This window comes from Syngnathus floridae, chromosome 13 (genome assembly GCF_059516105.1).
Source record: "Syngnathus floridae isolate MCC-2025c chromosome 13, RoL_Sflo_1.0, whole genome shotgun sequence".
Lineage (NCBI taxonomy): Eukaryota > Metazoa > Chordata > Actinopteri > Syngnathiformes > Syngnathidae > Syngnathus > Syngnathus floridae.
Genome location: NC_142425.1, coordinates 4625649 through 4739211, shown reverse-complemented (window position 1 = coordinate 4739211; position 113563 = coordinate 4625649). Strand labels below are relative to the sequence as shown.

Sequence of the window (113563 nt, the reverse complement as noted above, 5' to 3'; positions counted from 1 at the left end):
CGCAGACTTTGCAAACATATTAGTGTAACGTTTGCATAAAATGATAAATAAACAGGTGTGTTTACCTGTCGGAGGGGGTGGGGGGGTCGTGTGAGAGCAGCTACTGTGGCGTCAGAGTGATATGAACGTGTTTGCCTAAAGTGTTGGGTTACGGGTCAGGCTGTCACTTTTATTACCACGTTATCAGACGCCTTCAAGAAAAGAATAAAATCATCGTAAGTTTTTAAGAATACGGTGAAAAAAATTTCATTACCTGGGTCGGACGAGGTGGCGGTTGGGGAATCGTTTTGAGAGTGCAACAGTGATTTACAAGCTCCTGGGCCAGTGTGGCCGGCCGGCCAATTTGCAGGTGTCAAGCGCCAGTGCGACTTGAACTCAAGCTGCTCAATGGCCCCATTATGAACCCGACACCCCGTCTCACCCCCAAAAAAAACGCGTGAATAACTGGAAGTGACACCCTTTAAATGCTTCAATTGTGACTTGCCTGGAACGTGTGCTTGCCGTGCTCCACATTGTCATCTGTTAGTCGAACCTGCTGAGGTCAGTGGGAGGGGAACCTGTTGGGACAAACAAGTTCTTACATTGCAGGAAAAATCAGAACATGTTTTGTAATAACAATTTTTTTAATTTCGCTATGTCGCTACTCTCTATGAACGGCAAAAACGTGGAATAGAGGAAGCAAAGTTGATCCAGCAATTTTCCATTTTTTTATATGACTTCTTTTTAGTGGAATCATCATTTTTTTCCCTCCCAAAATCTAATTCAATTTATACCGAAAACATTTTTCCTCAAACGAATCATAGAATCTTTTCCCAATATGACTTATAAATTCCATTACTTTATCTAATTTTTTAAAAAGGATATAATTTTTTTAATCTCATGAATGTCAAATGATTCTGATATGTACCACTTTTCTTTCTCAACAGTAATATACTCCCCGGCCCTAGGGGTGTCATCATGGACTTGACAATTTTACGCACAGGCGTAAAATGTAATTGATGCCTTTCCTCGCTGATGTCATCAGATTATTGCGGTAGAGGGGGTTGATGACGACACACATTTTTTCAATTAGATCCAGCGTGTAACAAAGCCGTTGCGAGCACGCGGCCCTTAAACATCACACATGTGCTCTATACGTGTTTGCGTGTGTGTGATTGCTTCCAGGAGGTGGTAATAACCAGAGACAGATGACGTCACGCTAATGAAGACGTTCAGACATACGGGAACGTGCCGACGTCGTTGCCGCTGACAACAAGTGACAGGCGCCCGTTGCATTAGCCGCCAATCAGCCAATTAGCATCCGAGGCTAAAAGTCATATGTCAACAATGGGGGAACTTCATGGAAGCCATTAAAAGGGAGGGAGGGGGGTGGGGGTGGCCCTGACCCTGACAGACACCAAAGGTCAGGGTTCAAGCAGGACCTTTATCGACCCTGCAAAAGTGGCAGATCAAGATGGTGTGCTTCGGTGTGTGTGTTGGGGCAAGTAGGTCAGTGCCCCACTGCCTCCAACAGATAGCACTGTTAGACAGAAGCTTTTCATGCATACAGTAAATAAGTAAAATGCTTCACACCACCAAAATGCTCTCAGGCCCACGACTGGAAGACACTCACAGCATAACTGAAATGCTCTCACACACATGAGTAAAAAACAATATGATACGTGTTTGCTCAACATTATTTATGGAGCATGTTTAAAACAACAAAATGCTTTTGAGACAACAAGCTTGAGTTCCAGTTATTCGGCAGAGTCATCTGACAATTAGACACACACACACATGGTGAGGCACACAAATACACACAAAGGCTGTTGACGGGTTTGTGCGGGTTTGTGCGTGTGTGTAATGAGGCGGCCTCTGGGGCCACGTTTAATTGTTTAGTCATCGTCTCCATGCTCAGTTTGTCACAGTCAATATAGCCACATTAGACCAGACTATGAGGGGAGTGGGCTTTGTTTTTTGGGGGGGGCGGGCACCCTTCGCACGGGCGCCAATTTAAAGCATCCCGCCCGAGTCTTCTTTGACTTTCTTAAGAGCAGACTAAAGGGATGTTCGATATCACTTTTTTTAAAAGACAAATATGACAATTTTGTAGGTTAAAAACCTTGCACGGTCTGCTGCATTTCATCAAGCTAATTAGACACAGTGTGGCGCTAGCTTATCTTTTAGCTCCGATGCTAACGCTATCATTGCGAATAATGTGCAGGACAACAAGCAACAAAGATTTTATTAGGCTCGCATGACTGATGAAAGCGCTTTTTACATGCACGAGTGCAGCACCTGATTGGCCGGAGCATTTTGTCCTAAATGCCTGTCACTGATAACTGTGACTGAGCGCCATGACTGGCGTGACCGTAGCCAAAACATGTCAGAGAGCGCACGATGGCCTCGGAGATAAGATGCGCACGCCTCCCTCCTTTTCGTCCGGGCCTCGACCCCAAGCGGCGCACCCTCACTCAGCATCTGCGGACCACCAAGTGAGAGTCTATCTGACCTCGGCCTGACCTGCCCCACCTCGCTGTCGTCAACTCTGACACGCTAACACTCTGATGGTCCAACAGGATAAAACCAGCTCATCCAAAGCATTTTTTCACCCACAAATTAATTTCAGCCTAAATTTTAAAATTATATTTAAATAACAAAAAAGTGTAATTGCACATCCACTCCAATAGATGGCAGTGGAACTCTCATTGTCAGACGATCAAATAATATTGTATTTGCCGAGTCATTATCATTACACCATCGAGGAGAAGGAGATATTTTCAACACTTTAGATTCATCAATAATTTGAAAAATAAATGCGAGACCAAGCCGACCGAGTGCAGGATGACTGAAAATCAACCATCGCTTTCACGTAGGCCCCGAAAATTGTAAAAGATGACGCCTGGTCAGCCCAGTTTAATCGTGGCACTTTGAGAAAATATGGCGTGAAATGCAGCTAAGTGTGGTCATATAACTCGGGTGTTTTACGGCACCGTCAGGGGCGATGGCGCTCCGAGACCTTCGGTGTCCGAGACAACGTGCGGTGGAAGGCTGACCTTGCTCCGTGCGTGATGGGGAGGGGACGTTTGCGGTCCGTCCGGGGATTGTAAATTTTCTCAGATTTACAACAATGGCCAGTGAGTCGTTTGGGAAACACTTTTTTAAGACTTTTTGTACACTCTGAGAAAAGTTTGTGCATAAATGCTGAAAAGCTGAAGTGTTTAGCTTCCCAGGTGGTTATGAGGCAAAGTGACGACGGCAAGCCATGTTTTGGTTTATTGGCTTGTTGATTTCAGCCACCTGCAGACGGCATGGCGGCGCGTTCAAGGACCTCGCCATCATTCTCCAACACAGATCAACATAAAGCATCAGCAGTGACATGTGACCTCGCCAACCCGCTCACAACCTGTCTGATGAGACATTTAGGAAAAAAAAAGATTAAGAACGTTTGCTCGTGACCTGCATATCACCCCGTGGTGATTTGAATAAACGCTTAATATTGGCGAAATTAACGAGCGAGAATTTAAGATCTCTTTTGTGCAGACGAAATATTTTAATCTCTCTCAAGTATAAGAAGACAGGCATGTTAAGCTCAATCTTAGCTCAAATAATGACAATGCCTCTAGAATTAAACGGCCTGCAGGTTTGGAGAACCTGTTCCATTTTGGTGAGGTTTATCACCGCAGAGGTTTCCGACCTTTCATACAAAGCCGCTCTGAGTTACTTCAGGGGGTTATCTGAGTTACTTTTTCCACTATTTTGTTTGGTGGTCACTCTGTTTATGGACAACCTAATTCTTGATTCATACCGCAAACTGTTTGTTGTGAATCGGTCAATTATGTCAGAGAGTAACTTTGGATACTTAGTTACTTTTTCATACATACCTTGCAGGTCAAGATTTGAGTTATGACCAAGTGTAAGATGCCACTTGAGCAAAGTCAAAACAAAATGGACATGGGCAAAATATTAGCTCAAAATATTTTTCTCTAAAAATTCCGGCGAAATAGCCAACATTTTTCTTGCTGGCAAGGAGCTGCTGTAGGCCACAGATCACGACCAGAATCTCACACGCCGACAGCGGGCCAAACGTTCCCAAGAGAAGCTCCCTCACTTGAACGGGAAATTTGTCAATTTGGGAAATGTAACATAGAGTTCCCGGGGGTGGTGGTGGGGGGGGCGTAACCGAAAGAGGTCAAAGGTTTTTTTGTGCGCGGCGGTGAATGGAGGCACGATGAAGACAGAGCTGCATTTAAGGGGCCCACAAAGCCCGACGCCTGGAAATAAACAGCTCCCGCGTCCCGTCTCCTTTTGGGGCCGATGGAGTCCATCAAAGAAGATGGTAATGTCGCCACTCAATACGAGCAGACTGAAAGAATGTCACATAATCAACACGGCCCAGGAAAAAACAGACATAAATTGAGCTTTAAATATTTGTAACCCCAGTTACAGCTTTTAATCATGAGTGGCGTTGCCATGCGGGGCCCCTCCCGCTTTGTGTCATTATTTGCAGGGGGCTTGTGGGTTAATAAGCTGTGTAGTGAAAGTGTGAATCAATAATGGCGTCTGCGGGACAGTGGGAAGCGCGTCGGAGCGTGAAGTCGCAGCCAGCTCGCTTCCTGCGTGGTCAGGTGGTCGACGGGGGCTGCCGGAGCCCCACACCCTCCAACCCCAGCACCGCCAAATATGCACACAAGAAACGTCCAAAGAGAAATTCAACATTTTGGTTGAGGCCGGACTCATCCATCACTAGCCCAAAGCTACGCGTGTGCCGGGTGGGGGGTGTTTGATGTGGAGGGGTCAAAAAGGCACCTTTCCTTTGTTTCTAAGGTTGTACAAACAATGATGAATGGAGGTGTTCCTAATATTTTGGTCGGGGTTATTTGGGGGTAGACACAAACATCAACCCTGAAATCGGTCTCCTCCACCTTGACACCATCACACGTTCTCGGGCCATTTCGCAGCTGGATATTTTTGGCTTCACCTCTTCACCCTGCGCTTCATTTGTCTACGCCCCCTGGGGGACGGAGGGCGCAATCATTCATCCCACCAATGCAAAAAACAAAAAAAAATTGGACTGGATTTAGTTGTCCTGCGTGACACGTTTGACGGGCACCGTCAGGAAGGCTCGCAACGGCGTTGCCGCCTTTTTGTCTCCCCCGTGTTTTCTCTGCTGTCAGGAGGGAAGTGTGATAAAGTTGCCGATTGTTTTACGCCGGGGGTTACGGGAAGGTCAGATCCGAAATCAATGAGGAAGCGGCTCGGCTCTCCGCTCTATTTCTGCCGAGCGAGAGGGAAAGAGAACGAGGTGGCCTATGATATCGGAAACGGGCAGGGATCGTTAAGGTGACAGATGGAGGAAGGATGAGAGGCGTGTGAAATGTGAAACACAAAAAGCTTGGAATGGAAACACGGTGGCGCTGATAAGCATAATTTTATCTGCCATTGGAAATAATGTTAGTATCAGTTCATATTTTAAAATAGTATAATCAGGGTTTTATTTTTTGCCAATAGCTTCTGGCAACATTGACTATGTAAACATGCTAGCCCTCAGCTAATGTCCTAATGGTCACATTAGAAAACATTTGCGCTATATTATTGCTTTACGTAGCTATGTTAGCAGAAAAGAATTCCAATCATCCCCATTTATGACATCATTGGGAAAAGACCAATATTAGCCCCCATTCTGCTTTGTTAGAATTTCACGAGTTCGGTGCGTACACGATTTCTCAGGCTAAAGAATTTATTTTCTCATGTAACCATTTTGAGAATGCTGCTAGCATAACTCCTTTAAGACCACACATTCTGCTTAGCATCAAATAAATGAGCTTACATTGAGATCGGCACTATACGTCCTCGGTGGTACCACTAAACACTTTCTTTATTCATGTCCCTAAAGTGTACGTAACTGTATTTATGGCCGTGTGCCAAGATGAAGTTTGAGCCTCCCTGAGCTGTTGTTCTCAGAGACGTTTTATGTCCTCCCGGAGAGCCGTGAAGTCGGACCCGACCCGACTCAACTGTGCTCGTAAATGCCACTCCGTGTCTACATCGGTCCAAGAGGGAAAAAAGACCCGATCACAAAGTCATCATGAGTTCAGTTAAGGAGCGCCAAGGGCCTTTGGTGGAAGTACTCGCCTGCTTCGAGTACCAGGAGGCGTTTATTGAGGGACCTACTCAAAGTTCCTTTCCATACAGAAAGAAGTAGGACGACGGTGTTTATTTTCGATGACTCGGTGGCGGTGTCCGTCTTAGCGGGAATTACCTAACTGCCGATTTGGGTCAGAACATGTATTTTAGGGATGGTGTTTATTTGAGGGAAGTGTTTAATGGAGACAATTTTTTTTCTTGGTCAGAAATTTTGATCCATCTCAGGGTGGCAATTGGATCTGCATCTGCTTGAGGGATTTGTTGATTCCTGCTAAGCACATAATTTTAGATTGTTGTTTGTTTTCTTGGCACTACGAACGAACACTGCCAATCTGCAGATGAACTATTGGGCGCAATGCACCATTCAAGCGTTTGAAGTGGAACTGGCTTGCGGCGAGCGCAGGCAGCCGATTGGCCTAAGCAAAACATCAATTACTCCAGATTGTTGTCGGAGGCCTTCTTTGGTTTTGGCTGGCGAACACGGGATGTGTTTAGTGTACTCTGACAGGGTCCAGATCGCCGTAGAACCCGCCGTTTTGCTCTTTGGGAGATTGACGCCGCTCCCAGTGAACTTGGGGATATCCGTGTCCTTGGCGCTGCGTAATTTTTTTGCGGGGGGGGGGGTTAATCGTTTCCCCCCGCCGCTTGTTAAACACATTTCATGAGAGGCCTGTGGGATGCCGTGTCATTGCCTGCATCTGTTGCAGGGCGTATCTCATTTTTGTTGATGATTACCAAAAAGCGACGCAAGTGTGTGAAGAATAGTGAAGATATTTTTGTGGCGTGAAACGCGTTCAAAGCGACTTGTCCGCACGGAGACACAACAAGGACCACACGAGACTCGATGGATATCAAAGGGCTACATTCATTTTCTGAAATATTGTAGCCCGGAGTCCAAAAAGTCAAATCGGGGCACGTTAGCGTGATTCAAATGTTTATTTGTGACAAGTAAACTCTTGCCAGCCTGAAACCGCAAAAATGGTTTGCACATTCTTACATGGTGTGGAAGCTTTTATGCAATTTTACACCATAAAGGCCTTAACATCTAAAAATGTAATTATTCAATGGCCTTCAAAGTAACGCACATTGCTAAATTTTATTTAATGTATATTTAAGGGAGACTTTTATTTGTCACAAGTGAATGATGCCCTGAAACAATTGAAGCATGGCATCAATTTTAGAGAGGAATAGATTTAAAATATTTAGTTTTTATTTGCCTTGAGTGGATGATGCAACGGGCAGATAATTGAGGTATGTTTGGAGTTTTTTTTTTTTTTCTGTATTACTTTGTAAATGACATACCTGGCTAATAATTGGAGCATGTGCTGGAAAGGAATTTTATTATTTTAATTTTTACATTATTTTTTATACATATTTTTTCTTTTTATTACATTTCATTGTATCATCTTATTTTTCTTCAGTGGAGTATGGTATCTATTTTATGTTAAATTTGGCCTTTTCCAGTGGCCCTTCATCGAGACAAACTTGGCCTAGATTTTATTTATTATGTTGATTATAAAGTATATCATCCACAAAATGTCTGCGCTCTCAACCCAAATCCGTGAAAGCATTCAACCCAGATTAGCATACATTTCAGGGATTATTCCCATTTTGGGAATTTAGAGTGAAATGTGTTAAAAGTTCAGCACGGTCATGATTTTTTTAAGAGGGCTGTCTTATATGCCTGAAATAAGTTTTTGTTAGATATCATTTGTCAAAAGTTGGTTTCTGTAAGGCAAGTGATCCCCAAAATAACCTCTGACCTTTTTTCTGGGGAGGACTTCCAAAGGTTGGGTGAAAGCACTACTTGATGAAATGAAGAATTCTTTGACTTGTTTTGTTTTGCAAGTTTTGCAAATGTCACTCACTTGCTATTTTAATCGGTATTCAACGAAGCATTTCTTTGTCACTGTTTGCAAGAGAACGCTAGCTAGCTTGAGCAAGCTATTTTTTTCTCATTCATCGATCTAATTGACAGTAAAGAACCTGCGCACACGCCAGCGCTCTGGAGGAACCCGTAAGCGTCCGTGCCGTTTGGGATGTTCATCGGAGTTACTGCTGGGCCGTGTTCCCAGAAATAACAAAAGCTTCCCTTCTTGGAAGATGGCAAGAACAGCACCAGATGCGCGCACGTGAGAGACGGTGGCTTTGTGTTGCCAGATCACACTTTTTACACTGCACGGCTCCCGCGGCAGCCGATGGACGGACTCTTATTAGGTCAGCTGGAAATGAGCACAATCCCCCCGGGCTGGGATTTATCCCACATCTCATCCAATTAGCTTGCGCAGAGCTTCGGGAGATAATTGCCGCGGCGGCGGTGCCGAGACAACCTCTGCAACCGCTACATTCCCATCTCATTCCGCACTCCACGAAGGGATCAACATCCCCATCGCTCCTTCTTAATCCAGCTCCGAGCCCCCCTCTCCCCCTCCCTCTCAGAAAACCATCACATCCCGTGAGCTCGCTTCCGCTAAGTACTTACATACGCTAAGCAAGTTTGGTGAAGTTTTGCATGTGTTGTCATTTCATCATCTTTAACGATGGGGCGGGGAGGGATTAGCGACATTGCCTTTTTGATCCGATAATCCTCGGCTCCACTCCAAATCCCAAACTTTTTTTTTTTCGCCTTTCTCTGCTCAGCCACCGATGCAAAATTGACCCTTGAAAACGAGACGGGATTCAGGCAGCGGCGGAGACATGTGTTTGCCACCGAGGCCGAGGTACACAAAAACTGGACGGACTAACAATGAGATTTATTCATTGTAGCAAGAAGCTAAGACACTGACAGCCATCTTGGGTCGCTAAACGCGCCTAAATTTCTGATTTCTCTGCAAATTTGCAAATATGCAGGACATCAATGTCACAAGTTCATGGGACAAATAGTCCAATTGAACTTGTGAGTGTAGGCCGGTGCTTCTGAAAGTGTTCAGGTCGGCCAGCCGCTCGAATCAGGTGACAGGTGAGGGCGGTAATTCACAGCCCGACGAGAGAGATGAGCCTCGACCGGCCCGTCGCCGAGGAGATTAAACGGCTTCTACTTTGCGTGGAGATATATCGCCCGGTGGCATTAATCAGCCAGCGAGCAGTCCCAAGGTGCCGTAATTGCATCTGCGCATGAAACTGAGCTGACGGTCCTCCACACACACGTGCACACACGCACGCACGCACGCACGCACACACGCACACATACACTGTAGCAAACAGCATGTCTGGGAAATTCCGCACGTGATCGATGGGCGCATCCTTCACGGCACGGAGAGGAAGAAATATTTACGGCATCGTAGACGAAACATTTCCTCTCCCAAATTTGCCCTTGAACTAGAATCGCACTCGGGTAAACAACTGCCAAATGACATTTTGTTTTTCATAATGAGGCACGATTAAATCGTTTTGAAATCGATTGTGGACTCACCACCAGTCGGGGTGATGTTTGACCATGACAGTTTCCACCATCAATTAAATTTTCATCGTGTTCCATTGAGGGTTAAGATGGACAAATTCAATTGATGTTTGATTACCTGAAATCACAACAGAGCAATTAATTCAATGAAACAATTTAAAAAAGGTCGGTGCCTAAACTGTTGTCCGACTGTACTGAAATCTTAAAGATAGAACATTTGTGTTGGCTCACATTCCATTGTGTACCTAATGAAGTGGCTGTGGAGTGGAGGCTTCATTGTCCGGTGGATCCATGTCCCACTTCTGCCGTGCGCGACCCATCACTCCCTCCCCCCCTCCCTCCATCATCCATCCCACCAGCAGCGCTCACTCGCTCGCACGAGGCTCGTGGTCGCACACTGGAACTAATTAACTAAACCCGAGCCCGTGCTTTATGTCGACGAGGTCTGCGAGCGGAGAGCGACAGGAACTTAATTACATGCTGCCGCAGCCCAGAATAGCCAGTGAAGGTTTCAACTGCAAAGCGCGTGTGTGCACTTTGCAAGCCGCGAGGGGGGATATTACAGTCAAGTCTTGCATTGTGGGCCTTCGCAAAGACTTAAGTGTCAGGACACCAGATTTATGTTTGTCCTCCTTTTTGGTGCATCTACAAGGACTTGACTTTAAGAGGCTTTGGAACATCACAGAAGGACCTTTGCCGCAAGTCAGGGCCTCCGCTGGCCCAAACAATCACAAGTACCAATTTTAAATCAAGACTTCTAAATGATTAACTTAATGGTTTTATATTAATTTGGTCAAAGGTCGTGGGCATTGACTTGAAACACTCATTTAAAATTCTAACCCTGGCTGACAATCCGTAGATTTGATCTGGGAGAGATAGTCGGCCTCCGTTCTTTAGCGAGCGGCACTCGTGGCGACTTTCAGCTGTCAACACAAGAAAACCACGTGGAATTCCCCCGAGCGTGGCTAAATGATGGCCGAGCACTCACCGGTTCGTCTTTGTTGTTTCCCGGTAAAATGACAACATGCATATTTTTGTCAACCGTCTAATTACAGACTAATCATTCAAGTGGGTGTGGCCCCCGTCCCGCATCCATAATGCAGGTTTGTCGGGCAATCCCGCAAACCGCACTTATCCACTGTCGCACGCCGCACTCTTTCGAACCCCCCTTCCCCTCCCAGACCAGGCATGCTGTGTTCTGGCGGGGAGCAAATTGAAGGTTTAAGATCCGCCTTTTGATGGACGGCAACAAAAAACAGGACGTCGCAGCTGGCTAAGCTGCACTTTGACAAATGTATTTCTGCACTACAAAGTCTCGCCGTTGCACGCTGTCCTTCCCACGGTACCGTTCCCAAAAAAAAAAAAAAAAAATGGTGGGTCCGGTTCAACTTGCTTTGTCCAGAAGAGCATAAATGTTGACGCATGACCCGGTCTGGGCTGCCCCTGTTTCCAATCGTCCTGTCCAAGGCCAAACATCATATCGCCTCATCTACTGTACTTTTTTTGGGGAATCATTTGAATTTAGTTGTTCATCAAACTTTTCTCCGGGTTGTATCAAATTTGGAAGACATTTTCATGTTCGTGTAACTTCAAAATACCACTTTTGGGAAAACATAGCAGGATGTTTTTGCTCAGATTTCCTAGAGGCTTCCCCATCCATGCTTTTATTATTCTTTCTTTTCAACTTGACTTGACGGAAGACGCTCGGGTAATTAAAACCAAACGACGCATTTGCCTCCCAGCTGCTTGCGTTTAATGAAAGCGTCCCGTTCTTCAGCTACCAAAGTTATTTGTCACCACAGAGACAAAAGCAACATTGAATTAGCAATCAGACGTCTTAAAAAAAAGAGAAACCCGACTTGTAAATGAGCGTCTGGAGTGCGACGCTGGCGGGACCACATCAAGGAGCGCCACAAGCATCCCTTTTAGGAGCTTCGGAACCAAAAACAACTCACATTTCCAAAGTTGACACTTACGGAAAACATACAAGTCAAGCGTCACCCGATATTCTCCACCCCCCGTGTCATAGGTTCCTCCAGATGGGATTTTTTTTCCGAAACCTTGCGACCTTTTGAAACATGCGTGATCCCGCCGACGCCCCCTCCCCGACTGCAAAAGTCAGAGCACAAGCTTGTTTTTGTTGTTGAACGGCTTTCCCGCTGTTTTGACTCGGCCCATGAGCTCATTCTTTGACATAAATGAAGTCCATCGGTAAAACATGTTAAGCTACACAAAAAAAGTGTGAAGAAACAGCGAGAAAAACGTGATGAAACGCAGCTGCTGGGTGAAACGGAACATTTCGGCCAATCGCAAGGAAGAGTTTTTCAGTTGACCCTCCTGTCATGTTCTGTACGTTGAGATAAGTTTGACTGCAACAGAATAGTGAGGAGCATTTCTAAAATACAGTTTCATCAAATCGTTGGCAACACCGCGTTAGTGTCACTTTGTTCCGTGGACTGCAGCGTTCGAACTCGGACCGTGGGCCTGACCCACGTCCCCGAGACGGGCAGAGCATATCAACTTCAAGTTCGAGTGCAGTGGTCAAACTACTCCCAAGTAATAATGAGGCATTAGAAGAAGAGGTGGCTGACTGCAACTAAGTCATTCCGCATGAAGTCAGAACCGACACACACACATACACACACGCACACGCACGCACACACACACACACACTGGCATGGGCTGATGAGAGTCCGATGACACGAATGCGCAGCAAGGCCGCTTTAGCACTCGATCACGCGCATGCTCTGCGACGCCATAAAACACGCAGCGAGGACGGCGTCTTAGACTCGGATTTGGATCACTGTCACACGATGTCAACGCGTTCATCCCTCACTCTCAATGAGGCCATTAGGCTGCAGACCAAACACACCAAACGGGTGGCTCGCTTCCGTCATTAGAAAGGCGGCCGTAAAGACATTGAAAACTGAGCGTGAATACAAGATTGTAATTTTGTCTGTTAGTTGTTTGTAGTTTGTAAGTTAGTTTGTTCAGTTGTTAATTTGATCCTTTATTAGGTCTTCAGTTCATCAGTTTACGAGATAGTCGTTTATTTGCATTTTACTCTTCAGGAATTTACAGAATCGACATCTACTTGCAACGTAGCATAACGTCGTAGCATGTAGTTTGTAAGTTAGTTCGTTCATGTGTTAATTTGATAATTAGTTCGGTCCTGAGTTCATCATTTTACGAGTTAATCTCATCTATTTGCATTTAGCTCTTCAGGAATTTACAGAATTGAGCCCAACGTAGCAGGCGTCGTAGCATACCAACATAGCATAACATTGTTGCATACCAACATAGCATAACGTCGTAGCCTATCATACTATAATGTTGCGTAACATAGTAGCGTATAAATCTAGCACAATCCACGGTAACGTCAACATTTTTAACGGAATTTCTTTCGGTGCTCTGCCAACTGAACAAATTTTCCACGACGTTACCGATACTATGAATCATCTCTCAAAGTGACTCGGAAAAACACCCTGGACGAAGCACAAAGCCCTAAGCTGCAAAACACGTGCAAAAGCCCATAAAGCTGAGTTGGGATCCCAGTCAGGTGGTTTTGTCACTACAGGCAAGAAGAAGAAGGAGAAGAAGTCATTTGATCCACGGCTAATATAAAACATACTGACATCAGCAGCTTTAAACTGGATCCTCTTAAGAAGCACGCTGTGGTCAAACCGTCACGCTGGCTGCCGTTCACGCCTAAAAGCACCTTAACACACTTTCCCCTCCGTGTGTGCGTGCGTGTGTGTTAATGAGCGCTACCTTCGGAATGTGTGTGCCCGTGTGCGTGTGTGCGTGCGTGCGTGTGTGTGTGAGTCGATGCACTCTGGCGGCTCTTTCCGTGTCGCGGCATGTTTTAGAGATTATGGTGACTTTTACTTTTAATGACATAATTTGAATCACATTTCTTCCACAAAAATTCATTTGCAGCACACATTTTCCCTCTCAGAATTCTGGAAAGTCCACAACACGTCTTGAAAGTGTGCATCACAATCACAGTATATCGGTCCGCTGATTCGGATCTGAATCTTGAGCTATTGTCTCATGTTTGCTAATGCAACATAATGGCAGGAGATAATAAAATGTTTTGTTTGATTGTTAACGTACATAAGCTCAACTCTGCGTGAGCCTTCGCTCCTCGCTGTGTTTTCCTTTTGCATGCACATAAAAGCTGAGCTGACATGTACGGGCGAGTCAGCGGGTGGCATTGTACGAAATGCCCCCCACCTCGCCGCCCCACTTCTGGTCACTCATGAATACATCCCTAATTGAATTCACCGGAGACAAACGAGTGTTAATTGGCAGGATAACGATGACGGCATCCTACTATTCACAGGCCAGCCTGAAGAAAGGTGGGGGGACTCTTGCCCACCGCAGGGCTGTTCTTCACAGCAGGGGAGCCGAAGGGGTGGGGAAGTGGGGGTGGGGTCCCCCTGGGGGACTTTTCTACAGTTCTTTGTGCTCTTTCACTTTGCCAGGAAGCAATAAAACAATAAAAAAAAAAAAGTCCGACTAGATGAGAGTTGAGCGCTCCAGTCCAACGACCCGCGCTGTGCGCTGTGAGGGTGACTGAAGCCGTGCCCAAGTTCAACAAACAAGCCAGGGATTCTCAGACTTCAATTTTTTTAAGATTGGTAGGAAAGGATGCTCACGTAAGCGCTCGGTCGGCCGTGAAGGGCGTCGGCCAGTTGATCTCGCCGCTGCTCTTTTCCTTTTATTGCGTTCCTTTGCTGGCCCGTCAATAATAAGAGGTGGCGAGCACGCCGCAGCCGCTTCATATTGCGTGATAAATTCTTCATGAGGTAATATGAGAGCAAATGTTCAAACGCTGAAAAAGAACACACGCGGCAAAACAACTGCTGAGCTAGCGAATGCTGATGAAGGGAATGAGAGGAGTAACTTTAGCTTTAGCCGTTAGCAGGCGGATTCTGGAGTGGGAAATGGCAGTAAGAAAAAAATTCAAACATGGTTATTGTGCAAAAAAATGCAAAAACATGCTAATAGAACCACAGCGTGTGATTTTTGACGCCAACAAAATCAGGAAGGAATGCACGCTTATGTTTTAAGTACGATTTTCAACGGGTAGGCATGCTAGCTTGGCTCCACAAAATATTCTGTGGGTCTTGAAAAGTCAGTGAAAATGTTTTGGCTTGTTAAACCCCCAAATTTTCTAAATACTTTCAGTATGGGAAAGCTCTGAGAATTTCTTTGGCTTCCGAAGTCAGATTTTGGCCGTCCTTTGGCGGCACTTTATCAGCCACAGCATGAGTCCAAACTAATGTTTCCGCTCACCTCCATCTCCCGCCGCCTTCCTCGCTGGCATCCCTTCCCAACGTATACATCACAGGTGCGCACTGACCATAAAGAGGATTTAACCTCCATGAAAGAATGTTGTGGAGGTGAAGTGGAAGACCAGGTAACGCTTGACTGGGCTGGCGGTGCTAAAAGCCGCCCCGAAAACACGGGAATGGTTTTCGCGGATGACGGACGGATGGCCCTCGGCACTGACGCAACCTCCTTGCATAAGGTGGTTGCGTAAAATGCTACAACACGGTCCCTCCCGGATTGTGATTTTGGTACTACTCGATTGTTGCAGCTGTCTTTTTTTTGGGTGTGGATTTATGGAGCGAAAGACCTGAGTTGAGGCTCAAAAGCAAGCGCCAAAGCCACGTCGACGTTTGAAATTTTCCACTTTCCCCTCAGAATTATTTCATACGATTCAATCAAGCCCGTCTGGCTCGGCTACTCCCCCGAGGCAAATTTGTGTAAACATGTCAAAAAGCATCGAGCAGAGTCGGCGGCCAATCGGCGGCTGGCGCTGGCGAGGTGGACTTTCAACAAATTGTCTTGAAATGATTAAGAAGTCAGGTGACGTTTCACGCGTCCGTCTGACCAGCCGGCTTGTGAAGTCACGTCTGCGGCCGTGGAAAAAAAAAAAGCCAAAAAGCATACTGAGCACTTTGTGTGATTTGTGGTGCCCGGGAGGCAAAGTGAATGTTGCGGTGCCGTCCATGCGGAAATTGTGAAAGTGAAACGCTCCCCTCAAGGAGCGCTGATTATGTGTTGGAAGTTGGAAAGTTCCACAAAAATGTTTTACCCAATCATCACATCTTGGGTCAAGCTTGATATGGGCGCTTGAGTTTCTTCTTGCTCGATCATGAATCTCCCTCGTGGGAGTTCCAGAAAGCCGTAAGGAGCAAATGAAGGAAGACAAAGTATTGAGGTTGCACTCTCCAAGAAAGATGGGTGGGGCATTGTGGTTGGAGAGGGGCGGGGGGAAGAACAGTTCCCAATTGCTTCTGGAACCTTCCGTTAGCAATTTGCACACTTTACATTGGTTTGTGTCTTCCTGTGCTACAAATATCTCCAAGAGAAGCCCTCATTAAAAACTTCTGGAAAAATGTTTCTGGAACGTTCCATATTTAAATGCTGTGGGGGGGTGGGGTGGGGTGGGGGGGGAATAGATGGGGGTGATTCCCATTTCACAAAAAAAGTGCGGCGATGTATCCCGGGAGTTACATCGCCTACTGTGTAATTACCAGACGGGTGAAGCGACTTTAGACCTCACACACACACACACACACACACACACACACACACACACACACACACACACGTACGCACACACACACGTACGCACACACACACACACACACACATACACACAGTATCAATGTCAAACAACGGAGGCAAACACAAGCTCTTCTCGGGCGATGACAAATGGCGTGTAGAAAACAGATGCTTCCCCCAAAGGCCGATGAATCACATTGCATGTTATATTCATTAATGTGTCAATCGTACAATGAATTTTCATTCTGGGCTCGTAAATATCATCGGCAATAAATTATGCTTGAAATGAACTTGTGTAAGACAAATATGGGCGAGAGCACCAACACACACACACACACACACACATCCCCGCCACTATATATTCAAGTTGAGCTCAAGTGAAACATGTTGTCGGAGTAAACATAAAATCAAGGGGGAGTATTTGTACTCGGATAGCTCCATTCCTTCAGCCAGCGCTGGCATTCACGAGCGTCCAGATGTTGGTCTGTGGGATACACGATCCGGCGCTTATTAAAGTGAGCTTATGTGTAATTAAGCCTCCCGATGGCTTTTGGGCCGGCAGCTCATTTTTAAGCCCTCTCGCTCCGGCTGTCGCCCTCCTGGTGACGAGCGAGGCGTAAAAGCTTTTATCGGGTGGCGGCGGAAAAAATGACAGGCTGTTGAAAAGCGAGCAGCGGCGGCGGCCGTGGGGAGCCCGTGCCCCCCCGCCACGACCTGGTTATTCCTAAACTGTCCTCAATTTACCCCAGAGACAAGTGGGGGGAAATCATGGCACAGTGAAGGTACTCTCATGCCTGTGGGCAAGGAGAGGCACATTCACACTTTTAGCAAGAAACCTGCTGCAAGCCACAACTCACATCCAGACGCTCACACGCAAATGAGCCGGCCTTCTGACTCCCTAAAAAACCTAAAAATTCCTTTTTTTACAATGCCTCTCTTGCTTCCATATTAATTTCACTCAGCCTTTCAGCCTTCACACACAGAAAGTTACTCAGAAGTCACTTGGGTATTGTTTTAAACGCTGAAGAAAATTGCATAATACGCCTCCCTGAACGTCCTTTACGTCATAAAATGAACTTCGTCGTTTTGGTTCCCACGAACTCAACAAACGGCTGCACCTGCCACAACGAACTTTCATTTTTTTTCTTCAGCGCTTTCATCAGTGCAACACCACAATTGGCCTGATAAGTGCAGCATTTTCTGCCATTCTGTTTACAATCAAGCTGCCGCTGCCGCCGCTCCGGGGAGACAAGAGCAACTGTGAACAATCTGACTGTAAACGGGCAAAGCACTTTTGCCAGACCGCGAAACAACAGCACAAACAATTTCAAGGTTGCTCTTGTCCTAAAATGTGTTCAATCATTTAAATTGTTTCACTTCTATTCATTTGATTTATCTATTACACTGGTGAAGATAAGTGGTTTGGAAAATGAAGAATGAAAATTATCATAATCTCAACCTATTTCATCAGTAGTTCATTTTTTTGTAATTAGTAAAGCAAATAATTGAGTCACGGCGTGAGTGTTCTGGCAATGTGCATGAGAACATTAGACTAGTGTAGGAGACCATGGAGTGGTCCGCGTACCTGTGCTCCTCTCGCAGGAAGTGTCCACCATGTGGCCCGGGCGACAGGTTCCATGTTGCACTTTGGTCCCAATTAGCTGCCACCATCCAAACACTAAAAAAAAAAAAAAAAAAAACACATGAGAAGCAAGAAATTGAACAGGCTCTAATCCAGCCACTTTTTTCCCAATATGCCGTTTATTTTTACAATCTCCAGCTGGACTTGGGTTGCAAGTGTGTGGAAGCAATCAGCAAACACACAAAGGGGGTGGGCGGAGGGTGGTGTGGCGTGGGGGGGTTCAGGGAGGGTGCGAGAGCTAATGTTCACAGCTTCGTATGTCACCAAAGCCTGAGGGATAAAGTGCAGAAATACATCGCAGCTCACGTGTGACAACTGCCTGCAGAAGCGAAGTCACATTTTGTCCTTGGCTTGGCCACTTCGATAGGTTGCCTCTAAGACTTTTTTAACTAAAAACATTGCTACAAATTTCTATAGTAACCATGTTTTATAAAAAGTAATTAAATCCAATTTTATAAAAACAAACGTTTTACTGCCTTGGTTTGAGTACTTGTGAAACTCTTCGTTTGTTTCAATATGAATGTATTATACTGCCCCTGGTGGTCAATAAATGAACTACCATTTTCTAGCTCAATTAACTTTAGAGTCTTTAAGATGCACATCAAGGACATCGAATAATCTCGATACCGCCACAACTCTACCCGTGACTCCTCCCCCTCCCGATCTGATGGATGTCCGCCGTCTGCCACGAGTGGCCCCGCGCTTTCATCATCGGTCGAGACGGAGCATCGCGTGGCTTCCCGGTGCCGTCCCGTGCTGCCTTGCCGCTGGAGATAGCGGGAGGGGAAAAAAATTCGTTCACGCTTCTTCACAGGTCATACATCAGCATTAGAGCATCTGACGGCAGGAAGCAGCAAGGCATGCTGGGAAGATGACACCATTTGGACGGATGGGGCCCTTCGATCGGCGCGCGTGTTATCCCGGGGATAATATTTCACGAGATGTCTCACGTTGATGAAGTCATGATAGAAATGTAAGGTGCAGTCCGGGGTGGGCCGACATTGACGACAGAATTGTCTGTGTCCTGCATACTACATAATTGTGGCAACCTCACAAGCCTGCTGGACCGAAAAGCACAAAAAGCAATAACAATCGGCCTCAACTCCACCTGTTGAAACACGATTGGGCACAAAAAGCAAAAACGTAACAATTTCCTCCCTGGTGCGTTTGGTTGTCGAGGTCGGGTGGCGTTGTTTATTTGCCGAAGCCGACAAAGCTCCCGGCCAGCTCTAATTAGCGGCGTTTGAAATGAGGCTATTAAAACCAATGACCTTCATTAAAGAGGTATTAAGGGACAGATGCCTTCACGAGGGTGGGGGGGGGAGCTCTCTTGAATAAACAGCTGGGATTCCAAACAGAGAGCGCCGGCAGGATTACAAACACCTGGACTCGGCAAACATTCTTAATCATGGATGAAATTCATTTATATGTTGCAATAATTGGCTGTAATTGTTTCTTTGAAGAGCCTTGTGCATCTGGCTGGCATGTGCTTCAAGGACTTATTCTAACTCTATGTTTGGGGGATTCCATAGGGTTCCTATTCGAGTACACTGAGAATAAAACAATAATTCAAACCATCTTATTTTAAAAAACCTAAAAACCTAAAAAATTACTCTACACTGGTGCCTTGAGATACAAGGGACAAGATTTATGAGTGTTTAGTGATCTGATTTTTTTTTGTTTTGAGACATGGGCAAAATTTTGATTTAGTTCAAATATTTTATGTTGATCGAAGTCAATGAAGTTTTGCCTTCGTCATTATGGAAAATTCCCACTTTTTACATTTTGAATTTCTTCCCTACCATTTCCTTTCCTTGATTACTTTCTTCCCTTCCGATCATCCATCTTGAGTGTGACATTTATTCCCTTTTAGCATGAAGTCTAGCAATATAGGGTCTTCAAAACGTATGTCCTGGATTTGTGAGCTTTCAAATGTGTAAGCACCCTGCTTCCAGCAGCTTGCCTCCACGTGTCCCCCAGCCTGCCTACTCAGAGGTGTTCTGAGCCGGACACGCGATTCTTTTTAGGAATTCAAGCAGACTACGTTTAATCCAGCTGGGCTTCCACTTTTTTTTTTGCGTGGGCCCGCGGCCAGTTTGGTTCCATATGGCCCGCAGACGCACCGCAAAAAAACACACTTGAGCACGCACTTTGGCCAGACACGCACCCCCACACGCTCGGAATCCTGGGAATTAGACTCATTACGCACAATTTAGCCGCTGTGTGCTGCCAGTGCAGGAAACGTGCGCGTACGTTTGTGTGTACAGAATGTGAGGCGGAAACGACTATTTCAATGTGGTGCACAGGTGAATCCTCATTTTGCTGACATGGGGACACTTTGATTTAGGAATGCCCCAACTTACAAATTTTCAAGTTCTGAGGGGGAGCTTACTGGTCCAAGCCAGTTTCAGATTCACAGCCGTTCGATAATAACTTTGGGCAAGCCCTACACAATGCATCTTTTGTCGCGACAATCTTCCTCTGCAGACTCAAAGACAAGTTCCCACTGAAGTGATGATTATTTTTCCTGTCACTCCCTGACTGATGTACTCATTTACACGGAGAGCCTGTCACTCAGTAAGTGACCCCAAAGCCGCCTCTTTCTACACACACACAAACTCCCAGCGAGTGTCGCTGACGCTGACAACGTCCCATCTGGAAGCTCTTCCCTGAGATGTTTCGGCGCTCTGGCCCTCCCAGGAGGCCTTCCAAGCCCAAACTTCACCTCTAATGATGTGAAAAGGGGGGGGAGGTATTTGCAGACATGAGCAAATCCCTCTCCCAGATCACTTTCCGCTCACATCAAAACGGGAGCAATTTACCAAGGGATCCGACATCTTGGCTCGGCGCGGGTCTTTAACACCTCCTTTGTCACTGTGTGAAAAGGTCACAAAAGTGAAAGTCACGGTGACCTATGCCAAGTCAGATTGTCATCAAGTCAGAAAGAGACATTTTTTTACGGGACGCATGCCCGCAAGAAGTGTCTGGTAGAGGCTTCCTCTATGGAAAATATCTGCAGCGTGTAAGATGTAGGCACAGTGACGTCGCCTAGCAGGCAGTCAAACATTTGCTGAGTGATGCCATTCACACCTGACACCTGTTGGAACCTGTTTAGGCGACTTGGTGGTAAACAAGGAGAAAACCGAACGCAAAAAGCAATAACCTGAGCATCACGGGCGGGCCGATCTGCTTCCAGTTATCTCGCACCGGTGTTCCCATCGGCCGACTACAAAGAGAAGAATCGAATTTCAGGAGATGCTTTTAATGCAACTCGAACCGAAACGTGTTTCTCCATTGGAGAACAAAGTTGCGGGACGTGGAGTTGTTGCCAAAGGTGAGCGGCGCTTCAGAAGGTCCGCCTTTCCAAAAACAAGGCCCCTGCAAAGTCTCCACTTTCCAGCCTGACAAATTCAGCTTAGCGTTCTGGTTTTTGTGCCATCTCGAGTTTCAGCTTGTTTGGAAACATTTGGGGTAAACAAGCACTTGGGTTTCCTTAGAACTCCAGAGATGAAGAGGACGTGAAACAAAAGGTACATGGGCCAATCGGTCACTGCGGTCACCATTTTAGAAACGTTTAGAAATATGGTCGGGAACATGGACTTGATTATTCAGATGGATGCCCATCGGATCCTGAAGATATCCTACAACAGGGGTGTCAAACTCATTTTTGTCATGGGCCGCATCATAGTCATAGTTTCCCTTGGAAGGGTCATTATGATTGTCAACGTTTTCTATATACACTATAGGCTACAAAACAAAGTAATGAAGAACTAGTTAAAAACTGTTCAAATATTCAAAAAAAGACGAATTGCAAGCAATATCGCTATATTTTCTTTTAAAGTGAAGACAATTTGTAATTTTAGTAATGACACAAATTTGATGCAAAATCTGTCTTCACGGGCCACATAAAATGATATGACAGGCCACATCTGGCCCTCGGTACTTGAGTTTGACACCTATGTCCTACAGCTTGAATAGTTTGGTAGATATCGGGGTTGGTTTTTACGATTTTTACGACTGCAAGGCTCTGATTTATAATCAGGGTGAGAAGACTAAAGATTTGAGTGTGGCCTTCATGGATCAGCAGATTACCCAGTCCACACATCTGTATTTGTTTGCAACACTTAGCTTTGTTGGAAAAAGCAGTTTGTGTTTACATTTTGGTTCTGGACTCCAAAGAAACATAAATTTAGACAATATATAGGTTACATTAGATATTATCAGTTGATTGTTGCCATTAAATTCAATGTACTTCCACATGAGCAATTTAGGACTGTGCTGACTTTCACGATGCTAACCACTTTCTAGCCTTGAGGCAAAATCGAGGCTTTTAAGTTCGCCAAACTGTCAACTATTCTGGGTCACTGAGTGAAAAAGTCTTGGTTTCATTTCCGCATGTCTTCGCGCACGGTTGGGCTGTGAAAGATGTTTGAATTGCCTCCAAAGTTTTGTGATACTCTGTCAACATTTCCGCCTTCGTCTTAGTACATCGAAGGAGATTGGAAAATGTATAACAGTTGATGTTAGCTTTCTGTTTCAAGACTAGCGTATCGTCTCGATTTCGACCTGTGATTGGCAACTATCGGAGTCTCTGTATTTATTACATTTTTTAATCTGTTCGGAATGTCAACACAACCAGAGAGTGATGAAGGACTCCAGCGCAGGAGTTACAGTATCTTAAGTCGGAAGCCAGAGAATAACTCCCGAGATGTTCATGCCTCAGCAGTTTTCCTGCTTGATTCCGAACAAGTATTTAATTTACGAGCACGTGAAGGTCCCAACTGCTGCGGACCCTCATGCTTCAGTCTGACGCGTGACTTATGGGATCAAGGCCGACGTGCGGCACGGTATCTTCAACTTCCTGATTTGATCAGTCCTGCGGCGGACCGCCGAGCAGGCGCAATAAATCTGTCGCCAGAGTGTTCAGGGGAGCGCCCGACATTCCTCATCCGTGTGAAGCACCTGCGCGCCAGTTGCCTTCTTAGGCTCTGGTTTCTGCTAGCTTAATTCTTCTTTTCATGAAACGACTGTTTCATGTTTGTAAACAACACAAAGGTTAAACTTGTCGAGTTCCCGCTGCACGGATAGCTGATATATCTAATTAAGTACAGTACCAAAATATTTGTACTTTGTTTTTTTTACCGCCACACCACCAGAGGACCTTGGGTTTTCCGCTCTTCTGCTTCCATGTGGGCGAGCGACATACACGATGTATGTTTGTCAGCGTGTGTTTGTGCATGTGTGTGGTTGGACCGACAACAAGACAAGAACAGTCATTTCATTTGTTTGACTTCCTGTCCAGCCCCGGCAGCTGCTTGCCATCACAACATACTCAAATTGTGTATACATATTCCTTTTCAAAGTTGGCTTTCAAACCTGGGTTTAGGATAACAGTCAGGGTTTCAGATTGGGGTTTTAAGATTGGGTTAGGATTTTAAAGTCAAGTCATTTTTGTTTTCCTTGGCCCAGTTTGAGGTTTTGAACATCAGCTAGGGTTTCAGGTGGAGGGGTTAAGCTTGGGTTAGGGTTTGAAAGTAGGGTTTCAAGGCAGAGTTGGAGTTTTAAAATGGGGTTTGAGTGTTAGGTGTCAAGAGAGGGTTATAGGACACAGGTTAGGATTTCAAAGTAGGGTTTGAAGTCTGGCTTAATGGTTTAAATAAGGCATAGGCTTCCCAACTATGCTATAAAGGCTGGGTTAGAGTTTTGTAGTAGGTTTGGAAGTCAGGGTTAAGGTTTTAAACTACGGTTTGTGTTTCAAAGTAGGTATTGAAGTCAGGGTTAGGGTTTTAAACAAAGGTTGTAAAGACAGTGTTGGGGTTTGAATGTAGGGTTTTAAACATGGGTTAGGGTTTCAAGTTGGAGTTTAAAGCTTGCATTAGAGGGTTTTAAGCATTCACATCGGGCTTGCGTGCGTGTGTGGTCTGCCTCAGTGGTTAATTCACAGGCCCAAAATACAAAACCTCGTCCATGGGACAAAGTGAGTGGGGGCAGGGGAGGGCAAGGGGTGGTGGGGTACCTCGCCGCAAAAGTTAGCACCCCTGCTAGTGTGCACGTGTGTTTATGTATGTGTGTCAAGGTTCAGTGAAGCGTAGCACAAATCAGCACATGAAAGGTGGGTGGGTGCGTATCCCCAACTCGACAGGAAACAGGCCCGAGTGGTGGCGGTGGTGCTGTGTTACAGCCACAAACGGACAAATTCAAAACATGAGCGACAGTAGTGAGGACAAAACTATGTCAGACGTCGCTTACAGAGGCATCTTCGCTCATTGCCGTTCATATTAAGGTTGGAAATCGTTAGGTTTGCAAAGTGGGTGTTTCTACCTGTTGCCACGGCAACACCTGTTATGCGTGCCGGCGCTTGGCTGTAAAGGGGTGCTGGTGGTGGCATAATGACAACCTGTGGAAAGTGGTGGGGCGCATGCGAGGGTTGCGGGGAGGGGGGGCAGGAAAAGTGAGTTTTCCATTCCAAACCTGCAATTAAGTGCACGCATGAACACACTCGTACAGGGATGCTAAACGTTCGATGGAAGGCGAGGATGGGACGAGCGAGGTAAGCGGCGACGTCACGGCCGACTGGGAAAGTCCCGAGAGAAAATCACATGTTAGGAAAGCCAAAAGGGGAAATGTTTAGGGGAGGCAACGGTAGACACAACACGCAACTCACATTCTACATATATACCGTGTAGATATGCTATAGTATATATGAAAGAGAGCGAGATAAATAGATAGATCTATTATATACTATAGTATAGCTGTGCTATATTATTGCCACAATAATACTACTCCATTTTGCAGAGTGCCACTCTGTTGACCTCGTCCCCACTTTTTACAACATGTTGGCGCGCATCTGTGGGAATGTTTGTATTTTTTTTCTTTCTTTCCACTCAATTCCAAAACAAGCAAACACAGACAACATTGTGCTCGGAATAAGACATCGGGACAAAGTTCGAACCCGGCCGCATCTTCCGTCATCCCTCGGTGACGCAGACGGCGGTCATGTCCCGTAACCAGAACGCGGCGCGCAACAAATCGTCCAACCGCACGGCACGCAATTTATTGACAAACACGGCATCTTCTCACACAGCTAAATACGGCGCGCCTGGACACGGGCCGCTGGGAAGCGCAGATGAGAGGCACCTTAGCGTGACGCCGCTCGGCCCCAATGAAAGGCCTCAATTAGCCCGGCCCGGAATAGAAGACAGATTAACAACAAGACGCAAACACTTTTAATCAGCGTCTCGCTAACATGCCATTACATGAACTCATCAGAGATGCGGGAGAAGAAACATCAAAGGGGACTTGGAGTGAAAATGCGTCCATGTTTAGCGACGCTTACTGCTGCCGCACAGACAGAGAAAAGGCTCAGTGTCACGTAATTACCAGAAAGAATTGTTGTTGTGATGATAAATATCGCTCATTATGCGGTGCATTCAAGTTAGTGTTTTCACGTTATATTATAAAATCATGTTATTTGAAGATACAATCTTTTCACATTATCAAGTTATCACGATATTTGATATTTTATCATGTTTTCACGTGAGATAAGAATCGTTATGACGCATTTGTTATGTACATTATTTCAGTACATGTATTCAGGTTATCACTTTATTTCATAACAATATTTTCATATGAAATTAGCACGTTTTTTACGTGAGGTGATTTTCACCTTTGGTGAATGTATCATGTAATTTCAAAATATGTTTTCACGCTATAATGTGACATCACATTATTTCAAGATTTGACGGTTTTATGTTTAATGGCGCAAGTTGAGCACAAAGCACAATCAAACTTTGACTGTGGCTGCAATACACTTCTTTCTGTACACGTTGAGACAAATATAAATTAAATTAAAAAAAAGTTGTGCAAGACTGTTTTGCACCGAGCTACGCCTTATAGAGAAAACAACCCACCTTTTTATGTTTGTAAACACTCGACGCCGGGGTACTTCTATGTGGCGGGAAAGTCAGCGTCTACCACTGACTCAGTTGCTCCGCGATTGTTTGAGAATTGTCATTCCACGGAGCAATAAACACCATTGAAGGTAGAAAATAAGATAAATAATAGAAATATCTATTTGCATGGTGTAACAAAAACAAGCAGCTAAAAATAACACTGTATTTTGAACACGTACAGTACTGTGAAAAAAGTCCAATGGGTTCTTGTTTTTTTCCAGGAAACTGAGAAAAACACACCACATTGAACACATCATTCGGATGCAATTTTGAGAAGGATCTGGAGAAAGGTGCCTATTCGCTCAACACAGACTTTTACACAGTACTGTCTCTTTGGGACAATGTGTTATTCCGTACGTCTGTCTGTCCATCCAGATAGAGGTCCGTCTAGCCATCTGTCTCTCCATGGACGTTCTCCATGTGCACTTTGAGGTAGTCGTTGCGCGTGAACTTCTTGTGGCAAAGCTGGCACTCGGCCATGGGCCGGTTGGGGTTGTGAGTCAGCTTGTGGCGACTCAGCATTTTCTTCAGGCTGAAGGACAGGTCACACACCTGCAGCCGCAGAAAAATAAGGGGAAAGGAAATGTCAACAATGCTAGCAGATAGCATGCTAAAAATACAAATGGACCCATTCATGTTTATTTTGGTGCGTTCCTACTTCCTGTTTTTGGTTCCCTTTTCCCATTGTCTTGATTAATTGCAGCTTTTTGTCAGCAAAGAACTTTGGTTTTGGATCTCTGCATTCATTTTTTGTCATTCCCAAATACATGGTTGAGCAACATGTAGTGTGAAGGTGAAGGATACTCACGTCACACTGGAAAGGTTTTTCTCCCGTGTGCGTCCTCATGTGTTCATCCAGGCCTCTTTTCTGACTGAAAGCTTTGTTGCACTCGCTGCATTTGTACGGCTTCTCCTGCAATGCACACGTGAACGCACAAGGTTACATAATTCTCCTTCCCTGACCATGTCGGTGTATCTGTGGATTATTTCTCGTAATTTCTGTTTATTTCTATTTTGCCACCAGGCTGTTATCATGAATAACCGTTAAGGAACAATCACATAACAAGGGATTTGAACATATATCGGCTCGCCCGTACCAAGATGGCTTCTTGACCTCTGTCAGGGCGTGGCTCAAATCTACGGGCCCACCCGCACCCTGATTGGATGCCGCTGTTAATCGTCGCAGGCGCCCCCAGTCACTGTGGGTGCGATAGCAAAGGCTATGGGCATGTTTGGTCCCCCGTTGTCAAGGCAACGGGGTGAATGCAGGAAGTTGAGGGCCTGGGAAAAAAACGCTATCATGTGGGCGGGGCTCGGCTGACACAGGATACAAAAGGCCGTGTGTATGTGTGTATGTGTGTATGTGTGTGTGTTGTGAGTGTTTGTTAGCAACTAATTCAGGGGTGTCCAAGGTTTTTCTTCCAAGGGGAGCAAACAGGAAATTGAAGCATTTAAAGGCTATTTTATCATTCTTTGCCCTCTTTTTATGAAAACAAATAGAATAGAAATGTTGATATTATTTTATTTATAAATACTTCTTTTGGGATTTTGCACATTTACGAAAACCAATGCATCATTCGTGCTATTGGCCAACGATGTGTGATTGGTGAAAGGAACATGTCTCTCTTTTGGGGTAGTGGGCCACAAATGGCCCCAGGGCCATATTTTGAACACATCGATCACATGGAATTTCTTTTGGCCATGAAAAAAAAGGAGGTTAAAGTTGAAGGGTCAGAAAACACATGGACGCGAGGCTTTTAGCGTACCCACAATGCTTTGGTGGGCGCGACCCCGTTAACACGCAACATCTGTACCTGTTGACCTTCACTCTGCGCCAGCTGTTCAGCCTGATGACCTCTGACCCGATGGAAAAGGCAAGCTTCGAGTCTTTGTTTGTTTACGAGGAAGAAAAGCTCACTTCCTCGCGTGGCGTCCTCGTTTGTAAAGCAACATGCAAACAGGAAGCGGCGACTTGGGGCCTGCAGGCGATCCGACGCCAATCCAATTATTGCATTTTGACATTTGGAGTTCCCCAAGAAAAAGACAAACTATTGATGCTGCACTTGGATTAAAAAAAACAAACCCTAAAACGTTGTACTTGGCTAAAAATACAGCAGAGTGTTCAAGTTAGTTCAAAAGAAAATGTAGGTAGAGAATTGAATGAGCAGACATTTGATTGGATCATCATGAAACTTTTCAAGTCTGTTTTGCTTGTTTGGTCTGGTGGTTTGTTGTTATTGCGCGAAAGCGTGCGGTGGCGTGGCTTCTCATTACACGCGGAAGTGTTCTTTTATGGTTCTTTTAAACACACACGGCAGCATGTTCTTGTCTTTAATTGAGGTTGACGCAGGTCACTGTTGAAATCAAACAAAAACATTTTCTCTGGACGATTCCTCAGTGACCCGCCGTTGGCCCACCGAGGCACCTTTTAATATGCGTCTGCTCGTCGCACCGCCAAAGCCACATGACCGGTTTAAAAAAAATGACTTTATTAAAAAGCTCCTCGTAACCGCAGCCGTTCAAACGTGTTTTATTCTGACTCGCCGTTGATGCTGTTTTGTGCCCAAACACACACGACAAAGCGTGACCCTGCGCGCGAGTGCTAAGAGTTGAACGTGCTCGCAGAACAACGCGAACCTTCGAAGGTGACGCTAACGAAAGTGTGCAAAGCGGAGATGAATGAAGTGGAAAAAAATGGAGAAACCAAATTGGGGCCTGAATTTTCCTTCCTGACTTGACTTTAGTTTCACACGCTGGTAAGAAAAGTTCCCAGTCGTCTTGTTGAGTCGACTGTTTACAAAAAAGGTAAACAGCAACTACTTTTAAGCACGTGGACGTATCGAGACTGGGAGTCTGGCTACTTTCCCAAACTTGTATATACTGCGGCTGTATATGTGTCATGGGGAGGTTTTTGTCACCGAGGACATGGATAAAAGCTAAACACGCGCGGCATAAGCGACTTCCTGCACGTACGTATTTATCCAGGCGCTACTTTGTGCGGCTCAGAAGAAGCTATTTTGGGGGTAAATGTGTGGTGAGTCGGCGTGAATCACGACGAGTGGGTCACGGAGAGGACGCAAGACAAATGTAGTTGTGAGAAAAACTTTTGAGATCCAGTAAGTTTTGTTTTTGATTTTCCAGGTTCAAAAAAGCCATCAAAAAAGAATTGCTCACATAGTTGAAGTCAAGAATTTGGGCATCAGTTCCGTGCTTAATCCCGCCAACACGTCGGTAATAAGTACGCCGGTGAGACAATACAGATGTTGGACGTTACATCAACGTGCATTTTAGAAGACAATAATAGCAACTGGCAAAAGGAGAGGAGAAGCGGTGCAAGACTTACTCGAGTGTGGGTGCGGATGTGCATCTTCAGACCGTCGTTCTTGCTGAAGGCTTTGTCGCAGTACGGGCACTGGTAGGGACGCTCACCTGCGGGATCAGACGGATACGTTGAAAGGCTCCGCAGCAAAATGCGGTTGGGACGTGTACCATGTGACATCAATTTGACAAATTAAGTTTTAGGGACATTTCTATGCATGGGAGCTAGCATTCGCACTGAAGAACACACGTCTTCAATAATGTCATCCACAATCAGCTGCTCGGACTGCGTGTCCGCTTTATCTCTGTGTGATCTCCAAAACCGACTTGACCCAGCTACCGGTGGAGCGCAAGCGTTTTGCTTTCCGAGCCACACAAACTCTACGCTGCCCCGGCGAACGTTTGTGTTGGCCGGGGAAAAACATCCTGGCTCGCCGTCCCTACGCTTCAGGGAGCACATCAGACGCGAGACCGGTCGGAATGAAAAGCGACTCTGGCCAAAAAGAAAAAAAAAATTCTCTGCGAATGATCCCCATGTGAGCACACCCCCGAAAGATGACAAAGGGGAAGTGACAGGCTGTCAGTCAAAGGCCGCCCGGACACATGGATCTGTTTTAGCGTGCGCGTGATCCGCTTGCACCACACTTGATTGCTGATCTTAAGAGAGAAAAAAAAAGAAATAGCATGAGGTCACTATTTATGAGCCATGAAAACCTTTTGACAGGATCCACTCAAAACGATCTTGGATTCACATTTTATTGCATTGTGAAGATTGTACGTAGTGAAGCATATGTGACACAAATGTATCAAATCGAGCTTATAAATCCAAGAAATGTCAGCAGCGTGCTTTAAAGCATCAGGTAACGTCGGCCTACGATGCGAGGTTATTTTTGCAAAGGCAAGCGAGCGCTTGATTTGAGGTTAATTAGCTGCAACCGCTCAGGGATGTGCCACGCAAACGCTCTCAATAAAGCCAAAGGCGTCGTGGGGAAAACAAGATATAATGGCTTCTTGGCTTTTTCACAGCTAAGCAGACAAGATGCCGGAAAGATGTTATTCAAAATTGTTTCATTAAAATCCAATTATGAAGTTGTTCTCATGGCATAAGGGTGTTGACTTTGAATTACTGAATTTACTTTGAACGGATACATAAAAACAGATGCCATTCCGTTTTACTCAAGATTGTGGCTGAGGGAATTCAATTAATCAACTCTAAAGGAGACTGGTTGTCTGTAAGATGTTTCGGCGAGGCGGAGGGCTTTCATTGTACAAACAGAAACATTTGCTAATGTTGACTGGGGCTACACAATGAATCGAATTGTAATCGTGAACACTGCTGCTTATCTAATCAAGCACTTTTTCAACCACCAGGGGGCGAACGCATGAATGGTCATACAGAGAGCTGAAAGTCCAGCAAAAATTGGAGATGATCATCTCGTGCCTTGAGAGGAATTGACATCTGTTGTCGCAACTTTGTGATTGCATTTAGCTAGCTAGCAACTAGAGGCTAGCTGGCAGGCGGGTGTGGCCGTCTGTGCCGCACATTAGCGGACAATGGCCAGATCCTGCGAGGGCCGCTATCCAAAGCCACACTGGCATACCGCGCTGTGCCACTATTAGCACGCTAATGCCTTCCCCAGGACTCAACCCGATACCACACACAAGCATACGCTACGCTACACAAGGCATCGAGTTTACTCGCTTTCAAAACACATCTGGCCTTCACATTTTCCTGTTTGTCAACAACAAAAAAAGGTCCGCAGGCTCAAAGTGCACCAGGGGAAAGGGGATTTTCGGGACATGTTGCCATGCGTCATCGGGCCGCCAAGACTTGCGTTGTCTCATTACTTCCTGCCACCACGGAAAACAATAATTGTTTTTGTCACGATTAAAGCGACAAATGCGGGTGTCTTCAGGCAGAAGTGACAACTGCAGCACGGAGCTGCGACGGCTCTCTGTAACCGTCTTGCCTTTCGCTAGTGCTCTTGAGTGAACGTAACGGGAAACCTGTACTTATTCTCCAGATTGAACCAGATTGCTCGGGGATTACGGGGAGGCGGTGGCGGTTTTACGAGTGCCGCGACGCTAACTGATTTAGCATGTGCTGAAACGGAATACCATCTATTTGACCCCCGGGCATCTAGACGTAACAAACCTCGCCTCCCCCCACCTCGATAGCTTCTCCCACCGTGGCTCTCTTCTGCTAATCGATCCTTTTGCTCTCTATGAGAAGAGTTGAGAAAAGTACTTATACTCTGTACTTACTGTAAGTAGAAATACAGACGAGCGTGTTTTATGCTAATGTTAACTGTATTTACAACTTTACGACCGCGCTAGCAGCACGCTCAGACTTGCATACAAATTAGGCCCAGCCTAGTTTTACAATACAGGTGTACTTTTTGTAGAATTAAAGTTGTGAAAAATCTAACAAATTTCTGGGACAAGGAATTTGTACTTCAACTGTTTCAAAATTAGGAGGTTCTGGGTTCAAATCTGGAAACTGAACTAAACTGCTGGCTAAATTTCCCAATAGTCAGTGACAAGCTTTTGTCTAAATACCCCTGGATTAAGATTTACGCCTCAATGTTTACCCTCGTCAGTAACGAAGTATTTGTAATTTGTTACTTTCCACTGCTGTCAGCAGATCTGTTTAGCAGATGGTCAGGCTTTGTCGCAGTCTGCTGTTACGAAGAACGCTTTTGGAGCCTGAAAGACATTAGCGCTGTCTGTCACGATTAATCCCCCGGCTTCCTCCGCTTGAGCCACAGTCCGCTCAGTCCACTCAGTCCACCGTCCTTCTGGCATGCCAACAGGGTGCTGCGGAGTAATGCGATATCGCCGATAAAAGATTGCCTTTGATGCGCCCCGAGGAATGCCTGACAACTTGACCTTGGTGCTACAACAAGCGCCTCCACTTCCGCAAACTCTTCTCGCACTGCGGGACATTTGACGTATCCATAACGGACATTTGAGATATCTGTGCGTACGTTTTCTAATGCTTATTCATGGGTGAGTTGGATCTCATCCCAGCCGACTGCCGCCACAATCTGAAAGAGGGAGGACAGGCCGTGTCCAAAGTAAATCTAAGAGAGGGAACTGAAGGACCGGAAAACAGAACCCAGAATATTAGATTGCGAGGCCAATATACAATTCACATTTTATAGCATGATAACGAATTCCAGGTTGTTACCATGACAACAACGGCGACAAAACAATCCGTGTTCCTGATTAAACCGTCTTTCCGTACTTTTCAAGTCTAGTCTGCGCACAATTAGCGTAACAAATGACAGCGAGATGGAGACTATTACATGAACAAGTGACTTCGGAAAGAAAGACCCAAAAAAAAAGGTGAATTGTATATCGGCTTGTTTATTGGAAGTTGTCTCCCCCGTGAAGGGAATATTTGCAGAGGCCGACTGATACGATGCCAGATCAGGCGCAGCACGCATGGTAGACATTTGTAGGACTCGATGACAAGCGTGTTTATGTAATTACAGCAATGCTTCATAATCTAAGTGGCAGCGCATTCCCTTTTTTATTGTGGGTTTATGGAATGGCTCGTTGAGTTTAATTTGGAAACTGGCTAGTTGCAACCATTTGAATCGTGACGACCCAGTTGAGAATTTGGGTTCGTTGATGTAATAAGGATTGGGATGTCAATTGTTCTTTGTATCAAAATGTTAGTGGACACTGACTAATTACTGGGTCAAACAAAACACTGTGTTGCATTGACTCCAATGAAGTATTATGCTTCCCCTCCCACCACGAACCACTTCCAAGCATTGATAGGCTGTCAGGTTTACTTGCACCCGCTTCAACTAGGTTTCTCATTCCCATTCGATTGTACACATACAACTACTATATACATCCACTGAAGGCCTCCAGTGGCTGAAATATCAAAGTCAGACTTGGGGCTTTTTTTATGAATATCCACAGCCACTTTCTTGAGAGTTCGGGAAGCATGAAAGCTTGATTTGTTCAAACGCGGTTCCCCGAGTTTACACTGCAAACTGCGCCTGAACGAGACTTTTCCAATGATGTCACAGTGACAGTTACGGCCTCAATATTCTCCACCGTCCCATTTTTGGTTCTTGGCCATGTTCTGTGTGTACACACACAAACACACACACACGGACTGGGAAAATCTACCCTCACCGCGTTTTGATGGAGCGATGGAGCCATTTTTGCACCAGTGTAGGAGCCAAGAGAATAAATTAGCAAAAGAAGAGAAGGATTCATCACGACTACCGAGTTGCACAAAGTCGCGGCCGCGCTCCGTCCAGCGTTTTTTGACAGCTGGCATTTTACGGCTTGTTGGTGATCTCATAGCAGGGCAGCTCGGCCAGGCCGCGCCAGCCGCTGCGGGACGGCGACTAATTTGTTTGACTTGAGCATGATCAAACACCATTAAAGGGAAACGTAATCCAAGCTAAATATACAGCCACCACGACGAGATTTACGGCTGCGCGTTTTTCCCGTATTCCATGTCTTGGCTTGACCCGCTTCTTTCATCAGTGGTGGGAAGTAACAAAGTACAACTACTTTGTTACTGAACGTCACTCTTGCATAGTGTTTAGATCAAATTTGACCTGTTTTGACAATCAGAATACTCAATGTTGTTTTAGCACCCTGAAGTTTGATTTTCCTGAAGTCACCCGAAATACGCAACACTAAAAATAGTTCAAGATGTCAGATTTATGTAGGGATTCTACGCGTCTTTGTACTTGAGTACAAAATGCGAGTGCTTTTGCCCTCTGTCTGTCATCGTGCCGGCCACGATTTGAAGAGAGGGAGATGAAGGCGAGGAAATCTCCTGGGAATCTTTTACAACGACGTTTGTGTGGTGCGGATAAATAATCAACTGCCAAAGGTTCCTGTGCAGCAGGAAGACAAACAAGATTAGCGGCGCGTTGTCCATTTTATGAGGTTTTTAGCTCAGCTGGAGGCAGTCTTTTGCAGATTATTGACAGGCCCGGCCAGAGCGGCCGCTTGCCGGAGCCCCGGGGCGACTCGAACAATTTGCGGATATGATAAAAATGTTTTCTTTGTAAATGTTTCCAAAAGTCACACTGGACACTGGAATGTGAGAAAACGGAAATAAAACAATCACCACGGGTCTACTTGACGTCTTCATTGTCAATGGGTGACTCAACTGCTGTGTCGTGATTATTTTGTATTCTTACTGTATATTTGGATATGGACAGCATGGTGGACTAATGGCTAGCATGTCTGCTTGGGGGTCAAGAGATTATAGGGTTTGAATCTTTGTTTTCATGCGCATGTCAATTTGACCCAAATCCGTTAATACAAACATAACTGGAGGGTTGAAGTTGTTTCTCACTACATTATGTTGATTTCACACTTTTCACAGCTCCGACACAACATTTATACAAGTCTAGAGTCTTTCTTCTTCTGTCTGAGAACAACGTGACCTTGTGGGGATGGCCGCTCCGGGCACGACTCACGCCTTTCACCGAGGCTTCGTACACAAAAACGCGGACACACAACAAACACGCGCACACAAAAATCTCCACCTATAGAAGGAGGGGACAGATTTACAGCCAGTCGGGGTCACGGGTCGTCCGGCTGGATGCTTTCTTGGAGTGCTCTTTTCTCCCTTTGCTCCTTTCTTTCTTTGAGGTGTCCTCTCGGCTCCCACCCCTCCCCCAGCATTCCTCCCTTTTGTTTATTCTACATAAATACAATCAGAGCGGGCCACACGGCTTTACATTCTCCAGCGCCTTACACACATCCACAGAAACACACACATTTACAAAGGAAGCTATTGACAAAGATGGAGACCACACTGAGCGCGGCAACACCTGAAGGCAGCCAATGAAACGGAAGACCCGGTAGAGACGTTTTTGCACAGCCATTGTTGCAACAGCATCCTACACATCAGATCCGCCTGGAGATTTTTAGTTAGGCCAAAAGTTCCTGGGTCAAGCTCCTGGCGGAAAGTGAGTGTCAGGTGTTCAACGTCACACTCCTGTCCTTGCACTCTTCAAGACCACACCAAGTGAGACAGACGCTTTATCAAGACGAGAGAGAGAGAGAGAGAGAGAGAGAGAGAGAGAGAGAGAGAGAGAGAGAGAGAGAGAGAGAGAGAGAGAGAGAGAGAGAGAGAGAGAGAGAGTATTGATACAGAGACAATACCAAGGCTTTTGGAAGTCGAGACAGAGAAAAGATGACTGAGATGAGAACTCATGGAGCATCATCTTCTTTTTGACTGACACTGACACAAACTATGGCAGGAGGGAAGAAGGCAAAAATCATCATTTAAACTATTTCCTCTGTTTTCACGATGACTTTGCTTTGGTCAAATGACACTACAAAAAAGAAAAATTAGTCGCTTGGTAAATCAACGTATCACTGACTGATGTTTTGACCATGCGTAATTTGCATGAGTTTATCTGCTGGCAGAAATAAACTGAGATCATTTATCCCAACACGGCAAGAGAATAAAGATGGGGGAGAAGCCAAGTGTGTGCGGGCGTGCGTGTGGTCATGCCAGGTCTCGGCAGCAGTCAGTTGGTAAGGAGATGCGCAGGAATGCGTAGCTTTCCAGTTTAAGGCCCTTTAATGAACATCCAAGCGCTCCATTCTGTCTGGTAGCCATGTGTGCAGTGCATTTCCAGATCATGTTTGGGGGGGTAAGCAACTGAAAAATGTACCAGTGGGAAATGGATCAAACTACCGGATGAATTTTTGTTTGCGGTTGCTTTTAACACATTTTCAGCTCAAAAAATTCTCATTTAAGCAAGAAATGTCAGGGGGAAAGTGCACTGTCATGCTTGAGTTGGGGGTAATTTAAGAAAAGCTTGTCATAAACATCTTACAGACATCTCCTAACTGTTTTAAATTGGGAAAATGGGGCCTTCCGGAAGATTTTGAATGAATATGACCTCGCTTCCTTTTTCATTGCTGTACATTCACGCCATAAAATGTTAAAATTTTATTCCATTTCGGCCTCTTAGATGCCCTTTAACATTCTTTAATTATGTTAAGTTTGCTGAGCACCGACCCCCCCACACACAAATTGAGACAGACCAATCACAGCGTGGCATAGAAAAGTACCCCACCGCATGCCGTGTCTGTAGAATTTTGCCAAGTATGTTTGTACTAAGGTCATTTAAAGTTATGCTTCTCAACCAGCTAAGCTAACGAGACTAGCATGACCCCACTGACCTGTGTGACTGCGGATGTGGACCCTCAGCGTGCCGTTGCTGGCAAACTTTTGTCCGCAGTACGGGCAGATCTTCTCCTTCTCGCCTGTGTGCGTCTGCAACAAAAATTTGGCATTAACACACTTTTCGCCACACAAGGTCATAGTTTTGCTATTGAGTAAAAGATCACACATTTTTCATCTTGTGGTATCTTGGTACCAGAGAACTATGTTGTTGTGTTTTTTATTCAATAAAGAAAGGCATAATTTAACTAAAGGTTTGTTATCTTTTGGCACTGAAGGTCACGGTGCACATGTGGCCTCATATCCTCCTCCTTCATCTCCCGTCAACTCCCAACAGTCCCTCCCGACCCCCATCGCGCTCGGCGACCTCCACCGATTCAACCCCCGCATGCTTCGCCATCCAGCAAACATCACCGGTGTTGCCGCGTCGTAAACGCACCGCCGTGAGGGAAATGCCTCGGGTTGGGAATGCGGGGAATTTACTGGAAACATATTTTATAGCCCGGTGCGGATGGGACTGCTCACCCAGCGAGTCTGTCATTTGCACATTTGACAGAGGTGAGATCAAATCTACAGCAAAACACACAATGCATGCATGTACTTGTTTGCACCCAGACGGGAAAGTACCAGCTGTTACCCCAGATAGGGTAAAAAAAAAAAAAAAAATGTAATGTGCTTCTTTAAATGGGATCGAGATCCCTATAATATTTTAATGTATATAACAACAGCAGGACTCAATGAATAGTTTTATGCCCCCATCTACATGGAGACTGCTCCTCAAAAAGTCGTCGTAAAAGTCATTCCTTGGAGAGGATAAAAAAAACTTATGCCTGTAAGTATTATCATTGTTTGTCTATACATTTGCACTTCAATGGTTTTCGCCATTATGTAGTAGCATTAAGATAGCAGGGGCATTCCTGAGGTAAATTATTTGCTCGGTTTTAAATAAACCTGTAATTCTCTTTGTTTTATGTTTATGCGACGAGTGACTCGTATACTTTGATTTTCAGTGGCAAAACGAGAACTGTTATTGGTTTGGAAGGATTCCCGAGCACTTGGCAGCATCAACACAACGTCCTCTGCCGGCACTCGTTTTCTTGATTACAATTGTTTCTTCTGAAAATGTCCACCGCGAGTTCCATTCCAGCTTTCGTAAAGCAGCTCCAGATAGACATCGGCCGGTTGAACTTTCGAAGCCATTTTTCATTTGTACAAAGTCATTTGTCAATTGAAACAATGATTGAAAGCCCAGGCCTGGAGTTCCAAGGCGAACATTTTCGAAGAGTAATGGCAGCCAGATCAAACCGGGAACGTGCGGCGAGCTGTTTGGCCTCACTCTTCGCTGCCATTACTTTTGATTTGCGTCAGGCCAGGCAAAAAAATGTGACGCGGCCTAGCGAGCCTAAGCGAACATGGCATTGAGAAATATTTGACATTGTTTTGTGACGGGCAAAGTTTGCGGCCAGCCAGGTTGTCGTTTCCAGCGGCAGCACAATTTTGATCACCACGAGGACCAGCTGGTGGAAAGGCCGCATTGGCGTCGCTGTTTATGAGTATTCTTTTCAACTTTAGCCAGCTTAGGCGCCGGCATTAGTTTCTTCTTGTTTTTTTCAGCCAGTAGTTGTTTAGCTAATATTTGTGTATCATTCATGAAATATGTCTAACAGACTATACATTTACATGTATTATATATGTATATTTTTAGATTTCTATACTTCACATCAAACATTTTTTTTTTTAAAATGTTCTCATATTTGTGTATTATCCATCCATTATTTCGAGGTTGGTATTCCTAATGCTTTCCAGTATTTGTGCAAAAAGAGAGCATGTGTCATGAGCCTAAGCGAACATGGCATTGATAAGTATTTGCCCTTATATTGCATGGGGCAACGTTTGCCTCCAGCAGGTTGTCGTCTCCTGTGTTAGGCCCACTTTGATCACGATCCGCGATCACGCAGCGGCCTCCGGGTTCCCCGCTGTTCGGAGACAACCCCCTCCCGACGGCACCCGTCGGCCACGTGGCAAGAAGGCGGTGGCGATTTCAATCTGGATGCACGTTGTCAGATCGCAGGGATGCTAATCAGCGGCTGGATCAGTTTGGGGCTCTGAAAGCCCCGCTGAGCTAATGGACGAGCTGCCTTTTTGAATCAAGGAAGAGATCAATTCCCGGCTTTTATAAGGGCCTCCCTACCTGGATAGAGATGGACCTTTCTTGCCAGCCATCAGCACTGTTTAACTAAAAACGTAGCCGATGTTAACAGAGGTGGCCACCATCCTGAGGAGATGTTTAAGGCCTAGTGGTTGTCAAAATTTGACTTCGGCCTTTATTTTAAGAGGATGAGAATATTTGGATCACGCTTTGGATTAAGAAGTGTTCCTAATGTTTTGACGTGAGCATTTTGGCCGTAGCCGTATCGTTCACCTTCTTGTGGCTCTTGAGGACGGAGGGCGTGACGAAAGCCTTCTCGCACAGGTCGCACTTGTATTTCTTGTGGCCGTCGTGCACCACCTGGATGTGCACGTTGAGCGTGTCCTTGCGCTTGAAGGTGGCGTTGCACTGGTCGCACTTGAACGTCCGCTCACCTGCAGCGAGAGGGCTTCTTTGTCAACAAAAGCTGCTCCCGGGATTTTTTTTTCTTTTTCTTCAATCATGGCAAAACAATTTGTATGAGGCCATTAGGGGACTACAAAAGATGACCCCGAGCCAACAATGTGTGTGATGAAAGTTTAAGGTGAACATGAAAAGACTGTTTGACAGAATAGAACTAAAACCAGAAAGAACCCCGGTCAGAAAATTGGGCCATCATCGCAACTTGTCTGCTCATTTAACCCTTTCGATACATTCAGCAACAACGATAAATTATCCATAAGTTTCTTTGTGATTCCATTTCTCCTGATTTCATCAAATATGGGTGACAGCTTTAATCAGTATCTTATTGGGCCACCCACAGTAAAATCACCCCACTGATGTATTGTAGGAAGACTGCTATCATATTGCCGGCCTCTTTATCCTACCGAGGTGAGAAATGCCTTCAGCTACATCGCGTCTTTGTCGTTTGTGACAATGCAAGCCGCACAAACCGATTCAGTCTCTCGGCCTACAGCGAACACAATATCTTGAAGCTAAGCTAACGGATACGCGTGAGATTCTTTTTCTACCGTATGACCTCAAATAAACGGGCAGAGTGAGCACACGTGGGAAACAAAACAGTCCTTATCAATCTGGACAAGATGAGGTGGTCCTTACTGTTATGGATGAGTAGGTGGCGCTGTAAAGAGAAAGGGGTGCGGAAGAGGGCCTTGCACTCGTCACACTGGAACGGTCTTTCCTCCGAGTGGGTCTGCGAGCGGGGAGAAACAAAGAACAACAAAGCGGCGTCAGCGTGTTTGACCAAGTGGACGTGACGGGATCGTCCACTAGGCTCGCCACTACCACCACTCAGCTCTGTTGACTTGATGAAGACAAGCGACTTGGAGGGGATTAAAGTTCAAAGTGCTTCTGTTTTTACTCCTCCACCACGCTGCCCTCTATTTATCTGCCTGAGTGACACCTCAATCCCCAAAGTAAACATGGAGGAGAGCAAGGGGTCGCAAAGAGAGCGTAGATTATACTTGTAGCCACCACCGAGATCTTGATGGACAGCTGTGACATGACACAGGTCATTCAGGAGTTTGTGTGTGTCACTTTTAACTTTGTGCCAATTTCTCACCTTTTTGTGATTCTTGTAAACGTTCCGATGGGCGAATTCTTTGCCACACAGTTTGCACTTGTATGGTTTGTCCTCGCTGTGGATGATTTTGTGTGCCGTCACCTGATCGAGGCGCTTGAACGAACGGCTGCAGATCTCGCACGTGTACGGACGCTTCTCTGTCAAGCCCAAAAAAAAATGGTGACGATTCAAGAAGAAAAAAGGTCTGAAGTGATGTTTATGAGGCTGGTTTATCTCACCTGAGTGTGTGATCATGTGTCGTTTTAGCTGATTAGTGGAGATGAACTTCTTGTCACATGCGTGGCAGTCAAATATTTCGTGTATCTGGGGGATACGGAAAGACAATGCCATATCTTTCTAATACAATATTGTTTATTTTTATTATTATTTTTGCATACAGTGCACTCTTATCGTACAGTACTTGGGAGCTATTTACAGTACAACCTAGTTTGTCCCAAAAAAATGTGCCAGTTTTTTAAATAGATGTAGCTTGCAGCACTGAATTAGTGTGAAAAATGTCACATTGAGGAATAATGGCCCCATATGCAATCTTGCTGAGCTACTATTAGCGCTAGCAACAATATGATAGCCCAACCCAGATTTAGCAAAAATGTGTCACATACACACAACTTGGAATTTTATTTGTAGCATTAACATAAAGGCTGTGGTTCATTAATCATTGGTGAATTTGGGTTAGGGTGAGGTTAGATTGGGATATCGAATATGCGTAGCTTACCTTTCTGTGCTCTTGCAGATTTAGAGACGACGAGCACTTTCGGTTGCATATGGTGCAAGTCAGTTTCCTTCGCGCACTTCCTAAAAAACAAAACAATCAATTGATATGTTGTGTTGTGCTTGTATGAGTTGCTGCAACCTATGTTAAACCAGCAGTTGTTTGAATATTAATGTAACATGAATGCTAATTTCTATTAGCCCATCTATGGTCCTTCACATTATTAAAACATCTGGTTTACTGAAAAAAAAAAAGTACTGTCATGGTGATTAGATCTTATTTAGTGACCACATAACCTCAAAAGGTCCTGTCTGATCCACTTCCCCCTCCCAGAGTCCAGACCACACTTGGGACCCTAAATCTCAGTTCAATCACCCGGTGATATCAAAGTCTCCATCTGGGCTCACCCGTGGCCTACATCCTGCCCTAAATAGTCAAATTATCCGGAGCCCAGAAGGTGCCGCTGCGCAATTACGTGGCAATTACAAGTGAAGGCGGCAGCGCTACTGGAGGAGCCGTAAAAGCGCCGCCGACCTGTGTGAACGTTCCCTTTATGTTTCTTCAGCGCGTCCTTGCTCTTGAAGCGTTTGCCGCAGCTCTCTTCCTTGCAGATGAAGCGGGCGTCGCCTTTACACGCCTCCTTGTGCTGCTCGAAACTGCACGCGAGAAGGCAAAGATGGTCGGGGGGAGAATTCCGTACGTAAAAGATACCATAGTGCTCTAAGTCAAATATGTGCCAGTAAGAACTAAGTCTGGAGTCTGAAAATTAAGCAAGTTTAGTGGAGTCTCCACAAAATGTCAAAGCAAGTCAAGTCATGTGACTTGTGTCACCCTTCAATCCCGCATCGACCCAGTTGACCTACTGCAAAAGACTACCTGGATTCTGAAGTAAAGGAGCTGTGGCACAGAGAACACTGGTGATGTGCTTTGGAGTCTCCCGAAGGGCTCACTGACTCGGAACAGTGCAACACACTGGAAGAAGAACAAGTCGAAATAGAAAACCATTACTTAGGAGTAGTGGAGCCACACTCGAGTCTGGCCTCAAGACAACATTTTGCCAGCATCTTCTATTCCTCAACATCATTGAACAAGGAGAAGAAGTTGATCAAACACTGCCAAGCGTGATGTTTTGGCTCACTATCATGGCGATATGAAGAGTGGACCCACTGGCGCTGCAGCGCTTGCTTGACGGGGAACTTCTTGCCGCAGTTTCTGCACTTGAACTCTTTCTCATCCATGCCGGGCCTCTGGTGCAGACTCTGCAGGTGGGCGGCCAGGATCTCCTCGCTGGGGAAGCTGCTCTCACACAGCAGGCACGGGTGGTCCTCCTTCTTGATCACCAGTTCTGTCAGCCATTCAGCAAACATGTTGAAACTCGTCAACTGGAATCCAGCCACCACTTCCATGACAAACAGTTGCTGGTAGATGGCAGCGTTGCATAGCTTCGCATTTAAGATCAGCACAGCTTTGAGTAGAAGATACACTCGAACAGAGTATGTATTGTATACGCTAGTGCTGCAACAATTAATCGACAACTAATTGATTATCAAATTGTGTCGCAGACTGCTTTTCCTTTGTGTTGTTTTTTTGCTTTCAAAAAAGACATTTGCTGCCGTCTGCTCTTACTTTGGAAAACGTACCCATCTCAACCAAGTGTTTTGCCTCTTTGCTGCTCTCGTCCTCGTCTTTGCTGACCTCTTCATCTTCCTCCTCCTCCTCCTCCTCCTCCATGTCACTGTCCAGGAAGCCGATCAAGAGCTCTGTGTCCGTTTCGATGTCATCCACGGCCAAGTAGAAAATGTTCTCGCCGTCCTGAAAAGCCCACAGTCATTTTAGGATGGAATTGCAGAACATCAAAATGGTTGGACAATCGAGACTCAAAAGATAATCCCGAGAAAGTCACAGTTAAATAATATACAATCAGATTGAAAGATCTGCTCTGGAATGGCTGTCAAAACGGGGAACTCTGCTTCAAAAGCAGCTGCCGGTCAAAGAGTGAATTTACTTTTAGCTTGCATGTCTGTGACAAGGATATGATCATTCAAAAAAAATAAGCAACAGGTCAAAGGGGTGCACTTCACCGCGTGAATACCCCCAACGGGCCACGTGATTGGACGCCCAAAGGTCATCCGCATGTTTCCTAAAGCTCTGCCTTTCGTCAGCACTGACAGTTATTGTGCCCCTCTCGTGCTCTTAATCGTTATTTATGCCGATCTGGAATGCCCTCTGTTTGGACAAGATGGAAGTTTGACGTCATTAGCCGGATATGAATTCAGAAAAGGGTTTGATCTGGTGAACTTTGAACCTGGCTCACTTGTCACTCAGTGTGGTCGTAAGGTTCGAATTAATCACCTTTGATTTTTTTCGTTACAGCCGAAAGCATCCACGTGGTATTTTTGCAAAGTTAATGGCCGGTATGGTTGTCAAACGACAAGGATAATAATAATAATCAAAACAATAACAATATGCGGTAGACACCGCAAATATTTGGGAGCAGAGAGGCACGCTATTGTCTGGCATGACTTATTAAAAGTGGTATGAGAAGGCTCCATTGTGTCCGCCAGAGAGAGGAAATGTACCTGAATGGCTGCCAGGTTCTTCTGCTCTTGTGAGGGCGCCTGGTGGACGAAACGCAGCCAGTTGGCGTAGCGCGGATTGCTGGCGTCCAGGATATACAGGACGTCACCCTTACTGCCACGAACCTGCAATCAGCACACGACAGTCTGATGCTTTATCGAAGCACACTGCAATAACATTATTAAATGGCCCTTCCAAAGCATAATTTCCGTTCGCAAATCTATGGAACTCTCCATTGCCTGTTAACTTAAACCAACAGACTTTCCGAAGGTAAACTTAATGTGGTTTGGTTATTTACATTTGTACAGGTACTTGTCATTGTTTTGTGTTTAGTTTTCCTTCAACTTCAACTGGGAGTTGTAATGGACACCTTCAAGCAAGGAATACTAACAAGGCATGCCACTATTTGCTATTCTTTGTGACCATTGATTTTTTTTTCAGTATTGTGGTCAATTAGTATGAGATATCAATTTAACCAAAAAAAGTCAAATGGCATTCACCTCCCACATCAATCTTGTGTCTGCACTTTCGTCCAGCTCGCACGGCAGCTTCTTCTCGCCTGCGAAGGGGCCAAACTTTTCTCCCTTTAAACATTTTTTGAAAAACACAATGACAAAAATTGATAACTTATCGATGTGAGTGTTATCACAAGACATTATAGAGCTAATGTGTCCCACACTTGCGTGTAACACTGAATGCACCTTCAACTTCCCAAACTCCAGGCAGGGGGGCGTGGGAATCCATGACGTCACTTTTCCCCGACTTTTTTAAAGAACTATCATATAAACTCATTGAGGAGTTTCTCCGTAAGTGCCTTTCTGAATCATTCGCGCGTCATGTGCTGTAAAGTTGACTTATTTGTGTAGAGGTAATGTCGTGAAGGTGAACTAAGCGAACGCGAAGCGGGGGAAAATGGTGGAGGGGGGAAAAGTTGTGCTGCTACGTGGCACTTAACGTCACAACTTGCTCGCGTTTGACAGCCACTTTGAAAAGAGGAGCCACCTCGAAACAAAAAAACACCGCGACTGTGTTGGGGAACGAAGAGAAGGACAAACCTTTTTGACGCGCCGCGCCGTGAACAGACCAATTCCATCCTGGACCTTGGACGACTGGAGGGAGAATCTGTCCGGCACGTACATCCCCAACATAGTCTGCTGTCATGAGCGAGAAAACAAAAGAAAAAAAAAAATCGGCAAAATGGACGTTTTGCCGACAGGTCATCTGAGGCGAGGGAGCATTCACACTTTGAATTTCTTTACGTCCTCCAACTGCGAGGATAGTCCAGGTGCAGGTCCGGGTCCAGGTCCAGGTCGGACTCGTTGCTACTCGGTTTCGGGCAGGAAAGGCGAACGGCGCCTTCTGATTGGTCCAAAAAGTTTGTAGCTCGAAGCTGCACCTTTCGCTGCATCCAATCAATGACGACTCAGCAAAATCAGGACTTGGTTGATTCTAACGTGAATTATAATGCAGAAACAAAGAACCATTGTTCAGTCCTGCTATTGTTAAATACAGTGACTTTATTGATTATATTATCAAATTAGTATATAGTATTATGTATATATTTTGGATGAGTCTGTTTTAATATTACTTGTATTAAATATTTTTATCATTTTTCCAGTTTTTGTTCTGAGCAATATTATTACATCAACTGTACTAAATTACTTTTTTATATTTTAATTTCAGTTTTAGAACATCTTCAATATTATATTTTATCATTTATTGGTTCATTTTATTTTTTATGTATCATCATTATTATTTGCGTTTTATATATTCTTATGACATAAACATGGCGTGCTATATAACATCCCACAATACTGTTTTAATATTATCATTATTATTATATTATCATGCCATAGACCTTTGCCAAAAAAATTGTTACCAAAGGTTTTTAGTTGTTACTTAGGCTACAGAGACAATGTGATTGATTGATTGATTGATTGATTGATTGATTGATTGATTGATTGATTGATTGATTGATTGGCATACTTTAGTTCTTGCAACAAAAGTGAGTATAGTCCTAAGTGGAAATGTCTAAATCGGGACCCAGTGCTATGCTATTTATATTTGATATTAGACAGACGGGCGTCACATTCTTTGGCACGGGTGAAGTGAATGGCTTTAAAATGACAGACTTCTTCTCTGGTTTATTATAAATCTCCAGCGGGATCTGGTCCAGACTTCGCGAAGTGCTTCAGCCTGATGCACGAGGGCGGCGCGATACCTCGGACAAATTGACAAAGCAGACGACAGAGACGCATCTGTCTCTTAATTAAAGACGTTCTCGACCGAGACTCTGACTCTTTGGGACCGCCGCCAGCCGTTCGGGCCGCTCACTTTTTCTCGAACCGCCGGCCGACCCGCGCCAAAAACGACACAAATCACATTGAGGATACGGCCGAGAGGAGATTCTTTCAGACTGGAGCAAATATTTTCTCTGGAGGTAAAACCTCCCGTTTGGCCAAGGCACAAATGCTCCCATACACCATTTTCCAAAATTGATGTGTGCATTTTTCCTCCCTCAAATGGCCCAAACCTGATACTGCTACATTGAGAGGGGGCCCGGCCAACCCAGCCCGCCCTCCACGCCGCAACTCCCTAATTCAAGGCTGAATAAACCATTTCCTGAAGCGGCAAGGTCACGGGATGAACCGTGTTTTTGTTTGGACAAGTCTGTGTCATCCTTTGGGAGAATTACAGAGCTGATGAAGCAGGAGAAATTACAAGGCGGACTACCCTTGTTCTTTCGCAGCCTGGACACGAGCCAGACCGATCTTTTGCAAACTGTCAATTCAATCATCTAAAGCTAATTTTATTTTGAAATTGGAATGCTGGCCAGGGGCCAAGCTAACATGCTAACCTCATCTTTGCCCCTTCTGCTCTAGAACCTTCTTTTGTAAGATTATGACTTTTCCGAAAACAATGGAGAAAACCAAGCCGCAATTCCGAACCAATCGCGGTTGATTGATGTTTTATTAGTCACTGTTTTCACAGCAGCGAGTCAGTTTGGTCAGAATATAGGAACTCAAAAATTCCCCATATCATTTTAAAACTACTTTATAATTCTATATAATTATGATTCCCTGTGCGGAAATGAAGGTCAGCCAGTGTTTTAGAATATGAATTGTTGCTTTTATTTTTCTCAATGTGTTACGAGGCCTAAAACAAGCGAGATTCCACTTCTGTCTTTATCAGCAGCACTTTCATGATCTATCCATGACCCTCTGGCAGCTCCCTGGAAGCTCCTCCACATTATCGCTGAGAAACGGAAGGTTCATGAAATTCAGGTGGCAGGAGCCTCCCTACGTTTCCTCCAAGTGGGGAGCGCCCCATTGACGCAAAGCAGACTTGACAACATTCACCAGTGCCATGAAAAGAACTATTGGCGATGTCATACTCATTTTATATTCAGGTCAGCAGAAATCGTTCGAGTTGACTGACATAATCCACACGAGGCACTTCAGTCTCGATTGCGCTCAGGCAAAAAGAACACGACACCCGGGGTGACACAGGGATTACGTTTTCTATATTTAGTGTTTATGTACATTGACAACTGTGTACACGTGACACGCACTCGCGCACACATTCAGGCCATCGCGCACGGAAACGCACACGTCGGTACAGTGATAATAACGTCACCAAGCACAGGGCAGGGCACAGTTACAAGAGAGCGATTACACAAAAGGAATGTCATGGTAACACTTCATCAAGAGAAACAAACACACAGAGAGGAAAAGTAGAAAATAATTTAAAAGTCTCGGGAGGCAGCGAGAGGTCTGTACAAGATAGCATCCTCAATCCGTGGATCGTTCTTTCTATTTTCCCTTGGTCAGCGAAAATAACAAAAATGAAAAAAGTGACTGATTATTTTCTCATTTGTTTGTTTAATCTAAAAACAAATGGAACTGTTTTTCACGGTTTTCACTTCTGCAACAGGTGAAATCTGCAACGTGGAGACCGTGCAAACAATAACTTTGTTGTAGTTTTTACGCGCTTTGAACACATTTGAACTTGTTAAAACACACTTTTGAAACACATTGTTTAAATTTGAATACAAACAGAAAATGTACAGAAAATCCGATTCTTGTTGTCACGTATTGCCGTGTCTCTATCTGAGTGCGGGAACCGGGGGCCCTTTCCCACATATGAGGGCATCACAATAAGTAAATACACAACAAAAACACGATTGCTTGAAAATCTGCGAGATAGCAAGGAAACACTGTACAATATTTTCTTTGATATAATACGGCAGATGGATCATGATTGTGAAAAGTAGTCACACTCGGTATGTTAGCCACACACGTGTGGGGAAACAGACGTAGAGGTACTGTTTCAGTTGCAGTAAAAAAATTTTTTTTAAAAAGTCAAAATTTACAAATGCGTGGAACTGCCAATGTAGTGTGAACATTTTTGACTGGCAAATACAGTTGAACGCATTTGCAAAAATAGTAGAATGTATTTGCAAGTACTTTCAAGTTTAACATATTTGTAAATACATTCAAATGTACCTGTAAGCTAAATGCTAATAAAAAAAATTACCCATAGTGCTAAGGGGTACTGACATAATTTTTTTTTTCCTATATTCCTATATTATGCTGATGTGCTCCAAAATTATGGAAACACTGTTTATTTGTATTTTTCAATGACTCATAAGTATACATTGGAACATATTTGCCAGTCAACATGTTGGCAATTCAACGCTTCAGTACAGATTCTAAATGATGCAAATACAGACGAAAACCCACAAATGAAGGCCCAGATTCGGATGCTTAGAACAGGCGGATGTGACTTTTCTTTTGTGTGTGAGCGTGTTCCATAAAAAAACAGACGACAAAATAATCAGTCACTTTTTTGTTTTTTGATTTCCGATAGTCAATAGTCATGCAGCGACAATGAAAGACAAGCCTGCTCACGAGGTGGGAGGGAAATGTAAACATAAATATACAGGTGGATGTCTCCAGCAAAAGTCCCTTCCGTCTGAGTAGTCAGTCTGTGTATCTTTCAAAGAGTTAAATAAACTTATTCCATAGATATATTTATAATAGATTTCTTCCTCTGTGCGTAGTCATTTTTAGCAGTACTTCCTCGTTTTCACCAGTTTGCTCTGGTACTTGACAGAGTGGCCGCTGTGCGCCACCACGTAGACGTCCAGCAGGTAGCTCTTGCCGGGCTCCAGCCCCGCCACCGTCTCCGTGGTCACCGCCTTCTGCAGGTTAGGGCTGTAGAAGTACTTGCACAGGACCTTCTCGGACTTGCGCCGCGTCTCGGGCCCCGCACAGCGATTCTGCTCGCGCCGCCTCTGCTCCTCGCCATAGTCGTCGGCCACTTCCTTGCGGTAGACGCAGTATTTGTTGCGTTCTTGCGTCCCCAGCCAGGCCACGGTGACGGAGGAGCAGGTGCGCAGCTTGTCAAAGGCTTTGATACGGGTGTCCTCGGGCAGGGACGGGAAAGGCTGCTTGCTGCCCGCTCGGGTGGTGGCCAGCACCTTCAGGGTGGAGGCGCCTTTGCGGCTTCCCCGCAGGCGGATCAGGTACTTGGCTTTGGGCTTGCCGCGCAACTGGAACTGTCGCACGCCCTCCACATTTTGCGAGAGGAGCAGCTTGCCATCACGCCTCACCTGCACCTGTACCGCGTCCAGGCAGGCGTGCACGAAGAGCGTCACCCGCTGGTGCGACGACACGGGGGCGAAACGAAGGAACTTGCTGCCTTTTCGCTTGACGAATATGTCTGACACTTTGCCGTCCTTGAGCTCCACCGTCTTCTGCTGGGCTTCCTCCTTGGTGCGGGCAAAGGTGCCCACGTACGCCGTGCTGGTGTTGGTGGCCGAGTTGACGGCAAACACGTCAAAGTAGTACTGCGTGTCGGGCTTCAGGTCAGACACGGTGAAGATGTTTTTGTTTCCGATGCACAACTTGTGAATGTCCGACATTTTAGGCTTGGCCGGGTACGCCCGTGAGATCTTGTTGCTCGTCAGGCCTCGTTCTTTGCCGGGTGGGACGAAGCCGAAGTGGGCAAAGTCGAACGGACTGAAGTCCCTGCCAGGCTTGGGCGCGAGCATAAAGGCGTCGTCGGCGCCAATCTTAGCCTCGGCGGCACACATGCTCTTGAAGTTGTGCTCTTTGTTGATGACCACGCAATACTGCACCGGCTGGCCCATCAGGAACCCGGTGGGCGTGGGCTTCCAGGCCAGGGTGACGGTGGTGCGACCCAACGAGGTGACGTCTACGCGAGGGTCGTAGGGTAGCTCTGGGTAGGGCTGGTCGGACTCTGGCGTGGTGGAGGCGTACACCTTGAAGTTGCTGTCCTTCTCGGTGGACAGCAGCTCAAGCTGATAGAGGCCGGACGGTGTGCTGGCGGCCACGTAGGACTCCACGTCGTTGCCCTTGTAGGTGAACAGCTCTGTGCCCTCGTCCACCGTCACCTGCTGCTTCTGCTGCTCCAACGGCTCGGGCTCCCCTGAAAGCAACACGGGCGCAAAAATATTTAGTATCACCAGCAAAGTATCGTGAAACTCTTTGTATCGTTGGCAAAACTTCTTGAAACTGCTGCTATAGCTGACGTAAGGTTTTTATTCCTTCCTCGCTCGGTTAAAAGTTGGATGCAATGAGATGACGAGGAAGCCTCGCGCGCTCCAATTATCTCCAAACACGCCTGCCGTGTTTTCACTGCAAACATCTCAAAAAGATCACAGCCCCTGTCGTTGACTTGGCCTCGGCTTCAAAGGAGCGCCTTGTGGTTTCGGAAACAGTTCGAGCTCTTGCTAGAGAAACCATAATATTATGTTTGTCAACCGGGGAGTGTTCTCGGCGGTGTACTCAAAATTAACGCTCCAGTGATCTGCTCCCAGCGCAGCTATGAGAACAAACTCCACGGTCCAAATTTGAAATGCTTGCGCTACTTCAGGAAGTAACTGTGCTTCTTTTGATGCCAGGAACAAGTCATCAACAGTGAACGCAAGCAATAAATCATCTGCCTGCGGTTTGATGTGACATTCTGCCAGGTGTTGGTGTACTGCGTATTCCCATTCAGATGGTCGGGATGGTTTGGACACCTCAAAATCTTGTATATTCAGATGAGTCTGCAGCCAAAGTATCATAATACTATTTGGTATTGTTCGACAAAGCTGCTGGCAATTTTTTTGTTGTGATACTATCTGCATTGTTGATAGAGTTTTATGATGTGGAAACATGTCATGAAACTATCCATTCAAATGTGAGACAATTTATCATGGTTTGTGCTTTGGTCTTGATTATATTAACTTTTGTTTCATGTTATGTCTTGTTTTCATTTAGCTTGATTCATATCTGTCTCGTCTCTGATTGTATTTAGTTCTCTGCCTTCGTTCCGTCTTTCGTTGCTTTTGTTTGTATTCCCTATAAACTCACGAGGTTTCGATTAATTATTTGGTACTTTTTATCTGCTTTTTGAACTTCTGATGATTTAGTAGTTTTGATTATCCCAAACATTTTTGTGATAGCTTGATATCAAACTGAGCAGAAGTGGAGGATACTTTAGGACTCTAGTTGAATTACTCAAACGGAAACTACAGAGGAGGGAAGACAAACACAGACATGAAAAGTCTTCAAACTATCAGGGCGGGCAAAGTCAAGGGACGTAATGGCTTTGATTCGCGCGCGCCGGGTCTCAAATTAAAGGCATGTTAGCCCACAAGCGGTCAGACAGAGCGACTTAATGAAACCCCAGCCGACACACACACTTTACCACATCAAACTAGTCATTAAAGGCGCGCTCGAGGTCCTCCTGGTTCATTACCTGACGCCTCGCCGCTGGCCTCTTCTGGCAGCTCCTGCAGCGTCAACGTCCACTCCAGCGGCGCGTCGCACGGGGTCACCGTCACCGACAGCGGCGTGTTGTCTTCTTCCACCACAAAGTAGTATCTGGAAGAACCGTTACAAGCTTTTGTTCAAACCAGGATAGTCAAGAGCTGAGCCCATCTGTTGCTGACCAAAACCGCAGCACCGACCCAGGCTTGTCAACATGTCACTCAGATGAATTATTAATTTTGTTGTAAAGCCACACAGTGTTAAAGTCGAGGTCACATTTTTGTGGTCGCTCCACAATGTTGTGTGCATCCTTTTTTTATTACATTATTTCAAATGAATTTACCAAGGTCACTTGGTGATTCATTTATTTATTTACCTTTTGGGCGTGTCCCTGAAGAGGTAGCCACTGATCTCGGCTCCGTCAGGAATGACGGATGAGTCGTGGAAGATGGATTTGTCTCGGATCTGCATCTGGAAAAGTCCCTCATCTCGCGTGGGCAGTTTCTGCGCCAAAGTCCCCCAAACCCCCAGCAGAACCAGTAGCAGCAGCCCACTCCTCCAGCCTTTACACTGCCTCATACTGGAACACAAACATATAACCTTTTATTTAATCATGTCATGTTTGAACAGTCATTTTCAACACATAAAGTGGATGAAATAGTACAAAGACTGAAAACATTTTAAACCCTTTAGGATAAATATGCTCTTAAATTTATTATATCTGCATTTAGCTATAACGGAAGCTAAACTAGCGTCCACTCCGCTACATAGCAAAATATCATAACTAATTGTAGCTGGTTTAATTAATTAGGAGTTGATAGTTGTTGTTTGTTTTTTACATAAAAATATTAAAGGATCAAAGTGTTTACAGCAGCACTGGGGGAAAAACGTCTGCATTTTATTTAATGTTTTTCATTTGAGTCACTTTTTCTATCTTTCATTTCAATGCAAGCTAAGCTAACCCCCTTCACAAACATGCATCCACAAGGCAAAAAAAGTATATAAGCTTAAATTTTTTAAGCTGCATATACTTTTTTTCCCTTGAGGATGCGAGCTTTTATTAAACACTAAAGTGACAGATTAGCTATTGCGTGACCGATAAAAAGGGAAAGGATAGCGAGTGACCAAGCGGACGAGGGATTAAATTTTAAAACACGGATGCGTGAAGGAGGGGAACCACAGCAGGTTTGTAAACCGCTTAATAATAAAAAAAATTTAAAGTCCTCCAAATCCGTGTCATTTAACATTTATTGATATTTTGTTGGCGCACAGATGGACGTACTGCTGAGAGGATCTCGCATGTCCTATTGATTTTGGAGACATTGATTGCGGATGATGGGAATGCCAAATCCCCGGCGATTCAATCAGTGTAATGGCGGCAGATTAGCCAGATACTTTACCGCCATCCGCACCGTGTCCTTTAAATGACCTGTGCAACCAACCCAAAAACCAACCAACAAAAACACTAACTAAGCGACCACTCCCTTCCTGACTGCGTACACACACACACACAGTTTGTACTGAAAATAAATGTTGAGAACAGTTTAAAAAGGTAAACAGCCTCTTTAGCTGAAGAGAAGGAAGAACTCCTGATCCTAAGCATACCACATCAGGTGTCCATGACCTAGGGACTGTATTGATCAATGGAAAAAAATAGCTTTGACCCAAAGTATACCACATCATATGCCCAACATCTTTCTCATATTTAGCTAGCTTGTTAGCTAGCCAGCTTAGTAGTGTTCTATCGCCTCATAATGTCGCAGGGCAAATTCAATGTAAAACTCAAGAACACTAATCGAAATGTGAAGAAAGGTTTCAGAGTACTACAGTGAAATGTGCAGCATATTCACATTTAGTGCCTGTCGCATGTCACATTAAGATTTGTGTCCTTAGTGTAATGATGTCATCATCGTTAAGAAACTCATAAGTACACGTGCTGAGCAGCCGGGCTGAGATGCGCGATTATGTCAACATGGTCACGCGCACACACACTGTCAGTGTGTTTTGTAAGCCAAAGAAATGCATCTGGAACACGTGAGCTACATTTTGAGCAAAGAAGAGTGTACGATGATAGTTCAGCAGGGCGGGAAAAGGGCAGAAGCATCGTTAGCTAACTGTTAGGAACAATGCCAAAGCAGACAACTAGTCAACTTTATCAGTCGACAATGATTTGAATTACTAAATGGTGTTTAAAATCCCAGCACACCACCATAAAATGTCAAATTTAACAGATCCAACTGTGATGTTTTTAATTACAAGGGGGGTCAATGATATCATCGGGGACCAATTAATGTCAATCTTAATTTGATCGCATTAGTGTCATCTTTAAAAAAAAATATGAAGTCATGAAACTGCTACAACACGGGCAACAGACTTGTTTGGCAGATTGAATGACTTATTTTTGTGTTTTTATTTTGATAAATTCTTGTCAACTTGTCAAATTTCTGTGTTTGGATGTTGTTCTTGTATTTTTGGTTGAACTCTCAGTTTTTATCTGTTTAGTTTTTCCATCCGTATCCACTATACCAAGCTAACAAAGTGTCTCTCAACCCGCACTGTCACTTCAGCTCTCCCTCCAGCTCCTCCTCATCAGGATGGAAATTCATCCTGGTGGCGGCCACATGGTATTCATTAACAGAATAAAAATACCATTTGATTTCAAGTCAAATGAAGACATTTTACATTGCGCCCATGCAGCCGGACGGCAAGCCTGCTGTGTTTTCTTTTCCCGCAGGCCGATTTTTGTGGCAGTGTGCCATTTGGAGTAAGACAAGGGTCTTCCAAAGCAGGTCTGCTCCTTTTGGATGCTTCTCTAAGTAAGGCTTCAAGATCCAAGCAGTGTGCGACTTGGCGGTTGTGTTTCTTGGCACCACGTCTGTCTCTCTGCCATCCCAAACAATCCTCCATGGCAGCTACGGAGTTTTCCGGACGGTCACGAGAGGGATAGCGCCAGCCCGTTTTGCTTTCCCTGCTCTGCACTGAGCGCCACATCCTGGAATGTTGCTCCCTAGGAGTGGGTCAACTGGCGTAAAAAAAAAGTCACTGAGGAAGTGAAAGGCATTGTTGTCACATTATGGTAATTTCTGTGAGCTTTTGACAATTTTTTGTGATTTTTTTTAATGCATTTTCTAACAATTTTAAATTTGTTTGTAACTTACATATTTTTCTACAGCTTTTTTTTTTTCTGAAAAATTCATTCAGCGAAGGGAGGCAAGTCTGGTGGGAGGGCTGTGCGAATGATGTGGTGGCTTTGTGGCCCCGGCTTAAGGAAGATGGCCCATGCGAAAGAAAGTCATCCCCAAAGGGGCCAAGCCGACGGGAGCCTCGTGGGAAAACACACGCTTTATCCACGACTCTGCTCAATGACTGGCTTGGCCGCCCAATGAATGAGACTTGCGAGTGAGAAGCCACAGTATTGCTCATGTCGTGATCCAAAGCATGCAGCATTATATGTCCGACATCCATCTAAGTCGATCTAAGGAACAGGCACAGCATACTGTATGTCCAACATCTGTTCTTCCATCTATCCATCACATGCACATGATGCAGCCGCATCATATTAAAAAAACAGATTCAAATAAGTTCAATCAAAATTACACCTTTGAAAGCCACTGAATTGTGCTGAAAAGTTAAGTCCTGTTTTTAACCTGGATGAAAACTAACATTATGCATAGTTGTGACATTTAATCCCGCAAGTCCCCGCTCGGCGTTCTACACTTTGAGAATGACTGATTTGGGCAATAGCGCTTAGCCTTTGCGCAGCCCCGATCAACAATAACGGCAGCAACACTGTCGGAATTTCTTTCAGCGGCGAGTTTTCATATGCAAATGTAGCTTTAGTTACGCTGCGCCGTGCGGACCTTTCCATTTCAGCACGTTTTCTCTTTTTTTTGTTGTTGTTCATCATGCATTGTAGCCTCACCCCCACTACTCCACTCACTTATTCACACTTTAACCCCAACACCGCACCCTCCTCGCCACCTCCTCTTCTCCCACCCAACCATGCGACCTTCGACAATCAGTTACTCATTCCCCACTCCCAAATCGTTTTTATATAGCTCTGCTAGATAGCTCACTCGTGCGCCTCGTCTGTGAAATTCAGGTTTGTCAACCACCGTAATGACGAACAGATCCCCGTAGATGGTGACATTGTTTCGCTGTGGATTTGCACAGCTCTTGAACTCCAGATAAAGATTAGGGATGAAATTACTGTATTTTGCCATCAATTTGAGGTGGCATAGAAGCAAAAAACGTTAGCTTCTAAGTCTCTTTGAACAAAAGGTTAACTCCGTTTTTTTGCTCTGAAACCAGTGCTTTTTTTTTTCCCTGTCAAACGAGTCCAGGGTTAGAAGGTCAACACGGATTCTTGTATTGAAACATGAGTGTTCAGGGTCCACAAATCCGCAGAGATTTCTTGATTTAAAAACTATAGTGGCGCTCGATTTTATACTGAATTCACGTGTACTAGTGCGCATCAATTCAGCAATGTGATTTCTTGAATGAAAACAATTAGTGATGTATTCGAGGGCTCCTATTGAAACTTTATGAGGAAATTAAACAATTTTGATTTGTTATTATTGAGTAAAAACACCGGTGTTGCGTTTTGTCAACAAAGCGATGGAGTGGTTTCTCAGTATCTGCGTAAGTCGAACTTTAGAGTGCAAACTGAAAACAAAGTGATTTCGTAAATTAAAATACTTTTGGTGCGTTCCGCTTGCTCAAGTCAACGTTGTCATTTCTTGAATGAAAAACACAGTGCTGCGTTCAAGCTCCGCATTTCAAAGTGCAACCAACAACTGTGATTCAAAACTCTCGTGTTGCTTTCAGGCTCCGCAGCTGAATGAAAAGACAAATGTCGCGTTTACAGTCCACATCTGAAACATTCCCAAAGTGCAGACTGCAAACTCCACTCGCAACGTTTGCGTGCGAGTCGCGTCATGATTGTTTGAAACTTTTCTGCTCTCCTTCTTTTTTGTAACTGCTCCCGGAGATGCAAACCACAAGCAATAATAAAAACCAAAAGAAGCCACTTCCTCTCCTCTTTTAGAACGAGCACGAGGACAAGCTTGAAAAATGTCCCACATGAACGCAGCACAGATGCAAAGAAGACCAAAGTTACCTTTTGAAATAACGAGCCGATGGATGCTGTACTCTGCTGAAGAAAAAGTTCCTGTTCCTCGGCAGTAGTCCTCTCTCTCACATCGACTCTCTCACTTTTTCTCTCTCTCTTTCTCTCTCGTGTCGTATGTGCTTGCGTGGGAGCCAAGCGCAAATGAGGGAGACGAGCGAGTGAGCGGCTGAGAGGGTATCCCGCGCGCACGCGTCCCTCCCCCGCCGCTGCGGAGACCTCCAGTGGATTGGACGCGCCAGCCCACTCGTGGAAAGAGAGAAAGTGGTGGTACGAGTATCCCAAGTGTGGGAGGTAACCAAGTAAGACTACTCCATTATTGGATTGATTTTCTGTTTATCCATAACTGCGGATGGATCCCCTCAATAGAATGGGCACATTCAAACATTTCGGGGGGCATAGTGCCACAAAACTGTGTTGAAATATGACAATGGTTTCATTCCGGGCCATAACGGTGTCCAATTGAAAAAAAAAAAAAAACTGATATGCTGCCATCTTGTGGCACCTGTAGGCAACAACAAATATTTTTCGCTGTCCGTCAGCAACTTTGGAATTTTCGTTATTCAGGGCAGGACTTCATCATATCTGCCTGCACTGTACGTGAGGATTTATTTTTCAGACAACTTTGTTCTTTTAAAGCATACAGTACTTTCTCCTCCTTAGTTTTCCCAAACTGGCTGATTACCTTTTTCAACCTCACGGTAGACGACAGTGTTAATAAACCTGCCTTGTGGAGGAATGTCAATTTGTAATTTTATGAGAATGTGAATTTTTCATTTTTAACCACTGATATGTAACTTTATGATGTGTGAGTAATCTTACAAGAATAAATGTCAGACATATAAAAACAAAGACAATTAAAACAATGAATTAATCATCTAAAAACAGTCAACACAATAAAATAAGAAAACAATTCAGAGTTTCATACTGAGACGAAAGCCAGCAATAAAAAGTGTTTTAAGTTATTTTACGTTCAGATTACGCAAACAAATGAATAAAGTCATTCGGCTTGGCAACTGGCAGAAGAATGTGACCAATTGTGTTTGGTTGTGTTTTTTGGTCTGCACCACATCCCACTGTGTCCAGCTTGTTGATCATTCGCTTGCAAGACAAAAAGCAACAGGGCTAAGTCAATATTGGGGCTCCGATAAGAGTGAATGGATGCTTTGAATGGTGGAGGCGGACGTGCGTGTGCGTGGGGTAGAATAGTGGGATGCCGCTGTTTCCTGCACATGTATGGAACATGCATTCCTCCAATTACATTTGAACACTTTGAATCAAGCATGTCAATCGATCTTTCTATTAACTGAGAAGCAGCCTGGAAGAGGAACATAATTGGTGTAATTGCGACATCTAGCGTAGAATGTTTACCGTGGAATTATTAAAGCAAGAGCAAAACTCCACTGCATTGCCCTGTGCGGAAAAAAAGGGAGCAATTCCAAAAAGGCCTTGTCCCTGAAATGGCCCCACGTAGACAAAGAGGGCTTTTCCCGTTTGTATTTATGCCGTGACGTCATCGGCGTGCGCTGACAGACGGGTTGTTTGCTGAGGGCCAGGTGGGCACACAGCGGCACAACACGGGAGCGGAAACCCGTCAAAGGATGCCACCGCGTCCTCATCCGACCTTTCCATCAACCTTCCTCACGCTCCATCCGCATGACGTCACACCTAGTACATCTACTGAGTTGTTTTATGAGTCTAAATTTTATGATAATGTGTTTTTGTCGTTTTTTCGTCAGTTGTTTTTTATTCAGAGGTTGTTTTCTGCTGAGTTATTTTTTATTTTTTTTTATGAGATGGAGGCAACATTTTGCTCATTTTCCTTCCAGCTCTTAGCTTTTAAACATACTATTTTGATGTTTTTAGTATGTTGTTGTCAAGCCTAACGAGCCCCATATGGCCCCGGGGCCGCAGGTTTCTCACGATAGCATTAAGTCAGGCCGTCTGCAAACATCAGAGCGTCTTTTGGCTCCCGATGAGACAAAAAAGAAATCCAAAAAAGGCTCAATTGAAAGCAGACGTTCAGTGGACACGAGCGGGTGCCGCATGTCGACATGATCCAATAAGAGAGCAGGAGATGGGGACATTAACCTCAAAGGGAAGGCCGGAGGAGGGAGCTGAAGCAAGTAAACAAAAGGCCAAAGTTTACATTGACAATGGCACAAGCGTTCTTGAGTCCTTTTAGTGAAACTTTAGAGCTACAGGCGTGGAATGTGCAGAGTAAACACAGACAACACGGGGAAGACGATGAAGACGAGACACTTGGGTTCTGTGACATGAGTGCGAGATGTAAAACATAACATCAGGGCTACAAAGTTCCACTTTACTACGGACCGTCTGAAATTGTCGATTCTTTTATTTATTTGTTCAAAAATAAATATATAAAAGATAATTGTGTTTAATTGTCTTCATATTTCCTGAATTTTTTGGCTTGTTTTACTGTGAACACGCTATTTGCAGAGGATATGAACAGGCTGGCACACAAATAGCAAAAATATCTTACGGGCTATGCTTTTTTTTCCCCCATTCAACTCTTTATTGGGTGTCAAAATTCATCCGTTTCAATCAGGCATGTTTTCTGCCGTTTTCTGTCATAAACGGGTGAGCACTGCCCTCAAGTGGAATAAATACAAAATTACATGTACAAATAAAAATAAGAAAACTGCCAATAACCATTATTTTTTTCTTTTTTGTTTGTTTGGATTTTTTTCAGGATATTCCTCTTTTGTAATGATATTAAATGAATTCTATGGTAGAAATGACATTTTAGTCTGTCACTGGCATCAATTTTACTCAGTAAAATTCCGTTTTTCACCCCTTCAATAACCGCAATCGCCACTGGGTGGCAGTAATTTTACAGTTTTATAGTCACACAGGCCTTGAATGAAAAAATGAAAGGTAATTCCTCTCCAAGTTGACGACTACACTTCGTTCATCAAATATTGATTGATTCATTGAGTCATTTGATGGCTTTAAGTGGGGCAGGCATACATCGAGAATCAAGAAAGCCCCTTTAGAGGTTAAATATGGCCGGGTTCATTAAATGTAGATGTTCCAAAAAAGTATCTGCGCACTATGCTTTATTTTCTACAGTATGTGAAGCGAGGCACATTGGTGTGGAAAGCGTGTGAGAAGTACACCTGCTGGCTCCATAATCGAGATCCGGAGACACCCCCCCCCCCCCCTCTATTTATTTATTTTTATTATGGACGCTGCCGACCCTCCCCACCCCCCGCATTGTATACAAGGCAGATGTGCACACACATAACCGCATTACCTGCACTAATGCAGGCAGGTGCTTCCCCCTTGATTCAATCACAAGCCCCCAACCCTGCTTTGTTTTGTCTCTGACACACAACATGTGGAAACACGATGCTGCATGTATGTATTCTAAATCAACGTTATCCATCTTAAAGGTCATCGACTGGTACGCTCTGAGGCCTCCCTAGCAGAAAGGCAATTCAGCGAAATATTATAAAGATGTAATCTTGAAATGAAATCAAATATATAAATGCAAAGTCATTGATGTGGAGTCAGCCAGTGTGCTTCCAGATGGGATTACAGGTACAAGGGCCACTCCTGATGATGGAGTCATACCAGTTGGTGGTCAAACAAACAAAATGATCTGATCAATCCCTCCCGACACACAAAGAGCCTGGTCGAGTAATCAAGCGCAGCAAAAGTAATGCAGATGAGCGGTTGCTATGACGACAAGATGAGAATGACAAGCTTTACAAACCCGGCGACATTCAATAGGCTGTAGCGATCCAGGTGCTCGTGAGTGGCAAACACATTCAAATAAGAAGTGCTGTTGTGGGGTTTATAACAAACACGAATTAAAAATATTTTTACATACCGAAGCGTCTGAAAGAAGTTGGACAGTGGTACAGTGGTTACAAGTTCAACTCAAATTATCTTTCTGCATTGAAATGAATGGAAGTGCCATTCATTTGTTCGGACACACACAAAAGATTAGGCTATCAAAGTAGGGCCGGTGTTGACTCTTTATTCCTTCCTTCCTTTCTAATATTTTAAAAAGTACAAAGCATTACATAACAGTAGGTCCACTACGTTTAGGGTTGCAAAAAGAGGTGTCGGCCCCACACTGCACTTTATGAATAATGAAGCACTTAGGAGAAAAATGACGTAAACTCTGCGGTGCTCTTTGCAGGCAGGCAGGCAGGCGAGAGAGGCGAGGCAAGGCGAGGCAGGCCGGCGTCGAGGCGCGCGCACCCGGGCGTGATGCGCCCGTGACGTCGGTTCCGTCTGGGACCTTTAATCCCTCTGCCGCAGCAGTAGAGGAGCGAGGAGGGGGGCAGCCAGCAACCGGCATGGACCGCACGAGCTAACGGCAGGCAGGACCCCCTCCCGTTAGGCAAAAACAAAAAGACGCATTCTCGGTGGGTCCTGGTTGAAAGCTCTCCTTATCGATCCAAACCAAATCGGGATCCGGTGCCGGTTCCGTTCAGGCCAGACCCCCTCCCTACTTTCGTGCCTCCCTCCCTCCTCCTCCGCCACCAGACATCCTCCCTCCACATTGTCATCATTTACAAGCGTAGCGAGGCGGATCGGTGCTGCAAAACATGCAGGATGAGCCTGCGGGGGTGACACGCACTCTGACGCCGCCGTCCACCGACGAGGAGCCTGCCAGCCGCTGCACGGTGCCAGCGGATTACGAGCAGCGAGGCTTCCGTCCGACGTGGCCTGCCCGTGACCTTCAATTCGGTCGGGAAAGACAGCGGCAATCCGGAGAGTTCGCCCCGGAACCAGCGGCCGCGTCGTCGCCCGCCCTCGACCCGCGCGAGGACGCAGCCGATGCCGCGACGCCACCACCAACATCGCCGCCGCCGACTTCCGTGAATCCGCTCCGCGACCTCCCGATGGACTCCCCCGTGGGCCACTACGTCAGCAACGGCAATGACTACAACATGTTGTCCGGAGGTCTGGGCGCCGCCTTCCCGGAGATGCAGAGCACCACTGGCAGTGGCGGCTCGTCGTCGCCCTCTCTCCCGGGCTTCGGCACGCCTTGGTCGGTGCAGACGTGCGGCTCATCGCCCCCTCCTCCGCCTCTTCCTGCTCCCCCGCCTCCTCCCGCTCCACCTGCGCCCGCCTGCACCTCCGGCGACAGCAGTGGCAGCGGCGTCGGCTTCTACACGGGGATGCGTTCGTCTTCCGTCAACCCGGCCTTCTTCCAGGGCTTCTCGGCTAATCCGTGCTCCGGAATGAACGTGCAGGGGTTCGGCGGGCCCTTCTCGCCGCAGATCCGCCGCTCTCCCATCAGCCCGCAGATGCACAACCAGCAGGGCACCTTCCTGCAGCAGAGGAACAACTACAACCAACATCAGGTGGGCTCCAGACATTGCCAGACGCATCCCAGAAAGCGAGCATTTTTCTGCATAGTCGACCTCCGTTATATTGCGGTCAATCATGGTTTCGCTGATTCTTAAGCAGTCTTTTTCCCCACTGGGTTCTTAATTCAAGACTTTTTCATGTGTCTATGTCCATCCGATTTTGTGTTGATTGGTGAAACTGATGTTGGGGCAAATTTCTTATTTTACCTTTGTTTTATTAACTTTCCACATATGAGTGTTTTTATTACCAAAATGTCTGATTGTCTAGATCAGCTAGAAAGTTACTGGAAAAGAAATTACCCAAAGCATACAGCATCATGTGCCCAACAACAACGACATTGATGGAACAGACCAACTCGTGATCCCAAGCATACCACATCATATTCAACGTTCATTAGCTCCACGTGTGTTCCCTAATTGCTTTTGTTGCCCCCCAGCCTATGATGAAGCAGTCTCCCTGGGGGGCTCACCAGGGCAACGGCTGGAGCTCGGGTGGCGTGTCCTGGGGGCGCGACCATCGCAAAGGGGCGGGCGCCGCGGGCACGGCAGGCCAGGGTGGCCACGCGTCGTCGCCCCTCAAGAAGGCCTTCCACAGCAACGTCATCGCGCCACCCAAGTTCCCGCGCTCGGCCACCTCGCTGGGGCCTAAGTCGTGGCTGGAGGACAACGTGTTTCGCACCGACGGCAACAGTAACACTTTGTTGCCCCTCCAGGTACGACAAGCGAGGTCATGGTGTTAGCTTGAACGTGGAAATTAGCATCTCAATTAGTCAGTAGGTTGTTGGGATGATGAGTTTCAGGGACGTCGGGTGTGGCTGTCAAGTTTTGAAACGCTCTTTGTTTTCTCACTAGAGCTAAGCTAACATTAGCAACCGCTGGGACTGATGAAACCCAATACGCACAGAGTGTTTAATGTCATTCCGGAAAATGAAATGATGTCATTTTTTGCCGCCGGCTCACTTGGGGAGTGACGTGATTTGACTGCAAAGTGCTGGACACAGCTTGTGTGTCATCCTGGTTTCATGATCGTATCTCGCTAGTAATGGCCAAAATGAGATTGCTGTGTTTTCTGAGAGAGCACAAAACAAGTGAAAGACGAAATGACTTGTGTGCGACAAAGCACAAGGCTTCCCGTTTCAGGAAGTGTCAGCGAGTGCGCGGATGGCGCTGATCTTCATTTCCATAAACACTGTCACATGAGGAATTCAAATTCCAAGACCTTTTCCTTCCTTCCTCGCTGTCTGCTTAGTGTTTGGTAGTCAGTGACGCTTGTCACTAGCGTCTCATTGTTTTCAACCTGAGTTAGCAAGAACATCATAAGAAAAGGAAAAAAAAAATCCTTTATTTCAAATCACACTCCTGTAACACAAGCGTCATAGACCACAAACAAAATGTCTCCATGAACCCCCAAAAAATATTTAAAAAATGGATTAGCATGAAATAGGATGCTACTCTGTGAGGCTTTGGTGGATGACTAATTGGGTCACGGCATCTTTTATTTCATTTCAACATGTAGCATGAGCTCATCATGCTAGCTGGGGACCAGAATAGTCCCGTATGAGTGTGTCGTGCGTTTCAATGCCATACTCTCGGTTCCTGTTTCCACTCCCGGATTCCTTTGACCCGTAAATCTGGGGAATTGCCCATATACAGCGCTGGGCAGCATACCTCGCGGACCCCTAAACCCAACAACGGAAAGAATGTTGATCCCGGCCAAGCCGAAGACAGCCCAGGCTTATTATTGAAAGTAATATTCCCGAGACAAATTGTGATGAGATAAACCTCACTCAAATCTTTCCGTTTTGTGCTTCTAGGACCGCTCCAGACTGTATGAGAGCCTCAACATGCATTCGCTGGAGAGCTCCCTGATTGACATCATGCGGGCCGAGCAGGATCCTCTGAAAGGTGAGCGCTGCTTCTCACTTTCCCAACTGCGAGGTCTCCTGAGAAGCTGTGTTGTGTTTCTCCATCAAAGCTTATTCACTCCCCCACTGAGCGCCTAATACGTGTGGGCCTCCAGCTGGGTATTTACACCGCCAAGCGGCTCTGATCACATGAACCCGGCCGATACGAAAGTTGTTTTTGTGTGTTGGCCAAAGCAAGAAAGCATGACGTAGCTGCTTTGAGACAAAAGTTTAATTTCTACAAAGAACAGTTTTATCTCAAATCATCGTTCCCCATTGAAATCAATGGAAGTCCCATTAATCTGTTCCGGCCTCCCAAAAAATATCAACAAAAATGGTTGTGCAGTGGACTCCAGCTATATATACCAAATATCTGCATCGACTGTAATTGCCATTGTAAATTCCCATGGAAATTTACCAGGACTTTTCCCACCCCTTTGCAACCCTACTAACCACGGGGCCTATGGTACCAAACTCACAAACGGTGCTTCTACATTTGAATCATTGTTGTTCCTCCTGAAGCAGCAGCTGGCAAGGACACGGGCCGAGCGGGGAGTGCGGGATAACACGTAATGCTAATTTTAGACGCCGTCGCCCTTTCACACGCTGTGTTTGACAGCCAGGAGAGTCGAAGGAGAGGAAGAAGGAGAGCTGGCCAGGCTGGGCTGCTGTTGGCTATTTTTAACAGCTCCTAAACACATGGGACCCCACATATTGGCATGGTGGGGTTGGCTTCCTATGCCATTTTAAAAATGAACTTGCTTTCGCTGGGTTCGCCCCTTAAAACGAGCAATTACTGTTCAACACTCATTATTGAGTGATTATACAATGACACAATGGCTAGCATATTTAGCTAACATGCAAGTGACCAAGTGTGGGTTTGTTCATCCAGGCCGCATTGGATGCCTGAACCAGACTGCCGACGGGCTCCTCATGCTTAACGGTAATTATTACTTCATTTTATTATGGTCTTCACTTCCAGCAGTCCTTATACAATAAATTAGGTGAAAATTTTGCCGCAATCTGCCACTTCTAGATGGTTACGAGTGGAGTTAGCCAGTATGCGATGAATGGCTGAATGAAATGTTCAGTTGTGGCATAATGAGCTTTTTATATGCCATACATTTGTATTTAATCATTTAGAACATGTTTTTATTCAAGTACAAGTCTTTTTAATTAGAATGTGCCATATTTATAGGGTGTAAAAAAAAAATTGTGAACAGGCGGTCTAGCATTTGATTAGTTCCAAAGACCTGAAACATTCTCCTCTACTTACATGCAGCCAGGAGCTATGGCAGACGTCGAGGTAAAATTTAAATTAATTCACCACGTTTGCATATCATTTGGCTTTTTTCACTTCAGATGTGGCTTATTTTTAACCTGCTGTGTGTTTGCTCATTTTGCAACATGACAAGATAGTTAAATATTTAAAAAAAATTGGAAATTGTCATTATTTGCAGTTAAAACATTGTCATCCGTGCTCTGGTTGGTACCGTGACGTTTGTTGGATTAAGCAGGGTGGCTTTTTTTTTTTTTTTTGCAGTTTTGTCTTTTAAATAAATTGTGGCTAATCCTCGTCAGTGCTGAAATAACACAATGACACGTGACTACCTTCGCCCTTGACATGACCTGCTCTCAATCTCCGCCTCCAGGGCGCTCTTCTCTTTTCCCCATCGACGACAATTTGCTGGATGACGGCCACGGCAACCAGGCGGTTCCGGGGGTCCTGGGCTCGGCCGGCTGCTACCCGCATCAGAACGGCGAGCGCATCGAGCGCTTTTCACGCAAGGTGTTTGTGGGCGGGTTGCCGCCCGACATAGACGAAGGTGAGAACGCAAGGACAGTGATTCTTTTTTTTTTTTAATCTGCTACGCGGGCTCTCTCTCGCGATATGCCCCAAATCTGCAAGAACTATGATTGTATGGAACGCTGGCTCCCTCTAGTGGTACGCCGAAAATCTACTGCCTATTGTTTTGTCACCACGTCAATATTTCCAGTGTGGTCGATACTAAGGTTGTCACTTGGGTCTGACAAAAATCCTATAAATGTTGAACATCGAATCGACCTTTTTGTTTGTAAGCAATGGCGCCCTTTGCATATCTAATCCAAGATAAAAATCACCCTTCTACGCTGCAAATATATAGCTCTAATGAGTAAAAATGACATTTACTAGTTATTTGTTTAGTTATTGCTTTATTTCTTAGCCTTTAATATTTTGGTTCATTTTCAACAGTTTTTTGTTGTGGACACCTGGGGGCAGTATTGGGAGGAAAAAGGGGAAATAAATAGTAATTATGTTCTGTTTGCTTATGTGGAATAAAAACAAGTAATGTAATTATTCACAGTGTGTAAGAATAACCAAATGTGGTTGCCTGTTCCTCTGCTGCTTGCTTGGCTGGGTTTGATTTTGATGTTTTTTAGACTTGGTGTGATCATCTTATGCGGTTTTACCTTCATATTTGAGAAGAATTTTTGCTGGGCACAAGGAGCAGCTAGCATAAAATGGATCGCCTGGTTTTAGCCACATAGTGAATTTCTCCTGTTTTAACCAGTCATTATTAAAACGTGTCGAGCGTTTCTATTTTTTTCTTTACTGGCCTATCATCACCTCCTGGTCATCCGTCTCTCCACCCATTTTCACGATAAAATTTCACTGTTTTTATCGACTAGATCCTGACAAAAAGCACTTGACTATTTCCCCGACGGCTGTTTTGTCTGAACACTTTGTTTCCTCTTCCACTTTAGATGAAATCACCTCCAGCTTCCGCCGCTTTGGTCACCTGGTGGTTGACTGGCCGCACAAAGCTGAGAGCAAGTCCTACTTTCCACCCAAAGGTTACGCCTTCCTGCTGTTCCAGGAGGAGACTTCCGTGCAAGCCCTGATTGAAGCCTGCATGGAGGAGGATGGCAAGCTCTACCTGTGTGTCTCCAGCCCTACCATCAAGGATAAACCTGTGAGTACACCATCATTTGAAAAATTCCAACCATGATTTAAGGGATTAAATAATCTTTTCATCTGCAGGTGCAAATCCGCCCGTGGAACCTGAGCGACAGCGACTTTGTGATGGACGGATCTCAGCCCCTGGACCCCCGCAAGACCATTTTTGTGGGAGGCGTCCCTCGTCCCCTGAGAGCAAGTAATGATCAACGTCATTTTGTCTTTTCTTCATGGCGGTCTTTGAGATCTCTGACCGCCTCATGTCCTGCTTAGTCGAACTGGCCATGATCATGGACCGCCTCTACGGGGGCGTCTGCTACGCCGGGATCGACACTGACCCGGAGCTCAAGTACCCCAAAGGGGCGGGGCGGGTGGCTTTCTCCAACCAGCAGAGCTACATTGCCGCCATCAGCGCCAGATTTGTGCAGCTGCAGCATGGTGACATTGACAAGCGGGTATGATTCTTTGGTCCTCTTTGTAGTGTTGGACTGACCAAGTGAAGGACTGACTGATCAGTACATGTTTTGCCATGTTGACTTTTGTCCACGTGTCGCAGGTGGAGGTGAAGCCGTACGTGCTAGACGACCAGCTGTGCGACGAGTGCCAGGGCGCTCGCTGCGGCGGCAAGTTTGCTCCCTTCTTCTGCGCCAACGTCACCTGCTTGCAGTACTACTGCGAGTTCTGCTGGGCCAACATCCACTCACGCGCTGGCCGTGAGTTCCACAAGCCTCTGGTCAAGGAAGGCGCCGACCGCCCGCGGCAGATCCACTTCCGTTGGAACTAGAAGCTAGCAGTAGAACCCCTCCAGCTAGCTAAACCCGGGGTGTCCAAACCTGGAGCCATTTTTTAGCCTTCCGCGAGATATCTAAATATCAATTCATACCCGACTAGACAAAAAAAGCCTTGAATCCTTCACAAAAGCAAACAACCGTCGTTTCATCATCTATTTCAAAAGTCGATATATTTCTTTCACTGTTTTTTTTTGGTGGATTCGTCTTTGTTGAGCCTTGATTCCTTTGATTTTTCCTTGTGCGGACAAAATAATCCAAACGCCTTTGCGCTAAAGTTTAGCGCGTTTAGCGGCTAAACGCTCTAAACAACACTCTAGGTAGCGGCAGAGCTTTTTCGCATCCACTATCATCGTTTTTTTTTTACCACCGCACATCTCAGGCAGGCTTTTTTTTTTTTGGGTACTTTCATATTTTCATCAACAAAACAATTTGAGTTTTAGACATTTTAAATTGTTTTGATGTGAGACGAAACAATAGAGAGACGGGGATATTTGCGCATGTGGGCAACTGCTTGCCCGCTCGCGTCCCGCACTCATGCCTGCTGAGGACACTAACCAAAGGTTGCGAAGCACGATAGGAACCAGAAATGCCGACATGCGCTTGTAGCACGCAAAACTACTGACCGTTAGCCTCTTTTACAAAGAAGATCATACCTCAGTGTCTTTTCACTAGCCACTCGATTTAACATTTACAGTATACGTAACAAGCTATCGTAGGAAATCTCGCTGCTATTAAGAAAATAATCAACACATATACGACTAGTTGTGTAGGACAAATACTTGACACTCCTGTTATATTGTAGGATAAGGTCAGACGAGAAACCAAAAGTAGTTTGAAGGAGTTTCTGCGGAAAATGGTTAGTCGTAGATTTAATGACGAAGCGGCTCTGGAAAAAAATGAGACCCAAAATTGACAGGACTTTGTTGTGGGTGGACCATTTTAATTTTTTTTAAACAAATGCTATCCATTACAATATTTAGATTTAGAATTTATGTTGTCGGAAGTTTATAGAATCAAAAATGTTCAATTTACTCAAAAAACTAGCGGACATACAAAAACCAGAACATTTTTTAGCCCAAAACATTCTCGAAAACGGAATCTTACCAAAACTAGGGCAAACCAAATTTCCACCAATAACAAAATCAGATAAACAGATCATTTTGCAGTGCTCTCATTTTTTTCCCAAAGCTGCACATGACGTTTGTTTGGATGCTGTTAAAAACAACAATGCAGTGATGCGTTTCTGGCAGCGCATGTTTGGAATCAACTCGCATGCTAGGACGGATGTGAGGAAATTTGCTAACGATAAAAAATTTTTAAAAAAAACTCAGTTTTCAGTAGCATGAAGCTAAAAGGAGTGTGTGTGGCGGGGTGAAACACCAGCGCGAAATAAGAAAAAAAATATTTAAACCTGCATGCTTCAGTGTTTATCTGTCCGTTTACGATGAAAAGACGATTCTGCTGTAGACTATTAGTGGACAAAAAAAAACAAAAAGTGTGGTGTTCGGTGGTTGTGGTTTTTTTTCCCCCTTGTCGTGCGTGTGTGCGTGTGAATGTGTGTAGAATAAGGCTCTGGTTAACGATATCGTCAAGGGGCGGTGTAGGAGGCGGTGTTCACCGTTTCAAAGGTGACAGAGGCAAACGATTCAATCGGACGATATTTCGGGGCAATCTCCCTCGGTCGGTACTGTACAACTTGCTGTGTTGTCATGGTTACGCTGTTGCTTGTGTTGACTACTTCCCCTCACTGGACCTTCCCTGAGTGTATTTTTTTAATACGGTAATATATTATAATTATGATTATTATTGTCATGCACTACTTTTCTATATGTTTCTTATCCATCCGTGCAAATTCTTTTAAAAAGCTTCCCCTTATTTATTGTCCCACGGATGATTTATTGTGCAATTTTAATTTTTTCATGTGCCGCGTGTGAAGTCTTAAGTTATGTGTGTGCGTGGATAGAGAAGGAATTGAATATTTTCTAATATAATTCTTAATGTGGTCCCTAATGTTTGAATACGGTCACCTGTAACACTTGACTTGCGTTGTTATTGTTTTGTTTGTTGTCCGTTTTTGTAAAGGAAAAACAAAATCACATTTATTTCACTATTTTTGTAGACGAACAGATATTTGATTTTGATTGTATTTTTCTATTCAAAAGTGATTCTATTCCCCTCCTATAAACCCTCCTGTTGCAACAAATTTGACCCAAGGATGTTTTAGTATCAAATGTGTCAGGGACCAAAAAGAAAATCATCATTTTATATTATTTTTGTTCACATGACTTTCAATATTTTTTTTAATTTTTAACTATAAACTAAAAATATTTGGGGCTTTTTGGTGTTTTTTTTTTTAAGTGAATCATCCCGATTATACACATTTTCTCCAGACTTCTGTCAAGATGTCCATTATCCACTCCCAGCTGAAGTTTACTGTAGATTGGTTTCTCACTTGCTCAATGCTAACACGCAATGCAAAACATCATTGACAGGCTAAAAAATGTAGCATTGATGCTAGGACCACTGATATTCAAACAGAAATGATGTTTCGTGCATTTAGTTAAATGAACAAAATAACGCTTGGAACTGTTTTGAAATGTAGTTGCTAAAAGGATCAAAACAATGTTCAAGGGATCTTTTTTTTTCATCCTGACACAATTAATTAAACATGCCCAGGGTCAAATTGACCCGGTGACAGGAGGGTTTGTTATGTCCAAACCTTTAGTTACAACATAAAAGGTAATCACGCACACACGCGCATCCAGACAGTTTGTAGTATGATTCTTATTTTCATGCACACGCGTGACGGAAGGCAGCATGAAGGTTTTGTTCTTCTTCTTCTTCTTTCCGGAAGACACTTGAGATTCTCCCGCTCTGAAACTTGAATTCTTCTTCTTCTGTCTCTCTCTAATGACACATTTTGAAAGGCTGACTAACCTCGATTCTGTGTTGTGACGTGCAATACCGTTTCTAATGTTTGTACAAAAGTAAGAATTACCGTGTAAAACCTTTTTAAAATGCAGATTTTATTTTTTTCATTGCATATTTTGCAGATTTTTCTGATCCACATTGTCATTTTTTTACTGTCTAATGAGGAGAAAAAAGGAACCAGACCCCATTTTTTCATTGCAACTATTTTTAAATCCAGATATCTTTGTACCGATGTAAATGATTGTAGTTATTTTGGATAGTGTTTTGCTAACAAAAAGAGAGACTTTTTCATGTATATTTTCACCTTGGTTAACCTTCTTTCTTCATTTCACCCAACGGTAGCAGAATTCTTGGGAGGTTTTTGTTTTCAATGTCATTGGTATTATTTTGTATTCTGGTGTGGAACTGCAGAAGATGCTAATTGCTGAGATATTTTAATGAAGCTGCATATTTCTTATTTCATTGTTTCTAAAATCAGAGTTGACCTAAAATACAAAACGTTGATTGTTATGGTGCATTTGGATGGTGATCATTATTACTGGCTGGTAGTTTGATATGCAAAATGAACATTGCGTTTTATTTTTTACCTGGCCATGTTTTGTATTTCACGAGTGATTAAAAATGTTTTTGTTGTTTCAATTCACTTGCTAAATAAAGACCCACTCTGTCTGGACACACTACGGCTGATTTTTTATGTTGTTTTTTATTTATTTATTACAAAAGATATTTGACTTACTAATGGCAATATTCAGTTTAATGATTGTCTTATTTTTTCAATAGGAGCGACTTTACGCCCACAATATACAATACAAACAAACTATTTATTTATTTATTTATTTATTTATTTATTTATTTGTTTATTTATTTATTTATTTATTTATTTATTTATTTATTTATTTATTTATTTATTTATTTATTTATTTATTTATTATTTTCTCTCGGTACAGAACCTGGATGGATAAAAGTCAACCGTGTCTCGAGTTCGCCTGCTTGTTCGGCATTGATGATGTCACCTCACTTTAGAACTGGAGTGAGGCTCAGCGAAGGGAGTGGATCCGGGCCGAGGGGTGGGCGGGATGGACGCCGGGACGTAGGGTGGATTCCAAAGAGGGAGTCCATCCAGCTGCTCTCGCCGACTCACGACAAGGCTTTCGCACATGTCTGACGGATGCAAAAAGGCCAACAACATGTTTGCGGAATAAGATTGGAAACTTTGCACACGAACGCCGTACGCATGGGGGGTAGGTCCAATTCGCTATTCCGGTTCGAACATGATTATGACATTATCAGTAAACATGCAATTGGCTTGGATGTGTTTTGCAAACAACGAGCTGTGAATTATTGCGATTTAAGTTGTTTGTTGCCACTTCTACTTTAAATTTAGTCTTAAACTAATCCTAATCCAAAGAATTTAAAAAAGTGTTCATGAGGGGGCTAGAAACAATCCAGTGAACTGTCTGTGTTTCTACCTCATTTGCAAGCGTTGGAGTAGCGTGCAAAGGGGTGGGCAGATGGGGCGGGCAACCCCACCCATCCCCACCTACGGAATAAATATCAGTGGGAATCCGTGTCAAAAGAAGGGGCAGGCAGCGGCGGCTCTGCATCCAAAGTATGTTTGAAAATCTTTGGTTAGCCTTTCAAGAGACATGTGGGAAGCAAGAACACATTTTTTAGAGCAAACCCAATCAAGTATGACGCATGCAAACTCTTTATGGTCGTTTCTGTGCCTATTTCTTGAGTCAACAAACCCTGACATCATCACAGCTTTGGAGGCAAACTCTCAGGCGGGGTTTCATTCTTCAGAGCCGCGCTGACGATCAGAATCGTTTTGTCCGTCCAATGCTCACTTCCTGTTTGTGTGCAGCTCAACTTGTCCAGTGCGTTTACACACGCCACATTTGATTTACGCCTGCGGGGCCGACACGTGTTCCCTCCTCCATCCTTTTGCCGGCATCGATCCCTTTTCTCACACCCACGTGGGCAAATGTGCGAGAACGGAGAACAATTTGATGGCCGCAGCCTCCGCGCTCCGGCAGACATCCGCAAGCTTGCCAGACGGACGGGATGGAAGCCCAACTGTGTTGCAACTTGCACACGATAGGGATTGTTGCATTCCTCTTCGGCTTTCTGTCTGCACAAGTGAAACTGCATGCCGAGGTTCCCCCGGACGGACAGAAAAATATTGCCTGGCGTGATGTCATCTCTCGGGAATGTTTTGGCACGAGGGCTGCAGCAGTTGGCTGGTGGACAAGAGGTTTCATTTTGAGCTCTCTCTCACACGCACACACACATACACACACGTGCGCACACACACACACACACACACACACACACACACATACACACACACACACACACACACACACACACTTGAGAAGATGAGAGTGTGAAAATGAGTCCAGCCGTAATCTTCTCATTGTGAGAATCACATCTGGCCTCCTCCGAACAACATCATCTAATTAGATTGGCAGACTAGTTTTGTAGAGAACTCAAGCATGTTCCTCTATAACAAGTTCCTGGTGAAACGTAGAGTAGTTCGGTAAGTAGCTAGGTGGCCGGATGGTTGGTCGGTAGGAGCTAGCCGGCAAACTAGCCAGGTGGCAGTAGGTTGGAATTGAGATTGTTTGTGAAGATAAGTAGTCCCGTGTTTTTGGTTCATCTGCTTTGTCGTTTGACTGTGCAGATGTGAAGATGTGGGCTTTGATGGGAGCCGTGTGCCTGTGCCACTGTGTCGTCGGACAGCTGCTGAAAGGAGCGCCGCGTCTCCTCTGCAGTGTCCCGGGGGCGCCAGGACCGCCCGGCAAGCCGGGCCCCAGCGGGACTCCGGGAGCCGACGGGAACGCGGGCGTCCCCGGAAGAGATGGCAGAGATGGCAGGACAGGGGAGAAGGGACAGAAGGGAGACCCAGGTATCAGTTTCCCGACGCTTTCAATTACCTTTTGAAATGATATGGCCGCGTAAGCCCAAATAATTACGTTTTCATTCATCATGCTTGTTTATGGCTTCGTACACACAGTATTTTTATTGAGGAAGTGAACACAGCTGTTCCCCATGAAGCATATATTTCATCTTAACACGCAAAAGCACACAGCGAGTAGACATTTTCAAAGGCTTCTTAGTCGGAAGCGGCTGGAGAACAGATCGTTTGGCCCGAGCGTTTCAAAATATCAACATGGCACCGTTCCCGGGTGATTTTGAGCGTGACACCACCTCAGGGAAATGTCTCTCCGTTGTCTACTTGAAATAGCCGACCGGTGCTGAGAAAAGCCAGGTGCTAAAGGGGATGTGTTCTGCTAACTTGCTTTTTTATTTGCCTGGTCCTCAGAAGCCCCTTGTTCGGCTTATGGCAACAGGGAAAACTCTCTTGTGGAGGTTCCTGGAAGCCTGGCAGTTCATCCTGTCACAGAGCTGTAGATGTCCTGAATGTTGGAAGTGGTGGTTAGAGACTATTTCTGAGTTGATGGTCATCCATCCCTGGATTATTAATGGATTGCTGTCGTATAAAGGTTGCGTCGGTACTGAATGCTAAAACTCGACTCTTGTGTTTTAGGTTTAAAGGGCAGGGTGGGACCCACAGGTAAGATCGGCGAGCGAGGCGAGCGAGGTCCTACAGGGAAACGAGGTCCCGTGGGGGAGAACGGAGACGGAGGCCCACCGGGCCCTCTGGGCCACGAAGGCGAGAAAGGACAAAAGGGCCAACGCGGCATTCGCGGGGTGCCGGGAAAATGCAATTGCGGAAGCCTTACACTCAAATCAGCTTTCTCGGTCGGCATCACCAACAGCTACCCGACAGAGAACACCCCCATTAAGTTCAACAAGGTCCTACTCAATGAGGGCGGCCATTACGACCCACAAACGGGCAAGTTCGTCTGTGCATATCCCGGCATTTATTTTTTCACTTACGACATCACGCTCGCTAATAAACACTTGGCCATCGCTCTGATGCACAATGGACAGCACCGCATCAAAACCTTCGATGCCAACACGGGCAACCACGACGTGGCCTCGGGCTCTACGGTGATGTTCCTCAACCCCGAAGATGCCGTCTGGCTAGAGATCTTTTACCACGACCAGAATGGTTTGTTTGCCGACCCGGGCTGGGCGGACAGCTTGTTCTCGGGCTTCTTGCTCTACGCTGACACGGACTACTTTGACCAGCTGGCAGCAGACTACGCATAAGCAAAACAGAGAAAAAAGCTGGATGGATGGATGGATGGATGGATGGATGGATGGATGGATGGATGGATGGATGGATGGATGGATGGATGGATGGATGGATGGATGGATGGATGGATGGATGGATGGTCAGACTTGAAATATGTGCCACCAGGATCTGATTTTGAATCATTTATATTTAAATTTGATTCACTAAACTTGAAAACGTTAATTTGAATGACATAAACTGAATTTCGATTCATTTTTTTCCCATATTATATTGAAAAGCAGAAGCTCAATTGTACAATTTGAATTTATTTTGGAATTGAAGTCAAATAAACTTGAAACCATTTTTTGTCTGAAACAGTATTTGATCGTTACTGAAAATTATTTTAACTTTCAGTTCATTTCCACAAGTAGTGGGAGTAGATTGTTTATTTTTTTAGAATGGAGTAGCGTAGCGTCGCGTTGTTACTAGGCAGCATGAGGGGCGGGAGGGAGCGTTTGGTGTGGGCGGGTGAATCAACATAAGAACGAATAGCAGGCGCTTTTTTGATGATTGACAGTTTTTACCAGCCAACGAGAGACCACATACTGCAAAACGTCACACTACTGTCGGACCACCGGCGGATTAGTGAAGTCGCTTAAATGTTTAGTGTATTAGATCCAGAACTCCTTGAGATTAAATATGTATTTTGGAATCATAGCACGGGAAGAACACGTTTTTTAAAGAGTCCAGTACACCCACATAAAAGTGATATAATGGAACAAACAGTTGGGATGTCTTAATCCTGTTTCAGAGTCAAAGAGATCCGCTACGGTCGCCATGGCTTCCCCGAGGTAATGTTGAATAGTTAGCATCTTTTTCGCTTTACATAATTTACACTAATCAATGTAAATCCACATTAAACGGCGACGATTAGCCACGCGGCTAAGCTAACGGTATCTGATTCCCCATCCTTTTTTTCCCTAGCGCCATCCGAGATAAACTCCGCAAGCAGCGGCGATCCTTGCAAGAAACCTTGGGGAAACTCAAACATGAGAGCGACGACGAGCAGGTAAAGTTGTACAAGAGTTTTTTCCTGACATTTGGCATTTTTGCAGTCAGTTTTGTGTTTGTCTCTCTGAAACCACTCCTCCGTTATTATGAAGCCTTAGTAGGAGCGTTGGGGCACTATATTAGAAATAGCCATACCAGAGTAGTTTTACTTTAGTTAGGTTTTATTCCCTGATGTTTTTAGTGTTTACGTAGGATGCCTGAAACCCTCTGGTGTGTTTGAATGAGCCGTGCCAAACATGACTCAACATGTTCTTTCCAGGCTCTGGTTCCGTCTTCCAGGTTGAGTGAAGAGTCGCTACACTCAACAATGAAGGTGGGTGTTTAGTCCGATTCCTGTATTTTCAATTTCTTCTTTCTTACAATTATACCTATTTTGTTAGCATGCTAATTATGCGTTTTATGTGTCGTGTTGCAGGATCCTCAAAGCAGCGAGGATGACCCTGGAGAAACCCTCAAGCAAAAATTACGGGCCCAGAGACAGATGAGAAGGAAAAGGGTTTGTCTCGTCCTCACTCAATTCAGATAGAACTTTTGGAATTTTTCCTGGCGCTTGCTGTTTCCAAACAGTCCGAAATGTTCTATACTAGTGTACTTACTTTATTTGCAAATTGTGGTTGTGTAAAAGCTGTTGGAGCAGATTTCCGCTCAGGAGTTGCCCAGTGATGATGTGGAGGAAATTTCCAGTGCTCGGGACCTCAGTGAAGATGAAGGCGCTTCAAACAGGACCACAGAACCTTCAGGAACGAGTGAGTGTCTTGTCGCCACCGCCACAAATTCCTTGACATAAATTCAGAGAGTTGGGAATGAAAAAGGAATACTATCCAAGTAAATAAGCAAGTGCCATAATATGGATCAGATTTGGCAGCCATAAAAATACTGTACCCAAAATGTTGAGATATATGAGGCTTCACTACATGTGGTACTTTTTTTTTCTCAATGAACTTTACCGTCTAGGCCTCGCCTCCAAAGCCTCAAAGAGTCGCACCTCGCAGCAGTTCGACCGCTTCGTGACACGACGTTTGGAGGAGAAGCTGAAAGCAGCCAGGGTGATTTTCGTGGGAGACATTTTGATTGTGTTTGGGGAATGACAACAAGTTGTTAATTTTCGTTCCAGTCGCAAGGCGAGAGCCTCCAACGTCAGGAGGCGTCGGCAACCGACGCCACTCGCCTGCAGAGCCTCCGAGACAGATCGACGGTCAGGTCTGACAGAGAGGTCAGTGCGGGTGTCAAAATTCTCTGATCAATCCATAACAAGGCAATCATCCAATGAATTGACAACTATTTTGATAATGGAGTCATTTGTTTGTTTGCTCAATTTGTTGTAATTAATTACAATGACCAGTTGTAATTATCTGATTATTCGAATAATCGCTTCTGAAAGTAGAGGTGGACAACGAGTGTGCAGCTGAGCTTCTGCTACTGTGTTGCAGGCGGATTCGGAGGGTGATTCCAGCACTCATCTTGTTCCTCAGGGAGCCAGCACCAGGGTAAAGTTCCAGGAGACCACCCAACGCGTAAGACTGACAACTTTTTTGCATTCGAGACACATTCAAATTTGTGATGTAAACGTAGACCAGGAGTGGGACACACATCAGTTTGTATACAACAACTAATATCTCTCAGGCGGAAAAGGAGCGGCCAACCAGCGAGGAGGCGTACAACTTTTTCACGTTCACCTTTGAGCCGGAACCTGAGCCAGAGCCGGAGCCCGAGCCGGAGCCAAGCACGAGTAGAAAGACTCGGAAGCAGAGGAAAACGGGCGATGATAGCAGCCAAGCGCCGGACGAGACTGAAGAACAAAGTCAGGACCAAAACCAAAACCAGGTAACATGTGCTTGAATAGTTTGGCATGAAACAAGGTGGAAATGGACTTTAAATGTGTTTGTCAAAAAGGTGATGTTACATGAGCTTATCTGACGTTGGAGGTATAGATATCAAAATGTGTTTCTTCTCGCTCATCGCCTTTAGAACGAGGAAGAGCCGCTCATGCAAGACGACGGCAACGTCTTTGTCATCGAGCAAACGTCCAAGGACTTTGTGGAAGTGAAGAGCGCCGAGTACATCGGCTTGCGGGCGCTCGCGCTGCGCCGCCGCCCGCTCGTCTACACGCCGAGCTCTCGGACGGGTATGAAAATCGACATCTGTTACTGCGTGCTGGGCAGATACTGGCCTTACAGTATCTGTATTTGTAAAGGATGACGATACCACCCACAGATACTTGAGGCACAAAAAAAAATCATCAAAACATCGAAGAAGCCCTCCTGGCCAGTAGTTGGCCATTTGACACATCATGCGTAAATACAAAACAAAGTCCTTGTTCACTATTATCTGTCATTGTGTCCAAATTTTATGTATCAAAAGTACCAGTGGTATTGGTACTTGGTATCGGTATCAGTGGGTACTTGAAGAAATACTCATAAGTCTGAAAAATGTGGTATTGTCCACAAAACATCCATTTCACATCCCCGTGTCACAGTGCCGATCTCAGCGAAACTACCTGAGAACATGAGGCCTCGCTATCTGGAGGAGGAGGGTCTTTACGTGGGCGAGCGGCCTGTGGTGACGCCCACCAACGAGAACATTTTGGAGAACCGCATTTTGAAAATGGAAGAGGTGACATCACCAATGCACCATCTTCTTGTGGCGTCTCCTTTTTGACCATTTTTCTCCTTTTCCGTTTAGGGAGGCAAGTGGTTCGGAGATGACGGCAGGATCATCGCTCTGCCGGACCCCATCAAGGAATCGTCTACCAGGCCGCCGCTCTTTGATATGGAGGACGACCTGGACCCAGGCCTGCAAACGGTGTACAGGAAGGTCAGCTATCACCATACCTCATCCAAAGTAGTGGCGCCAAATTAAAGATTTTCATCTCTTCCTCAGCCACTCAATTGCAAGCGCACGCAACAGTTCATCAGTGACGCACCAGACGCCGAGGGAGGCTACCAGCTGGACGTGGACGTGTCGGGACTCATCTTCTCCCATCACCCGCTTTTCAGTCGCGAGCACGTGCTAGCATCGCGTCTGGCACAGCTGTTCGACCAGTACCTCAACCGACAGCGCAGCAACCTCGCCGAGCACCTCACCGACAAGGTGTGGCGCCGCTATCCCCATCGTCTTGGTTGCCTTTTGTCAATGGTTAAAATAGAACATGTTCACTTTGCTGCAGTTGAACGGGTTGAGGAACACCATGAGGAACATGCTGGAGATCCACAGCGAGCAGAACCTCTCGCAAGCCCTGCAGCAGAGGATCGTGGAGTACAGCGTGGAGGTCAGGTGAGGGCTTTCGGGTTCCCATCCCCTCTCATCGCGATTGGCCGTCCCGCTGCAATTTTCCCACCGCGTGCGCATGTCACGATAGAAACACGAGGCTACTACGGGACGGCGAGCAGGAGAAGGACAGGACGCTGCTGAAGAACCTGATCAAAGTCTGGAAGGAACTCAAAGCCCTTAGAGAGTTTCAGAGGTTCACCAACACGCCTTATAAGCTCTACCTAAGACGGTAATTCTTTTTTTTTTTTTTTTTTCGATTCTCTTGTGCCTGAACTTGCCAAAACATCAGATACATCCTGGTAAACAATGCATCTGGATCTTTTTTGTATATGTAACTGATGGTGTGGGCCCCAGGGAGAACGTGGACCGCGAGACGGATGAGCGCAACTACGAGAAGGACATTTTGTCCGAGGTGTGGGAGCTGGAGGCCGAGGGTGAGGTGGACTACCAGAGCAAGATGGCCGAGTACAAGAAGCAGCTGGATGAGTGGAAGGCCTGGAGGAGGAAGCAGGTGGCCGCATTTGTTCATGTCTCTGCTATGCTTGTTGTCTTAAATCCAGTGGTGGGTGGTCAGGAGCGGCGAGGCCGTCTCAACGTCCGCACACGCACCGGAAAACTGAGAATCTGCGGACATGATGTATTTTGCTTTTTCATCGTTCTCCACAGAAATCCAAGAAGAAGAAGCGAAAGAAAAAGAAAGGGCAAACGCAAGATGAAACAGAAGAAGAAGAGCAGGAAGCGAGCGAATCTGAGGGGCCGGACGAAGAAGCGCTCCCCAGGCCAGTGCCACCGCAAAAGTTGGACTTTGACATCATCGAGCAGCAGGTGCGCGAGAAAGCGGCCAGGATACGCCGCAGGCCGGGCGAGGCCATCCTGCTTCCCGAGCTGACCGCCTCCGGAAGCATCTCAGAGGCGGAGCTCTGCCCCAGGTACGAGAAGGCAGACAAGTGTTTGTTGGATTTGAGCGGGACGGTAAAGTGGTGTCGTCTTTCTGACGTTTGCCGTCTCTTCTCTCTTTTCCCAGGGGCGAAGTGGCTCGACGGGAGGACGTTGCCAGACGCTCCGTTTTTATCAAGATTCTGTACAACGACAAAGAAGTGACGCAGACCAACAGCCGGGCGCTCACTTCCGACTTCAGAGTGCACTTTGGGGAGATATTCAACCTGAAGATTGTCAACTGTCCCCGAAGCATTACGTTACAGGTACCATTTCTTTGCTTTTCCTTCTATGTCTTGAGAAATCTGGACTTGATTGCCGCCGTCCCTGAGATTTGCATTTTGGCCTGTTTTACTGCCGCTTCCCCAACTATTCACAAGATCCACTTCATGTAAGAGCACAGCTTCACATCAGCGTTTGTGCTCTGCAGGTCTTCGAGGAGGCGGGCTCGTCGTGGTCGCTCCTGGCACAAGTCTACGTGCCGGTGCCACATTCCTCGGTATTGCCGGCCAATGCCTCCATTGAGGAGTTTGAGTTCAGTAGCAACCAGAGGGTGATGTTTGACCACGAGGGCGTGGGAAGCGGTCAGTGACTCACATTTCTGTATTTCATATATTATGTTTTCCTTCCTTTGATTGTTTTATTGATGAAATATGCAGATGTTCCACTTTCCTTCACGGCCGAGGGCAGCGACAACGTGATCCTGCTGACCTCTGGTAAGGTGTCGTGTTGCGTTTCCTGGGGCGTCGACGAGGATGACGTGCCGCTGGCGCCTCCCGTGTCTCAGAATCCCGCTGCCCTTCACGGGTAGGAGAAACATCGCACAGATTTTTTAATTTAATAGTTCTATGACAAAATCTTATCAATATTATTGAAGTCCAATTTTACATGTTACTGAATTGAAATGATTCACAATTTTTTTTCCTTCAGTGGCGTCAGCCATTTTGACGGCATCTCTCGCATCGAGTCTTCTGGCAATGTTAAAAAAATCGGCGAGTGGGCCTTACAATCTCGACTGGACCCTAACGATCCCAAAAATGCCTCCATCATGCAGCTGCTTAAAGTATGCCCCCCATCCCCAAAGGAAACAAAACCCACACATCTCACACAAGTGTGTCTGTGTGTGTGTATCTGTGTGTGCGTGTGTCAGGTGGCCAGCAGCGGCGAGGTGACGACTTCTGATCACTTCCGTCTGGAGCAGCTGCAGGAGGAGTTTAACTTTGCCAGCGATGAGGAATTGGCGCGCTCCCGGCGCTTCCGCCTGCTGGCACTGCGGAACCAGGAGGTGCCCGAGTTTCGCAACTACAAGTGTGTCCCCTCTCGCGAGAGAGAAATCACTGAAAAAGTCTTTCAGGTAAGTCACCGCCAGTGAACGAGGCATCAAAAAATACTTTTACACATAGCTGACATCCCTTCCCGTAAGTAGCATAAAATATTCCAAATGAGAATAAATATTTTTATATATTCAAATAAACTACCGGTACGTGTTCAGTCTTCTGAAAGTTACGGTTGACCCCCACTATGGAACTGGGCCATATGTGAATCGTTTCAAAAGTTTGAAAAGGGCAACACAAACGTTTTTTTTCATCTCCCTTCAGGACTACGAGAAGAGGCTGAAGGACGGCGAGATCATCGACACCAAAGAACATCTGGATTCCCATCGAGCCTTGGTGGCCAACTACCTCCAGAAGGTGATTGAGCAAAACATAAAAAATGCTGTAAAACAACGATCATCACCATCATCCACCCGCCCCACAGATCCGCGAGGCGGTCATCCATAGGTTCTTCTTGGCCAGCCATCACTTCCTGCTGTCCGACATGGTCATCGAGGAGGAGATGCCGTGTTTTGGGTAACCAAATTCCAAACGTACTCATTCCACTTACCGACATTTAATTGATCGTTTCAGTTCACCCTGTGCGTCGACCTTTTCATTGTGTTTGTAAACAAAGGCGACTTCCAGGTAGAGAAAGAGTGAGTAGCTACCGCTGACTTGAACTGAAAACCATGACAAAAATAATATTTGCAAGATAACAATAAAAAAAAAATTCTCGCCCGAACTGCACGTATAAGTGTTTGGTTGGGCTGCTTATGAATAATTCAGCAAAACATGTTTAGCCTGCTAGCTAACGCCAGCTCAACAGAGCGTTTTCCATTTCCTGTTTTCTCAATCCTTCTGTTTGGTCAAATGACACGCAAGAGTTTTTTTCAAGTGTTGGTGCCACCTGGAAGTGCATTTGGCCATTATGGTGAAAAGTTGCGGTCTGTTAAATGCATGCTTGCATGACCTGATAGAGGGAAAAAAAAAGCACTAATTTCCTTTTCTGTGTTGTATTTCTTTTGCATGTTTGTTTTATTTCTGTAACAAATGAAAAAAAAAACCCACAAAAATGACAAGGAGAACACTTTTACAAAGAGTGACACATCGCCACCTTCGAGATGGCAGTGAGTTTTTAGAGCTGAGGAGTCCCGAGCCAATAAAACTGACTTGCAGGGCAGACTTGCTGATGTAAGTACACGAGGAATGTGCGTCTAAGACTTCACCTCTTCAAAATTCACTTCCTTTTTACTCTGAGACCAGTCCAGGCGTCGTTTAGGACTCATTTGCGATCTCAAAGTGGGTTGATAGTTTTTGTTTTTCACCGCTAGTGCATTTTGATCATGTTTCCAGTTGGATTTATCTATTTTGTTTTCTTCTGCTGTGCATGTTTAACAGTGGTGCCGGTCCAGGGTATGTCCTCTTCTGGTTTCCCGCCCCGCCCCTTTCCCAGCTAGCTTGAACCCACAACCCAGCCCAGTAGCAACAGTAGACTTTGTAGTGTTCTAGTCACTCCCGCCACGGTTTTGCTGAGATGTTTTCTCTTATTTCACTGCAAATTGTTAAAAAAATTGTCAAAATTGAAGTTTTTCTTGACCTTTCTACCAATTCCTGGCGGGACTGATCAGAGATAGCAAATCAAGTCCTGTTGGCGTTTGTTCCTGTGAAGACAGTCTGGCCTTAAATGTGGACTAGGGGTGTCCAAATGGAAATTGAGTAGATAATTAAAGCCTGTGTCGATTTTTTTTACAAAAATTGGGGCATAATCTAGACAAGAATAAGGTAAAATGGCATCATATGTGAACTGGGGCATTATGGGGGACCAAATCCCATGTTGTCATTATTCACCTGAGAATTATTATGATTTGAAGTTTCATGAAATTTGCCACTTTAGTTGTAAGAAGTTACTTTGCGTCTTTGGACACCCCTGATATAGATTGACATGACTGCATCACGTGCTTATGACCAAGTTTGTTGACTAAATGTTTTATTGGGAACAATCAGGATTCTGGGCCTCAACCTCTTCCACCTGGCTGAGCCCAAGCGTCCTCTCAAGCCTCAGAGGAAGGAGAGGAAGAAAGTGACGGCTCAGAACATGTCCGACGGAGACATCAAGCTATTGGTCAACATCCTGCGGGCCTACGACATCCCCGTACGCCGCTCACAGAACAAGTGAGCAGATTTACAGATCTACTACGCTCACTGCTGCCATCTAAAGGCAGAATACCTGAAACTCACTTCCAATTTTAGCACGCAAACAAACTGCGATGGTCACTGTGTTTGAGCAAGTGTGTAACTTGTCATTTGAACACCTTTTAGTAAAGCAGGACACTTGGCACAAGGCGCCACCCAGACCAGCGACTGGTTCATCAGCCAGGTAAAACGGACGAGCCAAGGGCGGAGCGAAAAGGTCAACAGCGAGCCATGACGCGTTTGCGTTGTGATGCAGGTCCAGGTGAGGCCCTTCGTGGAAGTTTCCTTCCAGCGCAACGTCTTCCAAACCACCACCGCCGACGGGCCCAATCCCTGCTGGAACGAGGAGCTGCAGCTGCCTTTCCGGTAAAGCCGCTTCTTGTTGGCTGACCACTGTCAATCCTCCTTACCTGCAAGGATTTGATGATATTGATGCCCCATATTGTTGGATTACTTTATTATCTTTCTCCTTTACCCCCCCATCAGTGCACCAAATGGAGACTATAGCATCGCTAGCTTGCAGTCGGTCAAGGACGATGTCTTCATCAACATATTTGATGAGGTGGTTCATGAAATTGGGGTGGTAAGTTGCTCCCACCCCCCACAAAATGTCACAGTTATTGTTTTCCTCTTTGTCCGAATGTGAGGCCTTGTTGTGTGCGCAGAGTGACGAAGACAAAGGCAAATCGCTGCACACTCGAGTGGAGAAGCACTGGCTGGGATCTGTCAAGATTCCCTTCAGCACCATCTACTCGCAGTCCAGGGTCAGATTTTTTAAGTTAATTATTCATTTATTTGTTTATTTATTTAATGGGAGCGATTATGATGCTATTCTCAACTGTGTGTGTCGGCGCAGATCGACGGCACATTTAAAGTGAACATGCCGGCCGTGCTGCTGGGCTACAGCAAAGAGCGCATCCACAGTGCCGCTGGCGCCTACGAGGCCATGCAGAGCCTGTGCCAGGGAGCCTTCATCACGCTCTTCATCACCATCGAGCCTCAGCTGCTGCCCGGCGACTCCATCAGGGAGAAGGTCGCTGCCCTCCTGATGTGCCGCCGCCACCGCACGGCGCTGGCCGCTCGTTTGCATGCGCCGCCACTTAGACTTCCTTCGCCCATCTTTTTAAAGTTTTGGAGTGGTAGAATAAAAATATGGCCACTGTTTTATAAGTTTTTACATTTTAAAACATTTGTTTGCATGTTTATGTTTCATCACCAGGCGCTCAACAGGTTTTTTTATGCAGTCCTGTATTTTATTGGTTCCCTAGTAGTCCCCATGCCACCATTCATTTTATCTTTTTCCTGCTCCTCTGCATGTTCTAGATAAAGGAACTAAAGGTAACTGCTAGTGTTGCATGTCGCCCGCTCCTCTCCTGCATTCCTCTCGCCTAACTTTTGATTTTTTTTTTTTCTCCCAGTTTGACAGTCAGGAGGACGAGCGTCTGCTGCAGGCAGCTGAGCGCTTTGAGCGCGTGGCGGCCGCCGAGTTCCCAGGCCGGATGTGCACCACCACGGTGGTGGACCTCAGCGGCAAGACGGTCTTCATCACACGCTACATACGGCCGCTCAACCCGCCGCAGGAATTGCTGGCCCTCGAACCCCAGGAAGCCACGGTGAGCGCGACTGCTGACGTAGTGCTTGATCCCTGCAATATTCTGTTCAGTTGATGAGTAATCCTCAATATATTGGTAACACAATGCATAAAAACGGATTTTAAGTCTTTTGTCCATAACATGTTTTACATCCACCCAGGCTCAGGTGGCGCGCTTTGTGTCGCTCATCCCGTCTCTGCCAGACAGAGTTTCCTTTGCTGGCATCTGTGACCTGTGGAGCACCTGTGATGTTAGTAAAATATATTTGACGATAGATAGATAGATAGATAGATAGATAGATAGATAGATAGATAGATAGATAGATAGATAGATAGATAGATAGATAGATAGATAGATAGATAGATAGATAGATAGATAGATAGATAGATAGATAGATAGATAGATAGATAGATAGATAGATAGATAGATCTCATGTTGGGCATTTTGGGGTATTGTCAGATTTTTTGGAGCATTTTTAAACAACAAAAATGGAGATTTTTTTTTTCCCCCAGCAATTCCTGACATTGCTGGCTGGAGATGAAGAAGAGCACGCCGTGTTGTTGTGCAACTACTTTCTGTTCCTGGGCAAGAAGGCCTGGCTGGTTATCGGCACTGCCATACCCGAGGTTAGGCGGCCATTTTGTTTGTTATTTGAAAGACTATCATACCCGTGACTGCAATGTCAAGAAGTACTCATTTTATTTGTAGACAAAATAACTGCACAAAAATATTTTTTAAAATGCAAACTCAAAACAGTTTAGTAGCCTGAACAATGTTCGAGAGGTGACCAGCACATGAACTGATATTGTGTCCAGCTGCTCTGCAAAGGTCGCTTTTGTGTTTTAAGGGTTCCAGCGCGTATGTGCTGACGCTGGAGCAAGGCCGCTACCTGATCTGGAACCCCAGCAGCGGCCAATACTACGGACAGTACGACACCTTCTGCCCCCTGCAGGCTGTCGGCTGCCTCGTCAATGCTGACAACGTCAGTGAATCTCACCGCATATTAGTATTTAAAAAACATTAGCAGTTAAATGATGGTTGTTGTTTTTACATCAAGTATTGATGTAATTTGCGGAGTATAAGATGCTAATATGATATGAATTTTATTATACACGTTTCATTTTTTCCCCCATGTTGCATTTATTTGTGGCAGGTTTGGTTGAATATTCAGGAGCACGTTTCCCCCATGAGGATAAGCTTCGATGTGAGCCGAGCCAATGGCTGGAGGCCCTTTTTTACGCGCTCTTTTGCACATCCCGGACTCTCCAGTGTGCAGGTGACGAGACTACTACGAGTGTGTACGGCATGGCTATGTAACATTTCTTAATGTGTGCGTTCGTGCGTGCGTGCGTGCGTGCGTGCAGCCAGAAGAACTGGTGTACCGACAGTCAGACAAAGCGACCGCAGCAGAGCTTCAAGACAGGTAAGCCGTGCCACCTAAATACTTCCACATTTTTCCATGTTTGGAAAAGGGGCTTAAATCGGTGGTATAGTGTGCACTTTTGAAGTGGTCCTTGCAAAACTGGTGGAATTGTGTCAGGTTGGAGAAGCTGCTGCGTGACAAGCTGATGGAGTGGCGCCCCCACCGGCCCACGCGCTGGAACCGCTACTGTACCACCGCCCTTAAGCACTTCCTGCCCAGCCTTGAGCAGAGCGCCAGCGGTCCAGGGGGCGGCGCCGGCCGTGACATGGCCGAGGCTCACCGCCACGAGCTGCAGAGCCTGTTGGGTGACAACAGAGTGAGTGGTGACAACAGCAAAACAACACTTTTAGATTGTTTAGCATAATGCTAACAAACAATGCAGAACGCTACAGGCTTACTTGAACATGAGGAGACAGACACTCAAATTCATATATTCTTTATCCTCTGTAAAGAACGACTCATTTGACTGCTGCTTACTGAGGAGCTGTGACACCTTTTTCCTCTGCCAGATTTCAGGTTTTCCGCTGCACATGGCGTTCTCTGAGGTGGCACCCGTGGTGGAGGCGGTGCACAGCACGGGGGTGCACACCATTCAGACAGCCAACGTGGAGTTCGCCCTGGCCGTTTACGTGCACCCGTACCCCAACAACGTGCTGTCCATCTGGGTGTACCTCGCCTCACTCGTGCGCACCTGATGTGGTCAAAAACAACATATAGTAGCCCTGCCTCCAACAGCAAAATCCACGAGTAACACAGAAAGGGTTTCATTGCCATTGTAATCAATTACTAATTGATTAACTGATGGTGTAGTTAGTGGTACATCCACCTGTATTGTGTGCAGGCACCATGAGTTTAATTCCCACATGTGACGGTGTGCATGTGTGTGACTTAAAAAAACATCTCTGCTGTGAATTATTTTCTGTATTAAAAATGACTTAAAAAACATCTCTGCTGTAAATTATTTTCTGTATTAAAAATGGAATATTAATATGATTTTCTTTAATTTTGTGTATTTTGTAACGTGGCATAAATTGCACAGTAGCACAATTGTTTTTGAGAATTTCTAACATTTCAGTTTGAAAAATTGGAAAGATTGCAACAGCTTTCTCCCGCAATCTTACAGATCTCCGAGGCATTGTCACACGAAAATGATTTCGCTAACTCATGTTTGACAACAGAATAACTGTAAAATGTGGTCCCATTAAATATAGCACTCCTGAATGGATTCAACAAATAATTCAGCTTTATTAAATAGGATTTGGCAAGTCGGAACAAACGCAATAACGCCCCCTGGCGGCCAAAGAAGACGTCACCAATCGAGTGACTGCGACGACGCTAAAGCTCCACGCTAACGCTAACGGCGCTAGCTACACAGCTCCCAGTCTGGTCAACATGGCTCCCTTTCCGGACGAGGTGGACGTCTTCACTGGCCCGCACTGGCGAATGAAGCAGTTGGTGGGCCTTTATTCCGAAAAGGTGAATTTGCAAAGGAGTTTGTTCAACGTTTGTGCTCCAAATGTCTTCTTTTAGAACGCATATCGTGGCAACGTTGGCCCCAAAAGATGACGCTCGCTAGCTTTAGCATGTTAGCTAAAGTGGTTATGCAACAGCCATCAAATACGACAACACATTTGTTGATTTATTGCTATTTAGCAGGTCATCAGGCTAAAAATTTGCTCGTGTGAAAACAAAACGATGTTACTTATAATATCGATTTCGCTACGTAAAGTGCGCTTATCACGCAAGCGAGCGTTAGTGAAGGGGTGTTGCTGTAATGCATTATGACGTCACATAGAAACCCGTAAATATGGTATCTCTCCGCCATATCTTTCCCCACCACAAAATCAAATAATAACAATTTCTTTGAATTTTATTTTAACCTTATGAGAAGAAATGTAAATTGTGGGAATCCATATTTCCATCCGTCTGTGTTTTGTTTGACTTTTGATCGTGCTATAATTTGCTTTTGATTGGCAGCTGTCTGAGACCAACTTCTCCAACATTAGCGACTTCCGCTCCTTCCTCAAGTCGCTGCTGGCGACCTTCAAGGAGTTCAAGATGCACGAGCAGATTGAGAACGAGTATATCATCAGCCTGCTGGAACAGCGTTGCTGCACCGTCTACAACATGCACTCGGACAACAAACTCTCTGACATGCTGCTGCTCCTCGAGAAGGGCCTGCACAATGTCAAGGTGGGCCCGCCGTCATGCCTTCCAAGGACTACATGGATAAAATTGTTTAATTGCAAATGTAAAATTTTATCAAAAGCCCAGTCCACGCAAGCACATGTTGACTTCTCATGCTCCATTTAGGCACACGTTTATCATTATCGTTCGCTGACTTGTATGTCTGGACTAATATGAGTCACGACGGTTATTTTGAAAGTAAAAGCAGATGGATGTTGCAACCCTTGAGGGACCTTGACACTGGTGTCAGTGAAGTCATTTTCTGATTTTCAGCTTTAGGGTTTTCCATGTGTCAAAAGCAATCATTGGTTTGTGTGCGTTTTTAGAGTGAATACGAGCAGCTCAACTACGCTCAGCAGCTGAAGGAGAGACTGGAGGCTTTCACTCAGGACTTCCTGCCCCACATGAAGGAAGAAGAAGAGGTAGGCCACCCCTTGTCCGCCTCTTTCTTTCTCTTTTTTCTACAACTTATTTGAAACTGCTTAAGACTTGCACAAAATAACCTACCTACAAATGCCACAAGATGGCGCCAATCCCTCATCATGAATAATAACCCCTGTTGCCTCATGTGAGCCTTCGTTAGCTTGTTAGCTTAAATGACGTACTAACATTAATGTGTATATTCTGGCCACGATGTTGTCCAAAGGGTGGTCAGTTAAAAAGTAGCTGAAATCAGAGTGCAACGGAGTCAAGCAAGTGTGTGTGTCGCAGGTGTTTCAGCCCATGCTGATGCAGCACTTTACCTACGAAGAGCTGAAGGCCATCAAGAAGCAGGTGATGGCACAGCACTGCACCCAGCGGCCGTGGAACTGCGCCGCAGACGTCCTCAAAGGCTTCAGCCTGTGGAGCCACGCGGAGGAGCTGCAGAAGGCCTTCAAATATGCGGACCACGAGAAAACCGACTACGGTTAGCTGCACAGTAGTTCCAACTTTTTCACAATAGTATTGTGTAAAGATATATGTAAAAAAAAATTGCACTCGAATTGTCCTTTTTTTTTGTTGTTGTCCAAATTAGTTTTTCTAATGGAAGCTGGTCTTCTTGTAGAAGTTGAGCGTAACGGCTCTTGTTCGGTGCACGTCGCCCAGCTTCCAGTCGAAGTCATCTTGAGGATCTTTCGCTATTTGGGCCCTCAAGATCTCTGCAACTGCAGCCAAGTGTGTGGCTCCTGGTCTGAGCTAGCCAAGACCGGTTCTCTGTGGCGGCACCTCTACCCCGTACGCTGGGCCCGAGGTAACTGCGCCATTCATAAGCAGGAAAATAAGTCATCCTGAATGGAATCATCTGCAACTTTCTCTCTGCCGTCTGTCGTTTTTTCATATGTAACATTGGTGTGTTTAGGTGACTACTACAACGGCCCTCCTGGAGATTGTGACCAGGAGCCGGATGACAGATGGCTCAAGAGTCGGGAGAAGGAAGTCCGCGCGTACCAGGAGTGGGATGAGGATGCCGACATCGATGAATCTGGTGACCTTCTCTTATTTTCATTTGCACGCTACAGGAACAACAGGTAATCTTATTATTTTGATTTAAATGCCGTCAAATGCGGCGCTGTTTACTTCAGATGAGTGCGGCGACGCTGGGGACACGTTGGCTATCAGCACAGCCCAGCGTGAGAAGAGACTCCTGAATGGAATCATCCAGAACCTTCTCCCCGTCGTCGGCCCGCATGTCAAGTCGCTGGTGCTGGCCTACGGCTCCACCGTTTCCAGCAAAATGGTGTGTAATATGTGTGCACACAGATATGGGAAAAAAATATGGTGGGCGGCATGTATTTGTCCTCTGTGTTAGTATGATGAAGCACCACAGTGTGTGAACTGAGATATTGTTGGAACAGGTGCGTCAGATCCTCAGTCTCTGTCCAAACGTGGCTCATCTGGACCTGACGCAGACAGATGTCACCGACTTTGCTTTTGACAGGTAAACTGAAAAGCCGCGTCGCACCTTTGGTTGGCTTGAAAGAGACATCTGCTGTCGATTTGATGCCAACTGTTATTGGGATTTTCTTGTGTCCCTACATTGTCCCCAGCTGGTCGTATGTGGGCTCTTGTGCATCTCTGAAGCACCTGGACCTGTCGGGTTGTGACAAGATTACAGACCATGCCCTGAAGAGACTCTCTCTGGCACTGGGGGACCTCGGCACCTCGTGGCGGTCACGCCGCCAACGCCGGCAGCGGGCTGTCATCTTGAAGCAAGAGGCCGGCGGCTGGGGGCCCGCTTGGTTGCCGGCCGACATCGAGGACTCGGCAGAATGGACGCGGCGAGGCACCAAGGAGGTCCAGCAGGAGGAGGAGAGAGAGCGCTTTGTGGAGACTCAGCTGGTGGGCAGCCTGTGCTGCTGCAGGCGGGGCCGCAGGACGGGCCCAAACGCCGCAATTTTGCACTACGCCATGTCGGCAGACAGGTTTTGCGCTCACGCCGTCTGCTGCAATGGCGGAGGAGGCGAGGACGGGGCCTTCAGGACTAATGGCCGCCGCTCACCAAAGGACACTAAACGCCCCGACAATAGGACTAAACAGTTGGGTGCCAGGCGCACGCTGAACTTCCTCAGCCTGTCCGGATGCTACCAGGTCACAGATGTGGGACTCAGGTAGGGCTGCATATTAAAAAAAAAAAAAGAAATCAAAACAAACTTGAAAATGAGTATTTGTCAATATTGTTTGTTTGAGGGCCATGTCGGAGTTGGGAGGCCTTCCGCTCCTGGAGCATCTCAACCTGTCAGGCTGCCTGTCGGTCACGGAGGCAGGGCTTCATCAGCTGGTCACGGCCTGCCCCGCCCTCAACGACGAACATTTCTACTACTGCGACAACATCAATGGTAGAGAAGCGCCTTGTCCAAGAATGCAAATTCCATCACAATCGCCTATGACAAAGGATTAACAATCTAAACTATCGCTATTTTTGTATTTTAGTGATTTCTTTTTATTTATTTGCAAACAACATTGTCCTTTTGATCGTGCAGTGACTGACGTTTATATTGTGTATGTGTATGCGTGTGTGGTCAGGGCCAAACGCAGACACGGCGAGTGGATGCCAGAACCTGCAATGCGGATTCAGGGTGTGCTGTCGCTCTGGGGAGTGAAGCAACATCAACACTGCCCTGCCGCTCCTTCTTTAATTGCACTTTATCCAACTGGGTGTCACTTGCTGTACGTTTCTGTGTGAAACTGTAAGATGTATTTTCTTTGTATACACTCCAAGGTCCAGTGTTTCAAGAGCCACTCTTTCATCCTAACAGCAATCCCATCCAACCTTTTCCAGTGTATGATTAGTTGGCTGTTTTTTTTATTTTGACAGTTTCCACAATACAAAAAACAGAATTATACAAAATAATAATGTCAAAGTGTTGCAAACATGCTTGCACTTTTGTGGTTGCATGTGTGTCATTCAAAGAAATATGAATTTTATGGGGATGACATTTGACATGAATAAATGAGAATAAATGAATCATTTAAAAACATGCAATAAACCCCTCCAAATGCAGTTAAGCATTCTGAAATATTTCGGTCACTTCGCCTGTTATTCGATGAGGGCAGGAAATTGTAGCAGCAGCCCATGGAAGAAGTTTACAACCGTTGTTTTTAACTTATTAGCCTAAAGGACCACCCAACATTACGTCAGTGTTTTCCTGTCCTCTGATTGGTTGGTTAAGCTCAAGCAGGCCACTTTCGACGAGCAAAACAAGTGTCGCAAATAGCAATCAAATTCAGCACGCACTCATTTTTGCTTCAGAATCTTTGGCGAGTATAATTTATTTCACTGAAATGTTCAATTTATTATGTCAAATGCTTGATATGAAACGGGAACTGCACTAGATGAGGTGGGTGGAACATGGCACAGTCATGTGCGGTTAAGTTGGCTTACCTTTTGCACTATGACGGTGGTATTGAGTTAACGGACAGATTTGCACAATGGACCAATAATTACTTCTCCTTAAATTCAAAAGACAATGTCATTTGACTTAACTGTTGTACCCTACAGGACTGGATGCTTCCGTTTCTCAACCACGTCAAATTTGAGAAAAAAACAAAAAACGAATGTCGCAAAATCAAAACGCGTTAAAATTATTTCGATTAATATTAATCTTATCTTTATTTACTCTCAAAATAACAGCTCGCCAGTGCAAACTGGAGTTTTCTGAGACTGATGATTGACTCTCAATCTGCTCTCAATCTCCCAAGAGTTATTTTGGTCAAAATAACACTACCCTAAACACATAAACAAAATATTTGAATTGAGAATACCCTAAAAAGTTGTGTAGGATACCATAAGATTCCTTTAAAGTCAGCCAAAACCCCAATCCAGACCAGAAAACCTCTGATTGAGGATTCCAATAACTTTTGGCTAGGAGTCTTTGTTGTGCGAGATTTTCTTCCATAATAACGTCTTGAGGTTGTTGAGAACCAGTGAGTGTTGGATCTCGGCCTGCTCTGCTGATCCGCGCAGTGCCATGCAGGCGTTCAGCTGCTTCTCCAGCTCCTCACGGATGTCCGAGGGCGCCCCCTGCAGGACGTATTCCTGCAGGACCCGGCAGGCCTTAGCCAGGTTGGGCTGGGCCACCTCGGGGGTACAGCGCCGCTTGGTGAGATCACAGGAAGTGAGGCAGTCCACACCGTAAAGGCAGTCCGTGTCCTTGTCACACCTCTGCTGCCGGATGGCTTCTTGGAAGGTGGCTTCAGGGACGATATTCTGGGCATCTGCCACCCTAAAATCGTGGCGCCCGGTGTACCCAAAGTGGGCAGCACTCAGGTCGCACATGAGAAAGCTACCAAAGGCCCCGTGGAACAGATCCTCCACCAGCTCCAGGAGCCCGATAGAGATCTTGGCCCTGTGGGGCCAGGCGGGGCCGAACCAGCGGTCGGTGGCACGGCGCACCCAGACCGGCGACCATGCCGGTGCCCTGACACCGTAGAGAGGGGCGTTTGGTATCTTCTCCGTCACGTAGAGATCACCGCAGAAGCCGAGAATCCTGGGCGTGTGTCCGCGTTCCTGCAGCGCCAACGCCAGCAGGAAGTCGTCGAGCTGCAACAGCGCCCAGGATGACCGAGCCTCCGCCAGGGAAATGTGTCCGTCCTTGTTGGCGTCGGCTGCCGCCAGGGCACGCGTGCTCAGCTCGCCAAGGTTGGCCTGCTCCTCGTCCACTTTGGCCTGTGAGGAACACCCACAACCTTCTGAGATTCGTACTGTACCCAGTATTGAATAAATCCAATCCAGGGCACAATCTGATGTCCCAGTGGAAAGCTCCCGCTGCTGACCTTGAGGTGGTCGAGGATCATCTCCCTGAACTTTTCTACAGAGGTTCCTTTCGGGGGTGTGGCAAAGCGGGCAACGACCTCCTTCCTGGTCTCCATCTGGCCGGCCACGTCGTAAGCGGGGGCCTCGTCCATCTGGCACCTGACCACGCCCTCCAGGTCGCCCCACATGCTCGAGTACACCTGCAAACCACACGCAGAAAAATAAGAATCGCTCATTTCATGAGTTTTCTCTGGATTTGCTGTCCAAGGTCCTGAATGTTGGCACAAATGCGAAGTGTAAGCGTACCTGTTTGGTGGCGTGCGTGCTGAGACACTTGTTGAGCTCCAACGTGTTCTTATCACACAAGCTGCTACAGGCAGCGCCGTCCACCAGGCCGTCTCTGTATCTGGCACACTTGAAACACAACAGCAGCATCAGACAAGGTGGCTGGCGAAAGAAGCCCACGCAGAAACTGATGAATATTTTTTTTGTTTGGTCCCGTCACCATGGCTGCGGTGCACTGGCGTCCTCGGCACAACTCGGAGTAGGACGAGTACTCCACGTAGACCACCCAGCTGCCCACCAACACCGCCAGCCAGCACACGAACAAACACTTGAGGTGCGCTGACGACAAGCGCGCCTATGGAGGAAGGGGGGGGGGGTGAGAATGTGGAAATGCATGTTCTATTTGATCCACCCTTCTAAATGATACAAATGCGAAGCACCAAGCGTGCAACCATGCAAGCTACATTAACCTAGCACATCTTGGCTTGTTTTTGCAGAGCCGCAAGGCCGCAATCAATTCTCGTGGCCTCGGCTTCGCTTTCAGCAGCGACCGCCACCAACTTGACAAACGATTGCGTATTGAACGTGAGGACTGGGCCATCTATTTATTAGAACAGGCTGCTGGCTTTGTGTCTACTGTGCAGACCGCATTTGTTGTATTTTGGTCATTTTCTCTGGTGTATTTTTAGGATCAAATGAATCAAGCTTTGTGAGAATGCTGTCCCTAATGAAGTGTCCATTTGAAGCAACTGTTGCAGTGCAGTTGGAGGTGATGAGCAACAGCACGTTTGACTTCGGTCTTCATCGTTCATACATTATGGATGACGATAAAACGCGGAGACTAATGGGTTCCCAGTGGAAACATTGGGGAGGAAGAGAGGGAAGTGGGCGGGGGGCTTCCATGAAGTGATGTCGTACAAATATGAAATAATTGTCAAATCAGTCGCAAAAGAATTATTTGACACCAAAATTTGAGAGGAGCCAGACATTCAAAATTGGCTGGTAAATTTGTATATCTTGTGCCTTACCAGCCAAAAGTACCTTAAGTCAAAACTTTCCTGTCTCTCGCTGATCTTTTATCAGTTATCGGTGATTCCCAGCGGCGTTTCCCTTCCGTGGTTAAGACCACCAGAGACCTCTGCACCTCAAATCACCCTCGTCCAGTACTACTGCAGCTCATTCGGTACTGTACGTTTGGGAACGCACCAAAAACAACTTTTTGCCGCACTGTGACCGCCACGTGAGTCTGTCGAGTCAAACAATCTAAGTTATATGACCGGCGTCTATGTGAAGTCTGTTAACGCCTCACCGTTTGACGAGCAGTATGGATCCTATCTTCATCATGAAAGTGGTCGCCATAGCAACGGAGATGAGCCAACCCCTCAGAGACGTACGTGCGCGCACACGCACGTACACACGCAACCAAACACACACAAACAGCGGCTTGACTAACCTGCGTGTGCAGGGGCTTCCGGAAGAAGAAAAAGATGAAGAAGAGGAAGAATCTCCACGGCAGCTGAGCTTTCGCCATGTCCGTGCCTCAAACTGTAAGCGAGCTGGCGTCAAGCCCACCGGACCGCACGTGCCGTGACGCCCCCCGTCCCCTCCCGGAGGAGGACGCGGAGGTGGTGTGCGAAGAGGCAGCTTTCAAGTGAGGCTTGCATCTGTCGTGATGCACCCACACCGCCCCCCCCCCCCCCCCCCCCACACACACACACACACACACACCCTCTCTTCCCATCGCATTTAATTTCTAATCCAAACACTGACTTTTTTATTTTTCGTTACAAAGTATCATAAAACTACATCCGCTCATTAAAAATTAAATAAAAACACCACCAAAAAATCATGAAAGACAAGTCGAAGGATTATCACACCAGTCATAGGAATCTCCTATGCCCCCTGGTGGATCTAAGCAGAAAACCAATTTCTTACATAATGTACTGTAGAAAGCACAGACGGTTGCTAGCGCACTTGGCTTGTGATAGCGTAATGTTAGCATAGCAGGTGTTTTTCGGGAGAGAGAGACTGGAACAGAGTAATGACATTTCCATTTATTTCACTTGAGCCAATCTGAAGGCTCCATTGAATTTATTATGCAAGTCTTGCAACAGACACATGAAAGCCTGGTGATTTTTATATATTCAAATGACATTCGGATAGCTTGCGCAAATATTAGTTAGCATTTTGGGCTAATCTCAACGTAGCATTATTTGACAGATCATGCACTGACAAACAAAACAGCTTCATTTTTATCATTACAGAGAAAATTTCAGTGAAGTAGATAAATAGTAGATTTGATGCAAAATATTCAGAGTAGCGAGAAGGTCGGAAGCTGCTGTGTGTGAGTGCAAAAAGCCAAAGTGGATGCACAAACACGCTCATTTCCTGTCATTATGTCATCAGGGCCATGATTAGCTGCAGATTAGTTTCAGAGTGGGAGGATGAACAAAACAACATATAATACATAGTCATTGGAAGCGAAGTTCAGGCCTGTAACGAAGTACGTCTTTTGGTCTGAGTACACGCTGGTGTTGGTGGCGGTCAAGGTGGGGCAGTGGTCATTGAAGTTGCTCATCTGACAGCGTTTCTGTGGCAGACTTTGAGGGGTTGTCTGAGGAGCACAAACCTTTTATCATCTTCCACCTCCAGGCTTTTTCCTGGTCAGAACCACATTGTCCTTCCTACGTATCCCCCCCCCCACCGGGTGAACACCACAAAAATGCAGTGTGAAAAGGAGTAACTCTCTTGAATGGTGTACTGCAATTCATCATAGACAAGTTGAACCAGTTGTCCGGGTTTAACGAGTTTAAAGAACCAGACATGTTTGAATCTCGCCGCCTTTTCTTTTTATTTTGATGTGGAAAAACATCTTCAAATCAATCCAAAAAAAATTGCTGTTATAACAAAGTCAATCCAAAACCCTCTCCTGACACATGAAAAACATTCAATGATCCCACCCTGGTGCAATGCACATCCAAAAGTAGCTATAGAATCCATACATATAAACACACACAGCACATCCATAACCAAATTTGGTTGCCAGTAGGCAAACTGACACGGGATCTCCATGAAGTGTCTGGTAGGGTCTCCACAGGCTACTGAGGTTGGTCGAGAAAGAGCATAAAGTATACAACGGGTAGGAGCCGTATAGCTTCGCTACAAGGCAAGGCTGCGGCAGAACATCCACCACCAATAAAACCTGCACGGTAACAAAATACTTGAGGAACCGCCTTGAGAGAAATTGCTTTTAAGAGTCATTTGCCCTGTGTTACAGTTCAGTGAGCTTTTCTTCCTGCACCACCACTTTGCGATATGTTGGGACTCTGCTCACGCCAGTGCTGGATGATGTCATGGTGATACCCTGAGCTCCAGCGATGTTGCTCATGCCAAGGTCTGGCAATTGGACGCCGCCTTTTCTGGTGGAAGTTTGGCTGGTTCTCCCCACTCTCCCCACAGGAACCTTGCCCTCTATTACGGTCTGGGAGCTTGAGATGTTCCCAGCGTTGATTAGGTTGTCAGGGGCTTGAACATGACCCTTGGTTAGCGTAGATGTTCCCTGAAGTGTCATACTTGGTAAGGTTCCTGCTTGCATGCCAGTTACCAGCGTCATGCCAGGCCCCTGGACTTGTTTCCCGGATACCACCTTCTTTCCTTGGACTACGATGCCGTTTGTCGGTGACCCTGGGTTACCACTAACCAACACCAGGCCAGGGCCCTGGGCTTGTCCGCCAGAAATAACAGTCTTTCCTTGGACTATCATGCCTTGTGTAGGTGATCCAGGGGTACCTGTAACCAACATCATGCCAGGGGCTTGGGCTTGCCCGCCAGACACCACAGTTTGTCCTTGCACCAGCATGCCTTGAGGAGCAGCCAGCATCACGCCCTGGAGGTTGTTAGTTGGTGCCTCAGCCAGCAGCATGGTGTTTTGGACTTGTGGCTGGACGACATACTGCATAGGCTGCAGCATAGGGGCCGCGGCGGTATAGTAGACTGGCTGCTGCTGTTGTAGCAGGAACATCTGACCTGTGTTTTCCACCCCTTCGATCACTGTGGTCCTGCCTTGGTTTCGTGTAGTTGTGTTTTCCTTCACCACCTGAGTCACGGTCTTGTCTACCCTGGGGACAACCGGTGGCAGCTTGGGGAGTTCAAGCTTTGGTTCAACCTTTGGGGGTGGTGGAGTGACATCTGGTTGGATCTTCTTGCCACCGCACACTTCCGCCAGGGTCTTGAACTTAAAGTTGAGGTCATCGAGGAACTGCAAGTCGTTGTCGTTCTCCAGGAGGCTGCAGCAGCCCACCGAGCCGGCCAAGGACCCTTGGCCCTCGTTGTCATACACCAAGAGCGCGTCTTTCACTGCCAGGTCCTCTCCTCCGCTGCTCATCTTCTGTTGAGGGAGGACAAAGACATGTTTTGATCATTCTGTATCAAAAACATTAGGAGAAGTGGTGGGAAGTTACACAGGACAAATGCGTTGTAGAAGTACTATACTATTTTTGTAACGTTAAATCATTATTTCAATGTTTATCAGAGTCTCTTCTACAGAAGTACAATACAGTTTGAGTACCATTTTGATTGGAACATATAAAGGGGAAAGTTCACCACACCTGAGCGTAGTACTGTGAAAGGATGTGTTGTGGGAAACCGATATCATCATAAGCTGCCCCTGATCCTCTTTGGAACTCTGAGTAGAGCCTTCGCTGATTTCTCATTCCCATAGTGGTATCTCTCTTTATACTGGAGAAGTCCTCCTGAAAGCCATGCATGGTCCCCCCGTCCACGTAAAATTGCGTATCCTGTTTTGAGATGTCCACGGCATCCACTTGCGTCGGCATGTTCATGAGCGGCACTTCCTGTGACAGTTCAAACTGCGTCAGAACATTTCTTCCATAAGTAAAGATCATAACATTTTCCTGTACACACCGTGTTCTCTCCTTGGCCCTCGGTGCGGTAATTCATGAGGTGTGATTTGGTGTCAAAAGGCAGCTCGGTAAAGTTGCCTGGTAGGCCTGCAGCTCCACCGCAATGGCAGAAGAGCAGCAGTAAAGGGATGACTGTGGGAATAAAACATTATTTTACCATTCAAACTACAAAACTGGTCTGTTTGGCAAGTTGGTTGAGCCCTCAACCTAACCAAGACTATTTGTACTTACGGAGCAGCAGCAGCAGGCCCAGTAGCAGCAGTCCAATGCCTGCGGGTCCTAACTCCGACCTCTTGTTGGGCTGACCTCTTCCACCTCGTTTTCCACAATTCTCTCCATCCTCACATGTGCATACTTGAACCGTCACCTTCTGCGGTTCCGGGCACGCCACCCCTTGTGCGTCTTTCACCAATAATTCCACCTCATGGAGACCAGGCCATGTGGACTGTTGTGCTCTCACGATGGCTGCGGTATCTGGCCACACAAATTCAAACATGAGCTTTAGCCTGACAATTAAAGTTGGTTAAATCCAAAAGAGACCAGATGTTATCTCCTCACCGTTGAGATGCTCCACCTGCCATTTTCCCTTAGTGCCCTCCGGAATGATTTCAAAAGTGAAAGGAGCTCCGTTGGGAAAGTCGTCTTCATCGACAGCATTGATGATAACTGCATCGTCAGGAATGCAGAGAGTCTCGAGGGTAGTGGTCAGGGTGGGACAGTGATCATTAAAGTCCTCCACCTGAATGGCCACCGTCCCAGTTGCGGTGCCTGATGGTACGTCTGTTTATGGGGGACAGACCAGCAAGAGTCAATGTGTTTTTCTGCTAAGAATACTCCATTAACACCACATGAAGACACAAACGATTGTGGTTGCGTACCATCAGAAATACAGAGTATTTTGGCGTAGTAGGTGCCGTTCACTAACAAAGTGGACTCTCTGTCGGGCATCTTGTTCAGTCTGATATCAGCGGTCTCTGGGTCAATAGTGAGCCAGTTGTCAGGATCCGAACCTTTAACATACCTGAAACACATTTTACATGCTCAGTCGGCTTCAGGTCTGTGTGGATTTTTTCCTCCATTTCATTATGGTTCATTGTTGTGCAGTAATTGGTTGTGGATTATTACAGTTTACAGACAAGTCAGAATTTCGTCGTACATTGAGTCACAACGTGCACCGGTGTCGCCGCTCACCTGACATTCTCGGCTGGTTTCCCCGTGTCGCCATCTAGCGCGGCATACCGAGTGATGATGCTGTTCATGTTGAAGGTGGAACTGCCTCCCTCCGACATGGTGATTACTTTGACTTTGGGGTCAAATTGTGGACCCTCACGCTGGTTCTTGACATTGATTTTAATGGGGTAGGTTTTGAATGTATTGCCTTTCCACGTGACTCCTCCAGTTGTACTTGTCATGCCACTGCTGAAACTTTCTATCCAGCTGGTTCCTCCTCCACCTCCTCCTCCACCGCCTCCACCGCCTCCTCCTCCACCGCCTCCTCCTCCGCCGCCTCCTCCTCCACCGCCTCCTCCTCCACCGCCTCCTCCTCCACCAAAACCAATATTAGCTGTGGATGTAGCGGATGGATCAAAAGGTGGAACCATGTTCAGCACGGCAATTCCCAGGTCCATGTTCTTCACGTCTTCATAATCCACCGCCTGTGACAGGACAAACATGCTTTCATGTAACTTTCCTATCCTCCCTGTCTCAAAACCTGACTTGATATTTTGTACCTTGTCGAGCATGAGGACTCCCTCGTTGGTCTCTGAGTCGGTGATCATGCTGAAGTACCCGGCCTCATTGCCCTTAACAATCTTGAAGATGCTTTTCCAGTTGTCCGTCCCATGCAGGTCCAGGTCTTGAGCTTTGATCCGCATCACCTCCACGCCTTGTGTGTTCTCCTCGATGCTGCCCTCGTACTGTTGGGAGAGCACAGCTTCTATATGACGGCTGTGACTGTGAACTAACCACAGTGAAACCAAAGCATTGCAACTGCACACAGCATACCACGCTTTTTTCCAGGGTGGGTTGGTTGTCATTGACGTCGAGTAGTTTAACAACGACGGTGGCGGTGGCGCTGTTCCCGCCTGGCGCACCGTTCAAGTCCTGACCCCTCACTGTAAGCGTGTACTGCTCTGTTTTCTGAAAGTTTAAATGGCGGTGGCACAAAAACACAAGGGCTAAAGGTCAAAGTGACGGTTTAAGACTGAGTTAGGGTTACAAAGTAAGGTTTAAAGGCAGTTAGAGTTTCAAATGAGGGTAGGGTATGAAACGCTGTACCTCTCTGTCTAAGTTGGTGCGTTTGACGTAGATGGTGCCATCCTTCTCCATGTAGAACATGTCGTCATTCGGCTCCTGAGACACGATGCTGTAGGCGATCTGAGAGTTGGGATTTCCTGGTTCGTCAGCATCAGTCGCGTTGATTTTCATCACGAATGTCCCTGCAACAAGAAGCCACGCAGGGCGATCAGTCAGACACACGCGACGGCGGACTGCAACCCCGCCCAGGCAACTCGTTCGCTCACCTACACCACTGCGCTCGTTGACCGAGCTGGCCGGGATAACACCAAAGACGGGAGAGTTGTCGTTCTGGTCCCCCACCCTGAAGCGGATGTTGATGTTTTTCTCCGCCTGCCTGCCGTCCGTGTAGGTTGCCACGCCTGACAGCTGCAACCAACCAGTCAGTTCACACTTAGGGCTGTACGGCTTTGGTATCAAACCCATGGCCGTCTATGTCAATGCCAACCTTGTGTTTGAAGTTAGACTTTTCAAACAAGGTTAGAGTTTTGATTAAGTATTTCAAGCCGGATTTGTTAGTGTTTGTTAATAGATGGCTCCTCGCCATCCTGTCAAATGAGGTCACTGCTTGGCTCTTGTCAACTCACGTTGTACGTGCTGTATTCCTCCCTGTCGAGCATCTTGGTGACCTTAATGTAGCCCGTTCTGGGGTCCACCACGAAAAGGTGGAAGGGGTATTGGTTGGCACCCACGCCCTCCAGGGAGTACGCCAGGTTCCCCTTGCCGTCATCGAAGTCCGAGTGGATCTGAAACGGTTCATACGCGTTTCCCTCTGTGCACAATTGGACCAAACGGATGCGCCAACGCAAATGGCTGACAATGTCTGCTACTGCTCCGTACTCACTTTAGCCACGTAGAGTTCTTGAGAGTAGTCCGTGTTTTCTACCAGAACCTTTGGCGGTGGGACCCAGTGCCTTTTTTGTCTGGATAGGACTTCACCCTCCACCAGGGCAAATGTCTGGACCTGGCAAAAGAATTTACATGGCAACATTTATTTATATCAGTTTTGTATAGAACACTTAATAACTCTCTTCCCACTGTTGTGTGCGTCTGAAGCTGACTGTCCGCAGGCACGAATCGGCGGCTGAATGCGGACAAACCTGTCAGGCCTACAACTGAAAGTTGCGGTGAAGCGGGCTTTAGGTGAACACTCTGCTCTTGTCAACAAAATTAAATTCATAGTAATAAGCCAACAACCATGTAGCACAGTAATAAATCAAGTCGACAATATTACTTGCATTAATGACACCTTAACTAACATCTGAGTGGCCTTCTATAAAATCCTTATGCTCTGACATTCCAAGGCCTCATAGCCTAAGGCACAGGTGTCAAACTCAAGGCCCGGGGGCCAGATACGGCCCGCCACATCATTTTATGTGGCCTGCGAAGCCAAATTGTGCATCAAATTCGTGTGTCATTACTAGAATTGCAAATTGTCTTCACTTTTAATAATATCTTTAGTTTTAAATATATTACCAGTTTTTACTCGTCTGATTTGAAAACGAGTTATTTGTCAGTTTGTTTTGTAGCTTTTACTGTATATAATATGAGGTGGTCATACATTTATTTAGGTTGACAGTCATAATGGCCCTCCGAAAGAAGCAATGACTACAATGCGGCTCGCGAAAAAAATGAGTTTGACACCCCTGGCCTAAGGCCTGACATGCTAACATGCCAAAAGGACTTAGCATATTCATGCCAAAAAATCCTAATGCTTTAACACCCCAAGAGACACCTAAAGTGTAACAATCTACCCATAACTCTGTGTCCCTGACACTCTAGCATCCCAACATCGTAACACCCAACCATCCTAAACCCAATGCTAACGCTAGCCTTAACGCTAACATCAACCCTAATCCTAAAGTCTCACCCTAACCCCAAAGTCCACAGAAAATATGTCGCTTCTCATACTACTAGACACACGTGAACCAAGCGAGGAGCGGCCGACACACCCTAGCTCCCCGCCTAACTGTCAAAATTGCCTGTCTGCCTGCCACGCCCGCAGACTAAACTCCATGATAGTGCATACGTGCAGGTGAGCAGCGCTGACACAAACTCACACGAGTGGGCGTGGCAGTGCATCTTTTGGCTGCCAAAATCATCAAGTTGACACATGCAGTCTGTAAAGAATGTACAGAATTGGCATCAAGAAACTTTCCCTGAAGGGGAACTGCTGTTCGTACGTCTTCACCCACGTAGCAACAGAGGGGAAGTTAGCGTTAGCCAGCAAGTTCAAAGAATTGTTGCCCTAACCCCGAACTAAGCCAAGAAATCGTGAATGCCGTTAACCTTACCACTAAACTATTTCAAGAGGCCCGAATGCTAACCTCCAACTTTCCACAGGGTCATACCCTTAACTCTTCTGACCCCAACACTACCCATTACCCAACTTTACCCTAAACATTAGAGGCCCAACGGTGCCGTTGTCCCACGTCCAACATTGTGCACTTGATAACGAGCTTGACTTTGCAACGGGATGTACTTATCGAAACGACCTACACAAATATGTTTCCTCAGGTCAAGCTTTTAATGAGCGCAGTCAAACACTCCTACGTTGGATTTAGGAGGCAAGTACGGACAACTTTGGAAAATGCTATGTTGAGCAGTTGCTGACTTTTTTGTGGTAAGCTGAAGGTGGAATTTTGGCAAAATTGAATGAATTACGATGATAATGATACGATGTATCATTTACTACACTGTTACAATAGCTATGATTTTTATTTAAACGATACATCTACTTTACTGAGTAAATTCAAACCCATAAAAATTCTGTGTACATTCTAACTACTGAGACGTGATAATTGTTGTTTGAATTTGCACCTTTGGTGTCCATGACAACCGTCTATTAGGAGCCAACACATTATAGTGTCAAATAAACACACCCAAACTAACACTCAACTAAACTTGCCCGTTGACATTTTTGGTTTACATTTAACAAAAGATGTCCACAAGCAACAGATGCCCTGGAGGTCCAAATTTCACATTCCAAAATTCCCCACCTTTTTGCTGCGACGGTGAACAACTGTAAAAATGTCAAACTGTATCAAAGTTAATACTTACAGCCAACAGCAGCGACAAATACATCCTAATCATGTCTGCTGTCCATGAAACGAAGCCCGCGTCGCTTCCTGATAATGTGAGACAACCTGGCCCGGGAGGAGGCTTATTTATCAAGGGGCGGAGTACTTTATTCTCACCGCGCACACGTCCATGCACACGCACGCACGCACACACACACACACACACACACACACACACACACACACACACCTAGCAGGCAGTGACAGGTTACTGTGTGAAGAAACTGCTGAAAATATTTGGCGGAACATGTTAGTCTAGGCTATGCAGGCCTGAAAAACAATGATCAGCGCCATGGTTCCTTTTTACGAGATTACAATTTGCTCTGTGAATACGATGCAAAGCGTACTTATTAATTGAGCCCGTTGGAGACAGAAAATGTGTCACCTGTACGTTCGAGTTGACAGTCATAAGTTTTGCAAATGTGTTTTGTGACTGATATTTCAGCATGCTGGTTGACTTCATTGTACCAACACGACACAATATTTGGAACCCTCCATTTCTCACAATATTTTCCCCAATAAGTTCCCCCTTCACTTCCATGTACAGCTTTTCTCGCTACTAAACGGAGCAGAACTTGACCAAACACGCATGCAGTGATGTGAGAATTTGTCATCTGCTGATAGAATTGAAAAAGAAAAAAAGAAGAAGGGAGCAAGTTAACCAACTAATGATTGGTTAAGTAGGCTTCGTGTCAAAATCTGATTGGACCCTCAAGACTTTGTTTGGCACCAAAGTGACATTTTGGCCTGATTTTTAACTTTATATATTAACTAAAAAGTAGTTTACAGTTTTGCGTTTGAAAGACTGACAGAATAAATGACAACATACCAAAGGAAAACAATAGGTCGCATATTTACATCATATTTAATGTTTATACCCCAATCATGTAACATTGTGAACTTTTAATTTAATCACATTTAATGTTTGACATATGCACTCTATCTAATGTTCATCCTGTTGATTCTCTGAGCATGTTTTTTGGGACAGTATGACACATCGGAATTGTCAGCATCAGGCCAGAAATATCCTGATGTTTTCAAAGTTCCCAAGAATTTCTCCGCCATGAGAATCACTGTCTCGCCCAAAAACTGCTGACGGGAGCCGAGCGCCACACCCAGAAAGTGTGAGTAAGAAAGTTTGTAAGAAGCGTAGGTGAGTTAGAGGCAGCAGTTCATTCCAGCGGCAGAACAATACGGCCGTCACTCCACGCCGAGCTTCTACTGGCTGAGTTAAAGACAAACAGCCACCTCAGCAGTCAAGCCTGTTTTGTCGCCGGATCATGTGTCAGTTTGGCTTCAGCTTTGTGATTGGCTCCTCAAGCTGTCCGTCGGAAGCCTGACGCGAACTATCCCCTCAGGGGGTGAAGGTTGGGTCATTAGTCCTTTCTTTGGGGAACTCGTCTGACATTTTGACGAGTTGCCATAACGAGTCGGTCTCGGTGTTGCCGAGACTCGACTCGAGTGTGAGTCACATTTAATTGACTCACATAATAACTGAGAGATAAACAAAGTTTGGATGAAAGTCTCAGCGTAGCCGCCACGCCCAAAACAAGTCATCCATCATAACAACTTGTTTCACTAGCTAGTTAGAAAATTTGAGCCACTGAGAACCAGTGTGTTAACTCTGCTTTGGTTGTTTTGCATGAATGAGTCAACAATCTAAAGGGCTGCAATAAAATCCATGGGATTTACAGTCTTTACAGCTTCATGATTTATAGGACTGCAAATGGATTTAGGATGGTGATCTTGACCCGAGTCCCTAATCTGCATCAAAGTGAATTTCTAAACGTTCCACATGGTGTGCTTTGCCTGACCTTGACAAATATTTCTGTTGCACAAAGTTCAGCTTGTGAGCAAAGACGGGGCGTGGCCTTGAAACCTGACCCCCCCCCCGCCAAAGGTGTGCCACATTATGAGTAGTTGACAAAATGACATCTAAATTGGAGATAGTAAACAATTATACAAGTCGAGAAAGAGCGCAGTCACGCATCCACACAGGCTTGGCAGCTCACTACAATCTGAAAAATACAAATAATGGCATGAATAAACTTTCATTTTACCAAAATGAGCAGATCTGCTTGTGGTGAGTTTGTGTGTGTCTGTGTCGAAGGTTGAAAACCGGTTCGGCAACGGAAGCTCACACAAGCACAGGCACACACAATCTCGGCAGACACACCCAAAGCGCTCTTGTTTTGTATGCATAGCCAGCTGCGTTCTTTTATTTGGTACTCACCTGAGCTACTTTCACAAATGCTGGCGTTGAAACTCAAATGTTGGCTATAGCGCCACAACGGCATATTACATTACTTTTAATCTCTTATCTCCAAATATGTGCGATTTTATGATTTTATTTAGTAACAAATCTCTGAATTCTTTCACCAGTCAATCGATTCTGACCAGAAAAAGCCAACTGCACATACAAAAGCTCCTAAACGGTTTCTACGTAGTTTTACATACGATACTAAAAAAAGAGAGGACATTCCTGAAAATGATCGTTAAGTCCCGTTCATTGCACTGGAAATAGTTAGCAAGATCGAGTCCGTCATGTGCACTTGAAGCACCTTATAGCCAAAATCCATTATTTGCGTGTCTCTTGTACCACCATCTTGTGGTACGTCGGGATTCTGGAAGAAGCCACCTGAGGTCCAGTGGACTTAGTGGTGGTGCTTTTAATGTTGAAGGATTTTACAGATTCAGAGGTGTTAATCTTCTGGGACACACTTGCAGCTTCATTTCCGCCAAATGAGCCTTCCACCAAATGGACTTTGTGAGCTTTAGAAATCCGTTCTGCTTGCCCACTTCCTGGCACCAAGGAGGTTCTGGTCCCCTTTAGAACTTTCACAGACCCCGCAGGGAGCTTGCTTTCCACCATCACCATATTCTGGAGGCCGGGATAATTCCTTGTGTGGACCTTAGCCTGGACCTTGGGGTTCTCCACCAGCACCATGCTGGCATCCTTGGTGTGTCTGCCAGACACTAGCATGCTTTGTGCGGGTGCTGCCAGAACCACTCCCTGAAGATTGGTAGCTGGTGCCTCGGCCAGCAGCAGGGTGTTTTGGACTTGTGGCTGGACTACAAACTGCATGGGTGTTGCGGCGGCGTAATAGACGGGCTGCTGCTGGAACAAGAACATTTGGTTTTCCATCCCTCCCATCCCAGCGGTCATCCCTTGATATTGTGTAATCATGTTTTCCTTCACCACTTGAGTCTGGTCTACCATGGGGGCAACTGGCGGCAGCTTTGGGAGTTCCAACTTTGGTTCAGTCACGACCTTTGTTGTTGGTGGAATGACATCTAGTTGGAGCTTCTTGCCACTGCACACTTCTGCCAGGGTCTTGAACTTGGGACCGAGGTCGTCAAGAAAGCAGAGGTCGTTGTCATTCTCCAGGAGGCTGCAGCAGCCCACAGAGCCGGCTGAGGAACTTTGGCCCTCAAAACTATACTTCAAGTGAGTGTCCTTCTCTGCCATGTTCTCTCTCCCACCTTCGCTGTACACCCTCTGTTAAAATATGACCAAAAATGTGTGATGTGGGTCAACAAGATCATGAGAAGAGCTGCATTTGCATTTGTACTCTTCAAATGTAGGTAATTGCTTTGTACATAATAGGCCTGTAGAGAAGAACACCACTGCTGTCACCTGTTGGTAGTATTGAGCGAGCAGGTGGTCCGGTAGAGCGATGCTGTCGTAAACCGCCATGGACTGGCCTCCTACTGCCGCACCTCCGAACCTGGAGTAGAAGGTGTTGGTGTTGGCCTGCCTACTTCCCCAGGACTGCTCCATGTTTCCCTGGACGGTGTCTACAAAGTCTGACTGGTACACGCTATTGCTCACGTCTTGGGCCACCTGCTGCATCGGGATGAGGCTTAGCGGCACCGCCTGCCACAGAACCAGCGAATGGACATACAGAAGTCAATAACAGAATGTGTCCTCAAGAGTTGGCGGAGTGATCAGAACTGACCGCGTTCTCCCCCTGGCCTTCTGTGCAGTAGTTTATCAAGTGGGACTTGGTTCCATCCGGTATGTCCGCAGCGCCCCCTGGCAGCCCAATGGTGTCCCCACACTGACAGAAGAGCAACAGCAGGGGAACCACTGGAACAGCAACACACTTGCATGGATTAATCTGAGTCATTGTATTAAAAAAAATGCGTGTCTCTACTCCTGATGCCCTGATCTCCATCCAACATTCACACCCGTTTGATCGCACTTACGCAGTAGCAGCAGCAGGCCCAGTAGCAGCAGTCCAATGCCTGCCGGTCCTAACTCCGACTTCTTGTCAGGTTGACCCCTTCCACCTCGTCTTCCGCAAATCACTCCATCATCGCATGTGCACACTTGGACTGTCACCTTCTGTGGTTCTGGGCACACCTCCCCCTGCTGGTCCTTCACTAATAATTGCACCTCATGGAGACCGGGCCATTTGGACTCTTGGGCTCTCAGGATGGCAGCGGTATCTGACAGGTTCAACCATGAGAAGATTTAAATCGAGAAGATTTAAATAGCCTAAAGAAGCCAGATGTTATGTCCTCACCGTTGAGATGCTCCACCTGCCATTTTCCCATAGTGCCCTCTGGAATGATCTCAAAGGTGAAGGGAGCTCCATTGGGGAAGTCGTCTTCGTCAACGGCGTTAATGATAACTGCATTGTTAGGAATGCAAAGAGTCTCGAGGGTACTGGTCAGGGTGGGACAGTGGTCATTGAAGTCTTCCACCTGAATGGCCACGGTGCCAGTGGCGGTGCTCGATGGGATGTCTGTTTGCAGGAAACAGAAGTAGCAACAGAACTCACATTCTGTCCTAAGTTCTGTTCAGATACTAAATAGTCTGGTAAAGGTAGACGTATGAATTCAATTAAACTCGTTTAACTTGCATCTCCAAATTAGTTGTCCACAAGGGAGTTAAAAATAATAAAGTGGAGATGCCTAAAAAGATACTCTCGTACAGTTTTTGTGTTTTGTGGGACTCCACCAGAATATTTCAGCATCTTTACAGCTAAGGAGGTTGCGCAATGCTACTATTGTCTCAGTGTACCTTTAGAAATGCAGAGAACTTGAGCGTAGTACGTCCCGTTGACTAAAAAAGTGGATTCTCTGTCGGGCATCTTGTTCAGCCTGATGTCAGACGTTTCTGGGTCAATGGTAAGCCAGTTGTCAGGATCCGAACCTTTAAGATACCTGCAACACAAGTACGGATGGATGGATGGATGGATGGATGGATGGATGGATGGATGGATGGATGGATGGATGGATGGATGGATGGATGGATGGATGGATGGATGGATGGATGGATGGATGGATGGATGGATGGATGGATGGATGGATGGATGGATGGATGGATGGATGGATGGAATGTGACAGCTCAGTGTGGAGCCACTCACTTGACTTTCTCAGCTGGTTTTCCAGTGTCTCCATCTAGTGCTGGGTAGTGAGCGATGACATCATTGCCAGGCGTGCCGCCTCCTTCCGACATGGTGATCACTTTGACTTTAGGATCAAAATATGGACCTTCACGCTGGTTTTGCACGTTGATTTTAACACGGTAGGTTTTATACGTGGTGCTTTGCGGAAGTCCTTCATAAATTGGAGCCTTGTTCCTCACAGTGAGCATAAGTACCAGGTCCTTCACATGCTCATAATCCACCGGCTGTGAGATCGTACGTATTTTTTCAGATTGTGACTAACGTGGGTAGCCTGCGCGTTTCTGTTCAATTTTCACGCGTACCTTATCAAGCATGAGGATGCCTTCATTGGTCTTTGGGTCTGTTTTGATGCTGAAGTACTTGGCCTCATTACCTTTGACAATATCGAACACACTTTCCCAGTTGTCGCTGTCCTTTAGGTCCAGGTCTTGAGCTTTGATCCTCATCACCTCCACACCCTGCGTGTTTTCCATAATGCTGCCCTTGTACTGCAACGAAACACTTGATAACATGACGTGACCTTTGACATGCCCGGTGACAACGCAACCCGACGTGACTGTTGAAAAGCACCGTGTTTCATTTTTACGGCCAGTACCTGGCTTTTTTCCAGTGTTGGAAGGTTATCATTAACATCCAGCACATTGATGGTCAACGTACTGGTCCCTGTGTGTCCGTCAGGGTCGCCATTGAGATCCTGAGCTTGCACTGTCACAAAGTACCGATCTGTTGTCTGACAGCACAAAAACACCCGGTTGAGCGACATTTCACACTTTTGCACATGTTCTTTCTTTGTGAGTGGCCTGCACCTCTCTGTCCAGAGTGGACTTGCCCACATAGATGTGTCCATCTTTGTTCATTTGGAACATGTCGTGAGGTGGGTCCTGCTTTACGATGGTGTAGAACAGTTGAGAATTAGGGTTGCCCGGTTCGTCTACGTCAGTCGCAGTGACTGTCGTGACGGGCATCCCTGGAAAACAAAGACACGACACTGCCACCTACAGGACCCAAGTGAAACGATAAAGCCTGACCAGTCTCATGCGTTATCTGTTCTCTCACCCGCAGGACTGCGCTCATAGACGTCCACGGGCTTCATGGCATCAAACTGTGGCTCGTTGTCGTTCTCATCCAGCACTTTTATGCGGAGGTCAATCCTTTTCTCCGCCTCAGTGCCGTCGTTGAATCTGGCGATGCCCAAGAGCTGACAGGACAAATACCAGCGACTTGATTTGACTTACTCTGCAGCATTATCATGAGGCCGTTTGAGGTATTACAACATTTTCTCATTGTTTTTTGTTTTTTTTAGCAGCCCAACAGTTGGCACTACCCACCCAAAAAACAAAAAGTGTTTACAGATTATTAGATGAGTTGTGTCACAACTTCTGCTTTTACAAAGACAATAGATGTCATCTTAGTAAACTACAACCACCATTTTAAAATATAAACATACAGGTGTGAGGTAAAAAGTTGATTAATTGAAGGAGAGGTCACTCACATTGTAAGAATCGATGACCTCCCTGTCGAGTAATTGAGTGACGCGAATGAGTCCCGTTTTTGGGTCCACCACAAAGACGTTGAAGGGGTACTGGCTTGCGCCGACGCCCTCCAAGGAGTAGCTGATGTTCCCGGCGATTTCAAAATCGGATCGAATCTGAAACGCACACAACATACCAAAACTGAATACCAGTAGCACTCATGGAACAGAAATTATGCTTCTGTAGTGCCTCCTTGTGGACAAAAGTAGCTCTTACCTTGGCTATGGACTCCTTTCCTGTGTAATCTTCATTTTCCTTGAGCGGCCTCGGAGGGACGATCCATTCTCTTCTTTTCCGAACCGGTTCATTCCCGGAGTGGAGCGCCAGCACAAGTGCGTTCAGGAGCTATTGAAACAAATGCATGACATCAGTAGATGTGAGATGTTTTGTCATTCCATACACATAGATTTCAATGAACTTCCATTTCAATTTTTTTAAAGATTTGGATGGATTAAGATTTGCTACAATCACACATATGGACCAAAAATCCCAGGAGTTTAAATCACCAGCCTGACTAGATTACATGATTGAAATTGGGGAGCAATTGGATAAAATATCCAAAATGGTAGACTTCCTATTGCAACTTTTCTGTGGCTTTACTCATTCTATAGACAAATAGCATGTTGGCGAGAAAATGGTCTTAGGGGCTGATTGTACATGCTAAAAAAATTCTGGTTGCGTAGTTAACGTCATTAACGTCCAACTGTAGATGTTCTCACCTCCCCCCGTCCACCTAGTCTTTCACGACTCTCCACTTGATCGCATTCAGTGTCCACCAAAACAATATAGTTCGTACTTGAGTCAACTTTTATTACATAAGATTAAAAAAAAAAAAAAAAGCCCGCTCCTTCTGTGTAGTAACAGCAAGTTACTGTAAGTAGGTGAAATGCTTTCCATCTATATGCATTCTGAGTGTACACCTGCTCGTGTCCTTTCCTCGGACACAAAACGATTAATTATTCAAAGTCACTCACCATTAGGAACAAAACGCTCGCGGGAAAAGCCACTCGGAACATAATGATGCCTTGCAGGAGGTCCTCTTCCAGTTTGAACCAAGGAAGAGGAGAGAGAAGCTTTTTGTATGGCAGAACGCCCTCTCGGGTGGGTGTGTGTGTGTGTGTATGTGTGTGTGTGTGTGTGTGTGTGTGTGTGTGTGTGTGTGTGTGTGTGTGTGTGTGTGTGCGTGTGTGTGTGCGTGCATGCGTGTGTGCGTGCATGCATGTGTGTGTGTACGTGTGGGTGTCTCTATAAACAGGTCATTGTATCTATGCACAGTATAGTGTATACTGCATATATACATAAATGCATATTTGACTTGAGCTTAAAGTTTCTGAGTGAAACATAAAACACTTTCTTCAGCGTGTGAGTTTTTAAAACAAACTTTGATGCAGTTGACATGTGACATGTCCTCGCCTGCCAACAGCCCCAACAAAAGTCGGAAGGAGAAGATGGTGAAGTCAAGCGTGTCCTGCATAATTGACTTAACTGGAAGAGACTTAAACCTGTCATGGCTTCCCTGGAAATGAAAACAGGTAAGATAAGATCGGATTCATCGACCAGCATTCCGGCAAATTGGACCAGTAATGGTAGAGTGGTCTCCCCAAAATACTGCGCGCGTCAAAGTTTATGTTCCAGAAAATTACTTAGGGAAGTCATTTATTTGTTCTGTCCAGTCTGCCGCACATTTTATCGGATCTTATATGGACGATGCTGCCAACTGTATGCGAAACCTTTCTCGAGCTAAAAGGAAAAACTTTACGGTTGTTAGCATTACACCACCCTGTATGTTAACTTGCATTCCGGCAGCTGCGCTTAAAGGTGCTAAACATAATGATAGCGTGGACGCAGCCATTAAAATGGAATCCGTCAAACGGTGGAGGTGAGGTGGTGTTTTTCAATTTCAACGCAGGAGTGTCACTCCGACTTTGACTCAGAAAACTGCTTGACATGTGTCTGGCGATCCTAAAAAATGTCAAGGTTTATTCACCGGCAAAATTCTTGTTAGATATGCTAATTTAATAACACTTGATGGAAAAATTTAGTCAATTCACTCAGAGCTACTTTGAAGTTGAGATGCTCCAAACGGAGTGCCATCGAAATGAATATGCCGACATGATGAAGAAATCTGAGTCAGATTCTTCCGGAACAAACCAATTTGCAGAATTGTCTTTGGCTGTTAAACCCTTGCTCAAATCTCAGCCCTAACCACTGGAGTCCACAAAGACCTCAAACTGGTTGTACTGGTCGTAAAGATGCTCTTTTATTTCCAGGTAAGTCAATAAATTGCAAAATGAGCAGTCGAGCACACCCTGGGTGTGTTACGAGCGTTCCAAAGAAAAGCCTCCATGCATTAAAGTCCAACGAAAACATTAGCGTTTCATTCCGCCCCCGCACGCAAATATTTCAAATTGCTTGAGCTGACATGCTCACACTTAACCTTTAACATCTTGACATTCGTTGCAATCCCTGCAAGATTCATCATTCCTGTTTGCTTTCTGTTTTTTGGTGGGAACGTTCAAAAGGCGCACAAAGGCAATTGCAGCGTTGCCGTGGGAGACCGCGTTGATTGACGGGTCGGTTTGGAACAGACGCTCATTGTTTCCGTGGTTACTTTATT

The 113563-nt window shown here is 45.7% G+C and overlaps 9 protein-coding genes and 2 long non-coding RNA genes across 20 annotated transcripts; 6 read left to right on the top strand and 5 right to left on the bottom strand.

Moving 5' to 3' along the window:
- Positions 1 to 459: 459 nt before the first annotated feature.
- On the bottom strand, positions 460 to 44601 carry prdm5 (PR domain containing 5). 4 transcript variants are annotated; one of them, XR_015862271.1, is made up of 19 exons: positions 44471 to 44601; positions 44282 to 44380; positions 43727 to 43810; positions 43229 to 43351; positions 42290 to 42461; positions 41817 to 41994; positions 41526 to 41621; positions 41184 to 41305; positions 40653 to 40732; positions 40156 to 40240; positions 39917 to 40074; positions 39454 to 39547; positions 38629 to 38789; positions 36206 to 36299; positions 29043 to 29128; positions 26508 to 26612; positions 26057 to 26251; positions 17691 to 17783; positions 460 to 557 (listed from the first exon to the last, which is right to left on the bottom strand). XR_015862271.1 is itself a non-coding variant. In XM_088394949.1 (17 exons), exons 2-17 carry the CDS (start codon positions 44372 to 44374, stop codon positions 26087 to 26089), a joined length of 1896 nt encoding a protein of 631 aa, XP_088251075.1. In that variant the 5' UTR covers positions 44375 to 44380; positions 44471 to 44601; the 3' UTR covers positions 24993 to 26086. The 4 variants fall into 4 exon arrangements, 3 of the variants coding, with proteins under 3 accessions (XP_088251075.1, XP_088251076.1, XP_088251077.1); XM_088394949.1 differs by lacking the exons at positions 460 to 557; positions 17691 to 17783 and having other exon boundaries at positions 24993 to 26251; XM_088394950.1 differs by lacking the exons at positions 460 to 557; positions 17691 to 17783 and having other exon boundaries at positions 24993 to 26251; positions 44282 to 44377; positions 44469 to 44557.
- On the top strand, positions 43928 to 44843 carry LOC148388236 (uncharacterized). Its single transcript, XR_015862272.1, has 2 exons — positions 43928 to 44032; positions 44207 to 44843. It is a non-coding gene; the product is annotated as an uncharacterized LOC148388236 (long non-coding RNA).
- A 1884-nt stretch (positions 44844 to 46727) lies between these two features.
- On the bottom strand, positions 46728 to 56339 carry ndnf (neuron-derived neurotrophic factor). The gene is made up of 4 exons (XM_088395047.1): positions 56127 to 56339; positions 51384 to 51587; positions 50997 to 51121; positions 46728 to 49679 (listed from the first exon to the last, which is right to left on the bottom strand). The coding sequence occupies exons 2-4, from the start codon at positions 51584 to 51586 to the stop codon at positions 48295 to 48297; spliced, it is 1713 nt and encodes a 570-aa protein (XP_088251173.1). The 5' UTR covers position 51587; positions 56127 to 56339; the 3' UTR covers positions 46728 to 48294.
- A 3983-nt stretch (positions 56340 to 60322) lies between these two features.
- cpeb2 (cytoplasmic polyadenylation element binding protein 2) lies at positions 60323 to 70723 on the top strand. 2 transcript variants are annotated; one of them, XM_088394585.1, is made up of 10 exons: positions 60323 to 61480; positions 61924 to 62199; positions 63301 to 63391; positions 64283 to 64333; positions 64673 to 64696; positions 65043 to 65216; positions 66136 to 66344; positions 66413 to 66527; positions 66602 to 66783; positions 66885 to 70723. In XM_088394585.1, the coding sequence occupies exons 1-10, from the start codon at positions 60719 to 60721 to the stop codon at positions 67110 to 67112; spliced, it is 2112 nt and encodes a 703-aa protein (XP_088250711.1). In that variant the 5' UTR covers positions 60323 to 60718; the 3' UTR covers positions 67113 to 70723. The 2 variants fall into 2 exon arrangements, with proteins under 2 accessions (XP_088250711.1, XP_088250712.1); XM_088394586.1 differs by lacking the exon at positions 64673 to 64696 and having other exon boundaries at positions 60324 to 61480.
- A 404-nt stretch (positions 70724 to 71127) lies between these two features.
- Positions 71128 to 74305, top strand: c1qtnf7 (C1q and TNF related 7). Of its 3 annotated transcripts, none has more exons than XM_088394096.1 (3): positions 71128 to 71291; positions 72734 to 72958; positions 73601 to 74304. In XM_088394096.1, the coding sequence occupies exons 1-3, from the start codon at positions 71219 to 71221 to the stop codon at positions 74227 to 74229; spliced, it is 927 nt and encodes a 308-aa protein (XP_088250222.1). In that variant the 5' UTR covers positions 71128 to 71218; the 3' UTR covers positions 74230 to 74304. The 3 variants fall into 3 exon arrangements, with proteins under 3 accessions (XP_088250222.1, XP_088250221.1, XP_088250223.1); XM_088394095.1 differs by lacking the exon at positions 71128 to 71291 and adding an exon at positions 71320 to 72304 and having other exon boundaries at positions 73601 to 74305; XM_088394097.1 differs by lacking the exon at positions 71128 to 71291 and adding an exon at positions 72357 to 72589 and having other exon boundaries at positions 73601 to 74305.
- A 519-nt stretch (positions 74306 to 74824) lies between these two features.
- On the top strand, positions 74825 to 86977 carry cc2d2a (coiled-coil and C2 domain containing 2A). Of its 4 annotated transcripts, none has more exons than XM_088394921.1 (40): positions 74825 to 75045; positions 75179 to 75263; positions 75525 to 75578; positions 75681 to 75761; positions 75891 to 76011; positions 76220 to 76311; positions 76380 to 76478; positions 76696 to 76779; positions 76889 to 77089; positions 77234 to 77390; positions 77742 to 77878; positions 77948 to 78079; positions 78146 to 78355; positions 78432 to 78538; positions 78624 to 78764; positions 78890 to 79046; positions 79202 to 79464; positions 79560 to 79737; positions 79902 to 80055; positions 80131 to 80278; positions 80402 to 80534; positions 80622 to 80825; positions 81070 to 81162; positions 81230 to 81321; positions 82186 to 82200; positions 82792 to 82959; positions 83107 to 83164; positions 83237 to 83346; positions 83467 to 83563; positions 83646 to 83744; positions 83837 to 84013; positions 84304 to 84318; positions 84399 to 84593; positions 84733 to 84822; positions 85085 to 85198; positions 85420 to 85554; positions 85726 to 85848; positions 85937 to 85995; positions 86113 to 86311; positions 86505 to 86976. In XM_088394921.1, the coding sequence occupies exons 1-40, from the start codon at positions 75032 to 75034 to the stop codon at positions 86688 to 86690; spliced, it is 4977 nt and encodes a 1658-aa protein (XP_088251047.1). In that variant the 5' UTR covers positions 74825 to 75031; the 3' UTR covers positions 86691 to 86976. The 4 variants fall into 4 exon arrangements, with proteins under 4 accessions (XP_088251047.1, XP_088251045.1, XP_088251046.1 ...); XM_088394919.1 differs by lacking the exon at positions 82186 to 82200 and adding an exon at positions 81868 to 81978; XM_088394920.1 differs by lacking the exons at positions 82186 to 82200; positions 84304 to 84318 and adding an exon at positions 81868 to 81978 and having other exon boundaries at positions 86505 to 86977.
- A 333-nt stretch (positions 86978 to 87310) lies between these two features.
- Positions 87311 to 91663, top strand: fbxl5 (F-box and leucine-rich repeat protein 5). The gene is made up of 11 exons (XM_088394741.1): positions 87311 to 87471; positions 87973 to 88188; positions 88509 to 88604; positions 88894 to 89089; positions 89228 to 89413; positions 89522 to 89647; positions 89745 to 89899; positions 90018 to 90100; positions 90210 to 90770; positions 90850 to 90998; positions 91186 to 91663. Exons 1-11 carry the CDS (start codon positions 87388 to 87390, stop codon positions 91260 to 91262), a joined length of 1929 nt encoding a protein of 642 aa, XP_088250867.1. The 5' UTR covers positions 87311 to 87387; the 3' UTR covers positions 91263 to 91663.
- Positions 91135 to 95386, bottom strand: LOC148388230 (divergent protein kinase domain 1A-like). The gene is made up of 5 exons (XM_088394744.1): positions 95154 to 95386; positions 93921 to 94055; positions 93722 to 93829; positions 93436 to 93615; positions 91135 to 93328 (listed from the first exon to the last, which is right to left on the bottom strand). The coding sequence occupies exons 1-5, from the start codon at positions 95229 to 95231 to the stop codon at positions 92525 to 92527; spliced, it is 1305 nt and encodes a 434-aa protein (XP_088250870.1). The 5' UTR covers positions 95232 to 95386; the 3' UTR covers positions 91135 to 92524.
- Positions 94788 to 96960, top strand: LOC148388229 (uncharacterized). The gene is made up of 3 exons (XR_015862211.1): positions 94788 to 94940; positions 95024 to 95090; positions 95166 to 96960. It is a non-coding gene; the product is annotated as an uncharacterized LOC148388229 (long non-coding RNA).
- LOC148388228 (desmoglein-2.1-like) lies at positions 96527 to 104103 on the bottom strand. The gene is made up of 14 exons (XM_088394726.1): positions 103978 to 104103; positions 101762 to 101881; positions 101505 to 101663; positions 101145 to 101286; positions 100900 to 101060; positions 100627 to 100761; positions 100353 to 100538; positions 99814 to 100277; positions 99501 to 99643; positions 99181 to 99402; positions 98854 to 99096; positions 98624 to 98754; positions 98308 to 98553; positions 96527 to 98087 (listed from the first exon to the last, which is right to left on the bottom strand). The coding sequence occupies exons 1-14, from the start codon at positions 104008 to 104010 to the stop codon at positions 96972 to 96974; spliced, it is 3501 nt and encodes a 1166-aa protein (XP_088250852.1). The 5' UTR covers positions 104011 to 104103; the 3' UTR covers positions 96527 to 96971.
- A 743-nt stretch (positions 104104 to 104846) lies between these two features.
- Positions 104847 to 112078, bottom strand: LOC148388227 (desmoglein-2.1-like). The gene is made up of 14 exons (XM_088394727.1): positions 111921 to 112078; positions 111163 to 111291; positions 110907 to 111062; positions 110471 to 110612; positions 110221 to 110381; positions 110010 to 110144; positions 109717 to 109902; positions 109373 to 109638; positions 109027 to 109169; positions 108527 to 108748; positions 108207 to 108449; positions 107957 to 108087; positions 107635 to 107874; positions 104847 to 107496 (listed from the first exon to the last, which is right to left on the bottom strand). Exons 1-14 carry the CDS (start codon positions 111960 to 111962, stop codon positions 106576 to 106578), a joined length of 3117 nt encoding a protein of 1038 aa, XP_088250853.1. The 5' UTR covers positions 111963 to 112078; the 3' UTR covers positions 104847 to 106575.
- Between the last annotated feature and the right edge of the window lie 1485 nt (positions 112079 to 113563).

Bases quoted from the DNA above. Each gene is read 5' to 3' on its own strand.
- LOC148388230 (XM_088394744.1), bottom strand. From the start codon at position 95,231: ATGGCGAAAGCTCAGCTGCCGTGGAGATTCTTCCTCTTCTTCATCTTT. The intron at 94,056-95,153 runs GTTAGTCAAGCC...CTTCCTCCATAG, and splicing joins GGAAGCCCCTGCACACGCAG to GCGCGCTTGTCGTCAGCGCA. The intron at 93,329-93,435 runs GTCAGCAGCGGG...TGTTCCTCACAG, and splicing joins TGATCCTCGACCACCTCAAG to GCCAAAGTGGACGAGGAGCA.
- prdm5 (XM_088394949.1), bottom strand. From the start codon at position 44,374: ATGTTGGGGATGTACGTGCCGGACAGATTCTCCCTCCAGTCGTCCAAG. The intron at 41,995-42,289 runs GTACGTTTTCCA...AATGGCTGACAG, and splicing joins AAAACACTTGGTTGAGATGG to AACTGGTGATCAAGAAGGAG. The intron at 36,300-38,628 runs GTGAACGATACG...TTTTTGTTGCAG, and splicing joins TCCTCAAGAGCCACAAGAAG to ACGCACACAGGCGAGAAGGA.
- ndnf (XM_088395047.1), bottom strand. From the start codon at position 51,586: ATGAGGCAGTGTAAAGGCTGGAGGAGTGGGCTGCTGCTACTGGTTCTG. The intron at 51,122-51,383 runs GTAAATAAATAA...CGGTTCTTCCAG, and splicing joins TTCAGGGACACGCCCAAAAG to ATACTACTTTGTGGTGGAAG. The intron at 49,680-50,996 runs GTAATGAACCAG...TGTTGCTTTCAG, and splicing joins GGCCAGCGGCGAGGCGTCAG to GGGAGCCCGAGCCGTTGGAG.
- cc2d2a (XM_088394919.1), top strand. The intron at 81,322-81,867 runs GTAACCAAATTC...AAAAATGACAAG, and splicing joins GAGGAGATGCCGTGTTTTGG to GAGAACACTTTTACAAAGAG. The intron at 85,849-85,936 runs GTGACGAGACTA...GCGTGCGTGCAG, and splicing joins CCGGACTCTCCAGTGTGCAG to CCAGAAGAACTGGTGTACCG.
- LOC148388227 (XM_088394727.1), bottom strand. From the start codon at position 111,962: ATGTTCCGAGTGGCTTTTCCCGCGAGCGTTTTGTTCCTAATG. The intron at 109,170-109,372 runs GTGAGTGGCTCC...CTTGTGTTGCAG, and splicing joins AAACCAGCTGAGAAAGTCAA to GTATCTTAAAGGTTCGGATC. The intron at 108,088-108,206 runs GTAAGTGCGATC...TTGCTGTTCCAG, and splicing joins GGGCCTGCTGCTGCTACTGC to TGGTTCCCCTGCTGTTGCTC.
- fbxl5 (XM_088394741.1), top strand. From the start codon at position 87,388: ATGGCTCCCTTTCCGGACGAGGTGGACGTCTTCACTGGCCCGCACTGG. The intron at 88,189-88,508 runs GTGGGCCCGCCG...GTGCGTTTTTAG, and splicing joins AGGGCCTGCACAATGTCAAG to AGTGAATACGAGCAGCTCAA. The intron at 90,999-91,185 runs GTAGAGAAGCGC...GTGTGTGGTCAG, and splicing joins CTACTGCGACAACATCAATG to GGCCAAACGCAGACACGGCG.
- cpeb2 (XM_088394585.1), top strand. From the start codon at position 60,719: ATGCAGGATGAGCCTGCGGGGGTGACACGCACTCTGACGCCGCCGTCC. The intron at 63,392-64,282 runs GTGAGCGCTGCT...TTGTTCATCCAG, and splicing joins CGAGCAGGATCCTCTGAAAG to GCCGCATTGGATGCCTGAAC. The intron at 64,697-65,042 runs GTAAAATTTAAA...CTCCGCCTCCAG, and splicing joins GAGCTATGGCAGACGTCGAG to GGCGCTCTTCTCTTTTCCCC.
- c1qtnf7 (XM_088394095.1), top strand. From the start codon at position 72,115: ATGGAAGCCCAACTGTGTTGCAACTTGCACACGATAGGGATTGTTGCA. The intron at 72,305-72,733 runs GTTTCATTTTGA...TTGACTGTGCAG, and splicing joins AGTTGGCTGGTGGACAAGAG to ATGTGAAGATGTGGGCTTTG. The intron at 72,959-73,600 runs GTATCAGTTTCC...CTTGTGTTTTAG, and splicing joins GGGACAGAAGGGAGACCCAG to GTTTAAAGGGCAGGGTGGGA.
- LOC148388228 (XM_088394726.1), bottom strand. From the start codon at position 104,010: ATGATTAGGATGTATTTGTCGCTGCTGTTGGCT. The intron at 100,762-100,899 runs GTACAGCGTTTC...TTAAACTTTCAG, and splicing joins GCACCAACTTAGACAGAGAG to AAAACAGAGCAGTACACGCT. The intron at 98,755-98,853 runs GTAAGTACAAAT...TTATTCCCACAG, and splicing joins GGGCCTGCTGCTGCTGCTCC to TCATCCCTTTACTGCTGCTC.